This window comes from Cibotium barometz, chromosome 7 (assembly GCF_041138505.1).
Source record: "Cibotium barometz isolate CiBa-2024 chromosome 7, ASM4113850v1, whole genome shotgun sequence".
NCBI lineage: Eukaryota > Viridiplantae > Streptophyta > Polypodiopsida > Cyatheales > Cibotiaceae > Cibotium > Cibotium barometz.
In genome coordinates this window covers 44,868,538-45,012,716 of record NC_141052.1, presented here as the reverse complement: position 1 = coordinate 45,012,716, position 144,179 = coordinate 44,868,538, and the positions used below count along the sequence as shown (strand labels likewise).

Genomic DNA, 144,179 nt, shown 5'->3' with positions numbered 1-144,179 from the left:
ATGGACCAACCCACATCTTCTAACCCACAAGGCCATGCAGGGACTCAAGACCATACTAGCATGACCTTCACCTTCTTAGATCGTAGCGTTGTCCTCCCCACCCAAGACACTGCTAGCACACTGTCTTATCCAATGGTAAAGCACCACACCACAATGGCACCCAACTGGTGCATTATTACCTTTGAGCCACATGCCCACGGTTACCACCACGGTAGCCATCATCACTTCACCCATGGAGCCCCTGTGCTTAGCATATCTAGTATTGCCATTCCTAGAGGAGTCATATCTCATTCTAGGGCACCCATGAAACACCCCTTCCCTAGAGTGAGCCACATCTCATTCTAGTATTGTCATTCTTAGAGGAGTCACATCTCATTCTAGTGCACCCATGAAACACCCCTTCCCTAGAGTGAGTGTGCTATCGAATTCTACTACGAGACTGACTGAACTTAATGCCCACATGACTAAAGCACCTATTGGGGTCCCAGTAGGACACATACCTTATGAAGCACGTTTACCCCCACCAGGGTCTAGACTAATGTATCCTCATGTAGTGCCACATGTTGCACCTTCACCTTCTTATATCATTTCTCTTGTTATGCCAGCACCAGCTCTACCCATAGACCTAGTTGCTTTTGCATATGTCCTGGGAAGAGCGGTGGCACAGAGCATAGCGCCTATTATGAGAGATGGTGGTCGACTTAGCCATGGAAAGGCTGCCTATGAACCTCTCTCTTATGAATAGCTCAAAGCCATCCATTTGGTTGACGACACAAAAACAAGGAGATAGAAAGTAAAAAACAAGCTCGATGAGAAGCCAAGGCTCGTGATGATGAGGAGAAATCTAAATAGCACAGAGATTATAGGAGAACTAGGAAAAGTCTGCTCAGAGATCCAAAAATAATTACAAGCAGGTCTGATCGAGATTATCTCCAAACTCCAAGCCTCATCTAAACAACCACAACCATAACCCCTCTTCCCAACCCTATCACAAACAAGGGCCTATAAGCTAAAATCCAGACCTAAGGTAGAGAATCCCAAACCAAAACCCAAGAGAAACCACATAAGAAACATAAAAAAATAATTACAAGCAGGTCTGATTGAGATTATCTCCAGATTCCAAGCCTCATCTAAACAACCACAACCATAACCCTTCTTCCCAACCCTATCACAAACAAGGGCCTATAAGCTAAAATCCAGACCTAAGGTAGAGAATCCCAAACCAAAACCCAAGAGAAACCACATAAGAAACATTAAAAAAACCAAAGAATTAACAATTTTTGATGTCTCCACTCCACCACCATAGCCCTTCTTCCCAACCCTATCACAAACAGGGGCCTACAAGCTAAATTCTAGACCTAAGGTAGAGTATCCAAACCAAAACATAGGAGGAACCATTGAAGAAACATAAAAACAACCAAAGAATTAACAATTCCCATTATCTCCACTTCACCACCAATACCCAAGGGTAAGATTTGCCATATATGGATACCAAAAGTGTCAATTGTTTGAGCTCTTGTACCCTACACTTCTCCAAAAGCCAAGGTTAAGCAACCAAAATAGGTGTGGATCCCAAAGCCAGGCCACACCTGCCACATCAATGGCCCCTCTATGTCATTGATTATGCTCACAAATCACGATTGTTCTGACCACCACATCACCGATCATGCTCGACAATCACAACTACCACATCACCAATCATGACTACCATGTCACCAATCATGCCTGTTCAATTTCAACATCACCGATCATGCCTACGATCACGACTACCACATCACTGATCATGCTCATGACACGACACCGATTATGTCATCAATCATGCCTGTCTAAGGTTCAAGCTTTCACAGTATGCTTAACGGGCAAAGCTAAGTGATGGTTTACCACACTATGGCCCAAAATCAAAGTGAATTTTAGATCTTTGAAGAGCTTTTATGTATGGGTTCTCGAGGTAAGGTTAATGGTGGTTTGCATCATGTGAACTTCACTTAATTGAACAGTGGAAAACTAATGAAACCATACGAGATTTTATCCTCTAGATAAAAACTCTGGATTCACAGTGTGAACCATGGGAAAAATTAAATAACGCTAATGTTTTATCATGAGGCTAAAGAAAAATGGCTTGCATAATTTGATCCTTGTATCAAATCTTAAGACCTTTAATCGATGTTGTAAAGAGGCTATCTAATTGGATGACAACATGCTGGGTCAAAGCACATATTGGTGGTACCACTATTTCCCCTTTTTGGTGGTACCACTTGTGCAACTTTGGAGGGAATTTCAAGTGCATTTGGTTTTTCAAATGTCAATAATAAGGACACATTTAAGTGTGCATGATGGTGTGACGAGGAGTCGAGACAGTTATGACTGGGAGTGGGGGTCTTCATGTGCACGGACTCGCGAACTCGCAAACAATTAGTGGGGGTCTTCATGTGTGCGAACTCGCAAACAATTAGTGGCTTGCCCCATTCTATGGTTTAGAGTAGCCGGAGAGGAAAATGAGCCGAGAGCTCCCTCACATTCTTTCCTGCCACATTCCCTCTTCCAAGTGAAGTGCAGGCATCCTTCTGGTTGGTTCTCACCACCTTCCTCCCCTCAACACACAACCCGCAGTAGGATGAAGACAACTCCTTGAAAGTCTCTGGGGCCAAGACTAGAGAAGACGACATTGCAGCTGGGAAGACTCCCCCTCGAAAGTTCGTGGGAGGAGAACCAAGCGCATCTGCAAAAAAAACCACCGCCTTCCTTGCCACACACAGCTCGCAGCAAGATGAAGACAACTCCTCGTAAGTCTATGGCCAAGACTAGAGAAGAGCAAACTTCAACTGGGAACACTGCCCCCTCAAAATTCCATGGCAAGAGAACCAAGTGCATCTCCAAAAACAAAACCACCACCTCCCACCGCAAAATCATTTCATCAAAGGTGAGCACCCTTTAAGCTTCTAGTCTCTACGCCCTCCTACTATATGAATGAAGATGTTCACTAAAGTGGCAGATTGCATTTGTCTTACCAGCTCATGTTTTTGATCATACATACCCAAAGTTAACAAATTTTTGTCATTCGACAAGAGGAGCTCCATTTAGAGTATAGGCTTAGTCTTGAGAGCAAGCTGCCCAAGGATTTGATCAATGATGACCTCCCTAAAGAGCAGTGGTTGTCAATTTTTAGGACTCGCTAGCAAAAGAAGATGAAGATATACGTTAACATGGTCAGGTTAGAACTACTTGATGAGTGCTGACTCCTCTACCAAAAGGTTTATCAAGTAGCCCCTTCTAATGGTGAGCTAAAATGTGCAGCAGCTTCAGTTGATCTAGCCAAGCACTGTATTACGTGGGCAAAATTTGGCGAAAACATCTTGGAGAACTACAAAACGCAGAAAGGAGGGCTTCAACGAAAGCTAAACAAATTTCGAGCGGACTACGGGCCATGCGGAGAACCGTCACTCTTGGATGGTGTAACATTTGTATATACAATGTTGACAACAATGACAAGGCCGCAATGGGACTGACAACCCCCTCTACATGGAGTTAGTAGAGGGGTTGGTTAAAAAAATCAATGCCAGGGCAGATGCAGAGAAAGAAAAGCTTGCTTAGGTCAAAGGTAAACTACAAAAAAGAGGGACATGTGGCTTAGGTCAAAGATGAACAAAAAAGAGGGACATGTGGCTGCACATTGAAGGATTGTTTTCTGCGTTTAGTAGACTACACAGCGAGCTTGAGCAACTATGTGCACAATTGGCAAAAATGAAGGGAATGGAAAACCCTGATGAAGTAGAGGTGCTGAAGATGGAGGCAGAAATAAGTGCGGTTCGCAGACTACTTTCCAGAGTTGGTGTGAATGAAGATGTGGTGCAGCTAAAGAAGGACATCATGCAGTCATTGTAGGTAAGCATTGAAGATGTTCTCAAGTGCTTGAAGTGCTTTTTAGAGCTTGACAAGCACTTTTTAGAGTGCTTGGTGGTTTCCTAGGTCTAATGTTTATATCGAGAGCACTTTAAAGTAGTGAAGTTCTTTAAAGTACTTTAAAGTAGTGTTCTTTAAAGTACTTTAAATTGCTTTTTAGAGCTTGACAAGCACTTTTTAGAGTGCTTGGTGGTTTCCTAGGTCTAATGTTTATATCGAGAGCACTTTAAAGTAGTGAAGTTCTTTAAAGTACTTTAAAGTAGTGTTCTTTAAAGTACTTTGAAGTAGTGTTCTTTAGAGTACTTTAAAGTACTTTGAAGTACTTCACCACTTTAAAGTACTTTAAAGTGGTAAAGTCCTTTAAAGTACTTTGAAGTAGTAAAGTCCTATAAAGTACTTTCTGCTACTCTCAAGTACTTTCTGGTATGGCAAGCACTTTCAAAAGTGCTTTTTGGCACTCCAAGTGCTTTCTGGTTCGCAAGCACTTTCAAAAGTGCTCTCTAGTACTTTTTGAGCACTTTCTAAGCATTACTCAAGAACTTTTGAGTACTTTTCAAGTACTCCAAGTGCTCCAAGTGCATTTTGGTACTGTACATGCACTTTTCAAGCACTCTTCAAGTGCTTTTTAATATTCTTCAAGTCATAAGTTGTGTTATGTCGTAAATGATATTCCATTGACATTTCTCTCTTACCTAATTTGTGTCACTTCAGTTGGTGTTTAGTATGACATGAAAAACATGATCTTGTAGAATCTAAAGTTGAGGAATTATCAAACCATAGTGCATTTGTTGGAACAACAATTTAGTTCATACAACGTGAGGGGAGGGCTCTCTTGGTACCCTCACCCGCCCCGCTGGAAGAAGCACATCTAGTTACAAGTCTGTCTACATTGCTGGTGACTGTGCTGCATGTAGGGAACCCTTGTCAATGGTAGGACTTTTCATTCTGGCATATAGACACAAGTACCACCCTTTTTGCTTTTCGGTACTGTGTATGACAAAATCAACGTGCGCTCACAGCAAGTGTAGGGAGCAAATTCTCGAAATTACGAAGTGCTGGGCTGTTGGGTGCCCATATGTGGTCGCTAACGGTGAATTTTTTATTTGCTAGTCTTTGACTCTACGAAGTTACAATGAATTGGTATGTCATGTGACTTATGTGCACACATCCTTTAACTTGTGCCATAGGCATGTATGCAAATGAAAATCCTCATGAGGAATCGAAAACCACATTTTAGTTTATCCATGAACTACTAAGTGGGGTTGAGATACTCAAAGTGGATGAAGAGGTTGACTACAAAAGTTGGTCACGAACAACAGCATGAAGGTATATACTGAATACCTCAATGGCAGATGCATAATGATAACATGCTGAAAAATTGATTGTGTTGTCATGTCAGAAAATGCCCCTAGGGACATCTGAAAATTGCAAGCGCAGCGAAGGACAAAGACGATGGTCAAGTGGAAGAGACCCTGTTTGATGTTACTATGCAACATAAAAAGAAGCGTAAGGGTGCGCCTGGATAGGTTGAAGGATCGCAGCCGTGCGAAAACAAAAAAAAGAACATCTATTGATCCTCCTAAACCCTGTGCATGCAAGAAGCTTTAAGCTTCTTGTACAATATACTCTTGGGTGGAATGAAGGTTGTGTTGTAACACTTTATGCATGAATATGAAACTTTTTTGCAAGACATTGTGTACGCCATTTTGCAAACCCTTTTGTTCTCGATTAGTACCTGTGTGCTCTACTATTTATGACTATATTTTTTTTTTCAAGGCATTTGACCAAGTGCCTTTGTTATTGTAGTTAAAATTCGAGTGGTTGGTAGTAAACCTGACCCGCCCATCCAAGAACATGTGCATATTGAAAGGGTGCTACCTAAACCTCAGCCTAAGAACTTTGCAGGAAATGTAGGAAAGCCAGATCTTCCTACATTGATCTTGGATTTGAATGGTGTTGTAATGGTCACCCATGACATTTGCAAAAGCAAAGAGCCTCCCGACTTATCATATGCTGATTTCGATGTTGTGAGGTAGGACTCCAATGTGGTTCACTATGTGAGGAAGGATGCTGCGTTCTTCATCTTGGCTGCGAGCCAAATAGCAAAGGTGTTCATATGGAGTTGCTGCAAGCTAGAAAACTTGCAAAGAAGGATTGATTTGTGTTTGCTAGTTGTAAAGGACAGGTTGGCCGAGTGGGTGGGCCAAGAAATATGTGGGGTTGCTTCCTTTGAGTACAGGGGAAATCACATTTTTTCAAGACCTTTGAGGAGATTCTAGGCTCTGTGAGACCAGATTTCAGCAACAACAAGAACACACTGCTGTTGCATGATAGCCACTACAAGTGCTATACAAACTAGGGTGGAACATATGTTATCCTGCCTACTCTTGAGAAGAGCAGATAGAGTCAAAGTGGATTAATTTTCTCGGAAGGGATGTTTTGGATTTTGTACACAGGTGGGTGGAGTCAACTGAGCGCGGGGCTCTTGCAAAAGAGGATGTTTTCGAGATGTTTTCAATACAAGATCATAGCCTGATCAAGTCTAAGCGATGTAGTACATAGAACAACGCTTATGCTCTAGAGCTCATATATTGTCCTATGAAGAGTGGATGTGCAAGAGAGTTGTTAGAGGGTGAAAATGTGGTAGACCAAGTGCCATGTAAAGTTAGCTCCCCTATATCGGCTTATACTTTTGTTGTACATGAATGTAGTGCTCTACAACACTTAGTCATTGAATACTTTTGTTGTCATGGATGCAGTGCTCTTCAGCACTTTGTCCTCACTGAACATATGTAAATTGTTTACATGGATGTAGTACTTTTTGTGCAGCATATTGTTGGTTTTCCTTTGTAGTCTCGGTGCAAGTCAAAAAATGGTTCTCCCCTTTATAGTATTCTTTGTACATGGATGTTGCACACAGTCCTCACATTCATTTTCTTTATTAGCTTCCAAACCTGGTTAAGATCTCTTCAATGGGTGGATCTTATTGTTTGCTTCTTAAGATCCCTTTGAATTACGATACAATTGATTTTGTAGTAAACTTTCTATGCTAATGATAGGTAAACTTACTACTTTTATGACAAGTAAACATACTGCCCATGATACAAATGATTCCACTGCATCAATGAGTGACAAGTAAACTTAATAGGCACATGCAATTAATTATCTGCTCCCTTACATAACTAGAAGGTAGATTACATCTATGGCATGTCTTCAAAAGGCATGTTGTTGTATATGTCCTCGTATAACTTACTAGTTAATCTATATACATTTGGCTCACCCTTCACAAGATACAAGGGAAACTTAAGGCATCTAATCAAGTGTGAGTAAAGGATGGCAGGAGGTTTATTGTCAAGTAGGATGTATAGTTCACTATGACTCTCCACTCTATCATAGAGATGTCCTTCAACCAAAAAGGAGTCCTTTTTGATGCGATTGTGCCATGCATCCTTCTCGGTCGTAGTTGTCAACCGCCGCTTTGGTGCAGAGCACTTCAGAATGTAGAAGTCCTCACCCTCTTCCTCAACATTGACTGCAAAGTTATGCTCTATACGTAGGGCATCACTCAGATAATCGTGGTGACCAGCATACATAGGCACATTAGCACCACCACCACCATCACTTGAAACATCATCTGCATCTTCATAATGTTCTTTGGGTTGTATCCTCAAGTACTACCACGTTTCCACATATGCTTTGTTTTGGCATTTCCTCTACTGATCGTGCACACAAGCATCACAAAAACAAGACAAGTTTCTACACCTCAATGCATGCCTATCTATACTTGAGTAACCATTCACACAATGCAAAGAGTGTGATCCACTCACACGTAGGCATGCAATCCCAATGTATATCTCTTTGTACATCACCAACCTTGATTTCCCAAAATACCCAGTTCACTCCTTTTGTGGATGACATGTGGTTTCCACTATTTCTCATTGCATTGAGAAATTCCACCACACTTGCTGCATTGTCTAATGTCCATCCATCTGAATTCAATTGCTCACTTGTCAGCACTCCCTTGATTACTACTCCAGCCTCGTCATGCTCACCCTTGCCCATGTCCTGATCCAAAATAGTTATGCATCATCTCAAGAAGACTAGTGAGTTGGAAGTATCTCGCAACAAATTAGAACGAACGCCTTGCTTTAAATTGTGATGCTGCACCATCAGAACACACCCAATGCCACTTTAGATTGTTGTTCTGTTCTTTCAACCACTTGCTATGCAAAAGAAAACAGTGCTGCACAAACAAGGTGTCATGGACCTTGTCATCAAAGATATAGAAATGGGTGATCTTTTTGATATCACCCATTGCCGAGCGCATGTAAGAGATGTGAGCCATTGCCGAGTGCATGTAAGAGATGTGAACCATTGCCGAGCATGTAAGAGATGTGAACCAAGATGGTCACTTGGTTTGAATACCAATGCATTGATTGGATCTTGTTCTACAAAGTCCACCACTGAGACCACCACATCATCTGGGAACTTTTGTAAACAATCTTTGAATTGGTCAGCCTGCCATGTGTAAATATAGTTATGTTTGATAAAAGTGGTTAGCTTGTCCTTGAACAAATTTGCACCCTACTTGCTGAACTACAAGATCTTTTTTTTTTGGTGGCCCTCTTCATCCACTTCTTGTCTCTCCTTATCAGTAAAAAGCTTAACAGTTACTAAGTATTTGTCATCATGCTCCTCTGAAGCACACAATGTCATCCTTCCTATACCACATTGACCACACATTCCTAACAAGCATCTCTTTGAGTGGAACATCGAATCCTCTGGTCTTGTACACAGTAGGGACTCCCAAAGAGTTGTTAGGTTGTGAAATGTGGATTTTGCTACTGCACATGTAATACCACCTATTTCGGGAACATAGATTTTACAATTGCAATTGCAAGCCAATCCATGCTATCCAAACCTCCCGTGCCGCATTTGATTGAACGCATCTTTAAGATACACAACCTTCACATGATACTCACAGCAGCAAGTATTTCGGTCGGTCCTTCAATTTGCATACAAAATAAGGCTTGAGGCCCTCAAAGTAGCTAAGGGAACTCTTCACGTCAGGATGTTTGTCTTGAAAGCTTCTATAGAATTCCACTTGTGCTAATACACCATGTAAATTTATAGTTAAAACAAATAAATCACTCTACACAAGAGTTGTTTGCAATTGTTGCAATTACAACTTACATCTAAGAGCACTCCGGATATTACTTGATAATACCCCATAGTGTGCTTGGGAGTACTTGGGAGTACTTGGAAGTGCTTTAGAAAGAACCTAAGAGTACTTCCAAAAAGTGCTTGGGAGTACTTGGAAGTGCTTTAGAAAGAACCTAAGAGTGCTTCCAAAAAGTGCTTGGGAGTGCCTGAGCCCACTTGAAAGCACCCCAGAAAGTGCTTGAGACCTTTTGAAAGTACTCCAAAAAGTACCTAAGGATACTCCAAAAAGTGCTTGGGTTTTTGAGAATACTTGGAAGTACTTTAGAAAGTACCTAAGAGTATTTGTAAGTACTCTAGAAAGAACCTAATAGTACTTGAAAGTACTTTAGAAAGTCCCTAAGAGTACTCCAGAAAGTGCTTGTTGGGAGTTCTTGAGAGTACATGGATATAGTTTAGAAAGTACCTAAGAGTGACTTGGAAGTTCTTTAGAAAGTATCTAAGAGTACTTGTGAGTACCTGAGAGTAGTTGGGAGTACTTTAGAAAATACCTAAGAGTACCTCACAAAGTGTTTGGGAGTGCCTGAGACCGCTAGAAAGAATTCCAGGATGCACTTGGCAGCACTCCAAAAAGTGCTTGGGAGTGGTTGAGACCACTCCCAAAGTAGTCCAAACCGTGCCTATGAGTACTCTAGATAATGGTTGGTAGTGATTGAGAGTACTTAGAAGGTACTTAGAAGGACTTTAGACATTGATTGAGGGTTCTTAGGGGTACTAGGTAGGACTTCAGGAAGTACATAGAAGAAAGTTCTTGGAACTGCATGAGAGTACTTGTAAAGACTCCAAAAGTACTTGAGAGCTACTAAGTATACTGCTTGAGACCTCCCATGCATACTTAAAAGAACTCCAAAAAGTACTTAAGTACTTAAATGGGAGAAAAAAGTGGATAAGAAAGCTGTACGAGCTTTGCAAAGTGCAAAGTAAAACACAATGCCACCTTAGCAAAGTGTTTGAGAGGATTTCAGAGGTAACTGAGAGCACATTCTCAAGGATAGATTGCATACCTGAGGCAAGTCAAGTAGATGCACTGGATGCATCACAAAAGCCTTTCTACCAATCCTCTTTCGACAAATATCTTTTTTGTTGGGGAGACACGAGTCTCTATTGCCCAGAAGTCAAATACAAGGTCTCTATTGCCCAAAAGTCAAATACAAGGTCTTTAATCTCTTGTCTGATGCTGGTAGTATGATGCACTTGTCGTTGGCATGTAAACAGGGGGAAGAGTCCATTGTCATCCTCATTGCCAGCGTGAATTGGTAGAAATGATGTTCCTCCTATGTATACCCAATGCCTTGGCAACTATTCTGCTACTCAAGAGCTTTGCATCCTCCGCATCATTGGCATTGATACTGGCCATCACAGTTGCCCTTTTAAAAAACAACTCATTACTTGAGTGAGTCACCTTCACTTCGAACAAGGTTTTGTGAATGTTGGAGAAAATTGCTCTCTCCAATTTCATTGCTGGTAGTCATAGCCCACGGAATGTTGGATGTAGGAGGAGTTGCCCAAGAAAAACTGTTTTAATTTTCTCTGTCAGTCCTTGTATTTCCTTGCGCAAGCACTTGGCCACAGCTCTGCAAATCTTCTTTCTTTGGATTTCATCAACCTGGTCATTTTCTCTCATCCTTTCCACATCCTTTACCCTATTTCTCTGTTCTTTCTTCTTTGCAACCCAGTAATCTATCATACTTGGTAGGAGTTCTTGTGGAATTTGCATTACAATGCTCACACGTGGACCCATGGTGGCTTTGGTGAAACCTGTAAAAAACAGCCATCCATTAATGGCATGAAGCCATCATGACGCAAACGCAAAATTAAGGCTATTGACATCTCATCAGCTAAGTAGCTAGCTCAATCTATAGCTCCAATGTGTTTATGTCTCTACACCTCAGTATCCTAGAACTGACGTCTCTCCATTCTATTGAAACCTCTTGACTTTGTGACTCCATGCACTTGGCTAAGTCCTTGGTATAGTGTAACCAATGGATGTCACTAACCACAACTCAAAGACTCTCAGTACTAGGAAACAACTAAATATTCAAAGCTATTTAGAGCTTGGGCTACGGTAGATGATGATGCCTCGTTCAAGAGCAAGGCTGACACCAATGAATGGCATCTAGGCATCGGGTTGTTCTACATGAGATACAGATGCATAAGGAAGGAAGCTGAATGTTTGTCCTGACTCTACACGAGAGAGAGAGAGAGAGAGAGAGAGAGAGAGAGAGGGAGGGAGAGAGAGAGAGAGAGAGAGAGGTCGTGTGGGCACATAGTTGCAATTATTTGCAGACAATAGTTTTTTCTTTTCCGAAGGCTGATGTAAGCTCTCTACAACCATCCTCTCTAGCTTTTATCCACTTGGGCCTCTTTCTTTGGGGCACACTTGGTTGTTGATGTTGTTGAGTAATCGAGGATTAAAGGTGGTAATATGCTTTCATAAGCACGTATAAGACTTGTAGGTTCTTGGAGAGGTGTTGACATTGATGCAAGAACTTGTTGGGTAGCTCCTTGAGCTTAAAGAAGATGGGTTGAAATCCATTGAGAGGTAACTTTTGGTTTAGATTGATTTTTATTACCTTCTGGGCTTTCTGATAGTGGGTTGGTGATTCAGAACTAGTGGAGAGGCTTTAGGGACCCACTTAAGGGTAGGTTGTGGCTGTCTTTGCTGATGCCCTACTAGTAGGAGGTAAATGTAGATGTGGAGCTTGAAGATTAAGAAACTTGTGGTAATGAAGTGGATGTTGATGGGGAGGAAATGACATTGGATCGTGTCAATGTTGGGGCTTTGTTATTATGGCATTCAAGTGCTTGCTGGTCCAATGCATTTGATGTGAAGGCAATGTTTGTGGAGTGTAAAAGTGTAAGGTTAGAATTTTTTTCCCATTGAGACACTCCTTGTGGCTTAGTCAATTCCACATTGAGCTGCCATCATCCAGGTTTGTCTAAGAACGACATGTTCTTTTAAAGTTCTTGGGCATAACCAAAAAGCTACCAACTAAGTGTCCATTATCACCATAGATGATAGTTCTAATTAAACCAATTACTTTGGTATTTTTGGCACTTATACCCTCTATTCTCATGGTAGACTTTTCAAGTTGAGGTTTTCTCCCAATTGATTCCATGTAGCTATGAACTCCAACAATTTAGAGATGTTCAAGGGAGTACCCGTCACGTCTCTACCATATGAGGGTGCTAGTGATATTGGAATTTCCACCTCTTGAACGGGTTTGGGGTTCTCATGATTAAACATTTTCCTAAAGAGTTGAAAATCCATGCTTGGGGATAGGTGAGTTCTCGTTGACCTCAAGGATGACACTAGGTATATCCAAGGGTTTGTGGGCTACTGATAGGTTTTGTTTGGATGAATAGTATTAAAGATGTTTACTTGTTTTGGTCTTGGTTCAAACTCCTTCTGAGTATGTGTGATGACCCTTGAGCTTATGAAGCTATTCCAATTCTTTTACAGGGGTAGGGTATGAACCAAGTTTCTCTTTGTTTGGTTTCTTGAGGGCTTGCATCCTTTCCTTTCCTTTTTAGTCTCCTTAGTTTTTGTTTAAGTGTCTCTAGTTTGCTCATAACCAGCGTGTGTGTCCCCACTGAATCGGAATCCTCATTAATATCATTCATGTAGACTGATTTGTCAGGAGTTCCCAAGTTCACTTGTTCTATTTTCTCCATCCCTCCCCTTTTATGGATTTCTTTCTACTATGGCTCTTCTTTTTGGATCCCATTACTGAAGTAGGCTGGTTTTCTACTTTCTTTTCCACAATAGGTGTGTTTTGAGCCATGAATCTCATTATTGCATTTACAAATAGATTAGGATTTCTCAAAATTGATCTCTGAGTTTGACCACCCACCCACCAATCATGTTGAAAGGTGTGATGGCAGGACACTGATTTGCAGCCACCACTTTCATTGGGCAATGTTTGATCTAATGATCTATGCCACAACAATTACATGTTGCAGGTGGCATGCTGGAAGATGAAACTTGGGTGATTGGTTGGTTTCTGATGGGACACTCAGAGACTCGATGTGGTCCATGACAATGATAGCATTGAAGAGGCATTCTCTTTTGTTGATAGTAGAGTTGATGTCTCAACCTCTTCCTAGTGGCTAGCTGGTATAGTGGTTTGACTTTGCCTCTTGCATCAACTATATAGTAGTTCGGATAAAGCTATGTGGATTCCTCAATGACATGTGAGGCATCGTCCAAGTCAAGCTCATGTTTTGGACACTCAAAAGGTTCCTTGAAACCTATTTTATTCAATGGTGTGATCCTTTGGGATGGAGGTTGAGGTCCCAAAAGTGGTGGAGATAATTACACATTTTGTGCATTGTAAATCCCCCTTACAATAGGTTGTCATGCCATTTGCTGAGCATTAGGTTGAGCTGTTGCGCAATAGGCATTTGTGGCTGTGATGGAGATGGTAAAGGCAACTGTTGAGATCTAGAATTAGCAAGGGTTTGTAAATACGTGTGGCACTGTGAAGCCTCATGACCAGAACATCATAAAAAGTATAATTTCCATTATAGTGTGCCCATAAGACTGGACACTCATTGGTCAAATGCCCTTATCGACAGATTGAGCACCATTGAAGCTCTTTCCTTGGATATATATGTACATTTTTTGGAGCTCTATTGGCCTTGATTTCCTCTTTAATCTTTAATGAAATTTTTGGAATTTATCTCTGCTAAAGTGTTACCTTTACTCAGGGGTTTAATTGTAGAAGTGCTATGTCCTGTGACTCTAGAAGCAATAGATTTAGAATTTGATGCTTGGCTCCCTCGGCCTTTAGATTATCTTCTAGTTGGATGGCATTTGTTGTGACTTCATCCCATGTAGTGATCCCTCTAATGAATAAGCCATTATAGATCACTTCATGTTTAAGCCCATGGATGAATCTATCAAGCAGTAGTGGATTATTTGAATAGCATTCATGCGGAAGGCAATTAGAGTTCAAATGCTTGAGACGGCTAATGAAATCTCTATAACCAACTCCTCTTCTTCTCTCTCGACTTTGTGTAGCTATAACCAACTCCTCTTCTTCTCTCTCGACTTTGTGTAGCTATGAAGCTACACACCATAAGACTCCTTTATGCACAAATTGCTTTAAGAACAATCTCCTAAGGGTGGTGAAGTTTAAGCATTCCTCGACCTTGAGAGTTGTATACCAATCCCCAGCCTTACCGTCTAATGTTAGACTGAAGGCATTGGTCTTAGAAATCTCATTTCGTTCTCTCAACACCTCACACACTTGATTAAAGATCTCCAAATGTCTCCTAGGATCACAATCTCTAGTGAATTTATGAGTTAGCTTGGCTATCTAGAAAATTCTAAGTTTAATCCCATTTAGGAATCCTTCCATATCTAGAAAATTCTAAGTTTAATCCCATTTAGGAATCCTTCCATTCGGACTCCATCCAATATAAGTGGACGTCTCCTCTTAAAGTTTGATCATAAATACTAAAAGGACCCATTCATCTACGCTTAAGTTCTTGTTTATTTTTCTTGAGATTATAGAGCAAGACCATGTCCCTTACCTTGAACTTGTCAGTATTGATGCTCAAATCAAACCATCTTTTTTTTGTTTTCTTTTCATCATACATGCCTACTACCAATGAGTGTAACCTAGCCTCGTCTAATTTTTTAAGTTCTATAAGTTGTCCAGATAACTCATATCTAGTCCATTCCATTTGTTTGTTAGCTATCCTCAAGGTTGCTTTGATGTAAACTCTATAAATTGAGGCATTGGCCTAATGAGAATTTGCTGGTTTTATAGGGAGAATTGCATCTAGTTTGAAGACCAAATTGTATCTCGATGTTTTATAGGCCGTACAATATGCCCATAATGTTGATGAAAGTTTTTGTTCCTAGTTTTCTTGGAATCCAAGAAGATGGTTTGCTTGCTTTCATCAATGGAGTACCAAGTGTTGTGACCGGCCAGTCATCACCACAGGACAATGTCTTCTAGGGTGACTCGAAATTCATATTTGATGTTATCATCCTCAATGAGAATTGTGTGTGAGAAATAACCATAGACTTTGAGGCCTTGGCCTTTAACATCTAGCACATTCATTTGTCTCTAGGAGTGAGTGTGGGTTGGCCTAAAGATGCCCTAACTCTTTCCCAAATAGTATTGTGAGTAGCGTTGAGGCTAATCACTGCTTGTTTTCGTTGAATGTCTTTGCCCACTTAGAAATCTAGCTAAATATTGATTGGATCCTCAAGAGGTAACATAGATGATTTGGAGAATGATTCCCATTCACTTTGAGATTTATTCATTTGATCTTTAGTTCTCAACTCATATTCTCCTAGAGAAGTTTCAGGTCTATGTTTATGCATCGAGGGTTGATCAGTTGCCTTATCTCAAAGGTTGAGTTTCATTTGGTAAATCTGTCTCATTTTGAAAGGGAATTTGATAATCCTACATTTGGTCTTATTTCTCTTGCGTGAACATGTGAAAAGTAGATGGGGAGGAGATTCAATGTTTGTAGTGCACCAATCAGCCAATCTCACCATGCTTTCCCACGTTTTACTCTTAGAATTATCAATTGTGGCCAATTCTTCTTCATTGGTGGAAAATCCCTTGTTTTCTCATGTGGTGGTACAAGACAAAGTTTTGTTTTGAGTTTTTGTTTGTGTCCCTCCATGTAGCACTTGCCTTCCAGTGTCTTTGTTTGGTAGCAAAAAAGGAACTTTCTTTTTGCTCAACATTCATAGTTTCACATGTAAGTTTTAATGTTTCTTGTGTAGCAAATATTTTTGCATTCTGAGTCAACTTGATTTCCTTTGGTCAAAGTGTTTTGATTTTCCTATCCTCATTTTGAGTTGACTTGATTTCCTTTAGTGAGACTATTTTGATTTTCCTATGTTTTTGACGTCCACCTTTTGCTTTTCCTAGGTTTTAATGGGTTTCTGAGGTTCTAGATCCCCTTTTTTTTGAGATTTTGGTTGGTCTGAGGCTTGTTTGTCTCCATTTTGTTTCTGTTTTGATTTTTGGGATTCATCCTTTAACTTTGGATCCTCAACTGGTATGATGTGTTACAACATTTTCCTTGACTTATTTTGAAGTTTCATCCTTGAGAGATTTTATTTTAGTTTGCACCTTTGTGTGTAGCCGTATTAACACATTCAATCGTACGGTGGTTAGCTGTCCATTATTCACAGCAACAATGTTGAGTGGTGCACCTTATATTGTGTTTGGTTTTGCTACTATGTTTAGTATCGATAGATAGTCTTTGAATAAGTTATGTAACACACATTACTCACATAGTCTCGGATAGTCTTTGAACAAGTGACGTAACACACATTACTCACATAGGGGTTTCAAAGTGTTGGTGGAGACGGGGTGTTTCAAACAGGACAGTCTACTATCTTGTGTGGTCCATGATAATAGAAACACTAAAGTGACAGTCTTGTCATGTCCCCTTAACAATTTCTACCCCTTGTTTGGTCTCATTCTTGGCCAAGGGCACCTGACTTTCTTATGTGAGTTCTTGGATTTACAAGGTTTGAGGGTTTTGTGTCTCATGTTGATTCATTTGTACAGTATTTTTTGAGTTGAAGATGATGTACCAATCAAACAAGGTTGGTGCATGACTTGTGTTTGTCATTTAGTTGGTTCAATTACACAAGTGATCAAACAAAGTGTTGTTTTTTGAGTTGAAGATGATGTACCAATCAAACAAGCTTGGTGCACGACTTGTGTTTGTCATTTAGTTGGTTCAATTACACAAGTGATCAAACAAAGTGTTGTTTCATGGCCTTGTTTGCAATGATTGCAATATAAAAGCATTGGCTTTATGCCCCCAAGTGGAAGAGGTTTTAGATTTTGTTAATGTTTAGCTTCCTTTTCATCCTAGATTTCTCTTCCCATCAAAGTAGTGTAAAGTTATTGAGTGGTGAGTTTTGAAATCAATTTGTTTACAACCCTTTGATTGGTTGAGGGATTCCCCACTTCTAGGTCATCATGCAGTAGGGTCAAAGCATGTATTGGTGGTACCAAAAATGGGGTGTCTCGGACATTCCTTTTCACGTAGTGAATTTGGGGGGAAACAATGGAGACATTTCCATAAAGCCTAAATCTTTACCCCCCATGTTTCGCTCCCTAAAAATTTTCGTGTCCATATAAAGGAGCCTGTTAGAAAAATCCAACTCATGACAATATAGCTTGCACCAACATGTACAACAATATAGCACCTAAACACATACTAGCATCTAACCATCCATAAAAATTTAAAAAAAGATGATGAGAAAGAGCACATGTCAAAATAAGATAATGAAGTACGGCTCCGTTGTGACTAAAGGCCATGAGCATGAAATTTTGGTGGATTGATACGAGTGACCTATCCTAGACTTGGATTGCTTGAAATGGTACTATCAAGGGCAGCTAAGTTTTCCTCCTTTCCAAACCCACTCTATTTTTATGCACCACTAGGGGAGCGATGTTGAGACACCTTTGTGGACATGTTCTACCTACAGTTTCATCCCCTTGCACCATGTTTTACATGTGAGTGTCACATGTTATATGCAAGGCATTGTAGAACTTATTTTAGATGCTATGACAAGAATATTTTGCAATCTATGGTAGGAGAGACACCACAATGACATGAGCATATTTACCTAATGGGAGGACCCTATCAAGTAAGAAATGCACAGAAAGAGCTTGTAGAGCAGGGGAGGAGGGTAAAAACTTATGCACTTACATTGTCATTCTATGAACTAATGTTATTGACTCCTTGTCCCCTCCAGAGCATGGTGGGTTATTTCGCAGTAGACAGCTTAGCTAGCGGTAGCTACTTAGCTCACTTACCTATGCAATTGATATGCCATGCTAATTGAAGTGTAACAAGTGATGATGTGTATAATGATACTCTCATCGATGATACAAGTGGTGAGTGTATGTTGTGTTTGTGCCTATCAACGTTTCATATTGGGATTAATTATAGAGAAGGCAATTATTTGGAATAACTAATGTGTTTACATTTGTGAGATAGGTGATGAGCAATACGCGTGTCGCACATGGAGGATCTATCTCACAAATGTAAACACATTAGGTGTTCCAAATAATTGCCTTCTCTACAATTAATCCCAATATGAAACGTTGATAGACACAAACACAACATACACTCACCACTTGTTTCACTACAATGAAAGTATTATTATACACATCATCGATTCATCTAGCATGGCGTGTATTACCACTTGTTACACTTCGACCGTACACTACAGTCGTCAAGCATGACACTACTTGTTACACCTCAACAACATACACCCATCAATCATGGTCTTAAGCTATACCAATAACACTAGGTAATCAGTCTTTAATGTAGGGTCACCCATGATACCAATTCACTAGGATGGCACACTAGCATCTAAAGGGTGGACATTATGTAACAATGGCACCCAAGGTTGTTGACCAGATCTGCCTCGTTGGTCATGTAGAAAAATTGTTGTCTGTCTAGCTTTTGAAGGGGATCTTATCAAGAGCATATGAGGAGTTACTGATGAGGTCTAACAAAAGATCTCCTTGTTGCTTGTTGAAGGTGTTGATAATAAGACTTAGAAGCTCGTTGATCTTGGCCTGGAAAGTAAAAGTTTCAGTATCAACTACCATGGCTAGGATTTTGCAGTAGACAAATAGTAACTAAGAGACCAAGGAAAAAAAGGCTAGATGGTTAAAATGAGGCAAAGAAACACACAGAGTGAGTGGATCATTGTCGTTTCTTTGTTTTAAAAAAAACACCCAGAGTGGCACATCATTAACATCTCATTGGCAGATCATCAACGTTTCTTTGTTTAAAAAAACACACAAAGCGGCACATCATCAACGTCTCGTTGGTGGATCATCAACATTTCTTTGTTTTAAAAAAAACACAGAGCGGTGCATCATTAACATCTCATTGTTTAAAAAAAACACAGAGCAAGCTTCATCGCTATTCAAGGCTCAGCCAATTGCAGCGCTAATTCAAACAAAAATAATTATATATATATATATATATATATATATATATATATATATATTGTGCTTCATCGCTTTCTTCAGAGGCTCAACACAGAAGCATGGGAAGTAGAAGAAGACGTGAAAGGAAGCCATCATCGCTCTAGATGAGCTAGGCAAGAGCCACCTAGTTGCCGTTAGCATGAGGAGAATAAGGAAGAACAGTCGTTGTGTCTGAAGGAGGCAAAAAAATTTGAGAGAGAGAAAAAGAAGGGGGATGTGTACTCACTTTTCTTTAGGGTTTTTTATCTTTTACACTTTCTCGTTTTCACATCTTTCATCCTTTTTGCCACTTCAAGCATTGGGGCATGCATGCCCATTTACACTTTGGCCACACTATCTTGCTTTGTCTACACTCTTGGGGATCTCACATTTTTTCCCATTTCCATTATCATCCTTAAGGTTTACACTTTGGCCACACTATCTTGCTTTGTCTACACTCTTGGGGATCTCACATTTTTTCCCATTTCCATTATCATCCTTAAGGTTTACACTTTGGCCACACTATCTTGCTTTGTCTACACTCTTGGGGATCTCACATTTTTTCCCATTTCCATTATCATCCTTAAGGTTTCTTTTGGCCTTTTCACACCCATCATCCACACCTTGGACTTACCCTAAGGCTTTGGCCTTTCCACATTTCCTTGGGCTTTCCTTTGGGCTTTGATCATAGTGGTCGCTCACATGCACGTTAGTGATTCTTTCACACGTGGTGTACCCTTGGGAATTGTTTTGGGGCTTTCGCACATTATTGAGCTTTTTTGTGGATCATTGGGGATTGTTTGCACGTGTTTCTATTTGTGAGTTATTGGATTTTCTTTTGAGAATTTTTTGAGGTAGGATCACATGATTATGGCTCTTTTACACACGTGTGTACATTTTTGGGAGTTGTTTGGGTGGTTTCACGCACAACCATGGTTTATTAATATTATTCTTTTGCTACTTACTATGGTATTTTCTCTCTTTTGCAAGACGACATCATTTCATCACTTTTGATGATTGGGAGTACATGTGTGATGCAGATTTCTATTGGGGATTCATCGCATTTAGTACCATGGATTACCCACCAACACGATCAAATTATGCATCACCTTTGCTAACTTTGTGCATACATTTGCGACATCTAGACTTCGGCCATTAGATCCTTCATCATCTATCTGCTCATGTGGAGCAGATAGTCCATTCAGGCCATATATGGAGGATGGACTTGCAAAGTTTATTATCTACACATGTTCATCATCTATGGGATGAGAGAGATTGGAACATTTGGCGATCCCTTGACTTTTGGTCATTGAGATACTTCTTGGAGGTAGATGGGTCATTTTTTCTTAGTTGGGATGATTCCTATGGTCACTTATTCGAGTGTCCTACATTCTTGAGTAGTTGTGATTATATTACGAAGTTTCTATACCACGACATCAACACAAATGATAATAATGATGATGTATCTCATATACATACATATGATGATGCATCACAAACACACACAGATATGATGATATTGATACACATACACATGATCATAGTGATACATGCACATAATGCTATTGCCACATATGTATATGGTGATAATGTATGTGATAGTGATTTGTGTGAGTTGGATCATGTGGGCATGATCTCGAGGATAGAGATGGCAGCGAGCACACTAAGCATCGATACGCTTATCTTTCTTCTATGAATCATGTCGATACATCAGTCGATCATGTGGGCATTCTAGAGGATAGTTTACATTCAATTAATGATACATCCATTATAGCACACGAGTTTAGTGTACTTCACATGTGGGTTCATGGGATACTTATGAGTATATGATGAGTTCCTTGTGCTAGATAGGACATGCTATTCTTCTAGGACTTTCACATGTGGGGACATTCACAATGTGACCACTACCACTACTCCTAGTTTTCATAGCTCCCCAATAGCATTCACGTGGATGTAGTATACATATTAGAGTAGTCAAGCATTGTGTATGAGAGTACTGTGGACTTTATTGAGGTGAGACCTCATAAGAGAGGTAGGTTGAGGCATATGGATCTAGAGAGTTTTTCACTAAGTTTTTTCCTAGATCCATTTATTAGAGAGATTGACCTACTAGAGGGTATGTTGCATAGTTTGGATCATGTTCATACACACATCGATGTAGTCGATCATGCCATCGATTGTTCGAGTGGCACTACATGGCACGAGGGCATTGGTTCACATTTGATCTTGCATTATGCCAACCTTGAGTTGTGTTCATTTGGCCTCCACTGGTCTTTGGAGCTAGGACATTTCTCTTTGGGTGCATTCTATGTCACTTGAGATGTATGGTGGATGATTATATGGTTTGACATTCAGATGCACATGCGACACTTGAGATGTATGGTGGATGATTATATGGTTTGACATTCAGATGCACGTGCGAAGGGCTGTAAATCAGCCATTACAGCAGCAAAACCAGCCCTTAAATGGTGCTGAAAATGGTCAAAATGGACAGCCAGAGATGGCAGAAGATATCTAAGTGGTTACATTATTAGCTTCATCATCGGGAGTCCCTTATCCTTTCCATTCAACCCCGAGGGCCATACGACTCATGTGTTGGTCTTCCGCAACATTGACATTCACTCATGGCTTTTTGTACATAGCCACTTGTATATATCTTTTCTTTGTGCATGACCACCCTTAGATTTCGAGGATGAAATCATTCTAGGAGGGCATGGTTTGTAATGAAGCAATTATACATGCACATGCACATGTATGGATTTGGGCTTAGGCACATGGGCCTTGGGTCCCTTAGGCATAGATTTGGGGCATATTGTTAGCCAGTGTGAAATGTCCAGGCACTACATAAGTGACCTTGGTCTAGGCTATTGTACCCTTTTATGACCATTATAATCTTTGATACCTTTAGATGTCTTTAGCTTTCTCAATAATCCAGGCTAATCCAAGTTAATTTAGAGCTATCTTTCTTTCAACAAGAGTCTGCAAGCCACAAAGGATGGGAAACCATGGTGATTGATGTGGAGAACAATGCTAGCCACATGCCAAAACATAATGTCCATTTGAAAGGTAGCATGGCTACCAAAGGAAGACAATGCTAGCCACATGCCATAACATAATGTGCATGTGAAAGGCAGCATGGCTGCCGAGGAAGACAAGTGGATAATGATGATACTAAGTAGAGACTTGAATTCAAGGAGAAGTCAATTGATGAATTGCCCATACACAAAACATTTTGGACAATTCAAAGGACTCCCCACCAAAATTGCAAGGTTAAATACATGGGTGTACTTGGGGGCACAGGTAAGGACAATTGCATAAATGTTGTGGATGTGCAAAAGAACTACCCGTGCCTTTAGCTTTCTCAACAAGTTTCCACCCCATAGAAAAGGCCAATCACATGAGATATGCTGATGTGGTCATACCTAGGCACTCGATAAAAACATTGACCACCACCCTCCCCACAATGGGCCTACACCAAAATTGCAAGGTTAAATACATGGGTGTACTTGGGGGCACAGGTAAGGACAATTGCATAAATGTTGTGGATGTGCAAAAGAACTACCCGTGACTTTAGCTTTCTCAACAAGTTTCCACCCCATAGAAAAGGCCAATCACATGAGATATGCTGATGTGGTCATACCTAGGCACTCGATAAAAACATTGACCACCACCCTCCCCACAATGGGCCTACACTATGGGTAGTTGTTAAGAGGACCAATGTTTTAGATTACGATGTGAATGTTTTGTTTCAAGATTGTTGGTTCAGAAGACAAAGTTTGTGGGAAAGAAATGTAGAGGCCTCCTGACATGGCTAGCACACAACATACAAACCAAGAGGATCAAAGATCCTTGGAAGTTAGTGCAAGGGAGATGGTGGTTAAAGAAATGGCACATGAGATTTTCACCATTGAAATGTTTAGATATCTTGGATGTTATATGAAGTAAATGCCACCTCGAGCTCTTACCTTGATTTAATGGGCATGGTTGAAAAGAAGAAGCCTTACCTAGCTTGCAACACTTGCGCTTTCTTTACTTGACGATCATGGGCGTAAGCCAAAATGAAAATATATTTATCCATCAACCAAATGCGTATGTAGTAGAGGTGGCACGAATAACCTTGCTAGATGTAGCAGATTCTCGAGGTCATGTGGGCCTAGCACATGCAAGTAATTTGCTACGTGTTTTTTGGTATTATTTTAATCATTTAAAGATTCTTTTATTCTTGGTTTATGTGTGATTTCCTCATTTATTGTGTGTGTGTTTGAGAGAGAGAGAGAGAGAGAGAGAGAGTACTCTCCTCTTTAAAAAAAGTGTTCGCTTGAAATCGCTCACCAAAAAAATTCCCTCCTCTCGAGTTAAAAGAGGCTCAAAAGTATAAAAAAGCCTCGTGGTCAAGTAGGGTGACAACATAGCCACCTTACTATGAGGAATAGCTTCAATTCTTAAAAATGACATTATTGTTATGTCATTCCATGCAATACCAACCATCTCTTCTCTATATATCTCTATATATTATCTTAAGGAAGCACAAAGCTGCCACATGGCACGAATTTGGAGGTTCGGGAAGAGGAGGAGGAGATTAAGGAAACTTGGGGTAGAATTTGAATTTTGGAGGTGGGAGATCCTCATGACTAAGTCACACGGGGTTGGAGTGTTAGGATCAATGGCTGAAAACATTGGTGATCACATCTAGCACTGTGCGCCGTTGGATCTCCCTCACCCAAAGTAAACTTGGACCAGGAACCCTGGTCTCACTGGGCAGTGAACACCAAGAACGCAGTCACCGAGAACTAAAGTAAACTCGGACCAATAGTAAACTCGGATAAGCAGTAAACTCGGATCAACATAATAGTCATTACGACGCACGCATGAGCAAAATTTATGGTCTTTAATGGGGGATATACTAACAGTAAACTCGGACTAGTAGTAAACTTGGACCAGTCGTAAACTCGGACCAGAAGTAAACTCATACTGTCAAAGTAAACTCCGTCCATTACCTTCTATCAAATTTTAACAGAGTCCATAGAATGCATTTTTCTTTACATTTTTTCCATCACTTCTCCATCCATATTGAGATTTCTTCTATCTTTCTCTAAAATTTGTAAGTATATTCTTCAATTATGTATGTTATCATTTACAATAGATAGGGATTGAATCTCAATTACAGAAAGCATGATTGAAATAGAAGTGATAATGTGGATATGTATTGTGTTCTTGAAATGAAGCTTTATACAATCTTAATCAGTTTATGTTCTTTGAGGATGGATTTGTTGAGCCAAGACTAAAGTGACTTCAATATTGAAGAGTGCTCCAATGGTGATAGAAGTCACTCCTCATCAAGTGATGATTTAGACGTGGAAAATCTCTTCCAAGATAGCAATGAAAGTATTCATGTTCAATCCAATCAAAGTAACATTGTTTCACCCAACCCCATGTTATATTTGTCTCCTAAATACTATTCGTTTAATAAGGCAAGCTATAACTTTATGATGAGAGACATTCAAGGAGATGCGATAGTCACACTGGAAACCTTGAAAGCGCGTGATTCTAGAGATAATCAAGATTTAAAGAAATGGAGAAGAATGATGCATGGCCTTTGCTTGGGGATGAAAGAAGATCCATGTGCGCCTTGTCTTTGCTTGAATAGCACACCAAACCTAAGGATTGCATGCTTAGAAGAGTGGGGAAGCATTGTGGCATTGTCTCATTATATTGTAGGATGATTATCACCAAGGAGTAAATGAGACAATAGAAACAATCAAATGTAGATGGTGTACTGATATTAGAAAGCACGAGATACCCACCTCTTTTATTAGGGACTTCATCAATGCATGTGGTTGTAAGAGATCAAACCATGGAGGAGAATTAGAATGCCAAGCCCAAAAAAGAGTACAAGCAACAATACTAACTGTAGATAAAGCAAATGTGGAAAACCACTTGAAAGAGATAAACTTGGACCGGTTCGAGTTTACTTTCATAGTCCAAACTGGTCTGGTCCGAGTTTACTTTCATAGTCCAAACTGGTCTGGTCCGAGTTTACTTTCAGAGTCCGAGTTTACTTTACGATAGAGCATTGTTGTTTCTGTACAGCAAAAGTAAACTTGAACCAGTCGAGTCCAAGTTTACTTTCACTATCCGAGTTTACTTTTCCAAACAAAGCATTGTGGTTTTTGCACAGTGTAGTAAAAGTAAACTTGGACCGATCCGAGTTTACTTTCATAGTCCAAACCAGTCTGAGTTTACTTTCATAGTCCGAGTTTACTTTACAGACAGAGCATTGTTGTTTCTGTACAGCAAAAGTAAACTCGGATCAGTCCAGTCTGAGTTTACTTTTCTAGACATAGCATTGTGGTTTCTGTCTAGCAAAAGTAAACTCAAATGGGTCCGAGTTTAGTTTATTAGACTGAGTTTGCTTTGACAATGCATTCATGTTTTTGTAGAGAGTCTAAATTGGATTGTGTACCTTAAATTTAGATTCCAAAAGAAATTCGTGAGATGAAGTTTACACATCTATGTGTAATCTCTTGCACACCATCATAGAAGAAGACTTCGAGATATAGTACAATCAGCTTCTAGAGCGGTATTCAGCATACGACAATATCGTGCAGTATGTAACAAATGGGTGGTGTGGTCACAATTGTATATGGAGGAGGAGGTGGCCTAAATTTGGACGATTGTTTCATTATGGATATGTTGACACCACCAACTTGGTGGAAAGATTATGGCAATACATCAAGTACACCCTATTGGATGCAAGGATTAATAGATCTATGGATATCTTATACATGCACTTATTAGAGATTCACAAATCGGCACTCGCCTGGGTGGAACTTTGATTGAGTTCTTCAAACAAAAATAGGAGATAGGTTGACCGCTACTAATATCTTTGTAATTTGCAACTCGCATGAATCTTTTACAATTTCTCGTGTCATTTTCTTACATCTTATGTTTGGCAATTGATTGTGGATGTTATAACATCCATGGATCATCAAAGAGACATACGGCATGATTGCTCGAAGGGAAGCAAATTCTTCAACATTATCAAGGCAATCCATCATGTTTAGAAATTGTGAATGAGATGACATTAATGTTCAAGATACAAAGCATCTCAATAAAAGGTTGTTTTAGTATCCACACTTAAGCACCTCGACGTCCAGATTAGGTAAAACAATTAAACATTAAATTAAATAGTAAAACATTAAATTCATTAGTAAAATTAGCATACACCAGCCAGCCCCCATAGCTTAACAAAATAGAGAGTATACTCACTACTGTTGAGCTTGCAGGGCACAAAGGCTGCCAGAATGTGAAGCCCATAAACACCAACAAATCATCCAAATCCTGGGATGTGGCTGCCAATTGAACTCTTAAACAGCATGCCTGATGGGTCCACACATTGAACTCTTACAATCTCACTCATCCTAAATCACTGCCTTAATCCTAAATCTCTGGACTTCCTTCTGTCCTAGGCATTACGGTCTCTAACAGACACAGCAATACATTTTCCTGCTGTCCTGCTCCCTTGTTCTTTAACCGGATGCCTTGAAAATCCATACAAGGACTGCCTCCCATGATGATCCTGAGCATGCCCAGGTGGAGGAAAGAGCAAAGCCAATTGTGAAAACACCCGAAACAGCAAGGCTGCTGCTGCAACTCCTGACCGCATGGCAAAATAATATGGAGAAAGATTACAGATAAACCCTGCACAAAGACTAAAGTTCTAAATGGTGAATCAGGCTATAACTAATGATGTTACTACTCACATGCCTAATGATGCCATCATTCTCACATTACCTTGAATTTTGCTCCATGACCTTCAATTAGTGGTCTTGAAAGGGGGAACCGCATTATGGAATGAGCTTATGTGCTGACCATAGCAAGCAAGCAACTTGAATGAAAGATAGATTTTTAGAATAACATAGATCTACATAGGAATGAGCTTATGTGCTGACCATAGCAAGCAACTTGAATGAAAGATAGATTTTCAGAATAACATAGATCTACATAGGCAAGATGATAGATTTTCAGATTTCAGAACATACCACCATGTAGGTCCACAGCCATTTGTCAGACCCAATCCATTTCTAGAAGAGCCGGCACCTGCATCCATTTCTAGAAGACCCAATCCATTACAGATTTTCACCATTCACAGATAAACCTTGCACAAAGACTAAAGTTCTAAATGGTGAATCAGACTATAACTAATGATGTTACTACTTAGATGCCTAATGATGCCAACATTCTCACATTACCTCGAATTCTGCTCCATGACTTTCAATTGGTAGCCTTGAAAGTGGGAACCACATGGAATGAGCTTATGTGCTGACCATAGCAAGCAACTTGAATGAAAGATTCTTGTGCAGAAGATGACCATGCCCTGCCCTGAACCTCCTTGTTCTCCACCAAGTCCTGCAATAACACAAGATTCTAAGACTAAACAAACACCATGAAAATCCTCCTTTGCAGCATAGATCTACATAGCCAAGATGACATATTTCAGAACATACCAACATGGAGGTCCACATCCATTTGCCAATGAGCCAGTATCTGCATTTGCAAGACCCAATCCATTTCTAGAAGAGCCAGCACCTACATTTACCAATGAGAGGACCCAATCCATTTCTAGAAGAGCCAGCACCTATAAGACCCTGAGTTTCTTCATCACAAGCCTAGATTACAGATTTTCAGATTTCAGATTTTCAGATTTCAGATTACAAACTGAGATACAAAATGTGAGAAGATACATATCATGGATACAAAATGTGACAAGATACATACAAAACTTAAATTGAGATACAAAATGTGACAAGATTACATATCATTGGATCAAAATGTAAACTGAGATACAAAATGTGGCAAGATTACATATCATTGGATCAAAATGTAAACTGAGATACAAAATGTGGCAAGATACTTGTCATCAATACAAAATGTAAATTGAGATACAAAATCGTTCTAAGATCTATATCATCGATACAAAATGAGACCACATAACACATGAAATCAAGAAGATATCCCGTTGCATAATGTGACATGACACCAAGATAATAGGTGGCTCTTGGTCTTTTCAACATCTTCATGAGTATACCAATTTGATTTCAACTATTAAAAACAAAAAACAAAATAACAATTAGGTTAAGCATTTCTCCCAAGCCAAAGTATATTCAAAACATAAATGCAACTTACCCAATGTTCCTTCTGCCTCCGTTTATCAACGAGCACATTGTGGCCATTACATAAAAGGCACAATCCACCTCATTAGGTTGACGAGGTACCTACAATACAATGTAGAAGAAATTACATATGATGATTATCTATGCAACAATACATGTAAATGCTTACCCTAAACCCTAAGTCCATATACCTCCACCTCCTGCATTACACGGTGCAATTGTGGGTTCTCCAACTCATGCTTCATTGCCGAGCTAGAGCAATACCGACTAAGATGCCGTAACACTCTACCCTAAAACATGTCATTATATGTATATTATTATGAAAAATTGTGACATAAGGGAAGAAAAGTTCTCGTTTAGAAACTTACTAATACACATCAAACCCTAAGTCCATATACCTCCACCTCCTGCATTACACGGTGCAATTGTGGGTTCTCCAACTCATGCTTCATTGCTGGGCTAGAGCAATACCGACTAAGATGCCGTAACACTCTACCCTAAAACATGTCATTATATGTATATTATTATGAAAAATTGTGACATAAGGGAAGAAAAGTTCTCGTTTAGAAACTTACTGATACACATCGTGGAGATAATCCGACAAGGTGCACATGGACAAAGAATTGAAAAACAATATAGCAGTTTTTCCTCTTGGCAAACCTAGGATACGGACCTTGTGGCCATTGAAAATTGCCACAAGAACCCAATGATTTCTGCAAAAGAACCTTGTTTAAGTTACACAAACACTCGCAAGATAAAGTATTACATAAAGAGATTGTCATCATAGTATTACCTGTGCAAGATAGGAAAGAAAGTAAGCACATGCTGTGCCAAGTCCAAGGCCCAAAAAAATATCCATAGTCATATGATTCTGAACCTTGGATGGCACATATGCATACCACAAGCTATCCACAAACTAAATTTCCTTCAAAATGTCGTGTGGTAGATTGTTCTCCATCAAATCACAAGAACTCGAGGTTAGCAAGACATAAGGTCACATCCATTTGCATTAACAAAGTTGTTTTAAGGTGTACTTACATCGCAAACATATTCATTGTCTTTGTGGAGGCTTCAGTTTGAAAGTCATTGTCAATTAGTCTACCCTCCATTTTTGCACTCAATCCTAAGCGTGTGCATGTGAAATGGAGGATGTGAAATGGAGGGTGACACGCTCTCTCAACCTATAGTGCAATATTACATGATGTCATCTTATATTCTAAATCTTGAAGCAAAAAAAAACAATCATGATTGCAAATATTACCTTTCTAGGTGGGTTTTTTTCGTCGCCCAAGTTAGGGCTCATGCACTCGATCATGCCATAAAAAACTTTGAAGACTACTTTGTTCTTGGCAATGCCCGGTGTAGTGTAGGAGATTGAAGAACCTCCAAATCCTCCTCACCTAGGCATTCCTCAAATACCTTCACTGGGGAGAAGGAATCATAATCTCTTTTTCGAGCATCTTTCTTTGGTGCCATGCCCATATGCTCGACCTTTATTCATGACAATGTTAGTATTCTCTCGAAATGACATGTGGATAATGCATGCCCAAATTTGTAGACTTACCGAACTCCCTGGGACATCCATATCTTCGTCTTCCTCCTCACACGTTACGGCCTCGCCCTCAGCCTCTCTTCTCCGTTTCGACAACACATTTACTCAAAAAGTTTAAGTCTTATTCTCGTTTTGTAATAAGGTATTTAATTTAATGTAATTACATCACTTACAGATTTCTCATAGCCAATCTTGATACGCCTCTCGGTGCGACTATCCTTTTGTCTCCATGTATGAGTTCTCAGCATCTTTGAGTTTGCCTGTTAAATGCCTCCCTCATAGTGGTGCTCTTATCTTCAAGAGCCTCCCACTCCCCCTCCACTAATTGTCGTTGACGCTTAAGGAACCTATGTAGATTCCTCTCAAATTTCTTCACCACATTCTCAAACCTAGTCTTTGCTTGTCGCTCATAACGAGGACAAGGTAAGACCTCTGGATGCTCACCATCTCTAGGTTGCCCCACCTTAAGCTTGGGGATGTCCACCACTACTTGGTGTTCATTCTTCAAATTTCGCATCATGTGGACTCTCTTAACATACGTAGTGTCCCTCTTGGAGCACGTTTGAGATGCTCGACATTGTTGACCAATCCTCCCATCAGGGAGTGTAATCTCCTCGTAATATGGAGACATCTGTAAGTAACATAATAAGACAGAGATTATTACTGCATGTATCTCTCTCTCTCTCTCTCTCTCTCTCTCTCTCTCTCTCACACACACACACACACACACACACACGCACACGCACACACATTTGGCATTTATGTATATTATCATTCATTCATGTATTCTATCATTCATTCAAATATACACATATGTCATATAGTTCTCTCTCTCTCTCTCTCTCTCTCGCCATTCATTCATGTTCTTACACATTCATTTATGTTATTCTACACACATATGTCATATACCTCTCTCTTGCCATTCATTATATTCTTTATCAGAGATTCATTCATGTCCCTGGTCTATCTTCTCTCGTGGCTGTTATCGTCTCTCTCTCTCTCTCTCTCTCTCTCTCTCTCTCTCTCATATATATATATATATATATATATATATATATATATATATAAAACTCGCATTCATTATATATATTATACAAAGAAAATGGAGCCTACCTGCACAAAATGCAAGCGCTGGGGCAAGATGTGATGGCCACGGGTGTTGAGCAGCAGAGGATGTCGTCAAGCAATGGTCCTTTTTGTAAATACCCTACAATGACAGTCATGCACAATAAAATTACAACCTTTGTTCAATATCTCACTCCTGCACTAAATCTTTAATGTATTCACTCCAATATTATCACCTCCTTATTCAATATAGCACTCATGCTCTAAATCTTTAATGAATGCACTCCAATATAGTGACACTTCTTCTTACATGTCAATATGAGATTGGTATTAAATCCATAACAAGAGTGGCTCTTTTCTACACCCTTCCTTGGTTTAACAAAATACTTAAATACTAATTTATTTTTTTGCTTCATTTTTTTGAATTTATGTGCTTGTTAATTAACTTACAAGATAAATGGTAGTAAAAATCACTCGATCAAAGACTTCCACTAAAAATTAATAGGGTGGCACCAAATTGACCCCTTTACCACCATGTTACTATACATAGGTGATTGCCTAGGACTTAGAAGAGATGGGTGACCATGAAAGGACCACCCTTACTTATTAGAGCTTGGGCAGGTTTATGTTTAAGGACGCTACAAAGAGCCACATACATCTTGGCCTATCCTTACTCTCTCTCTCTCTCTCTCTCTCTCGTTTAATTGCACCCATGTGGAAGGTGCAATGTCCTAACCAAGTACCCCTAAATCAATGTTGTGCGCACATTGTCTCATGACCTATTAGTCACATGTTGTTTTCGCACATGTCTTTCTTCTAGTGTGGAAGGTGTAGTGTCCTAAAACCAAGTACCCCTAAATCAATGTTGTACACCCTCAATGTCGTGCACACATTGTCTCATGACATATTAGTCACATGTTATCACACAAGTCTTTCTTCTAGTCCTGCCATAATTCTAATGAGTTTTTTCATGGTGGTGAGAAAACATGCTACTACTCCTAGATTTAGGATAAAGGGGTAGCAAAATGATGGCCGATGTTACAATAATTAAAACCTAGATCAAAGGAGGATCAAACATTATGATTAGACACACGATAAATTAAGAAATATAACTAATAATATTTAACTTAATGGACAATAAGGAGACTATAAATTAAATCATTGAAATAATCAAGCTCAATTAGTACGAAGCAAGTTACTTTTTTCTAGTTCCTCATGAAATCCTTTCTAGATTACATATTCTTTCTACTTTTCCTTCACAAATGACGTGTCTCTATGCATACAACACACATACACCTTTTTTTAATCATATTCTAGATTCTTCTTTCACCAATATAACAAATAGTCATTAGCTTAATCCATATGTCAGTTGCAACCAAACAAACATAAATACATGCCTTCTATCAAACTCGTCTGTCTTCTCTCGTGGCTGCATGGATCTCTCTCTCTCTCTCTCTCTCTCATATATATATTTAGCCATTTAATATATATGTTATAAGCAGAAAAATAGAGCCTACCTGTAGAAAACGTAGGCACTGGGGAAAGATGTGATGGCCACGGGCGTCAAGCTGGGGGCATCGAGCAGTAGATGGCGTGGAGCAAAACCGTCAAGCAGCAGCAGCGTCTTATTCCCCTAAACGCAGGCATGTGATTTGCAAGACTTGGGCTAGTTGCAAAACTCGGTGGGAACGGGTCGGAGCGAGCTGCAACCGAGCTGCAATCGTATGCAGAAGAACTAGCCTGTCGAATCGCAAGCTGAGCGCTGGGAGGCGGAAGGCACACATGAAGCGGAGAACGTTGGTGAACAGTAGAATGTGGAAACATTGGGGAAAAAGGAATTTTGGGAAATCAAACCAAATCCCATTAAATGCCACCTTACAAACATTAATTAATCATCAATGTAACATTTATTCCCCTCCACACCCATAAATTTTACTTCCCGACGCCGGCGTTCCCACCGACCCCTTGGGCCGAGTTTACTTCTGGGTCGAGTTTACTTGTTCTAACCCAACAGCGCGTGATGCCCGTATCCAGTGGACGGCACTTACAACCATTGATCCCAACACTCTCTCCCTGTGTGACTTAGTGCCGATGGTGGGAGATGTGCCGAGCACGGGTCGACTGACTAGGTGACACGCTAAACAAAGCTTTGACCAAGTCCAACATGCTATTGGCTTAAGAGACTAACTTTCCTTTTCTGGGGTGGTCTCCCCATTTTGTAGAGTTTTTTTTGCACCACGAAGCCTAGAACGGTGGGGAAACGCAAAGTTGGACATGATGCCACTGGTTTATACTCGGCAGCCTTTGGACGCTGTGGGTGAGCACTGAAACATGGTGACCGACGTTATTGTACAGGCCGTCTCGCAGCCAGCTGCTCATCGCCTTTTACTCTATGCTACCTCCCCCCATCTCCAGGTACTTTTCACAGGCCATAATTTGAGCTTCTTTCTAGAGACGGTGTTGCTGCACATACATGGAATTGACTGCATTCACGTGCTTGTCTCAATTTGACACTTTAAGATGTGTTACAAGGAGTTGGTGCCATCACCCATGGCGACAGTTAGTTTGTTCATCTGTCCCAGGGTGCTGGTTGTGGACTGTGTCGATATAAGCATACCTTCGACACTTTGATTCAACATCATAGGCTTTATTTGGTAAAACCAAGATTATAATGAGTTGCTTGAGATGCCTGGCGGTCATATTGTCGGTTAAAATGCGTTGACATTCAATGGAGATCATTGTTGCACATGACCATGTTGCTGTAGCTCTTCACAGCCTTTCCCAGCCATCATGGCCTCGGGTGAGGCAGCGACAGCAGACAGCATTCTGCGGAGTGACAATGACAAGCGGGGAATTCTTGTAGAGCCAAGTCAGCATTCCTGATTGGAGTCTGCAGGGAGCTCAGTTGGCAGAGTCTTCTGCACATTCTGCAAAATACCTGCCTCCTGATTGTACGACCAGGACGGCCCCTCCCACGACCGGCGGCAGCAGCAGCCATGATGGGTTCACAGCAAGATGCCAAAGTGTTTATGGATGAGCATGGATGCTTGTTCGTCAAGGACCTTTCAAAAGAGTTGCCTCCTTCCAAGCTAGAGGATTCCTATCTCATGAAGGGTTCTATATACATGTGCCTCTTTCCAAACTAGAGGAACTCAATCGTATTTATGCTAGAGATAAAGAAGTAGATCGGGGAGATAACGCCAAAGGGCAAAGTTCTTACACAAGGACGTTTTCCTTGCTTCATTGATGATCTACTAAGCCAGCTATAAGATAGACGTGAAATTTAAAGACTGATTGATCATCATGACATTGGGATCTATGCAGGTGGTATTAGAAGACTGCCTAGCACATGTCTTATGGAGTACACAGGTGAGGAGAGAAGTCAAGGATAGTGTTCATTGTGCTAAGTTTTACCCTCCACCTCATTTACAATAGGTTAGTAGTCTTGACAGTTTGGTATTAACTGTCAGTTCTCATTTACTTGTTGTGGCTAATCATGTGAATGAGTTTTCTTGGGACATTTTGCAGTCCGTACCAAGTAGGAGGACAAGAGCGTGAAGGAAAAATCTTCCAAGAAGACCACCAGACACAAGCAGCATAGGGATTCCCATTTTTTTTTTTTTTTGGGAGCAAAACAGGACTGATTATATTATCAAAAAATCTCATACAAACCCATCTGCACTAGCCAATTGCCCACTGGTAGACCAACATGTGACAACATCCACATAAAGTAAGTCGTCTTGTGTGGTCTCCATGAATCCCAAAGATGCCTCCAAAATCACTTCAAGAAAGTCGGAGAAATCCCCTTTGAATGCCAATGAGGGGCTCTAGAAGGGGTGTGTGTGGACTGTCTAAGCAATGCGCAATGCCCAATCTTGGTAGTGTACTGAAAGAAGAGAACCGGCTCTTGGCCTTGCCGTAATGGAGGCCAAAACCACTCACCTGGATCCCAATCTAAGTTTGCCAGAGGTCTGTTCTCCCACATCCACAGTCTGCACTCACATAAACTAGAATCAATCAACACAGGGTCAATAAAGTACCCCTTGCCACGAGAGGCAATCACCCTAATCCACTGCCATCTAAGAGTATCAATGTGTGGGATTGAAGGAGGATCAATCCTATGTAACTGGTCTTTGTCACCCACCCGGAAGTAAGAGGTGCCACTCCTCTGGTAACCATGAGAGGAACTCCTGTCTGTGAGAACTGGGCCTGCCAAAAGGGCTCGGAATCCCCCTCAAAGTGATGATCCAATCTGAACAACCACTACAAATGAAGAGCCTCATCAATCTCGGTCCGTCGACCATGCACGAAAGTGAGACCTCCTCCAACGCACTAGGCAAGATCAGGGTCGGATTTTCACTGAATGCAGACCTCCAAGTCCGCACAGAGTGAGCAAGACGTGCATCCTAGCGAGCCCAAGAGATGTAAGATCACTCACCAATCATGTGCCTAGAAGCATCTCTGATGTGGGGATTCCATAGGATAGGCTACGCAATCTCCTCTGTAAGAGTGGGCTCTAGGTGAATGAGGCATTGTTTGAGAGAATGCCAAACATGCAGTAAACTATGAAGAAGGCCAAACGAGCCGGCTGATAGCCGGCAAAAGTGAAAATCCATCTGATAGAAGGCCTCCAATCTCCACCAAGGCGAGGGATCTTCCAGGTGTGATCTCTTGGGGTAAGCCCTCCAACCATGAATTTCGCCAGTAAAGCCTTGCTCTGTGTCTCAGGGTCTATGATGCCCAAATCCCCATCATGTAACTGTATCCCAAGCCACTCTAGCTCTCGTATCCGAAGTGCAATCTGAACCAGTCCACAAATAATTTTGGATCAACCGTCGAAGCTGAGAGATGGGAGAGCGTTAAAGGCACCAACAAGAAGCGACATACCAAGTCATGGCCAAGAGAATGTGATTAACTACCAAGGCCTTGCCAGCCAAAAAAAGACTAGCTGAACTCCAAAAAGCCAACTTTCTCCTGATAGAGGAGATCACTGGAACAAATTGTTGGGCTGCCAATATGTCAAGGCCAACCTGGAAACCTAAATAGCGAGTAGTCTTCCTGCGACCAATCCAAGTGAATCCCAACTGTTGACCCCAAGTAGGAGAAGTCAGAGGATCGGTTAGGAAACACAAAGACTTGTTCTAGTTGATCTTTGCTCCTACTGCCAAGCAAAAAGTATCAAGAACAACTTGTACATGCTCCAAGACCTGCGCATTATCCTCTACATACAGAGCTGTATAATCGGCATACTCTGCATCAAGGAGGTCCTCACGTAAATCCAAAGGTAACCTCAAGCCATGAATCCCTATAGTGCCATCATCTCGAAAAAAATTAGACATGGCCTCGGCAAAGAACAAAAACAAATAAGGAGCAAGAGGACATCCCTGTCTCACAGACCGTTGCAAGTGAAAAGAATCACCCATACGGCCTCCAATAGTCACTTTGCCACTGCTACTGACACAACGATAAAGGCCTGGCACCCTCCAAGAAAGACCAGTCCACTTTGTCATAAGCTTTCTCGAAATCCAACAATAAAATGGCCAACGTTTGCTTGCTCTGGTGAGCCCACTCTGTAGCCTCAAAGAAGGTGAAGATATTGTCCAAGACGCTCCTATCTTGGACAAAGCTTGTTTGAGTGTCATGGGGCGAAGTCTGCTGCAAATCAACTTTGCCAACCCCTTATAGGCAGTCGACAATAAAGTGATTGGTCTCCACTGTCACAATTCCAGCTTGTCACCCCCTTCAGGAAGGAGACAAATCAAGCTGGATGTCATGCTTAGAAAATCCTCTAAAAGGCCAAAAGAAGAGGGTTCTCTAGCCAGTCCCAAAAGGAGAGAAAGAAGGCTCGAGAGAGACCATCCTCACCTAGACAAGTATGTGCACTCTATGATACAAAAGCAGCTGCCAACTCCATTTTTGTGAAAGGGGCGCTTGTCTCTTGACTTGGGATCATAACATGTTCAATATTCATCCCAAAAGGTTATTTGGTAGTGTACACTGTACAATTAAGTCCACACGGCAACCTAGTACAGCGGTGCATGTGGCATTCCCTCAATAGCTTATTCACGGAGTTGGCACTACTTCTGGACAAACCGTCAAGGGTTTTGAATCCTTGCGATAGTACTTCATGTAATACCTTGGAGGGTTTTTTGCTCCGAGATAAAAAATTGCTGCGTTCTTGAGAAACAAAAACCGGCTGTTTTTGATAGTTTGCTTTGTGAGCCTTCATAGAAAACTCTCTAAATTCGTTGATGACTTGCCTTAGTTGCCAAAGAAGGAAATATAGTAGGCTAGTAGCATTTATTGCTGATGCCCATAAGTCTCAAAGGGATAAAAGAAGTGAAAGGTTTTTTGAAAAATTAGAAGTTACTACAAAAGTTATTTCCATGGACATTATAGGAGGACTGGTTCTAGTCCATGTAGAAGGCTTGAAGTGAGATGTGGATGATCTAGGTGGAGAGCCTAAGGTGACACTCCAACCTTGTGTTCCAAGATAAGCAGAAGGGGATGTCATGCATTTTTTCTCGGATGCATGTGCTAAGACATCATGAAGACATGCACAAGGTAGCATAAAAGAGTTAGGGTCTAGCATTCCGTTGTGAGTTCTCACAAGTGTAACATGCTTGATCAAAGCTAGTCAAAATGTTTATTAGTTGCTAAACTATGCTAATCACTTAAGCTGGACATACATAAAGAAAGGCAATGGTCAACTTGGATCTTGACTCCGATCCGAACTTCTATCACGCTAGCATTAAGCTAGAACAAAAGGTTACCGTTGTCCAAAGACCTGTGCAGGGATGCGATCTCCACATTCGGGCTACCTTCTTACTGATCTAGGGACTTCCATTGTTGCACATGACCTTGGCTTAGCAAATCTGGCACTGAATACTTTCATCGCTCCCTCAAGCTGCCTCTTTATATGCATCTGTAGGGTTGGTCAGCTTGTTGGTTGGCTATCCTATTGGTCATGTCCATGTGGTTCTTACATAAACAATTTAGGTGACATCTCCTCCTCATGGGAACATGATTCACCTTTGCTCCACTTTCGATGTGGTCCAACTATAGGCTCATCTTGCTGTCTTCTAGCTCTTCTCCTACTTCGGATGCTTGAACACTTGTTCAAGAAAGACCTTCACCATATGCTCGGGTTTAATGGTCTTCTGGACCGGTAGGGAATGGGCTTGATTGCTAAACCTGTCCACAATTGTCCATATTACATCATTACCCTGTTGTTTCCTTGGCAAATCCATTATGAAGTCCATAGCTTTACTTTCCCATACTTGCGAGGGAATATGCAATGGCTGAAGCGAACCTAGAGCCTTTTGCCTATCAAATTTCACCTTTTGACAGGTGATACATGCACGTACATATGCTTCTATGTCCTTGCACATGGCTGGCCAAAAGAAATAGCGCTCAATCATGCGCGTAGTAGGCAAATACCTTTGACCAGCATAAGGAGGAGCCATGTGAATGCCTTGTATTGCTACATGTTTTGTTGCAAAGGTGGTAATTGTATGTTGAAAAATATATCATCTCCAGATGGTCTACATGTACCCTAGCATGCTTGTATTGGTCATTTCTATGAGGCCCTGCATTAAGATGTCTAGCAAACATCGTTTAGGATCTGCGTCTTTGCTGTTGGAGGCTAAGGCCCTCTTCTAGGTGTGCTGAGGACAGGGTTCCCGAGAGATTTGCTTTCTCTATTTCTGTGTCCCGATTCCCACCGTCCCTCCCTTTCTTCTTTCTCTCTTCTTGCTGTGCACAGCTTGAGAGGAGGCTATTTGCTGTTTTTTTACAGCCCTCTTGCTTCAGAGAAGGTTTCTTGTCAATGGACATGGCTTTAGGAGATTTCTCTACTGCTGCACCTTGTCCAGTTGATACTCCAACACCTTCATTGCCTGGATTCCTTGCTCCCGCTCCCTAGGTGGTTCCTCTTCCTAATCTTTCTTCTCTGAGTTTCTCTCACCCAGTTCATGCTCCCACCCCTACCCTTATACCATCCTACACTCCTCCCCAAGTCAGTGACTCCATGAAGCTTACAACAACCAACTATCATACATGGTCTTTCTACACTCAGTTATTGCTAGAAGGAGCCAGTGTGTGGATGTCCATCTCCACACCTCACTTGGTGGACCCTGCTTTCAGAAGCATATTGGATGCGTGGGCTTGTCTTATCATCATCCACTGCATGACTCCGTCTATGCAGACACAGTTTTCTACCCGGAGTAATGCTCATCAGATGTGGACGGAGATCCAAAAGGGGTATGTGAGAGTTTCGAGAGTGAAGATTGCCAAACTGAAGGGGTATAAATAACCATAGCATAAATTCAGTCCACTCATCTCATAATTCACAAAGTGCTGGAGCTAACTCAAGGGCCAGGACGACCAAGGAAAAGCTAACGCAAAGGGTGAAGAATTGAAGGTCAAGGGCAGAGGATTCTCCTCAGCCAAGAAGGATCAGGTTTAGTCTTTTATTTTCAGATTTGCATCATTCTAATAAAAGCAAATACACCATCCGTGGTGGGGGCCCTACAGAGGGTATTCGGGACCCAATACTGTGTCCTCTTCTCCCTCCCCCCCCCTCTCTCTCTCTCTCTCTCTCTCTCTCTCTCTCTCTATTTTCTGCACATCTATATTCAGTTTTGTGCGTTATTTTCATTGCGAAAAGTGTGTAGATTTTTGAACATTGAAGTTACTGATCTCCCGCGAAGCTTCCGCATGTTAGAGTGGTATCAGAGTCTACCTCAAGTGTAAAGATTCAGCAAGAAACCAAAAATTTTTTCTCGCTTGTGTGGTTGGTTTTTAGACTCCGGTGGACCACCCCTTTCGGAGTGACTCTTGTCTGTCATATGCACTGACTCCTGTCTGTCATATGCACTCTGCACTCAGTGCTTGGTGACAAATTGGCTCATCATCAACAGTGCAACATCTGTACATTATTAGAACCCAGTAGGATGATATTTGTCGTATGCCGTGACCCCATTGTATATCCTCAGTCCAGGACAAGTCAAGCACGAGCTACGTAGGTCATTCCTCAGCCTTAGCGGGTCGGTCAGTCAGTCAGTCAAGTCCCTTAACCCACTTGGAGAGAATCATTCATGCATGTAGAGTCAGTAGAAGCCTTAGGGTTTGCATCAGAAAGCACTCTGCATTTTGCATAACGTGCATTCATATGCCTGTGCATCACTTAGAACATCACAGAAGCCTTAGGAAATTATCTAGGATTTATCTGGTATTTTTTCAATATTTTATAGTATTTTAATAGCATTTAATGCCATTTTATAAACATAAAGTTTATTAGATTTATGACCAGCCAACTTGACCAACCGCATAGGCAAGCATTGGGCTTAGTTTTCCATTCAACCATTAGAATCCAGGCGCCTCATATCCTCAGCCCTAGGAGCATCCCTGCCTGCAGCCATAGTCTCATCCAACCCTTGGAGCTTCTGCGTTTGCTTCTCCAGCCCTTGAGAACCTACGTTTCTACTTCAGTCAGCCCTAGCAGTCCAAGGGCAGCAGTACAGCAGCCCTTGTACCTCAACGCAGCGCAGTACAGTCCCTACAGCCATTAGGCACAGCCTTTCAGTTCCTCCACAAGACCCAATTCAGCATATACCTCTTCGTTTCTGCATATATCACAGCCGGCTTGTGTCCAGTTCACTGCAGCCCTGCGTTTACAGTTCTACAGCAGCCTAGCCCTGCGTTTTCAGTTCTACAGCAGTCCTACAACAGTATACCACCTTCTATGCTCCAGCCTTCATACATACATGCTCCAGCCATCTGGTGAAGGTAACACAACATTCATAAGCATTTTCAGCATATTTTCATAGCTTAGAACAGTCCACTACAGTCCCTTCTCAGCCTCAGGTGTGCAGCCCTTCCTCATGCCTTTGGGAAGAGTGCATAGGCTCGAGATCAGTTCATTGTGGTGTTTCTATAGCCATGTACAGTTCAGCTAGGCTTCCGATCCTCCGAGATCTTGCATTTGGCTTATCTACAATCCATAGTCATTCTCTCTAAAGTAATAAAGCAAATACTATCTCGGTAACGGGATAGGGGGCCCCTAGTGGGTAATTTGGGACCCAATCTGGTGTACAGTTCTCATCTCTCTCTCTCTCATATCTCTTTAAAGCTTGAAGTCATTAAAGTGGATTGCTAAACTCGCGAAACTCAGGATACAGAAGACGGTGTGAGCATTTGTGTGACAGGATCCTCCAATACGAAGACTTCTGCTGCATATTACATTGGTATCAGATTCAGCTTGTCCACACACACCATATCTTAGCGTGAGGGCATCCTTGGATGGTCAGATTGCGTTCCGGACGACCACCGACTTCAGCATCATGTCTACAGAAGAGACTACTCATCAGCGCGGAAGACGTCTCCCCCGAAGGAGACCATGTTCTTCCGTCTCCAGCAGACACCATAGCTCTTCTTAGAGCTCTGAACCAGCTGCTCATGGAGCGTCTCCAACTCTTGGAGGCAGCAGCACGTCCTCCTCCGCCTCCTGCAACACGCGACTACATCTCCCTCTTCTTTCAAATGGAACAACAAAGGAGAGAGGATGAGGCACGAAGGAGAGAAGAACAAGCAGAAGCAGAAGCAGAAGCAGAAGCAAGAAAACAACAAGATAAAGCAGAAAGATGGGACTATGAGGAAGCCCAATGTAGGATCGAGGAAGACCGGCGTCAGGCTGAACTCGCCGCTCGGGAACACCAACGTGAGCTTGATCGAGAACGTATGTTACTCGAGCACCAACGGGAAAAGGAGGCCATACACTTGAGGTATCAGCATCTCTCCTCAGTTTCCCTAGCCATAGGTGCCACCAGCCAGCAGCCCGCAACATCGACCACCGTCATTCGAACTCAGCCAAACTTCAGCGACGAGAGAGAGCAAGAACCTTGGGACCAAAGTGCACCAGGCAGCCAAGCTAGGACATCAGGCATGAGTGTTAAAGAGATGTTCCAACAGATGATGCGAGCAATTGCAGACGAGAGTACCAAGTTGGAAGAGCAGAAGGCGCAGATACTGGCTCTGGAAGAGCGCACCGCGCTGCGTTTTCCATCTCCTCCTCCCTCTCCTTCCATATCCCAGATTCCAGATCCTCTACACAGGGACCCTCTCAAAGGGTCACGACCACAGCCGAGTTCGATGCTTGAGTTACAGATGTGTGCATTGGAGATCCGACAACGCGAAGACGAAGCCATGCGACGCGTGGAACATGAGCGATACCTTGCGGCTTTGGACGCAAGACTAGCACCAGCGGCTTCCTCAAATCATTTTTCGCAGAAAATGAATTTCAGTAAGTATAATGGTAAACTCGACCCCACAACTCTTTATTCATGGTTGCATCAATTTGAAGCTTACTTTCCCATAGTTAGAAAGAATGATATTGACAAAGTGATCTTAGCCAGTTGGTACTTGTAGGGTGAGGCCATTCCTTGGTGGACCTAGTGGGCTCATGCCCACACCAGATTAGGTATGGCAGCTTATGTTTGGGACGAGATTGTCCGCGATCTTAAGCAGCGGTTTCTACCGCGCCATTACCTTGAGCGACTCAAGGACGAGTTCAGGGAAGCACGTCAGAACACGCAACCAGTCCTTTAGTTTGCCAACAGAATTTCGAACTTATGTTTGCAATTAGGCTTATCTGATACGGACAAGAAAGGGCAATTCCTGTACGGCGTGGACATGCAAATCTAGTGGGAGGTGCGTATGTTTAGGCCAGCCACCTTCAAAGACGCACTCTCGCTTGCGCAGAGTACTGAAATGAAGCACAATGGTGGCAAGCCCAAGACTTCCCAGCCGGCTACTCCCAGGGTTACCACCTCGGGGGAAAAAGGCCAGAACCAGACGGGGGCTTCCCCAGGACAGAGCACGGGAGCCTCTGGCTCCAAGAACTCGACCAATGCGCCCAAGCTTACTCCAGACCAGAAAGCGGAGGTAGGCAAGACTGGTGGCAAATTGAGTGCTGAGGAGATTGCTCAGTACAAGTACGAGGGTAGGTGTTGCTTTTGTCATACAAAAGGACACACCTATCAGGAGTGTCCTAAGAAGACTACCACTCCAAAGACCGCCGCCTCAGCCTCCACAGCTTCCGTGGTGAGCCCAGCTCCCACACAGACCCCAATGGCTGCTCCTAGTTCTTCAAATCCCAATGCTTCAGTTGGAGCAATCATTAACCGGGAGCTCGAAGATAAGCAGAAGGGCGTCCATGACCAGGAGTATGAGCGCAACGAATTGCTCAAGACCTTTGGCTACATAGGTGGCCAAAGAGTCGTCTTGTTTGACAGCCGCAGCACGGAGGACGTGGTCACAAAACAAGCCGCTCTGCGTGCCCGTTTCGTCCTGACTTTGGTGGACAAGCAAGTTGAGGGTTTTAGCACAAGCATAACAATGAGCGTCAAGTATAAAGCTCTAGGTGCTAAATTAGTTATTTAGGGCATAGAGTTTGTGCGTGATTTTATGGTTGCCCCTCTTGTAGGAGCAGACATAATATTGGGCATTCAGTGGTTTCACAAGTTTCTTCCTGATGTCAAGTGGGACAAGCACACTTTCCAGATTAGTCGGAATGTGTCAAACGCCCTAGTGACCATTAAGTGTGAGCTAGGAATTCCGAAATTTTTGCTCATAAGCCACTTGCAGGCTAAATGAGCAATCAGGAAAGGTGCACATTGTGCGATGATATACATCCAGATTGCCAAGACGGTGGCCAGTGCTTCCGAGAAGTATTTGGCTCTCCATAAAAAGTTCCAGAAGATTTTTCTCCAGGATAATCTCCCTCCCCAGCTCCCCCCATCCAGACTGGAGGACCACAAGATCGATCTCCTCCTAGGCTCAGAATCCCCGAGCAAGTTTCCATATCGCCTTTTCAAGGCAATGGAATCGGAGTTGGACCTCCAACTCCAAGAATTGTTGCAATCTGGCTTCATCCGCCCCAACGTGTCGCTATTTGCAGCACCGATCTTGTTTGTCAAGAAGAAAGATGGGTCTTCTCGTTTGTGTGTCGATTATCGTGCACTCAATAAGGTGACTATCAAGAGAAGATTCTCGATGCCTCAAATAGATTATATTCTCGAGAGTCTAAATGGAGCTAAGGTGTTCTCGAAACTCGATTGAAAGAGTGGGTACCACCAGGTGAGGATTGTGGAGGGGACATCCCCAAGATAGCCTTTAGTATGGAGCGAGCCCACTATGAATTTGTGGTCATGCCTTTTGGCTTGATGAACGTCCCAGCCACATTCAACTGCATGATGATGCGTGTGTTCCAGGAATTAATTGGAAAGTGTGTGTTCATATTTCTAGATGACATACTAGTATTTTCAGCTACGGTTGAGTAGCATGACATTGATGTGAAGAAAGTCTTGAAGTTGCTAGAAAGCAATGAGCTCTACGTTAATGAGAAGAAGTCGGAATTTTATTTGTTCGAGGTTCATTACCTTGGATATATAATTAGTGCAGATGGCATTCGACTTGATCCGGCTAAGGTGGCTGAGATTGTCAATTGGGAAGTACCTCAGACTGCTTATGACATCAGATTCTTTGTGGGTATATGCTAGGCATACTCCACCCACATAGACAAGTTTTCTGACCTCCTGGCGGATCTCACTGATCTGCTAAAGGGTGTCAAGACAAGAAGGCAACGGATTCGAATAACTCCACGAGCGTTGGAGGCATTCAAGAACCTCAAGGTGGCTTTATCAAAAGCGCCTTGTTTAGCACTTGCCTCGTGGGACAAGCCATTTTAGGTGATCACCGATGCGAGTAACATTGCAATCGGAGGTGTATTACAACAGAATGGTCATCTAGTAGCTTACATGTCTCGTAAGTTACTACCCGCAGAAAAGAATTACTCAGTTTACGATCATGAACTCCTCGTAGTTATACATGCCTTGAAACATTGGAAACATTTTCTTTATGGCCATGAATTTGAGGTTCGTACTGACCATCAGGCATTACGCTGGATTCAGACAATGCTAAGTGCGCAATGGAGTGACCGACAGCACCGCTGGAGCCATATATTCCAGCAATTTGATGGTAGGATTGAGTACCTTTCAGGAAAGGCCAATTCAGTGGCTGATGCTTTGAGAAGGAAGGGACCAGTAACTTTGATTCAAACCACTAGACTCGACCTTGTTGGTACGGGACTAGACGACATGAAGCACACGTAAGTGGATTCTGAGGAATTCGGTACAAAGTGGGAACAGGCATTGGATGCCACAGGATCATGCCACTTTTTGATACGCGATGGTTGGCTTTTCTACAAAGGCCGACTATGTGTCATGAAGTCGTTCAAGGCAACTCTTCTCCATGACGCCTATGACGCCATTACTGGTGGTCATAGGGGCATGAATTCGACTTTGGAGAAATTGGAACGGCAATATTATTGGTCAAAGATGAGGCGAGATGTGTTTTCATATGTACAACACTGTGATATTTGTCAAAAGGTGAAAGCTCCTCATGGGAAGAAGATAGGGTTGTTATAGCCCTTGCTAATTCTTGAGGGACCTTTCCAAGATATTTCGATGGATTTTGTCACGAATCTGCTTCCTAGTCCGGGTAAGCGTAATACTCAGTGCTTAATTATAGTTGATAGATTTAGCAAATTTGTTATGCTTATTCCATGCAGGGCCAATGTGACCGCCGAGGATGTTGCCCCAGTTGTTCATTCGGCGTTGGTACCCGATTGGCGGGATTCTTAGGACCATAGTGTCGACCAAGATGCTAAGTTTACCTGTCATTTTTGGAGAGCATTGTTTGATAACTTTGGTACTAAATTGAATTTTTTCAGTGCATTTCACCCACAGATAGACGGCCAGACAAAAATCTACAACTAGTTGGCCTTTGATGTGCTGAAGTGTTATGTCCACGATTAGCAAGGTAAGTGGGAATCATATTTGCCTTTAGTTCAAGCTGTTTTGAATGATTCTTTTTCTTCAGCTATTGGCAGGACTCCATATGAGGCAATGTTTGGAAGACCATTCCAGTCGCTATTGACCAGGACCTCGTCTTCAGTATACCTGAAGCGAATAGATTGACGGAGTCTTACCATGAGATTTTGGAGTCAGTAAAGAACAAGTTGGCTAAAGCGCAAGAGGCCTACACTAAACAGGCCAATAAAGACCGAAGGGATATAAAGTTTTCGGAAGGTCATTAGGTTTATCTTCGGATTATGAAGCAAAGGTTGAAACAGGTGAGCAAGCGATGCCCAAAGTTGTCTTTCAGGAGCTTTGGATCTTTTCCCATCCAAAGAAAGATTAACGAGGTTTCAATGAAGTTGAAGCTAACTCCGAGTTGGACTATGCACGATGTGTTCCACGTTAGTTGGTTAAAACCATATGCAAGTCCGATCCCTTTAGAAGTTAAAGACGAGACGGAACCAGATATCATTGATGAAGCTGAAGCTATGGTTCTCGAACAGATCCTTTTGCATCGCTTCAAGCATGGCTCAGGCCAAAGACAGAGACAGTTCCTCACAAAGTTTCAGGACCGAGGGACCCACGAAGCGATATGGCTTGACAAAGAGTTTTTCGACGACTATCTGACATTATTGACGGATTATTTGGAGGCTATGCAGCTTCCGTCAAGTTAAGTAGAAGGGGATGTCACGTGCATTCCGCACTTGGATGCCACGTAGACATATCTGTATAGAAGGTGCAGGACCTGGGGTGGAAAACTGGTCCCATGTGAGCCCAGTCCGGGACGAGTTAGCCAGGGTTCCACTCGAGTCGTCCGAGGTCAAGTGTGCATTGGCTAGGCACCTGCACATACATCCAAGGTCAGGTGTGCATTGTCTTGCACATGAAACAATGCCAGTCCGCGCTGTGAGTCTCGCTCTGGAATGATGTTAGTGGTTCTGTGTATCTGGTATGATACTGGATGCCAGACCTCTGTGGAGACATATAGGTTTGCATGTAGAATAGGGGCCAACCCATAGGGCTACCCCAGAGCCAAGCCTAAGGCTCATTTAGTGGGCATGGGGAGGTTTAGAGCCACCCCAAGGGGCCAGGAGGGCCCTGTGTTGTGCCCACTTGCTCTAGTTAGGGCTGGAAGGGCTGTAGACTAGCCCTAGGGCCTCTGGACAGGCAGCTGACAGGGCATCCAGCTCTTAGAGGCTGTCGGCCAGGTGTGGGGCAGCCCAGCAGCTAAAGGCCATATGCATAGGGGCCAGCCCTCCATAGGAGTGATGCGCAGGTTTTTATCAACAGTAAATATTTTTTTTTTTTTCCGAGAAAAGATCCTTTCATTAGTTATATAAAAACGCCCGTAGGGCTACAAAAGATCTCTCCTGCTCATAAGAGAAACAGAGCAGTGAATACAGCAAGTCAGCCCGGGAGACTCTCCCTAGGTGCTGCAAAATACAAGCATCAGTACAAAGGACTGAGGGGCTAAATCATACAATAAGGGGGCGGGGGGAAGCCAAACAGGTGGCCTGTAATGCCAACGGGGGGATCCCGTGTGTAAGGTATAGAAGAGGCCGCTGCGCCAAGTGGTGTGAAAGGCCTGGCGCCGCAAGATCGCCTCATCCGAGTCGCCCCGGATGCGGTCATACTGTCCTCGCAGGGTGTGGATCAACTCCTGCCAAATCCCCCGTACAGTCTCTGCTGGTGGCTCCAATCTCCCCTCAAAGGCCGTGAAACACCGGGCCCTCCAGGTGAACCAGATGGTGAGGCTGCTGAGGAGCTCCCATCGTAAATCCCTCTCCTGAGTCCTGCTGGCGGACGAGAAATCCGGTGCCGGAACCAGGCGAGGCTGGCCCCTAATGAATCTGATGGCTTGACTGTCCTGCTCCATCTCATAGCCCATAGCAGGCCCTGTCGAAGTTCACCAAGCAGCGGCACCCCACGTAAACATACCCTCTGGAGAGAGGGGGGCCAGAATACGCGGCATTCGCAGCCAAATCTGCTGCGCCTGAGGGCAATCCCAAAGGCAATGTCTCTGTGTCTCCATAGGGTGGCCGCATCGGATGCAGGCCCCCGAAAGATTGCTGTAAACAAGCCAGGTGCCAACTGCTAAGCCCCTGTGGGCGACCAGCCCCCACTGGAAAGTCGAGATCGTGCGGGCCTGTCGACTAGCCCAGAGCCGAGCCCAAAAATCCTCCAGGAACTCCTGTGAGAGTCCCTGTAGCCGCCAATGCCCCGCTGCAGCTGGAGAGACCATCCTCCTAGCCGTCAAAATATGCCGCCCCAGCCGAACTGTATACTGGAAAAAGGTGATCTCTGTGGCCTCAAGGGATGCACAAGGATCATGCCACTCGTACTCCCCAGGGTCCCACTGTAGCCGGGCCAAGGGGCGCGCTGCATATGCCCATATGCGCCAATCCGGGAGCACATCTGCAGGGTCACGGTCAATATGCGACTTCCGGGAAGCGGCGGCCACTACCCGTATCCTCTGAAAGGTGCACTCTGCAACCAAAGGCGACTCCTCCTCCACTCTCTGAAGTCTGCCCTCATCCTGAATCTCATAGTAGAGGCATCTGCCATCCTTAGTGCAAGCTCTGACAGCAATCAGGATCTCCAACTGTGTAAAGGCTCCCATCCACCGTGGGGCCACTGGCTCGAAAGGCGTGAACCACTCCTCTGTGAGTGCCTCCTGAATATCATCCCTCATAATCAACCCCCCTCTGAAGTGACTCAGCCTCTCCACCTGGATCTCCTCTGGGAGACTGCAGAAGGCCTGCCAGTCTCCAAAGCTACGTGCTGGGCCTGCCGCTAAAGGTCCCCAGGCTAGACGAGGCCGAGAACCCAGCATATGACCCTGCTCTGTGCGAACCGCTGGCTCCAGATGAGCGGCTGTCTGGCCCGCTCCTCAACACAAGAAGGAGGTTGGTGAGAGAGCCCCGGTCTCAGCAGCTCCCAAGCTCTCAGGATGCTCAAAGCAAATCTGTCCTCTCATCCTCTACTGAGGCCTGTCCTCCTCATCTCTATGAAGATCCAGCGAATCTCTGGTGCCCAAGTGCCCCCTGCTGGGGGAGCCCGAGCCTGCAGCTTCTGCAAGAGAAGCTCTTTCCAAGGCTCAGCGCCTGGAAGCAGCCCCCGAACAATAAGCTTCCCCAATAAGGCTCTACTCTGATCGACTGGATCTATAATGCCCAAGCCTCCCTGAGCCAGCGGCAGTGTAATAACTGCCCATGCAACCTTTGCCCGGGCTGGCTGACTGTCCCGCCCAGACCAAAGAAAGTTCCTGATCAACCTCTGTACCTGGCTGATGCAAGAGCTCGAGAAGATCCAGCAAGACGTAATGTACCACATGGTTGCTAACAGCACCTGATTTGCCACCAGCACCCTCCCAGCCAAGGATAGTCGAGCTATACTCCAATACAAAAGCTTCTTCCGAATGCTCAGAAGAAGCGGGGCAATCTGCTGCTCAGGTGACAAATCTAGTCCAATCTGGCATCCCAAATACCGCACTGCTGTGCCAGGAGGAATCCATCTAAAACCGGGGTCCGGGCTCCATGCCGGAGTGGGAGCACTACTGATCCAAAAGGCCACTGTCTTGCGCCAATTGATCAATGCTCCCGAAGCTGCACTAAAAACCTGGAGTGACTGCTCTGTCCGAAGAAGATTGGCCTCTTGGCCATGCAAAAATAAGCCCGTGTCGTCTGCAAACTCAGCATCGAGCAGGTCCTCCCCCCGGACTGGGAGCTGGAGTCCTCTCAAACCAACCTCCTCTGCCGTCAAATACATGCTCATAGCCTCCGCAAAGAAGAGAAAGAGAAAAGGGGCGAGGGGACACCCCTGACGGACTGATCTGGTCAGCTCAAAACTCGGCCCCCGTCCTCCTGCAATCAACACCTGGCTACGAGCTGTGGAATACAGAGCCACCACCCCTCTGATCCATCCTAGCTCAAAGCCCAGGCGAAGCATAGTGCCCTCTAAGAAACCCCAATCAACTCTATCGTATGCCTTCTCAAAATCGAGAAGCATCACGACCAAGTCCTCGCCAAGAAATCTAGCTCGGGCTGTCGCCTCCCAGAAAGTTAAGATGTTGTCAAGGATACTGCGCTCCTTGACGAATCCTGTCTGGGTAGCATGAATCAACTCCCCCAGGAAGGGCTGGATCCTCAAACTCAAGGCCTTTGCTAAGACCTTGTAGACAGTATTGAGGATCGTAATAGGCCTCCAATGCCGAATATCATCTGATACTCCCTCCCCCTTGGGGATAAGAAAGATCAAGCCCTCTGAAAAGCTCTGTGGCATCACCCCAATGTCCAAAACATACTGAAAGCCCCTGCGGAGGTCTGGCCCCAAAAGGTCCCAATAGCGCATAAAAAGGCCAACGTCAGTCCGTCCTCCCCTGGGCAACTATGTCGCGGCAGGACCCTCAAGGCCTCGGCAAGCTCAATCTCTGAAAGAGGCGCACCAAGAACTGTACGCATACGATCGGTGACCCTTCTCTGCACATGGGTCCACACAGTCTGTCTGCAAGCATCTCGATCCTCAGTGGCTGGCTCCGCTGAAAGCAGGTCTCTATAGAATGCAGTGGCAATGGCTCTGATCTCCTCGGGCTCAGTAGCTACCGATCCATCCGGTCTACCAAGCTGACGGACTCCTGCTCGAGCATGGCGGGGTCCAGTGATCTCAAAAAACTCCCCAGTCACTCTATCACCAAGCTGCGTCCACTGAGAGGCCTGACGACGATAGTAAAACTCATGTCTTTGCTCCTCTGCCTCTCTAACCTCCTGGCGTGCCTGGCTCAGCTATGACGCCACCCCATAGTCACAAGGGACGGGGGACGGTGACGGGGGACGGGGACGGGGACGGGACGGGGGACGGCCATAAGTAGGGAACGGGGACGGGGGAGGGAACGGCACTCAAAAAATATTTTTTTTTAAAATTTTCTACTCTGCACTTATTCTACTTTGGAAGCACATCAAAATGAGCACAAATTTACACTAAAATGCTAAGATTTTGAGTCATATTAATAATTAAGTAGATACAAAATGAGTCATGACTCAAGAGTCAGGACTCAGGAGCCTTAAGGAGGCAAAATACAAGGACGGACTCAAATGAGTCAATGACAAAAAAGTGCTGAAGACTAGAGGCTAGAGGCTAGAGCTAAGTAGTAAGGCCCATGAATCATGATCCATGAATGATCATCCACGTGAAGTGCTCGCCTCATGGTCATGGGTAGCTTGTGCGGCTGCCAAAGAAGCATCAAGCTTATCCTCAGTCTCATCCTCACTGGCATGCTGCTCCTGGAGGTGATGGACACAGATGTTTCATTTTCTTCAGGCAGGGAGGAGATTGGAGGACTCTCCGCAACGGATGACCTGCTGAGGTGGATGCTGTCTCAGCCGTACGGCGGGCCTTCGCAAGCGGCTTGGATGGAGAGTAGTCCCCATCCGAGCGGCTGCGAATCTGCCCACCCGGTGTACTGCAAGAATCACGGATCAGGCGCCAGTGGCTGTGGCCCATGGCGACTGCCTCCCGCGCTGACAGAGCAACCTCGTGTATACATACATATCCAGGGTCGCGTGCTAAGTCTGCCACTATGCGAACGACCAAATGTCAAATCCCTAAGGCATCCACACTCCCGGATCCAAGAAAAAATGAGACAACTCCCATAGTCGGCCTATCACATCTGTCACCTCTAGATCGCTCACATGATGAGAAAACTCAACTGCCTGAGTCTTCAAAGTGCTAAGAGCGAGCTCTAGAGTCCACTCCCGGTCGCAAGGGCCACATAGAGGGAACGAGAAGGCCACCGCTGAATCAAGTGCCTCCTCCCCGCGGGCCGGAGGTATCACTACATGAACTCGGATGGGTGCTGGCTCATGGGGGCCCTCTGCTCCAAAAATTCGTGTGAAGGCGTAATCAAAAGCCTCCGAGCGCTGTCTAATGCCGAGGCGACTCAGCTGACTGCGGATAGATGATATCCGTGAAGCCCGAATCGGCATGGTAGGTCTCCTCTGTGGTGCTCGAGCGAGGTCAGTGCTCAGCGCCCTCCGAACTGCAGGTGAACGCCAGGGGACTGCCAGGGCCTCCCGGGAAGGTGAGGCGGGCGGGGGGGGAGAAGGGGGGGCGAGGGGGGTGGAGAGGGGGCCGCTGCCAAAACCGGAGCGGGGACGGGAGGAGGCGAAGGTGGAAGCGGGGCGGTGGGAGGGGTGAAGGAGGGGGTGCTGGCATCTCCTGGTCCTCAGTCGTCGTCACCGCAGGGGTCTCCTCCTGGAGGGGAGCAAAGCTGTTCCTCACGGGAAACCACTGAGGCTGAGACTGTGGCTGCTGCTGCAGCGGTCTCTGAGCGTGCTGCTGCGGCTGTCTCCCTCGGCGGCGCCCCTGTCCAGGCTGCCACTCCAAGGTCTCTGTGGCCTGAGCAGGTGTCCCGGAGGCAGCCTGCCGAGCCGCATCTGTGGGCGGGCCATCAGGGGCCTGCTGCTGTGATGAGGGTCAGGGTCTCCTGCGAGGGCTGGCCTTGGCCAGATGATCGACCTGCCTGCAAATGAAGCACTGGTTCGGGAGCCCCGAGAACTCCACACTCTGATCAATCCATCCCCCCCCCTATCCTAGGTAGCTGAATGACCTTAGGAAGGGAGGAGATGTCAGACACCAAAACTCTGACCGATGGTAGCCCAGCTGCTCTGGCCACCACTGAAGCTGCTGTGGGGTCAGTCTCTAGTACCGAGCCCACCAATGCTCCTATCCTAGAGAGGAGCGGAAGATACTCCCGGCGGAGTCCAGGGAAGCAAACTGTAACATGAAAAAGGAGCTCTCCCTGCTCAGCCGCTGCTGGGACAAAGCCATGCTGCCAAGGTCTGAAGAAAGCCCGAGCACCCCTGATGTCAAGGGGACTCATGGCAAGGACCTTGGCCACGCTCTGGGCGGTCTCGAACTCGATCTGGTAATGTCCACGGCCCAGTAGCTGTACGTCCAGGATCTTGCCCACATCTACAAGAAGGCGGGCCTGGAGAAGATCCCGGATCTCCCCTCTGCTGGGGCGAGTGCCGACTAGACGGCAGATGGTGGAATGAGCCTGGAGGCGTTCCACCTCTGCGGTGAGGCTCGCTTCCTCTTCTGGCGAAAGAGAAAGCCTGATGGGGGTGTCCTCAGGGGCGGGCGAGGGGGCTGCGGATGAGTCCCTCTAAGGTGGGGCGGGGGGAGCCTCCATTAGAGTCTGAAGCTATGGCGAAGGCGAGGCGAAAGCGGAGATCCTGCAAGAACCGAGCTGCACACAGAGAGGCGCAAGACGAAGGCCGGAGAAAAAGGAAAAAACCCCCCTGGGGGCGGAAGTGACCAAGAAAAGGAGGGGGGGGGGGTGAAGCTGCAAAGGAGAAACCCTGGGGGGGGGGGGGGGGGGCAAGAGGGGAGGGGTGGAGAAAGAGCTGGCGGAGGGGGGGGGGGGGGCGGGGCGCTGCAGAGTAGAGGAGGGCGCGAAAGAAGGGGGGGGGGGGCGCGAAGGCGAGGAGGAGCGGCGGGCAATGCAGCGAGGGAGGGGGGCGCAGCAGCGAAGGCAGGCGCGGGGGGGGGGGGGGGGGGGCGGCGGGCAGTGCAGCGATGGAGGGGGCGCAGAAGCGAAGGCAGATGGGGGGGACAAGGGGAGGCGCGAGGAAAGAGGGGGGGCGCGAGGAGAGAGCAAGCAGGTAGGCGGGGGGCGCAGGTATGCAGGCAGCGCGAGCAGGGAGGAGGGCGGGAGCTTCAGCGAGCGCTAAAAAGATTCTACAACGATTTGCAGTGGTGCTGATACATCACAGTAAATATTATTTAATGCAGTCGTGAGGCTTTTTAAGTCAGCCGTCTGGATTTATACTAGCCGACCAGCACCCTGAAGGGGTATAAATAACCATAGCATAAATTCAGTTCATTCATCTCATAATTCACAAAGTGCTGGAAGGGCCAGGACAGCCAAGGAGAAGCTAATGCAAAGGGTGAAGAATTGAAGGTCAAGGGCAGAGGATTCTCCTCAGCCAAGAAGGTTCAGGTTCAGTCTTTTATTTTCAGATTTGCATCATTCTAATAAAAGCAAATACACCATCCATGGTGGGGGTCCTACAGAGGGTATTTGGGACCCAATACTGTGTCCTCTTCTCCCTCTCTCTCTCTCTCTCTCTCTCTCTCTCCATAGAAGATTATGCATGCCGAAGATCAAGGCGGCACGCAAAGAAGGGAAGAAGGCACATTATAGGGATGGTCACATCTACATTGATGGGAAGAGGGTCAAATAGCGCCATCTGGCCTATGAGACACGGAGGAAACAACATGAGGACAAAGAGATACACATAGCAATCTGGAACTGTAATGGAGTCCTATGGACACATCCAGGGAGACTTGAGGAGGTGATGGAGGGCCGGGATATCATCTTGATGACAGAGACACATGAGAGCCCGGAGAGGGGCTTACCACGGGTTGAGGGTTATCAGTGGGAGTCAGCTCACCGACAGGGAATGAGACAGGCCACCTCCCAAGGTTCAGGAGGTATTGCAGTGCTTTTCAGGCATGGGTTACATGAGCATGTTCGAGTCGTAGCACGAGACTCGGAGGCGAGATACATGTGGATTAGCTTACGCCTCTCGGAGACCAGATGGATTTATATCGCCCTTTGCTACTTTCCTCCGAAGGGGTCGCGGTTTGCCACCACCGAGGAGCCGAGTGGAGGAGAGGCTAGTGAGTCTCCATACTCTGTCTTATCTGAGGAGATCTTACACTATTCGACACTGGGAGAAGTCTTCTTGATGGGGGACTTCAATGCACGGACTCAGAGCAGACAGTGCGAGATCTATGACTTTGAGGATCCTCTGAGACTAGAGCCGCTAGCTACAGAGGATACAGGGACCACTCGGATCTCCGCTGATGGAGGCGCTGACAGCACTGGATATGGGCAACATTTGCTGGAGCTTGGGGCCCGACACCATCTCGTTATTTATAATGGGATGACTCAGTGGCCAGATTCAGGTGGGTTGACTTGCTTTCGAGTGGGAGGAGGCAGTAGTACAATGGATTATGTGATGGGATCCCGGGAGGCAGCAGATATGGTGTCTCACTTCATCGTACCACCATGCCCCATTGGAGCGGATCATACATACCTATCCCTCACTTTTAGGAGCTTATTGGAGACCCACCCACCCATCATACAACCACCACACACTATTTTTCACTTCACTCAGGACCTAGCCGAGGTGTACGACTATCATGTTCATGATCAGCTATTTGCCTTAGATCCATCGGCACCCATGGCCATGCTCACCTCCCAGCTCTCACATGTACTGCACTCCGCAGCCGCCAGGAGTTTCCCATACCACATACAGACAGAACGGCCACCTACATGTGGGAGCATGCCCTAGAACCGATGGTATGATGATGAGTGCAGAAACCTTTACCGCAGTCTCCGAGTGCAGAGGGCTCGCGGGGAGATCACCCGGAGGCAGGCAGGCAGGAGGATGCATACTCTCACCCGCCGTAAGCGGCGAGCTTATGAGGAGACTCAGTACTGGGACACATATCACATGCTCATGAGCAGAGATGCTGCTGCTGCTTGGAGGAGACTCAGAGAGCCCCGTCCTCCCACACCTATTGCCGATCCTCAGACCTGGCAGACATATGCACAGAGACTTTATGATGTGCCTGCACAGCCCCCTATACCACAGCCCACAGAGCCATGCTCCACAGTCTCCACCTTCTTCACCCCACCTATGGTTAGGAGGGCCATATGCCGACTCCAACATGGACGGGCGACAGATCATACAGGATTATAGGGAGAGCATCTCATCTATGCTATTGATACATTGGCACCATTTCTTGCTCATCTCTTCAACAGAGCTCTGTCAGAGGGGTTTCCGTCGGCTGAGTGGACGATGCACACTATTGTGCCGATCCATAAAGCGGGAGATGTACTAGACCCCGGGAACTACAGGACCATCATGATTGGCCATATATTGGCCAAACTATACGGGGTAGTTTTGGAGGCAGAGCTGAGCACTCATGCAGAGGTTGGGGGATTGAGAGCAGCAGGCCAGGCAGGCTTCCGTCGAGCCTTCTCGACCATCGACCACATTTTTACATTGAGGTGCCTGATTGATCAGGCCAAGGCACGGAGGCAATGGCTCTATTGTTGCTTTGTGGATTTCCGCAAGGCATTTGATACTGTGCCCAGAGAGCGCCTCTTTCGGCGACTACAGACACTAGGCATACCTTCAGACATGATGTGGGGCATATACAGGCTATATGAGCAGGTCTTTGGGAGAGTCCGATGCCCAGGAGGCTTGTCTGACACAGTTGCTAGCACCATTGGTGTGAAGCAGGGGTGCCCGCTCTCCCCCATGCTCTTTGGGCTCTATATTGATGAGGTGGTCGATTACATCACACAGGGAGGAGGCTCTGGGGTTGAGCTATCAGGTATTACTGTCCATGTTATGCTTTATGCTGATGACATCGTCTTGGTATCCGACACGCAGGTTGGGCTTCAAAGACACCTTGTGGCTCTTGATGACTTCTGCGCACAGCAAGGGCTCACAGTGAACCTTGGGAAAACCAAGGTTATGATCTTCCACACTTCACCCGCAGTCAGGAGCCACACTACTCTCACATTAGCAGGAGGGCGGGTCAAGGTGGTGAGCTCTTATGTTTACCTTGGCATCACATTTACTAGCTCAGCTGGACGCTTCTCCATGGCTCAGGCAGTCCGAGACAGAGTGACCCGGGGGTATGCAGCTCTTGCTGGCCTTGAGCGTCAGTGTCATCAGGCACATTTTCAGGAACCCCGCACGAAGGGGTGGCTTTCTGATACATTAGTGACACCAGCCTTGATGTATGCAGCAGCGGTTTGGGCACCAGGGCTTGCAGCCTCCACATGGGTACAGCTGGAGAGACCACAGATCTTGATGCTCTCGAGGATGATACGCAGCAAACCATCCGTCCCGCACGACATTGTTCGAGCTGAGCTTGCTGCACCACCTATGGCAGTGGAGGCATTGTTCCAGACGATCTCCTTTATATACAGGATAAGGGAGATGCCCATGGAGAGATTATCCCGCCGAGCTATTGAGGCATCCAGACAGCTGGCCGAGGCTGGACACACTGGATCTTGGTATGCACAGATGCTAGAGTGGTTCTCACATCATGGTATAGACATTGAGCGGTTGTCACCTTTTCAGTATGATCAGTTTGCTCCACAGGTTTACCTCTCTCTCAATGAGAGGAACAGAGTGATGAGACAGGACATATGGCAGCACTACATACAGGAGACATGGACAGCACCAGAGAGCCCACTACCACCGAAGATGCTGTACTACAGAGACCACTTTATGAGCATCTCAGGGGATGGGTTTATACATCGACCGCGGTACATGGATGTATACATGCCACACAGCTCTCGCGTTGCTATTGGACAGCTACGAGTCTCAGGCTAGAGATAGAGGCTGGGAGAGCGGCACGGATTCCGAGAGCTGAGCGGATATGCAGATTGTGCCGCGAGGAGGTGGAGACTGAGGATCACTTTGTATGTAGATGTAGAGCCCACCAGGGGGTCAGAGATAGATATGTAGGATTGTTTGAGGAGCACTCTTCACTACATCAGTTGATGGAGGCCTCGGACCAGCGACAGCTTGGCAGACTACTACTAGAGCTTCATAGTTCTCGAGAGAGACTCCTCCAGACACCCGCTCCCACTAGGGGTGCGAGACAGTCCCAGCTCACAGATTTCTTCCAGAGAGCTATGCCAGTGCCAGTTGATGTACCACGTGGGGTGACCGCACAGAGAGCAGAGGAATTGAGAGCCAGGAGGAGACCTAGACAGATTGGACATAGAGCACCCCGACTCCGTCATGAGAGATAGCAGCTATCCGAATGAGACACCAGATGGAGACATAGGAGAGGCTAGCTCGCTTTCATTCAGACTCAGGGTACATGTTCATGCCATTCACAGCCTCAGCATCGGCGATGTATGATATCTTATATCCCTCTTATGGCACTGGATGGAGTTAGACATAGATCTGCATAGCATGCTTGTACTACCCCTTCAGCATATAGAGATGCATCTTGCCTTAGCACTCCATCCACATCCCCACCCCCCTTATATTGTTTGTATATGGGCTCCACCGATCCATGATGATTCACAGTTGTATCCAGACACATGGACACTTTTTCTTTTGTTTCTTTTCCTCCGATGACCGGAAGAACACAGTTGTATTATTTTTTGTCTCATAGGCCGACTTTGGCCTCTCGTAGACGTTAATATATCTTTCTTTCTTTCTTTCTTTCTTTCTCTCTCTCTATTTTTTGCACATCTATATTCAGTTTTGTGCGTTATTTTCGTCGCGAAAAGTGTGCTGATTTCTGAGCATTGAAGTTATTGATCTCCCCCAAAGCTTCTACATGTTACAGATTACAATCAAGGAGTCAGATAACACGGTTGAGAAGATTGGAGAGTTCACTTATATCAAGCTGCAGCTTGAGGAGTACAAGAGCACAATCAACAAACCAATTCATAAGGTTCTTGGTAAATTGCCTGCTTCCTTTGATTCTTTTAGGGATCATACTTACTTCCGTGATCCTCCCCCCCTTTTGAGGAAGTCGTGAGTTATCTCCACGACAGGTGCATGCTTCACGAAAAAGGCAAGTCGGAGGTTGTTTTTGTTGCCTCTGACAAGGGCAAAGGCAGAGGCAAAAAAGGAAACTCCAACAACAACAACAAAAACAAAGGCAAAGTCAAGGGTAAAGAGGATTCAAAGGAGTCCAAGGAAAAAAGCAATGAATGTGATTACTGTGGCAAGACAGGTCATACTGAGGCTCGCTACTTTGTCGTTGCAATAGCTCTCGAGCAGCCAAAGCCTAGTATAAAGCCGAGGATGCTTCCAAAGCATCTAACAAGGACTTCACCAAAGACAAGGGCAAGGACAAAGTGTCAGAGGAGGGATCTGCCAAAGTAGCATACATGGCAGTCATAGATTCATCCACGTCTTCACAAGATTCATTCCTCGTGATCGTAGAGATGACTTTTCCAGAAGAGGTTAGTGACACACCTGAAGCAGTGGAATGGGTTGGTGATAGTGGTGCTTCTTCCCACATGACCAATCAAGCCCATATCCAGGAGGACTACCAGTCTCTCTCTTCTTCAGTTTGCATTGGCAACAACTTCTCGCTTCCTGTCACCGGTGTTAGTAATGTTTCTTTGGGTTCCTCTGCCACCTTACATGATGTTTTATATGTATCACAGATTTCCAAAAATATGTTTTCAATGTACAAAGCTTTTGAGAAGGGACTTGGTGTGTACTTTGATGATGAGGTCATTGAAATGATCGACATGAAGACTCTCTCGGTTGTTGCCAATGAAGTCCATGATGAGGGTCTCTACAAGATCACCAACTTTACTCCTCGCTCACTCGCACTGACTCCCATATTCATTAACTTTTCTCCCCCTTGATGGCTTTGGTTTTTGAGGTAGATACTTCTCTGTGGCATTCACGCTTCAATCATGTACCCATTGTTGCCTTGCAGATTTCCATTCTCAGCAGGTTGTCAACGGACTACCTCAGCTCAGGTCTCTTTCACACATTTGCTCATTCTGCATGATGGGCAAGCATCATCGAGATGCATTTCCAGAGGAGGCCACTTATCGAGCAACCGGAAGACTAGAGCTTATACATGCAGATCTTGCTGGACCCATGGAGGTTGAGTCTCTTGGAGGGGCTCGATATTTTCTTCTTCGTGTGGATGATTTCACTCGCAAAGTCTGGGTATGTTTTCTGGCTCGCAAATCAGATGCTTTTGCTAGTTTCAGGACTTGGATCGTGATGGTGGAAAATCAGTCTGGGGGCACAGTTTCATTTCTCTGGACTGATAATGGTGGTGAGTTTGTACCATTTGATGACTTCTTTGCATTGAAGGGCAGTCACCGACAGACCATGTGAGGGCAAAAAGACGAAAGGACCAGGTGTGAGAGATCAGAGCAAAACCACACAACATGAAATATGTGAGTGAATATATATATAATGTTGAGTGCAAATATGTACAAGAGCCCTCTGATGTGAGGTGACTCTGAGAAGAAAGACCAGTGAAGAAGCAGAGATGAAGTCGGAGCGGAAGCACGGTCGATGACGAAGGCTCGCGAAGATGTGAGGCAAAGCACTCCGAGAGGTGGTCGGTGTCGAAGGCTTGCGTCGGTGGAAGCAAAGGCACTCCGAGGCTGTAGTGGCAGCGGAAGATGAGGTGATGCAGGCTCTGAAGACAAGGGTGCTGCTGTACCTGAGGTGGTAGATGAAGAGCAAAGAGGGCTGCTGTCCCGAGTGGTGGTGGTGGTGCAAGCTCTGGTGACAAGGGTGCTGTATACCTGAAGGATGCAGGCTCTGATGACAAGGGTGCTGCGTACCTGAAGGGTGCAGGCTCTGATGACAAGGGTGCTGCGTACCTGAAGGGTGCTGCGTACCTAAAGGGTGCTGAAGAGTAGAGAGGGCTGCCGTCCCAAGTGGTTCAAGCTCTGGTGACACGGGTGTTGTGTACTTGAAGGGTGCAGGCTCTGATGACACGGGTGCTACGTACCTGAAGTGGAAAGGAGCAGAGAGGGCTGCCATCCCGATGGTATGATGTAGCAGAGAGTGGGCTGCTGTCCCGATGATGAGAGCTGAGGCAAAATGCTGAAGTGCTCTATGTATAGCAGAGGGGGCTGCTGTCCCATGGGCTGTTGAGAAAACGCAGATGTGCTGATGTAAGCACTGATGATCTGCTGATGTAAGCCCTGAAGCAAGGGCTGATGACAGGCTGATGTAAACGTAAGCCCTGATGTAAGCGCTGATGTTTGCTGATGTAAAACGCAGATGACAGTGCTGATGTAAGCCTGATGTAAGGCTGCTGTAAAACACTGATGATAGCAGAGAGGGCTGCTGTCCCACGGTGGCCTGTAGCAGAGAGTGGGCTGCTGTCCCGGGTAGTGGCCAGATGACAAATGCTGAGGTGCTGTCCTGTCAGGCGGAGATGGTGGTGTAGAGCCTGGCAGAAGCAGCAGCAGCAGAGTGTGGTACCGGATATGAGCAATGAAGTGGTACATGAATGATGAATGATAGGCAAGGCTATATATATTGAGGGGAGGGGGGGGGGGGGGGGGGGTTGCTGGTCGGTCAGCCTAAAGGCTGTAGGCCAACAGCCAAGACAAAAATCCCAAATAAAACATAAAAATACACAGAAAAATCGCTTGGTTTCACAAATTCTGATTTGGGCAGGCTGCATTGATATTCGGAGGTCTACATCTGGATATTACTTCATGCTTGGTACAGGATTGGTTTCTTGGAAGTCTCAGAAGCAGAGGACTGTTGCTACTTCTTCCACCGAGAATGAGTACACTATACAAATCCTACCTTCTCTCCTCCACTGAGGCACTTTGGATTCATTAGATTCTGGAGCGTTTGTGTTGTGTTGACACTTCCCCGGTTACCATCTTTTCGGATTCTGAGAGTGCTATTGCTCTAGCTCAGAATCCCATGATACGAGGATGATCCAAGCATATTGAGGTGCATTATCATTTTGTACGCGACTTGATCGAGCTTGGACTTCTTCAGCTGGCCTACTGTTCTACCAAGGACAATGTGACTAATCTCTTCACCGAACCACTTTCGAGAGCTACTTTGGAGGTGTTACTTCAGCGTGCTGGTATTGGACCGCCCATCTGGCGCTAAAGAGGAGGTGTTGGAAAATATATCTATCGTCTCCAGATGGTCTATATGTACCCTAGCATGCTTGTACTGGTCATTTCTATGAGGCCCTGCATCTAGCAGATATCATTTAGGATTTTGTCTAGCATTTTTGAGTCTTTTTAGGCTATTTATGGCATATTTTTGCCTCACGATTGCTATCGGCCTGCTACAGCTGGTGGCCGACTTGCTCATATGGGAGATATATAAGGGTACACACCCTTCTCTCCTCATATCTCATCTCATATCTCATCTCATTCTTGTATAGTTGTTGGAGGTCATTGGCTGTTGCAACAGTCTCTTATGCTTTTAAACACCTATGGGCTTCCCTCGTGCTCATTTTCAGCAACAATCAACTGTCTACAACCTTCTACAATTTTTACTTGTGCGCACAACCTGTGTTTTCTCTTTCTTTCATTGCACCCAAACCTTTGTTTTAATTTATTAAAATGCATTGTAATTTTAAAATCTTTGAAATTTATAATCTTTGTAATGTTTATAATCTTTGTAGGTTCACACACATTAAAATTTGGGTGGACAATTTATTAAAGTGCCCAGGGCCCAACTTGGTGGGCACCCTGTTTGGGCACCCGAGTGGCCATGGAGTGTGGGATGATCACCTAGTGAGTGGGAAGTGCGTCTGGGCACTCAAGTAAGCATGTATGACTCTTTTCTCCCTCTTTGCAAGCTTGGTTGCCATCTCCTTTGTAGATAAGCTCTCCATCGTGACAACCACTCATAAGAGGGACCATTTGGCTCGTTACCCACCTTTGATGAGTGTTTTGGGGGAAGCCCACACAACAAAACCAAGGTGAGAACAGGGATTTTTCACGGAAGATGGGAGATGCCAAAGAATAAAAGCATTTCTTTGAAGAAGGTGTCAGTTATTTACACTGATATTTGAGGCCTGGGCACTTTACAAGGCATTTTATGGACATCATACATGGACATGTGGGCCAGCTTTTTGGGCTTACAAGGGTAATAAAAGCTGGGCGCCCACTTCTGGGAGGTACTTTTATAGCATGGATACTAAAGATGGCCGACTTTTATCATTTATAGCATTTCTGGCTAAAGAAAGAATATGTTTGGATATTTTTAACATGGGCAGCCACTTTTGGAAAGGAAAAAGCATGGGCCACCCTTTTTATAGAGCTGGCCGACTCCAGCTAAAAGGGGGGGCTGGGCTGAAACGTGAAAGAGTAGTAGTTACCGGCCGGCGGCAGCGAGCTGCTCTATTGCTTTCTCTCGCACAGTACAGGCCATACAGCAGTGTTTCTTTTCTCTCTCTATTGGTCACCCTCAAAACAGCCCGTACAGCAGCAGATTAACCTACTCTTCTAGTCGGGCTGCTCTCTTTGGTGGTCTGTACAGGCTGGCTACAGAGTTTCTCTCTCCTCACACATAGCTCAGACCTGCAGCAAGCTTTTCTCTCTCACGCCCGTACACAGGCTGTGCAGAAGCAAACTCCTTTCTCTATTGGTCGCCCATGTACAGGTTGAACAGCAGCTTCTGTGTCTCTTTCTCGCCCTCAAAGCTGTCTATACAACTGTGGACTGTTGTGAAGCAGATTTGGGGTTGTTTATGACTGTTTCTAGGACTGATTTGGTTCGGTGTTTTGAGCTGGTCGACCCCTCCTAGGAGCTGGTCGAGCTGTTTTAGGGTTGTTCCAGGCATCCATAGTGCCTGTTTGTGCTTGTGGGTGGTGCCCATGACCAGTCCATTGATGTCTGCGCAATATGAATTCATCTAGGACTCTGTTGTTGCTTGGTTTTGTGCTCGGGAATGACCTCCTGTCACATGCACTCTGCACTGTAGTTTCGTACATGCTTTCATATTTCTTGTTTATGGCAAATCTTCCGTAAGGGTCCGTGGAACATTGTACAAAATGAAACTCTCCAATAATTTACTTGGTATTTGGGGGGGGGGGGGTCGGCCCTGTTCTAGCCAGTGTGGTGTCATTGTGCAATTGTTCATTTTCAAGAGGCGCTCCGTCATCCCCGACCAAGGCTACCGTCCCTTGCCTCTCTTCAGCTCCTCGCTTTGACAATCGCATCTTTGGAGGCCTCGACCTTGGTATGCAAGATTGTGGGTAGCCGCCTGGCACACAGACAACTCAAGGATCTATTACAGGCAAGCCTTCTTGGCGTGCCTGGAAGGATCACTGGTATTCATCCCTTATGGCGTGGCTACTACCAGGTTCAGTGTAACAGAGTCATGGAGTTGAGTTCTGTCGCATTGCGTATGGCCCACGCCGTCTTTGCGAGGTGGCAGCATGGCTTTGACCCAGTGTCCGACCCTTTGGCTTGCGTCTCAAGCTTTCCCATGACAATTTGCTTTCAAGGTCTTAGGAAGGAATACCTTCCTCTCCTCCCGGTGAGATAGGTGGTACTATCGGGAGAGTGATGAAATCCCCCCCAACCGTTGCTTTGATTCTTGCTCGAACGGTCGGAATTCCATCCCTTCGTATCTGCAATACCTCTCTGAAGTTATTGTCTCATGCCATATCGCTTCCTTGCTTGCGGGGGGACCCTATTTTGCAAAGAGTTGAGTACTCTGGCCTCGGAGGCCAATGTTTCATCTGCCGACAAATGAGACACCTTGCTAGAGCTCGTCCTCCTCGCCGGCAGTCTATGTAACTTGGTTGAACACAATGCTAATCAATACACTTAAATACACTAAGATTTGAAGGACACTTGCTCAAATACAAGAAGTAAATTGCTGAATTGACAAGAGGCACACAATGAGCCGGAACGGCCGACCCCTCCCTTGAGTAAATTGTATTACTATTGGAGAAATTCAATACATAGCTTCACGGGCATCCATTGCCAAATCCTCCATGCCAATGCATATGAAATTCAGCATTTAGAAAACAATGGTATGTCGATGTAGATCACCAAGGAGCTGCCTTGATGCCCGGCCCGACTTCAGTGCCCATATTCTCTACCATTGGCTCTATGTTCTACCAAGCAAGGTAGCAACATCTTTAAGAGCACATAGGACAAGAGAAATACTACACAGGGCGGCTAAACAAGGAGTCCTACCCTTCTACTGAGTAATGACAACACATTGTCCAATTAGCTTACCAGTCTTCATAGAAGTTGTTGCAAGCGGAAGCCTTCGCATTGGAAGCTTTAGAAGTGTTGATATCTTCGATTTGCCGCAATCCTTCGCGACAAAAGTCTTCAAGAGGATGAAGGGAACCTTGGGAAAGCTTCCCCTATGGTTCAACTTGAGAAAGGAAGGCTGACATTAGGGTTTTCAGCAAAAAGACCAGAAATTACAGCAAAAATGAGAGCTGTTTTGCTGAATTTCAGTCATTGGGAGTGAGTAGGAGAGTGATTAGCACTTGGAAACACTCTTGGAAGCTTGGAAAACACCCTAGCAAGTTGGGTATGGCTATGGAGAGCTTGGAAATGGAGAGAAAATGGTGGAAAAACAGAGTTTTCAGCCTCCAAAAATCCTCATAAAGAGAAAACACGAATTTCTCTTAATAAGTAAGTGAATTGGGGTCCAATCAGGTGAAGGGACATGGGGAGATGCCCATTTATGAGTAAAAAGGGAGGATCAGGTCCTGGACATTGAGTCTTGTCCACCTCGGGACTTCGGTGAGTGTGAACTTGGAAGCGGTCATAATTTATAAGTGACTTTTGGGCGCCCAAACTTTAATGAAGTGGGAACGCACTCACTTATAAATATTGGCTAAGTCCTAAGGGCTATTTGAGCCTAGATTGGGTAATACTTACCACCTGTTCACATGCCACACAACCATGTCAGCAGACAGTTTCACACGCACGGTTCACGGGCGGGCGTTCCCTAGCCCGGAACTACACGTAGGTCATGCAGGCATGAAAACAGCATGCAATTTCATTTGCAGGCAAGCACATAAAGATGCTATGCAATGCAGCATTGGCATGAGCAATTTCCGTTCATGAAACCATAGAAGACCAGGCGTTTCCAGGCAAGTATACGCAATACCAGACCCAGTGGAAAGCCAATCCTCCAGGCGTTTCCGGGCATGTACACAAAGGCACAAGTCCCAGCGGAAAGCCAAGTCCTCCAGGCGTTTCCGGGCATGTACACAAAGGCACAAGTCCCAACGGAAAGCCAAGTCCTCCAGGCGTTTCCGGGCATGTACACAAAGGCACAAGTCCCAGCGGAAAGCCAAGTCCGCCAGACATTCCGGGCATGATAACATCAAGTCCCAGCGGAATATCATATCCAACTATACAGCATGACACGTGTCAATCACCTGCATAGGCATATTCCATAAGCCATGGACACCAATCCAATATGTACATAGTGTGAAAGCAAGAGTGAACCATTTGGGTGGCCAAATGGTGACATTCCCCCCCGCTTCTAAACAGTTGTCCGCAACTGAAATGCATCCAAATATGTCTGAAGCACATGCGGGCAATCTTTGAAGGACTCTTCATCTACCCATTTAGCATCAATGGGAAGATAGTTCTTAAACTTCACAAGGTAACGCCTCACAACTTTGCCTGCAGCAGCAAGCTTGCGTTCCTTGTGATACACAATCTGCTCTGGCTGCAAGATCTCCTCAAGCTCATCCACTTCTGGTGGATCCTCAATGACCATTTCACTGGGCTCCGGCCCTACATACTTGCGAAGGAGACTCACATGAAAAGCATTGTGTATGTGCCAATGACTAGGTAATGCCAATCTGAAAGCCACTTCATTGATCTTCTCGATCACTCGAAAAGGTCCATAGTACCTAGTTGCAAGCTTAGGATATGCACCCTCTTTGCCAGGCCTCTTTGCAAGTCTTGCTTTCTCAAATTTCAGCAATACCCAATCATTCTCTTTAACATCCAATTGCCTTCTATGCTTGTCGGCAGCCTTTTTATGCTTGTCTTGTGACCTTGCAATGGCTGTCCGCACCTGAGCAAAAGCAATATCCAAGTCTCTTACATACTCATCAGCTGCAAATATCTCATCCTTTGTGCGAAGGATGGGTGGCAAAACCACCTTACCATAAACAATCTCAAAAGGGGCCTTTCCCGTAGATGCATGCACCGTGTTGTTGTATGCAAATTCCACAAGCGGTAAGCACTTCTCCCAAGAAGACTTCTGATCCGCCACATAACATTTCAAGAGATCCAACACGGCTGAATTTGCAGCCTCACTTTGCCCATCCGTTTGAGGGTGATAAGCTGATGAGAAGTCCAATTTGGTACCCATATTATCAAATAAGGCCCGCCAAAAGAGACTTGTAGTCCTGGGATCTCTATCCCCCACAATGGACTTCGGCATTCCATGATGTTTGAACACTTGTGCAAGATATATTTTAACCATATGCTCAGCTTTGATGGTCTTTTTGACCGGCAAGAAATGAGCTTGCTTGCTAAACCTGTCCACAATTGTCCAAATTGCATCATTACCCTGTTGGGTACGTGGCAAGTCCATAATGAAATCCATTGTAATACTTTCCCATGGCTGCGTGGGAATAGGCAATGGCTGAAGCAAACCTGGTGCCTTTTGCCTATCAAATTTGACCTTTTGACAGGTGATACATGCACGTACATGTGCCTCTATGTCCTTCCGCATACCTGGCCAAAAGAAATACCGCTCAATCATGTGCGTAGTAGGCATTATGCCTCTATGACCAGCATATGGAGGAGCATGGCACTCATCCAAAACCTTTTGCCTCATGTCAGACACCACCTCATAGGCAATTATCTTTCATGAGATAACCCTCTTTGATCACATATGAGGCATGTGCATGACCAGCCATCAAATCAGCCCAAATAGTGGCAAAATCAGCATCCATATGATACAAATCATGCATGGTAGACAAGTCCCCATGAGAGGCAACCGAGATAGCTGCTACATACGGCTTTCGTGACAATGCATCGGCCACTACATTCTTCTTTCCCGGGGTGTGCAAGATCTGAAAATGAAACATAGAGAGGAAATTGGCCATCCTCATATGCTTCTCTGACAATTTAGTTTGAGTAAGAAAATATCTCAAACTCTGGTGATCTGTCTTCACAGTGAAATCAGCCCCAAGAAGGTAATGTTTCCATATAGTAAGTGCATGAATTACAGCTAAGAGCTCTTTCTCATAAATGCCAAGAGATAGCTCTGCATCATGCAATCTACGACTCTCATAAGCCACGGCATGTCCCTCTTGATTAAGGACAGCCCCTATGCAATTTCCAGATGCATCACATTCTACACAAAAAGGCTTTTGCAAATCCGGAACGATCAACACTGGACCATGAGTAGTTGCATCTTTCAATGTGAGGAATGCATCACTCTCTACATTAGTCCATTTGAACACGGCCTTCTTCTTTGTCAAATCATGCAAAGGAGAAGCAATCCATGCAAAGTGCCGAATGAACCTGCGGTAGTAAGAGCATAATCCAAGAAAACTACGGATCTCATGCACTGAACTCAATTCGGGCCAATTCCGAATCGCATCAATCTTTGCAGGATCCATCCGCACTCCATCTTTGGACACAATATGCCCAAGATAATGTATCTCTGACAAGAAGAACTCACTCTTCTTTGCATTTATGAAGAGTTTATGCTTATGGAGCTCTTCAAAAACAATAGCCAAATGAGCTTTATGCTCTTCTTCGGTCTTCGAGAAGACTAGTATGTCATCAAAGAAGACACCTGTAAATTTCCTGTACCCACGGAATATGCGATCCATCATTCTATTGAATGTAGCCGGGGCATTTGTAAGACCAAAAGGCATAACAAGATACTCATAAAGCCCAAATGCTGTCCTGAAAGCAGTTTTGTGTACATCCTGAGGCACTACACGCACTTGATGATATCCACTCTTGAGATCAATTCGGCTAAAGCATGCCGATCCATCCAACTTGTCAAGGATGTCGTCTATGCGTGGAATCGGAAACCGATTCTTGATGGTAAGCTTATTCAAAGCTCTATAATCCACACACATACGAAAGGATCCATCCTTCTTTTGAACCAAGAGGACGGGTGAACAATATGGAGAAGAGCTTGGCTGAACCAAACCCTTCTCAAGAAGCTCATTCACTTGCTTCATGATCTCCTCTTTTTGGGATGCACTTACACGATAGGCTGGCCTATTAGGTGGTGAGCTACCCGGCACAAGATCAATGCGATGATCTTCCGGTCGTACAGGTGGTAACTCATTTGGTAACTCATCAGCAGCTTTCTTGGTCTTCAAACTGTCATGTACCAATGGATCCTCGCGGCGATAGAGATTCAATTCTTCTTGTTGTGCTTGGAGAAGAGCCTGCATACGAGTAAGTTCAGCCCTCAAGACTATCGACTCTTCTTCTTGCATCTTCTCTTTGCCACGAGACGGCTGTCCCACATATTCATGTTCCCTATTGTGCACCACATGAGTTTGCTCATCCTGTAAAGCATTGGAGGCATGCATTTCATTGTCCCTGCCTCTTGTATTAGCATCTCCAACATTCATTGTATGGCTGTCCATAATGTTCTAAGTGTAGAGATAGCTAGTGTTCACGGTGATCGTCTCTCACGATAGAAGTGAAAGAGAACCGTATGCTCTGATACCAATGTAACTTGGTTGAACACAATGCTAATCAATACACTTAAATACACTAAGATTTGAAGGACACTTGCTCAAATACAAGAAGTAAATTGCTGAATTGACAAGAGGCACACAATGAGCCGGAACGGCCGACCCCTCCCTTGAGTAAATTGTATTTTTTTTTTCCGAGAAAAGATCCTTTCATTAGTTATATAAAAACGCCCGTAGGGCTACAAAAGATCTCTCCTGCTCCTAAGAGAGAGAAGAGCAGCGAATACATCATGGCAGCCCGGGAGACTCTCCCTAGGTGCTGCAAAATACAAGCATCAGTATAAAGAACTGAGCAGCTAAATCATACAATAGGGGGGGGGAAGAGCCAAACAGGTGGCCTGTAGTGCCAACGGGGGGATCCCGTGTGTAAGGTGTAGAACGGGCCACAGCGCCAAGTGGTGTGAAAGGCCTGGCGCCGTAAGATCGCCTCATCCGAGTCTCCCCGGATGCGGTCGTACTGTCCTCGCAGGGTGTGGATCAACTCCTGCCAAATCCCCCGAATAGTCTCTGCTGGTGGCTCCAATCTCCCCTCAAAGGCCGTAAAGCACCGAGCCCTCTAGGTGAACCAGATGGTGAGGCTGCTGAGGAGCTTCCATCGTAAATCCCTCTCCTGTGTCCAGCTGGCGGACGAGAAATCCGATGCCGGAACCAGGCGAGGCTGGCCCCTAATAAATCTGATGGCCTGACTGCCCTGCTCCATCTCATAGCCCATAGCAGGCCCTGACGAAGTCGACCAAGCAGCGGCACCCCACGTAAACATACCCTCTGGAGAGAGGGGGGCCAGAATACGCAGCATCCGCAGCCAAATCTGTTGTGCCTGAGGGCAGTCCCAAAGGCAATGTCTCTGTGTCTCCATAGGGTGGCCGCATCGGACGCAGGCCGCCGGAAGACCGCTGTAAACAAGCCAAGTGCCAACTGCTGAGCCCCTGTGGTGGGCGACCAGCCACTGAAAAGCCGAGATCCTGCGGGCCTGCCGACTAGCCCAGAGCCGAGCCCAGAAATCCTCCAGGTACTCCTGTGAGAGTCCCTGCAATCGCCAATGCCCCACTGCCGCTGGAGAAACCGTCCTCCTCGCCGTCAAAATATGCCGTCCCAGCCGAACAGTATACTGGAAAAAGGTGATCTCTGTGGCCTCAAGGGATGCATAAGGATCATGCCACTCGTACTCCCCGGGGTCCCACTGTAGCCGGGCCAAGGGGTGCACTGCATATGCCCATATGCGCCAATCCGGGAGCACATCAGCAGGGTCGGGGTCAATATGCCACTTCCGAGAAGCGGCAGCCACTACCCGAATCCTCTGAAAGGTGCACTCTGCAACCAAAGGCGACTCCACCTCCACTCTCTGGAGTCTGCCCTCATCCTGAATCTCATAGTAGAGGCATCTGCCATCCTCAGTGCTAGCTCTGACAGCAATCAGGATCTCCAACTGTGTAAAGGCTCCCATCCACCGTGGGGCCACTGGCTCGAGAGGTGTGAACCACTCCTCTGTGAGTGCCTCCTGAATATCATCCCTCATAATCAACCCCCCTCTGAAGTGACTCAGCCTCTCCACCTGGATCTCCTCTGGTAGACTGCAGAAAGCCTGCCAGTCTCCAAAACTACGAGATGGGCCTGCCGCTAAAGGTCCCCAGGCTAGACGAGGCCGAGAACCCAGCATATGACCCTGCTCCGTACGAACCGCTGGGCTCCAGATGAGCGGCTGCCTGGCCCGCTCCTCAACACAAGAAGGAGGCCGCTGAGAGAGCCCCGGTCTCAGCAGCTCCCAAGCTCTCAGGATACTCAAAGCAAATCTGTCCTCCCATCCTCTACTGAGGCCTGTCCTCCTCATCTCTATGAAGATCCAGCGAATCTCTGGTGCCCAAGTACCCCCTGCAGGGGGCGCCCGAGCCTGCAGTCGCTGCAAGAGGAGCTCTTTCCAAGGCTCAGCGCCTGGAAGCAACCCCCGAACAATAAGCTTCCCCAATAAGGCTCTACTCTGATCGACTGGATCTATAATACCCAAACCGCCCTGAGCCAGCGGAAGTGTAATAACTGCCCATGCAACCTTTGCCCGAGCTGGCTGACCGTCCCGCCCAGACCACAGAAAGTTCCTGATCAGCCTCTGTACCTGGCTGATGCAAGAGCTCGAGAAAATCCAGCAAGACGTAATGTACCACATGGTCGCTAACAGCACCTGATTTGCCACCAGCACCCTCCCAGCCAAGGATAGTCGAGCTGTACTCCAATACAATAGCTTCTTCCGAATGCTCAGAAGAAGCGGGGCAATCTGCTACTCAGGTGACAAATCGAGGCCAATCTGGCATCCCAAATACCGCACTGCTGTGCCTGGAGGAATCCATCTAAAACCGGGGTCCGGGCTCCGTGCCGGAGTGGGAGCACTACTGATCCAAAAGGCCACTGTCTTGCGCCAATTGATCAATGCTCCCGAAGCTGCACTAAAAACCTGGAGCGACTGCTCAGCCCGAATAAGATTGGCCTCTTGGCCATGCAAAAATAAGCCCGTGTCGTCTGCAAACTCGCATCAAGCAAATCCTCCCCCCGGACTGGGAGCTGAAGTCCTCTCAAACCAACCTCCTCTGCCGTCAAATACATACTCATAGCCTCCGCAAAGAAGAGAAAAAGGAAAGGGGCGAAAGGACACCCCTGACGGACTGATCTGGTCAGCTCAAAACTCGGCCCCCGTCCTCCTGTTGAGTAAATTGTATTACTATTGGAGAAATTCAATACATAGCTTCACGGGCAACCATTGCCAAATCCTCCATGCCAATGCATATGAAATTCAGCATTTAGAAAACAATGGTATGCCGATGTAGATCACCAAGGAGCTGCCTTGATGCCCGGCCCGACTTCAGTGCCCATATTCTCTACCATTGGCTCTATGTTCTACCAAGCAAGGTAGCAACATCTTCAAGAGCACATAGGACAAGAGAAATACTACACAGGGCGGCTAAACAAGGAGTCCTGCCCTTCTACTGAGTAAGTAATGACAACACATTGTCCAATTAGCTTACCAGTCTTCATAGAAGTTGTTGCAAGCGGAAGCCTTCGCGTTGGAAGCTTTAGAAGTGTTGATATCTTCGATTTGCCGCAATCCTTCGCGACAAAAGTCTTCAAGAGGATAAAGGGAACCTTGGGAAAGCTTCCCCTATGGTTCAACTTGAGAAAGGAAGGCTGAAATTAGGGTTTTCAGAAAAAAGACCAGAAATTACAGCAAAAATGAGAGCTGTTTTGCTGAATTTCAGTCATTGGGAGTGAGTAGGAGAGTGATTAGCACTTGGAAACACTCTTGGAAGCTTGGAAAACACCCTAGCAAGTTGGGTATGGCTATGGAGAGCTTGGAAATGGAGAGAAAATGGTGGAAAAACAGAGTTTTCAGCCTCCAAAAATCCTCATAAAGAGAAAACACGAATTTCTCTTAATAAGTAAGTGAATTGGGGTCCAATCAGGTGAAGGGACATGGGGAGATGCCCATTTATGAGTAAAAAGGGAGGATCAGGTCCTGGACATTGAGTCTTGTCCACCTCGGGACTTCAGTGAGTGTGAACTTGGAAGCGGTCATAATTTATAAGTGACTTTTGGGTGCCCAAACTTTAATGAAGTGGGAACGCACTCACTTATAAATATTGGCTAAGTCCTAAGGGCTATTTGAGCCTAGATTGGGTAATACTTACCACCTGTTCACATGCCACACAACCATGTCAGCAGACAGTTTCACACGCACGGTTCACGGGCGGGCGTCCCCTAGCCCGGAACTACACATAGGTCATGTAGGCATGAAAACAGCATGCAATTTCATTTGCAGGCAAGCACATAAAGATGCTATGCAATGCAGCATTGGCATGAGCAATTTCCGTTCATGAAACCATATAAGACCAGGCGTTTCCAGGCAAGTATACGCAATACCAGACCCAGTGGAAAGCCAATCCTCCAGGCGTTTCCGGGCATGTACACAAAGGCACAAGTCCCAACGGAAAGCCAAGTCCTCCAGGCGTTTCCGGGCATGTACACAAAGGCACAAGTCCCAGCGGAAAGCCAAGTCCTCCAGATATTCCGGGCATGATAACATCAAGTCCCAGCGGAATATCATATCCAACTATACAGCATGACACGTGTCAATCACCTGCATAGGCATATTCCATAAGCGATGGACACCAATCCAATATGTACATAGTGTGAAAGCAAGAGTGAACCATTTGGGTGGCCAAATGGTGACAGTCTAGGACACCTCCAATGCCCCCCCTCGGTCCTAACTTCAGATCCTCCTCAAAGGAGTGGGAGGGACACCGGCCCCCAGAGCACCAGGACCTGACCTTAGTTGATCCCAAATCAGGAGAGCGGCAGACCGCTAGCCAAAGGTGCAACCGCCAACAGACTTGTAGAGTAGAGCAGTGCCACCAGGCACACTAGGCTTGCAAGACACAAGAGGACACGGTTGTGTCACAGAACCATTATGAGCATTTATCTCAGCAGCCCCTCGATGATGTTGCCCCCCTCGATGATGTTGTCCCCCGCCCACCCACCCCCCCCCCCCCAAAAAAAAAAAAAAACAATACCTTGAGGAACCTGCCTCTGCCCCCCCTATTCGGTGACCGTTACCTTGTCAAGACCCCTCTCTAGGCATTCAGATTCCCGCGAGACTCTCTGACCCTTCAGAGCCTTATCACCCCCCGGTGCAAGCGAACCCTTCCCCCCCTTCTTAGCGCTTGCCCATCCCCCCTCCTTCCCCCCCACCCTCGCCTTCTGCTTTGATTCTCCCTCCTGCAGCTAGCTCCGCTCCGGCTTCATAAAAACCCCCTCCCCCCTCTTACGCCTCTCCAAAGCATTCCTGCCGTCCAGACCCAGAGGGGAGGCATCTGACTAGCTCAGTCCGCCGTTTGATCCATCGTTTCACGGAGCCGGTAGAGATGACCATCGTTCCTCTCCGATGGGAGCTCTCCCTCCAGAGTCGTGAGGCGGGCCCCTAGGGTGTTGGGGGAGCCAGTTGACTATAGCTTCTTGTGATGCCTTTGCGTCAAAGGAGCTGGTATGTTCGAGGAGACGGTGCTCTCCCATTCTTATTTGTGGTGTTACATAACTCCAAACCTTCCACCCCAGAGAGTGGCACGATGATCTTCTCCTTCCCTGCCTGAGTGTAGCGCTGGAGATGAACTGGAGCATGGAGTTAGTGTCTGCCACTATTCATGGGCAGGCAATAGAGCTCTCATACCATTTGGATGATTTGCGTATCGCTGATGTGCTTACCCACCTCTGGCCTTTGGCTCATGGAGTTGGGTGGCTCGAGCCACAAAGATCAGGAAGGGGAGATGGTGTCCTCCAGCCTGGAGGTGTTTCTTTTTGTGTTTCTTCATGTTTCGTTGGCAGTACCCCTTCCCCCCTCCTGCAGATACCTACATTGCGCAATAGGTGGAGTCTAGAGTATGCATACTCTATGGCTCAGACAGAGTGGCTCCACATGGAGGGCCGGATTCATGCCCATCTGGCACGGTTTCGCCCTAGGACCGACAGTGACTACTCTCCATCGAAATCCATGACCAAGACTCTTTGAGTAGAGGGCAGTTCTGACAGTTCCACCTCCCACAAACCTTAGTTATGCCAATTGTCTCATGGAATATTCAAGGTTTGGGGGGTCCACAGTGTTTTCAGAGGCATGGTGTCCTTAGAGAGGAGCTTTACAAAGCGGCAGTTGGTGAACCCATTGACATTCTCTTCATTCAAGAGCACCATCTTTCAGAGGGGCATACCTGCCCCGCTGCTGCTAGAAGATCCCGCAAGGCAGGAGTCACACCTTCTGGTTCCATTCTTTTGGTCCCTCTTGGACACAGGGTGGAGTATGCATTCTGTAAGTGAGCAACTATTGCCAGTAGTGTTCGACTAGACAAGCTCAGTGGGATTGGAGAGGACTGTGTGAGCTTGTTGAATGTATATGCGTTGAATGCGGCAGCAAACATAGCCACCTTTTGGAGTACAGTTCGTTAGTCCCTTCCACAGGCAGATTTTTGTGTATGAGTGGGGATCTTAACATGCTAGAGTCAATAGAGGACAGACTCGAATGTGGCATGGCTACCGTTTCTGGTATAAGAGTACTCGGCTTGGGAGGAGTTGATTTTGGCTCTTAGGGGGTAGGACCCTTGGCATCTACCAGAGTTTGGACGCAGCCTCGGGAGTTTGTGTTTGTCAAGATTCAAAAGGAGGAGTACTAGCCCTAACCTATCCAAATTAGATTACTTCTATGTAGATGAGTGGACTTGTGGTTGTGGTGGCATGATTGGTATTTTGGCAGGCACTACCTTCTCTGATCATGCACCGATTATTCTTTCCCTGGAGGATCCCATTCCCTGGAGGTAGAACAGACATTTGAGCACCCGGATCCCCGATAGCCTCATCCGGGACTTTGAAATATGCAGCAAGATAGAGGAGATTTGGGAGAGGCTAGATTTTCACTCAGGAGCAAACGCAGGCGCCTTGGATGCAAGCCTTGGAGAGATTAGTAATTTATTACAGGAGGCAGCACAGAGTAGATTGGCTGGCTTCCGAGAGCGCAGGAGAGGAGCATTAGTCGGGGCCTAGCTTCCTTACAGCAGCTTTAGGAGAGTGCACGAGATAGCCCGTGGATGGAGAGTCAATTGGTTGCTGCCGCCCATACAGAGCTCAGATCCATAGAGTAGCAGAGGGTGGAGTACACGTACCATGCCAGAGCCTCCTTTTGGATGCAAGTAGGAGACATGGTCACTGAGGATATCTTTGAGATTGTAGGCCCACACATGCAGAAAGATGGTATTTGCAGGTTGCAAGGGCAGGATGGATCCATTGTTATACAGACCCCCCCCATGTGAGAGCCATTGCCACAGATTTCTTCAGCTCTCTTCTCACAAGTGCCCCCATATCCTCACAGGTGCTGGATGCGCGTGAGCGGGTTTGGCAACATATGAGAGAGGTCGTTCCTCCCGCTCTCCGGACCTTCTTGTTGACCCCCTTCAAAGCCAAGGAGCTGGTGGAGGCTATGATGGCACTATCTAGGGGGGCAAATGCCCAGGAGAGAGGACGGGCTTCCAGACTCCTTATTTCTCCGACACTGGGATTTCATGGAAGGCGGCCTTAGAGTTGCCTTCAACGAGATAATGGTCACGGGAGCCATGCTAGAGAGGTTGTCATAGGGGTTGATTCATTTGATTCCCAAGGTGGGTGGTGACAGATTGGAGATTTGGCAGTGAAGACCCATCACCCTCCTAGGGACCGCCTACAAAATTCTGGCCAAGGTCATCAACCAGCAAGTGCAACCCTTCCTCCCCAACTTGATACGTGGTACATAGACGAGTTTCTTTCAAGATTGGAGCATTCTGGACAACATCTTCACTTTCTAGGAGGCGACCGCTTCGGCGAGGATGCATCAACAAGATCTTATTGTTCTCCTTCTTGATTTCGATAAAGCCTATGACAGAGTAGATTGGGGCTTTCTAGAGAGGACAATGAGCAAGATGGGATTTCCGGAGGAGTGGGCGCAAGGTGTTTCTAGACTGCACTCGGCTTCACACAGCCAAGTTCTTATTGAGGGAGCAAGAGGCAATTGATTTCCGCTTTCTTGCTCAGCCCGGCAGGGTTGCCCTCTAGCACCTTATCTCTTCCTATTGGTAGTTGAGGCCATGAGTAGTTTTCTCTCCGACGAGGAGACTAGGGTCCAAGAATTGCGTCTTCCCATCTGGCATTTGTGCATAGGACGAGCTGTTTGATTTCGAGTTTGCCGATGACATAGCAACATACTTGTCGGGGATGAGGGGAACCTCCAGAAATTTGCCTAGGGGATACAGATCTTCTATTGCGTGCATCCGGAGCGTAAATCAATGAAACCGATCCCGTCAAGTGGGAAAGACTCCGTTGGACACCCACACACTTAATAGCACAACTTTAAAACCACAAATTTGAAATGGACAACTTAATACAACTTGAAATTAAATGAAATGAAATGGAAAGATAGACACCAGCACTGGGGCCGGAACGGGCCGACCCCCCCCTCAATATATGATATATTTATTGGGAGTATTTAATAAATACAATGCTCCATGGGTTCCAAGAACCAGATAATGTCCATGTACATATGAAAACAGTACCAAACAAATAGGCTCGAATTTCGATGTAGAAGCTCGAAGCAGAACGACCACTAGTGTGGTCCAATCTCTACGGTCCTGTGCTTTCACTGGACTCCGCGGAGAGCGCCTCACTGGTGTTCCGAGACCACGCACAAACAGGCGCTCTCGTACTAACGCCTGGCTCTCCCGATCTCAGCACCTTTGGACCGAGGTTCGCCAATATAGCTTGGACAACCCGGCACCGAACGGGTGTGGCCGTAGAGGGATGAATCCTTTAACAGATTTAAACATAAAATACTTTACTGGAATCTGAAATTCACTTACTTGTAAATGGTTGATAGAAAACCAATACTTGTGGTGTTTGTGTAGAATATGAAGCCACCCTTGTTGAAGAAAGAGTTGCCTCGTGTAGAACTATCAAGACAAGCACCACCACGAAGGGTACAGCCGCCTGCTGTGAGAGAAGTATCCACTTGCAAAGGAGGTGAGACCTGGCTGCAACGTGGGGAGAATGAGCTGCTTGCACACAGCCTCCTGCCTTATTGGAGATGGAGTGCACAGTCGCCTTGTAGAAATTCATGCGCAGCCAGCAGCTTTAGATGCAGCCGCTTATTGTAGAGGTAAAAGTATGCGCCTGTGTGGGAGAGGTAACATGCTTTGTGGGAAAAACAGCATGCGCAGCAGTCTTGCTGCAGATGATGCGCACAGCCTAATAGAGGAACATGCGCAGCAAGCTTCAGCCGCCTGGGAGCAGAGAGAGTACACAGCTACCAGCAGAGGTTAGTGCTTTGGCGCCTGCATGAAGAAGAGTTGTGAAGAATCAGCCGACTGTAGTAGCACAGAAGCAGGTAGCCTTCAGGTGGTGGCAGCCGGCTGCAACACAGTAGCCGCCTATGCACAGCAGTTCCGTGGGAGATGGCTGTAGTGAGTACGTAAGCACAATAGATTCAGCAGTCGTCGCCTGGGGTAAACATGCGCAAGGAAGATGGTCGCCAGGTGATCTTACGTAAAAAGGAAGAAGCGAATCATGCCCACGCTTGAAGGGGGAAACCTTTTTTTTATAAAAATTAGAGTGAAGTTAACTTTGAGATACCCACGTTTGCATGTGGGGGAACTAGTGGGGGTAGGTGACCATGCCCACCCCCACACTCACTTAAAAGTGGGGCTCCCCACCTTGGCCCCTAAGTGGGTGCCCAAAGAGGGTGCCCACTTTTAAATAAATGTGAACACCTAACCTTATAAATTAAAGGGTTAGAATATAAAACATTAAAACAACAAGTGCGACATACTTACCACCTGTTCACATGCACCCAAACTCGTCAGAATACAGAGCAGACTTCACGACTCACTGGCAGGCGTCCCCGCTCAGTAAGTAACACGTCAAGCAGGCAAACACACAAATACATGTCATGCGAAAACAGTTTCAAACATGCAAAATATGTGTGCATGTGCAAATAGTAACATGGACATATCTCCCGTTCATGGAACAAGTACAAAATATCTGTCGGCACAAAACTGGCACAACATAAAAACATAAAAACCTGGTCTTCCTATGGAGTGACAGTCCCATAGGTAAGACACAGTTCCAGGCACGAGTTTCCCTATGGTGTGACAGTCCCATAGGCAAAACACGGCACGAATACTAGCTCTTCCATGGCGTGACAGTCCCATGGGTCGAACACAGTCCAGGTCATACACGGGTGGCACTGGTCTGGCTCCCGTCCATACGACACCATCCTGCTAACACACGGGTGGCACCAGTCTGGCTCCCGTCCATGTCAGCAAAATACTGGCCTCTTCACACGAGACACCGGTCTGGCCTCAAGTGAACGAGACGCAAAAACTGGAGATGGACCAAATGGTGACATCCCCCCGGGCTTCTAAAGAGTTGACCTCAACTGAAAAGCCTCAAGATATGCCTGCAACAATTGTGGATAATCTGCAAAATAATCCTCATTTACCCACTTGGCATCAATAGGCAAATAATTCTTAAACTTCACAAGGTATCGCCTGGAAAGCTTTCCTGCAGGTAGCTTTCTCTCCTTGTGAAAAACAATCTGTTCTGGCTGGAGGATCTCCTGAAGCTCTTCAATTTCTGGCGGATCTTCTGTGAGACAGGCTCATCAGGATCTGGCCCCACATATTTCCGAAATAGACTCACGTGAAAAGCATTGTGAATCTTCCAATGACTAGGTAAAGCAAGCCTGTAGGACACTTCATTGATCTTGTGAATCACCTTGAAGGGTCCATAATAGCGAGGAGAAAGCTTAGGATATGATCCTTCTCGTCCTGGCCTCTCTTCCGAAGCCTAGCCTTCTCAAATTTCAGCAATACTCAATCACCTTCTTTGACTTCCATGTCCCTTCTATGCTTGTCAGCAGCCATTTTATGCTTATCCTGAGATCTTGCAATGGCTGTCCGCACTTAACCAAAGGCAACATCCAAGTCACGAACATATTTATCAGCTGCAAAAATCTCATCCTTGGTACGAAGGATGGGTGGCAAGATCACTCTGCCATAAATAATCTCAAACGGAGCCTTTCCTGTGGAAGCATGGATTGTATTGTTGTAGGCAAACTCAACAAGTGGAAGATACTTCTCCCATGCACTCTTTTGATCTGCTACATAACACTTCAACAAATCCAACACGGCTGAATTTGCAGCTTCACTTTGGCCATCCGTTTGGGGATGATAAGCTGATGAAAACTCAAGCTTAGTACCCATATTATCAAACAAAGCCCTCCAAAATAGGCTTGTAGTCCTTGGATCTCTATCCCCAACAATGGATTTAGGCATACCATGATGCTTGAAAATATTAGCAAGAAAAAGCTTTACCATATGATCAGCTTTGATGGTTTTCTTGACAGGCAAGAAGTGAGCTTGCTTGCTAAACCTGTCCACAATAGTCCAAATAGCATCATTCCCATGCTGGGATCTAGGCAAATCCATAATAAAATCCATCGTGATACTTTCCCAAGGTTGCAAGGGAATAGGCAATGGCTAAAGCAAACCTGGAGGCTTTTGCCTGTCAAATTTCACCTTTTGGCAAGTAATACATGCACGCACATAAGCCTCGATGTTTTACGCATGCTTGGCCAAAAGAAGTACCTCTGAATCATGCGAGTAGTAGGCATAATACCTCTATGACCAGCATAAGGTGGAGCGTGACATTCGTCCATAACCTTTGGACGCAAATCCTTCACCACACATAGGCAATTATCCTTCATGAGATAACCCTCATTGATAACATAAGAGGCATGTGAATGACCAGCCATCAAATCAGTCCATATATGGCAAAAATCAGCATCCGAATGATACAAATCTGTCATAGCAGATAGATCTCCATGAGAGGCCACTGAGACTGCAGCAACATAAGGCCTCCTAGATAGTGCATCGGCCACCACATTTTTCTTTCCTGGAGTATGCACAATCTGAAAATGAAACATGGAAAGAAAATTGGCCATTCTCATCTGCTTCTCTGAAAGCTTGGTTTGAGATAGAAAGTATCTCAAGCTTTGATGATCTGTCTTGACTACAAATTCAGCCCCAAGAAGGTAGTGTTTCCAAATCTTTAAGGCGTGAATTACAGCCAAGAGCTCTTTCTCATAGATATCCATATGAAGCTCAGCATCATGCAAAACATCACATTCAACCACGAATGACTTGTGCAAGTCAGGAATAATCAATACTGGACCACATATGATCGCATGCTTGAGCTGCAAGAAAGCATCCTGTTCCTTTGAAGTCCATTTGAAAGCAATTTTCTTCTTCGTGAGATCATGTAGAGGAGTGGCAATCATAGCAAAATGCCTTATGAAACGCCTGTAATACGAACATAATCCCAGAAAACTACGTACTTGATGTACGTTTTGCAATTCGGGCCAATTCCGAATGGTCTCAATCTTTGCAGGATCCATTGTAACTCCATCCTTGGATATAATATGTCCGAGATAATGAATCTCTGAAAGGAAAAACTCACTTTTCTTGGCATTGACGAAAAGTTTATGCTTCCGTAACTCTTCAAACACTGTGACCAAATGAGTTCTGTGTTCCTGCTCATTCTTGGAGAAAACCAAGATATCATCAAAGAAGACTCCTGTAAACTTGCGATGGGGTCGGAATATCCTATCCATCATACGATTAAAAGTAGCAGGAGCATTGGTGAGACCAAAAGGCATTACCAAGAATTCATATAATCCGAAGGCTGTCCTGAATGCAGTCTTATGGACATCTTGTGGGACCACGCGTATCTGGTGATAACCACTCTTTAAATCAAGTCTACTAAAGCAAGCTGAACCATCAAGCTTATCCAAGATATCATCAATACGTGGAATTGGGAATCTGTTCTTGATGGTAAGCTTGTTCAAAGCTCTATAGTCCACACACATACGGAATGATCCGTCCTTCTTTTGAACAAGAAGCACAGGAGAGCAGTAAGGTGAGAAACTGGGCTGAACCAAACCTTTCTCTAAAAGCTCGTTTACCTGCTTCATAATTTCTTCTTGTTGTGCAGCACTCACTCGGTATGCGGGTTTGTTAGGTGGAGAACTACCTGGCACAAGATCTATGCGGTGATCTTCGGGCCTTTGGGGAGGTAATTCACCTGGCAACGAGTCAGCAAAACAGTCGTTGAATGCATAAAGAAAATTCAGCCTATCATTAGACATAGCATCCACATTTTGATGATTTGGCACAAGACTATCACGCACAAAAACCAAGTACGCTGAAAGACTCTTTTTCATTGCTTTATTAATTTGGATGTGTGATACAACTGGGATGGAATCCCCTTCTTTGCCAGCATCAATAAGATGCATGCGGCCTTTATGCATAAAAGAAATCATATTAGACTTGTAATCTTTGCAGGGCTCAAGCCTATGGTGCCACGGCTTGCCCAACAATACATCACATCCGTTCAGTGGAGCAACTAAGAAATGCTCATTATCAAGGTAGCCCTGTATATGGATGCGCAACTTCCCTATCAAAGGGGTAACCTGCACCTCTTTACCAATAAATGCAGCTTCGGCTTCAATCTGAGGTCCCATGTTTTCAACCTCAATACCCAATGCAGCTGCCATTTGCATAGAGATGAAATTGTCAGTTGCACAGTCATCAAACATAAAGAGTGCGGGCTGATCCTTGATTTGCCCCCAAGCCTTGCAAACCATACGCTCTTTTGCATCATGACCTGTATTTCCTTGCACATCAGGAACTGCATGTACATTAGCTTTGGTGTGCTTGTCCTCGTGCTTTGATTTGCGATCTGGGCATTGCCTAAACATGTGGTCTTTGCTACCACAAGAAGAGCATTTTCCATCCTTAGCATATTGCTCTCTTTGCTCCGGGGTTAAGCCAAATTTGTTCTTCCTTGGGCCCTGTTCTTTAGATGTGTTATTTTCAGCTTTACCACCCTTGTAGGGCTCCCGGAAGTTCTTTTTAGGTGGCTGTCCACCCTTTTGCTGATTTGGGACAGCCTTGTCCTTCCCCTTGGAACCTCCTTGATCCTGCTTAATCTTGAGCACCAATTGCTCTGTAGCAAGAGCAGAAGCTGTGAGTTGTTGCAACGTATGTTTCGGGTGCAATTCAATACCCGATCTATATGCTGGTTGCAGTCCAGAACGAAACTTCCTCTTTCTTTCATCCTCTGTGATTTGCATGAAGGGAGTCACTTCCAGCAACACTTTCCAGAATTTGTTAACATACTGTTGCACACTCTCATTGTCTTTTTGTTCCAGCCTGTCCCACTTTTGAGTGAGAGTTTGCTCCGCATTGGGTGGCAAGAACTGAGCATAAAATCTATCTTTGAATTCCTTCCAAGTGGAGATGGGATCCTTGGTGATCTTTTCAGTGATCCACCAATGGGCAGCAGTCCCTTTCACAAACATGCTAGCATGGCGCACCTTCGACTTTTCTGTGAAATCCTCATCGCTAAAAGCAATGTCGAACTGTGCCACAAATGCTAACACCTTAGAAGCATCATGTTCACCATGAAAGACATCAAATTTGACAGATTTATCACCTGCTTTGAATTCCTTGAGCTTCCTGGCATGAGGCTCATGGTCTTCTCTTTTTCTTTTCCCCTTATCCAACGGGGTAGCCCTGTCTGCATGGGCTCCATGGGCCGTCATAGAAGTTTCTTGGGGCACGGCGGCATGTGCTCCACGAACTCGAAACTCAGATGCATGTGGCTTACCTGCATATGGCAATGTCTCTGCATGAGACAACTCAGAAGGCAAAATTTTTCTGGAAGCAGACCTGTCACCATGAGATACATGTCTTGCATGCATGTGACTTTCATGCCCTCCATGAGCACTGGCATACATATATCTATCAGGCTTTGTGCCTTGTGGAGAGGATGCATGTCGAGAGGTGACAGTCACCTCTTCCTTTTGCATAAAAGATTTCAGCCTTTGGGATGCGGGATCTCCCTGCTTCAAACGAGGTGGATTTCTGAATTTCAGCTCTCCATCATCCCCCTCTTTGATATCACCTTTGCGAAGGAGATAGGCAAGTGCCAACTCCCTTGGTTTCTTGCCCACTTCACGAGCCATTGATTCAAAAGTTACATCAACCATAGCATCCGCCTTCCTGGCTTCAATAGCACTTTGCAAATGTGGAGTCTTCATGCAAGAACTTTAACTCTTGCTCTTGAGCCTGCAAAAGTTTTCTCATATGTTCCATTTCAGCCCTCATAGCATCAGGCTCTTGTTCAAGCATAACTGTCTTTCCTGGAGACAGTTGACCCTTGGATTCACTATCAAGAACCCTTTCAAGGGGCTTGTGCCTACCACGCAGGGCATCAGACCCACGAGAAGCACTAGATGGACCCCTCGAATTAGGTACTTCCAAAGGGTTGCCTTGGCTGTCCATTGTGTTCAAAGTTTGCTAAAAGCGGGATGTCCAGTACACAGGTTCGTTTCCCCACTACGAAGAGGGAAACAACCGTGCTCTGATACCAATGAAACCGATCCCGTCAAGTGGGAAAGACTCCGTTGGACACCCACACACTTAATAGCACAACTTTAAAACCACAAATTTGAAATGGACAACTTAATACAACTTGAAATTAAATGAAATGAAATGGAAAGATAGACACCAGCACTGGGGCCGGAACGGGCCGACCCCCCCCTCAATATATGATATATTTATTGGGAGTATTTAATAAATACAATGCTCCATGGGTTCCAAGAACCAGATAATGTCCATGTACATATGAAAACAGTACCAAACAAATAGGCTCGAATTTCGATGTAGAAGCTCGAAGCAGAACGACCACTAGTGTGGTCCAATCTCTACGGTCCTGTGCTTTCACTGGACTCCGCGGAGAGCGCCTCACTGGTGTTCCGAGACCACGCACAAACAGGCGCTCTCGTACTAACGCCTGGCTCTCCCGATCTCAGCACCTTTGGACCGAGGTTCGCCAATATAGCTTGGACAACCCGGCACCGAACGGGTGTGGCCGTAGAGGGATGAATCCTTTAACAGATTTAAACATAAAATACTTTACTGGAATCTGAAATTCACTTACTTGTAAATGGTTGATAGAAAACCAATACTTGTGGTGTTTGTGTAGAATATGAAGCCACCCTTGTTGAAGAAAGAGTTGCCTCGTGTAGAACTATGAAGACAAGCACCACCACGAAGGGTACAGCCGCCTGCTGTGAGAGAAGAAGCATCCACTTGCAAAGGAGGTGAGACCTGGCTGCAACGTGGGGAGAATGAGCAGCTTGCACACAGCCTCCTGCCTTATTGGAGATGGAGTGGACAGTCGCCTTGTAGAAATTCATGCGCAGCCAGCAGCTTTAGATGCAGCCGCTTATTGTAGAGGTAAAAGTATGCGCCTGTGTGGGAGAGGTAACATGCTTTGTGGGAAAAACAGCATGCGCAGCAGTCTTGCTGCAGATGATGCGCACAGCCTAATAGAGGAACATGCGCAGCAAGCTTCAGCCGCCTGGGAGCAGAGAGAGTACACAGCTACCAGCAGAGGTTAGTGCTTTGGCGCCTGCATGAAGAAGAGTTGTGAAGAATCAGCCGACTGTAGTAGCACAGAAGCAGGTAGCCTTCAGGTGGTGGCAGCCGGCTGCAACACAGTAGCCGCCTATGCACAGCAGTTCCGTGGGAGATGGCTGTAGTGAGTACGTAAGCACAATAGATTCAGCAGTCGTCGCCTGGGGTAAACATGCGCAAGGAAGATGGTCGCCAGGTGATCTTACGTAAAAAGGAAGAAGCGAATCATGCCCACGCTTGAAGGGGGAAACCTTTTTTTTATAAAAATTAGAGTGAAGTTAACTTTGAGATACCCACGTTTGCATTTGGGGGAACTAGTGGGGGTAGGTGACCATGCCCACCCCCACACTCACTTAAAAGTGGGGCTCCCCACCTTGGCCCCTAAGTGGGTGCCCAAAGAGGGTGCCCACTTTTAAATAAATGTGAACACCTAACCTTATAAATTAAAGGGTTAGAATATAAAACATTAAAACAACAAGTGCGACATACTTACCACCTGTTCACATGCACCCAAACTCGTCAGAATACAGAGCAGACTTCACGACTCACTGGCAGGCGTCCCCGCTCAGTAAGTAACACGTCAAGCAGGCAAACACACAAATACATGTCATGCGAAAACAGTTTCAAACATGCAAAATATGTGTGCATGTGCAAATAGTAACATGGACATATCTCCCGTTCATGGAACAAGTACAAAATATCTGTCGGCACAAAACTGGCACAACATAAAAACATAAAAACCTAGTCTTCCTATGGAGTGACAGTCCCATAGGTAAGACACAGTTCCAGGCACGAGTTTCCCTATGGTGTGACAGTCCCATAGGCAAAACACGGCACGAATACTGGCTCTTCCATGGCGTGACAGTCCCATGGGTCGAACACAGTCCAGGTCATACACGGGTGGCACTGGTCTGGCTCTCGTCCATACGACACCATCCTGCTAACACACGGGTGGCACCAGTCTGGCTCCCATCCATGTCAGCAAAATACTGGCCTCTTCACACGAGACACCGGCCTGGCCTCAAGTGAACGAGACGCAAAAACTGGAGATGGACCAAATGGTCGGCCAATTGGTGACAATCAACCGGCACAAGTCATGTGGATTTTGGGTTGGCTCATTGCCCGCCTCGACTTGGCATCGAGGTGAGGCTTTTCGGTGGATCTCGAGGGGCACTCTAGTTCGTTATCTTGGATGCCAAGTGGGCATCGATATCTCCCCTGAGCAGCAACTAGCCCCTCTTCTTCTGAGCATTCAGAAGAAGTTTCTATACTAGAGTTGAGCCAAGCTTTCTTTAGCTGGTTGAGTTGTGGTGGCGAACCAGGTTCTTCTCGCACCATGTGGTACATCACATACTGCTAGGCCTTCTCCTTGGCTTGTATTGGTTAGTTTTAGCGGTTGATTAGCAACGTTCTATGGGCTTGCAGCAACAGGAGGCCTGCCCGGGTCAAGGTGGCCTAGAGAGTGATCATTCAGCTGCAACGCAAAGGTGGTATGGGCTTGCAGCAACAGGAGGCCTGCCCGGGTCAAGGTGGCCTAGAGAGTGATCATTCAGCTGCAACGCAAAGGTGGTATAGGCTTCATCAATCCCTCCATTCAGAGCGGTGCCCTTTTGGGCAAGTTAATTGTTCAAGGCCTTCTTCCAAGTGTTGAGCCCTAGAAGGAGTTCCTCCTAGCTAGAATCTCCACCCGCACCCCGATTCTGGGAGGCCCTTGGCCTCAGAGCACGAAATGGATTTTCGCGGAGATGTGGGCGGGTGCCTGTAGCCTAGCATTTGAGGACAGATTTGCAGCCAGTCTCTTGTGTGCTTGAGCCTAGACACCCAACATGAGCTGCCAAGCCACCATTGGATCATCTCAGGCCAGCCCTTCAGCAGCAGTCAGCTCCAGTAGCCTCCAAGGAGCGCCTCCAACAGCCTCTGATCTGGAACCCCCTGGGCTGTCTGCCTAGTGGTCACATGCTTGGGGCTCGCACACATCGTGGGGAGCTTTGAGCACGGGTCCCACTAGGTCACTTGGAGATTGGCTTACATTCAAACAACTACCCTAGAGGCCCACAAGAGGGGCCTTACTAGGATGCGAGGCAAGGACAGACTTAGTCTCGACATCGACTCTTCCATCCCTTCGAAGTGGCTATCCCTAATATCAAACCCTCCTCCCCTGCAATGGCTAGGAGTGTTCACCAAGTATGATATACCCTTGGCAGTTCATGGCGCAGATGAGAGCTCCGCCTTACTCATCTTCTCTATTGGACCTCATGGCAAACTAGAGAGAGTAGAACCCCTCTTGGAGGATTTCAGGGGATGCACCTTGTAGAGGGTGAGGGTGATTGGTTTCCATGCACATGAGTGGCAGATTGACCCTCCACTAGCCAAGGTGGTCAGAGAGAGACACTGGCGTTTGTGGATTTGGAAGGGCCGGCCTCTCACGTGTCTTTAGTGGGACCCAGAGGAGTGGACATGGCATGATCCAAAGGACATGGAGGAGACTTATGAGTCATGTTACCCCCTATTTTGCACACATTGCACGGTTGGGCCATAGGATTCTGATGCGAGAGGTTGAGGGCAGCAGCAAGAGCACACTGGCAATCCTAGGGCCTCTCGACATGCTTTCTCTCAGATTTCTGGAAGAGGTTGTGGGATAGTTTTCGGCTACGGAAGTTCAATCTCTTTATGTGGCAATTGGCACATAGGAGCTTGGCGGTTGGCACTTGGTTGGCGATTGGAGGTAGGCTAGCATTATATCCGAGGTGTGGCCATCCTTAGGAGTCCCAGCATGATTGTCTTTGGAATTGCCTGAAAGCTCAGTAGGGTTGCCAACGGATCCTCTGCATCTTCACTATGGATCGGGCCCCCTCCTGCACTGTTATGTGGGGCCCAGTTGCTTGGGCCACCGAGGCCACATCCATCGTGTCACATGAGGAGGAGGGTGGGGGACTAGCCCTTCAGGTCTCTATCACCTTCGTATTTTTGCAGTGCCAGTCCCAACTCCATCTATTGATCACTGAACTCTAGGTTCTAGCCAGACATGGGACCTTCGAAGCAGTATTGCTGCGTGGTACATCTGGGGAGCTCGATGCAACGAAGCCAAGGCACCCTCAACCCGCCAATGGAGTCCATCCGGAGCATCTGGCTTGATATCATTCACCCCCTCCGTGGTTAGTGGGGGGAGCTTTAGGGTGGCGCAGACCACATGCAGAAGCACCGAGAGGCCTTCCTGAGGATATGTCGTCATGATCCCTTTCTCACTAACAATGGTGGAGAGCCCATTTAGCACCCATTTAGCACCCTAGACCACCTATGTGGTTGTTTCCCCCTCCCCCCATTATATGAGATAGCCTTCTCCTCCTAGAGCGGTCAGCCGGAGGAGGAGAGCATCCCCCCCCCCCCCCCCCCCCCTTTTTTTATGCTTCTTGCCTCTCGCTCCCCATGTGGGGACGAGTTTGTACCTAGCCATTATGGCTGTTTTTCTTGGTAACTAGTAGAAGGATCTTTTTCCCGGGGAAAAAAAAAGTTTCTTGTTTTAGTGGTTACTCTGTGAGTTGAACTTCAATTTTTCAGAAATTTATATTCCTTGTTATCTTTGCAAAAGGTTTTCTGATGTTTCCTTTTTTGTGTTTGTTTGTTGGTTAAACAAGTGCACTTTTTCTCTCAATTTGTAGGGTGGGATATATTCCAATCTTAATCTTATAAAGGTATGTAAGATTGTCATTATAGGTAAGATTTAAGACGTGGCTAAAGTGATGATGGCAGCAAGTGAGGGTGTAGAGGCAGTATAGAGTTTTGTGGGCTGTTATGTTGAAGGATAAGTATGAATGATCGGCTCTAGGCATGGGTTGAAAATCATGGATCTCTGTGACCAAGGGTGGAGACCCAATCGCAATGAGATCTGTGCGACCAAGGTGGGAGACCCAATGACAATGAGATCTGTGCGACCAAGGCGAGAGGCCCAATGGCAATGAGATGCGGCTAGCAGGTAGGGTGACAACGGGAGAACAGACATCGTATGGGACAGTTTCAATGTAAGAAACAGGCCCAATAGAGTTTTGCATCAGTTTTGATGGCAAAATCAATCATTACTAGAAGGTTTTCTTGTTTTTTTGGGGTATCATTTTGTCTCAGTTAATTAAACAGAAACTTATGCAATACAGGCATTTCCTTCGGAAAGGAGATTTTGTGACAATGCACAGGAGCTTGGGCTGGGTGCATCTGACTACAAGGGACCAGGTCTCGTTCTTCTTCAAAACTGTACAGTGACACCGAAAGAATTTGTAGAGCATATCATGGGCTGCTTCTTAAGAGGGTGAGGTGGGCAAGTGAAGCATGGTCAGACAGACATTAATGGAAGTGGAATTTGATCACTCATAAAAATACCTTGGCAGGTATATTGTACGAATCTATTGGTGTGATTCTGTAAGTGCAAGCAAAAGCAACTTTGTACTCCATCTCAAGGACTTAGTGACTGCACTCAAGGATGATGGGTTTTGTGATTCAGAGGAAGGACCACCAGAGAACACCAGTCGAGGTAGGTATTATTAAGAGTATGATGTGTATTTTAAGTAGTACTAGTGGAGGAATACTTGACAAAGCTATGGTGATGTCTCTTGCTTGGCTCCACATCATGCAACGGCCCACCTCTACACACGCTTGCATCGTGCATAACTAAAATAGTCTGTGCTTTTTCATAAACTATGCTTTTTCTCCCAACCATCCAACCGATGCACTGTTTAGGTATCATCCAATGGCTCAGATCTAATTTATGATCTCACTTTACCATTTCAATTGCAGCCACCCTTGATGTGAAAACGATATCCTACTCTGATGTAATACACACAACACAATTCGATCATGAAATTCTGGCAATCACGAATGTTAAAATCCGCTTGCAAACCTTTCCAAGAGAGCTTTCAAGTTGGTTGATCGATGAACTTCCCGATTTAGACTGTGCGATGCATCATTTCTCGCATAGTCTTTATGCTGTGGAGAGTGATGGTGTCATAAGGTATGGAATTGGTAAAGGAGAAGATATGTACCTGATGGCTTGTGACAAGGAGGCCCTTTTTAAAGGCTATGTAGCCAGGGCTTGTTCGAAATTAGAGGAAGCATTGCATGTCAAGGGGATCAAGTTGAGGCAGGAGATGTTGGGTAAGCTCCTATGCAAGTATGGCCTTTATTATACTAGGGTTGTGTAGTCATAGTTATCTCAAGTCAATACTCATGTTAAAGCTCAATATTTGTGTGGATTAATTGTTTGATTCCTCAAAGTAGTGGTTTTATTGGATTCTGCTTTTAAACATCCTGTTTTGCAGTTCTTGATGTTGGTGCAGCGCCAGGTGCATGGACGGAGTTTCTTAGCAAAAGTGTGTGTCATGTTGTGGCAGTTGATCCAGGTCAATTAGATAGAAACATTCTTGGAGAAAAAGTCACGCATATTTGCAAGAAGGTGGAACCTGGAAGATGAAACTTATTGCTATCATGATTTTTTTAATCATGTATTTTGTGGAAATGGGGTGGAATGTAAGGCAATGAAAAGATTTTTTCTGCCAAGGCTGATCAAGATTATTCTTTGGCATAGGCACAAGATGCGTTGGAGGAGCTTATGTTATGGACGAGAGAAAGGAGCTTCGATCTTCTGGTTTGTGATATCAACAAGCATCCCGTGGAGGCGGCAGAAGTTGTTCTTCCTTTGTTAGAGTTTCTAAAGTCGGGGAGTTCTGTCATCATGACACTCAAGTTCCATGGAAGGGGCAAGTAAGCTTACAAAACTTCCATAAAGAGAATGTGGGCTGCTGTGGACCTCCAAGTTTTTTCTGGATATAGGAGTCATTAGAAATACAATTGTCCTGTGTGTAAGTGAACTTTTACTTCCTTATAGCTGTTACCTTTTCCCTATGGCCTAGGCCCTACATAAGGGGAAATATGTTTTTATTCCAAACGTTTCAGCTCACTTGCACCCATCACTTCTCCCACTGTTTGAATTTGTAGCACATGTATGTGAACTTTTCTGGGCTGTGGGTATTACGGAGGGAACGTAGAAGAGTATTGGCTACCAAGGATTGGGATGCGCCACCATACGGCAACAACACTAGCTTCTGATAGCGTGGGGCTAGGAAGAGATAAAGCAAGCCAAGCAGGTGAATACAAGAAGCATGTGGGAGAAGAGCAGCAACAGATGTGGGCTGTTTTTTACTATTGTGGAGTGGAAAAAGGACAGGATGATGCTTGCTTAAACATTCGCAGGTCATGAGCAGATAGGGACCCTAGTGTGTGAGTTTGCTGGTTGGAACACAATGGCTAAGGACGTTAAGTTAGCTGCATACAATACGCGAAATACTCAAGTACTGATGAAAGTACTGCCAGAGCAGAAATTGGACTCCTTTTTCCCCCAATACATTTATACACACATGTACAAACTTAGTTTTATAAACTATACTGAAAAAACCTTGAAAAATATAAAACTAGGATGTAGGAGAGTAATGGATCATGGGCGCATAATGAGATGCAAGGCTCCCCTAAGGTCCAATGGTTGGAGATCAATAACCGTGGCTTTTGTGTGGCAAAGCTTCTTGCATGTAGCATGGCTGGTGGTAATGTGACACACCTACGAGTATTCAGGGCACAATCCCCAAGCATGGAACAGCCAGACATCAGATAGCAGGCAGTCAGTGGACAGCTGTCAGCCAGGTCAGAAACAGGTTGTGGGCAGTCCTCTCCACAAGCCAACACCATCTGAAGTGTCCGGCCAGCACCTCGGGTGCATATATATACATGCGCTAGAAAATCACCAAATTCATCTGTATTTCTCAGCACTGGTGTTAACCCCATAGATTTGGTTGTCTTATTTTCTCTCTAGGAGCAATTTATTCCATGATGGGGATGCTTAAGCGGTGTGTTGAGGAATATAAAAAATATATCCACTAAAAAAAAAAGTGGTGTGTTGAGGAATCCTCCACCCATGGAATCATGGGTAAACAAAGCCTGCAGTACGAATGGAGGAATGTTCAGCCACCTCTAGGCATACATCCTTGTTGGGATTAGGGTTACGGTTTGCAGCAATGCACTGTAGGATATACATATGCGGTAGTGACTGTGAATGGGGTCTTACTAGGGGCACTTTTTCCCTCTACACATTATAGAGGTCCCCCCCCCCCCCCCCCCCTGCCCCCGCCCCCGGACATTTGGTGTGTCCAGACACCTATACTTTTACATTTTGGGTTTGTATTTAGGGTACTATAGTGGCCCAATTTTTTTAAAATTTTTTGATGTCCATACAGCCGCGCCGCCTCATACCCGACCATACATCATCGTGCCGCCTCATACATGTTCGTACGCCTGCACGAGCCCATACGCAATCGTACGTCCTCGCGTTGTCACAAACCTATTGCCTGTACAGTCGCCATACTTGCACTCCATACTGTTTGTACCATCAGTTTCTGCTTGCATTTGTACCTGCAAAACCTGCAAATCTCGATTTTGGGGCTTTCTGCAGCACAAAGTGGGGCATTCAACCTACAAGGTAATCAAATTTCTTGTCAATTCTGCTTTCAGCTGTTGGTTTCGCTCCCTACAGGACTTTTCTGAAGCTGACTGCTACAAGGCAGTTTGCAGTGTGTGGCATTTTCCAAGGGAAAGTTGACAAAAAGCATTTCAGAAATTGTGTGCATTGATGTCCATGCATTTGCAGTTAGATATGGCACAAAATGCTGGAGATGTATTTGGTGTATTGGCACCGGAAGACAAGCTTGACAGGAGTAATTACTCCTTGTGCAGCTTCATGATCAAAAACTTGCTTGTGGCCAAGGGCTATGAGGTTTTGTGAGCAGGTATGATACCTGTCCTACAGACATTGCACTTGGCATGACTCAAAGAGGTGATGGGCGAGGTGGTCAGCAGGCCCAAGCCCACCAACCTGCTGCGCCCTCACAGGAGCAAAGAAGATGGGATGCAAGAGATGCATAGGCCATGTCCTTAATTGCTTTGTCGGTTAAGAGTTCAATTATACCCCATATCATGTCTTGTAGGACATCAAAGCATGCTTGGGATACTTTGGAGGCCATGTACCAGGTCAAGAATGAGGCCAAGGTTATGTATTTGAAAAGACAGCTTGATGGTATGCATATGAATGAGAGGGACAGCATGTGGGATCACTTGACGAAGATCTAGGGTCTTCATAAGAAGTTGTTAAACATTGATGAAGCGATTCTGGACAACTAGCCAGTGTCTATGACACTTAACTCTTTGCATGAGTCATACTTGAGTTTCCACACGTCGCTCAACTCGTCTATGAGGGGAAACCCTAACCCACTCACACTCCAAGAATTGGTGCGCTTTTGTTTGCAAGAAGAGTAGACAAAGAAGAACATGTCTATGGGTTTGTGTGGCCATGATCTAGCAAAATAACAAAGGCAAAGGCAAAACAAGTGGCCAAAGTACATACATTTATAGGCACCAAGGCCTTTGTCTTTTAACCCTAAATAAGAGGGTGTTCACACCACAAAAGACACTAGACTCTAGACTAACTCCGAAATATTCAACACAATAGTAGTAGAAGAGTCAACAACCATACCAGATTCTTTCTTCTTCTCTTTGGCTATCCTCTTTCTGCATTCATCAATATAATGCCCTGGCTTCTTGCATTAATGACACTTGCCCTTTTTCTTGGGCTTACCTGCATCATCCTTCTCCTTGTTTGATGGCTGTTTGGAATCAACCCTTGGCTCAAGGTCCATTCTCATATATGAGTACCATTCAAGTTGTGCATGGTCTCAGCATAGATCACCAGCCACCTTTCCAGTATGATATACATGCACCACACATCCAGCTCTCTCACAGTGAGAGAAACAGAGTCCTTCAGCAGGATTTATGGCAGCAATACACTCAGGAGACTTGGATTACACCCAGTCAGCCTCTACCGCTGAAGATGCTATACTACAAAGATCAGTTTATGCGTATCTCAGCGGATGGATTCATTCAGCGACCCAGATATATGGATGTGTACATGCCTCACAGTGCCCAAGTGGCGATTGGCCAGCTCAGAGTGTCATCACACCAGCTTGAGATTGAGGCAGGTAGGGCAGCACGGATCCCCAGAGCAGAGAGGATATGCAGACTATGCCAGTAGGAGGTTGAGAGTGAGGAGCATTATGTATGCAGATGCAGAGCATATAGTGTCATTAGAGAGAGATACACCACCATCTTCAGTGGACATCCCTCACTCCGCCAGATCATGGAGTCCGCAAACCAACGCAGATTTGGCCAGTTCTTGCTAGAGACACAGCGCCACAGAGAGACACTGCTACGGACTCATACCACAGGGAGAGGTGGGCGACAGCTCTAGCTCACTTATTTCTTCCAGAGATCTATCCCAGTGCCTACCCTAACACAGGAGGGGGTTACACTTCAACGCGCTGCGGACCTCCGAGGGCCAGACGGAGACGAAGACTCCCAGACTACATCAGAGGGAGATCACAGAGATACAAGCTCGACATCAACACCATATCCAAGAGCGGCTTGCTCACTTACACTCACACTCGGAGATCATGCTCCGAGGGATTTTTGCCTCACCATCGCCTATGTATCACATATTACACTCCCATTATGGTACTGGTTGGACCTAGACAGATCTACATTGCATTCTTGTATACCGTACGCATATAGATTGCATACTGAGCCTCTAGCAATAGTGCTCCATCCATCACACCCCCCCACTAGCTGAGTACTTTCATAGTTTATTTCATGTTCATTTTGTCTTTTTTTTTTGGACATCCAGAGGACATCTACAGTTGTACATTGATTTGTCTCATAGGTTGAGTTCGGCCTCTAGTAGACGTTAATACAGTGTATGGGCGGTATTTGCTAGACATGGGGATTGCACATGGATTGGCCATCCTGAATGGCCTACAGAGATTCCCGACATCGGGCGGTTTCACTAGCTTTCCACATCGGCATGGTGCTAGTACAGTGGACTATGTTATGGCTCAGCCCAGTCTCATTCCCTCTTTTCGGGATTTTATGGTAGGTACTAGGCCGGTTGGAATAGCAGTGGATCATGCCATCTTGTCCTTCACTCTCACATTTCAGTTCAGCACCGCTCCATTGGGACAGGTCTCCACACACACTCGTTATACCTTTACGAGGGAGATTGACACCGTGTACACGGATGAGATATACAGACGCTTATGTGCCGAGGAGCCGAGACGGCCATTAGATGAGCTCACTCAAATATTGATAGAGACGCTTCATGCTGCAGCATCAGAGGCATATCCCCATAGTCAGCCTACACGGAGACGATCTGGGAACATGCCCCAGAACAGTTGGTATGATGAGGAGTGCAGAGAGATGAGGATCAGATTACAAAGAGAGATGCTCATGGGTGTTACCACTCACAGACAGTCACGGATTACCTTCCGGCACCTAGTGCGACGGAAGAAGAGGGCTTATCTTGCTCAGTTAGAGAGGGATTTGTACCAGTTATTTATGAGTCAGGACTCAGGCGAGGCATGGAGACTATTCCATGAGCATTCACCATCACCAGCCATCACCTCCACAGAGATTTGGGGTGAGTATGCAGCATCCCTGTACACAGCACCAGGACAGCCGCCCCTGCCAGACCCATCGGAGCCATGCCCAGAGACATGTGCTTTCTTTACTGCTGAGATGGTAAGGAAAGCTATTGACAGGATGAGGACTGGGAGAGCATATGATCATGATGGTTTGGTAGCAGAGCACTTTATTCATGCCAGAGATATGCTTGTAGAGCTTATTGCTATGATGTTTAACCGAGCCATGTGTGAGGGTTTTCCTGAGACTTGGAATATGTCCACGATTGTGCCTATCTTCAAGTCAGGGGATCCCATGCTTCCTAGGAATTATCGTACCATCATGATTGGTCACACATTGGCTAGATTATATGCATCTATTCTTGAGTAGGAGTTGAGTAGATGGGCAGAGAGAGAGGGCATACGTGCATCAGGGCAGGCAGGGTTCAGGAGAGGTTTCTCCACTCTTGACCATATCTTGACACTCAGAGCTATTATTGAGGAGGGCAGATTATATGGCAGGAGGATTTATTGTTGCTTTGTGGATTTCCGCAAAGCTTTTGACACAGTACCGAGAGCCAGACTGATGCGCAGACTACAGGAGATGGGAGTGCCCACAGAGCTGATTTGGGGAATCATGGCTTTATACAGGACAATTGTGGGACAGGTACGTACTACTCAGGGTATATTTGAGATGGTTCACTCCACTATTGGGGTGAAACAAGGCTGCCCCCTTTCTCCCACCTTATTTGGGATGTATGTGGATGAGGTTTCGGACTATGTAGAGCGGGAGGGTGACAAAGGAGCACAGCTAGCAGGGACATGGATTCCGCTGTTATTGTATGCTGATGATATTGTGCTGATCTCAGATTCTCCAGAGGGGATGCAGCGTCATTTGGATGCATTGCACACGTTTGCAGAGGACAGTGGATTGTCTGTTAACCTTGGTAAAACCAAGGTGATGGTGTTTAACACCACAGCACAGTGGGTTAGGAGGTCAATACCCACCTTTACATATGGTCAAGAGACAGTGGAGTATACAGATGCATATACTTACCTTGGTGTGGTTTTTAGTGGCCCACTATTTTCCTTGAGGAGAGCAGCGGAGACCAGATTGACCAGAGCTTATGCAGCATTGGGGAGACTAGAGAGGATGTGTTCGCAGGTTCAGTTTCAGGAACCTTGAACGAAGCTCTAGCTCTTTGACACTTTGGTCACTTCAGCCATGCTGTATGGAGTGGAGATATGGGGACCCTGAGTGGATCACCACAGCCGAGCTGGTAGCACCGATGGATGGAGACGTATGGAGAGGTCCTTGGTTTCTATGATTTCCCGGATGATTAGGGCCAAGGCCTCCGTACCACATGATATTATCCATGCAGAGATGGCTGCCCCCCCATTGGTAGTAGAGGCACTCACTCGATCAGTCTCCTTTATACATAGCACTTGGGCTCTCCCTAGAGACAGATATGCTCGCTTAGCCCTGGAGTCTTCACGACAGTTGGCATCACAGGGAGACGGATCATGTTGGTATGCACAGATGACAGCTTGGTTCCAGCTGCATGGCTTTAGTATGGACAGGCTACCTCCATTTCAGTACTCCCTGGATGCACCCTCCCTCTCTCTCACACGGGCAGAGATTACCAGACTTATCAGGCAGGACTTGACTCAGCTAGACACTAGGAGGACATGGATACAGCCGACACACGAGCTTGGTACGAAAATGGCTTTCTATAGAGATCATCTTCTCCAGCTCACGGAGGATGGGTTTGTGATTAGACCCAGCTACATGGATACTCATCTTTCTCATGGGGTACGGTGTGCTATTGGTCAGATGCGCACATCCTCACACCAGCTAGAGATTGAGACTGGCAGATTCAGAGGAGTACCGGCTGAGGCCAGGATTTGTCAGTTGTGCCAGATGGAGCCAGAGACAGAGTTACATTACATATGTCACTGTCCAGTATATTATGAGATACGAGGCCGCTTTCACTGCCTGTTCAGAGAGGGCTTCGGACCACTTTCTAGAGTCATGAGATACCAGGATCAGAGATGCCTCGGATTGTATTTGCTGGAGCTGCGTAGACATAGAGAGGGTCTCCTGAGAGGGAGGGGATCAGAGAGGGAGAGACACCTACAGAGGCAGATTACAGACTTCTTTCGACCAGAGATTCAGCAGTCAGGCCAACAGGCATTGCAGCTAGCCCCAGAGTACAGCCGCACCAGAGGTACACTGATTGATCGGGCTATAGAGCTGGGGCGGTCCAGGCGCCCCAAGATGAGAGGCCCATCTCGACACCGGCGGAGACTACAACAGAGGATCAATACCATACTAGCACGGCATGGGAGACGTCCAGTCAGAGTACTCACCATGGAGGACATTGAGGATATCCGCCATCGACCGATGAGAGACATCTTCGGATAGTGATGTGTATGATGCTTACCTTTGTTGCTGGAGTTTTCCTCCCAGATGTTATCCATTAGGAGCTCCTAGTACCGTACTTTTCCTCATAGTTGTTTCAGTTTCAGTTAGTTGTTTAGTTGTTTTTAGCTTTCCTTACACAGACATTGTATCAGATCCACCAATTGTTGTAACCTTTTTGGTCTCGTAGGTCATTTTGGCCTTCTGAAGACGTTAATATATCATTTCATTTCTCTCTCTCTCTCTCTTCCTGCTTGAGCTCCGCAGACACAGGGACACCTTCTTGAGACACAGGGCCCAGCCACCCCGCCCCCTCCCTCGGCAGCCAACCATCACCAGTTTCTTCCGGACCCAGGAGGTGGAGGACACCGATATAGTGGATCTTGTGGACCCTCCACAAGCTGCTCTGGACCTACCTCGCCCGAGAGGAGTTATCTCAGACCGAGCTTGTGCACTCCAGCGTGCCCGACGCCCTCGACCCCCCCATCGGCCACGATCACCTCATCAGCTCCAGATCCAGGACATGCTCCACCGCCATCGAGCTACCTTTCCACGTGACATAGCTGAGGGAGATGTCTCGGCCATACTCGTCAACCCCATGCTTGACATTTTGGAGAGTGGTATACCATCTACTCGGAGCTGATGTTGCTTCCATGTTTTTATGTTCTTAGTATTCCATGACGAGTTTCCATGGATAGTTTTGTATCACCCCAGTGAGATAGCTATATTTATGTTTTCATTGTGTTTTATTTTCCATTCCATGATGAGATATGCCATGGACATTATTGTACCACTTTGGTCTCATAGGCCCATTGGGTCTTTAGTAGACGCTTAATATATCTTTCTTTCTTTCTCTTTTACACACTCCACTATGATGATGATATTTCATCCTCCATAGCTCCATGTGTGATCCTGTGGATGCCAACGTGTATTAGAGCCTGCTTTTTATCATCCTGCTTTTTCTACATGTGAAGCTTGTGTTTTGATGCTACAACCATCACCATCATCAACAACATCTTTGTTTTCATCTTCGTGGCTCTAAGATCTCAAACGGCTACATCATCAACTGTGTTTTCTTCTCTGCAAGCACTGTCACCGTGCTTAGCCGCCCCAGAGCCGCAACCCGTCGGCTTCACTCGCCCGGATGTCCCTACTGTCCAAATACCCGCAGGCACCACTGCTTGGCCCACTCCACCTGCCAGACTAGGCAGCGCTAGTGCCCAGTGGCCTGCTGCTGCCAGCCAAGCCACCCTTGCAAGCTACTGTTCCGGCACCGCGCCGCCCGCCTCCTTGGCGCTCTACCTGCGTTTGCCTGCTCGCCGTGCAGCAGCCAACGAGCAGCCTATGTTGTAGATCCGAATCGGAGAGCAAGTTGTCGTCAACAAGCCAACGAGGTGCTCTTCATCAGCAAAACAAAAAAAAACACAGCTTTGACATTTTTTTATATTTGGAGATAAGGTATTACAATTTATTCATGAGGTATTTTCATCAATGCACGTAAGCTGTTGTTCACATGGACACCTTCATGTGCCTGGCTTTTGGGCCCTTCTACACCGCATATGAGATCCATGGCTCCACAACACCCATCTTTTCCGCCGTGGAATCTTCTTCAACAACTTTTATGCTCATGCTTGAGCTCCAAACTCAAGTATCCATCGCGTGGCAACAACGAAGACACAAAAGGATCTACACCGACATTGGGGGGGGGTTTCTTCCTCTACCCCTCCTCGTCTGAAGCAGGGGCAAAAGGGGTATGATGGAGAGGAGCCTTTTATAGAAATAAGGCATTACAAAATCCAAACGGATCTAGAATAAATAACTCAGATTTTGGGAGACTACTCAAGCAGAGAATTCTTGACTCATACAAAATAGGAAACTTTGAAGTTGTTTTGGTATGCCGATGTAGGTTGTCTTTGTCAACCTAGATAGGACCTAACCTTTCAGTTTTTCACCAAGACCATGCTTGTTGAGCCTTTGAGCCTTTTGTGCAGCCTCTGAGCCATGCTTACTGGCCTTTAGGTCTAAAGCGGGGAATGTGTCTTGTGTCATTGCTTGTGTTGGTGTACGGGACTATTGAAGGTTATGCATGCAACTCCACCATCACTCCGAAGGGGGGGTTTTGGGATATTTCGGAGTTAGTCTGGAGTCTAGTGTCTTTTGTGGTTTGAACACACTATGTGCTCTTATTTAGGGTCAAAGACAAAGTCCTTGGTGCCTATAAATGCATATACTTGGGTCCTTCATTCTCATATATGAGTACCATTCAAGTTGTGCAATCTCTCTCATATACTTGAGCTCTATTGCTTCTCTCTCTCTCTCTCTCCCACTACACCCGACCTTCAGGCTGATGCAGGAGCTCAGCCAAGAGGAGTGACACTAGACAGAGCCATTAAGCTATGCAGAGCCGGGTGTCCTCAAGTTTCAACCTCGTGGTCCCCGCCCACACCCATGTCACTACAGGAGGATCAGAGCCATTATCTCCCACCACCATAGGACTTTCTCCCACCGACCCATCTTTATTACATTGGGTTCCATGTTGTAGCATCCTATGCGGGATATTTTAGGGTGATATGAGAGTTGGACACTTTTTGTTTTGGGATCAAATCTGACATTTCTGCTCTTATTAGTTTCTTTAATTTTTATTTTTAGTACCCATGATGATGTATTTCATGGACATGATGTAACCTTTTGGTCTCATAGGTCATTTTGGCCTTTTGTAGACGTTAATACAACTTTCTTTCTCCAACATGGACGGGCGACAGATCATACAAGATTACAGGGAGAGCATCTCATCTATGCTATTGATACATTGGCACCATTTCTTGCTCATCTCTTCAACAGAGCTCTGTCAAAGGGGTTTCCGGCTGAGTGGACGATGCACACTATTGTGCCGATCCATAAAGCGGGAGATGTACTAGACCCCGGGAATTACAGGACCATCATGATTGGCCATATATTGGCCAAACTATACGGGGCAGTTTTGGAGGCAGAGCTGAGCATTCATGCAGAGGTTGGGGGATTGAGAGCAGCAGGCCAGGCAGGCTTCCGTCGAGCCTTCTCGACCATCGACCACATTTTTACATTGAGGTGCCTGATTGATCAGGCCAAGGCACGGAGGCAACGGCTCTATTGTTGCTTTGTGGATTTCTGCAAGGCATTTGATATTGTGCCCAGAGAGCGCCTCTTTCGGCGACTACAGACACTAGGCATACCTTCAGACATGATGTGGGGCATACACAGGCTATATGAGCAGGTCGTTGGGAGAGTCCGATGCCCAGGAGGCTTGTCCGACACAGTTGCTAGCACCATTGGTGTGAAGCAAGGGTGCCCGCTCTCCCCCACGCTCTTTGGGCTCTATATTGATGAGATGGTCAATTACATCACATAGGGAGGAGGCTCTGGGGTTGAGCTATTAGGTATTAGTGTCCATGTTATGCTTTATGCTGATGACATCGTCTTGGTATCCGACACGCAGGTTGGGCTTCAAAGACACCTTGTGGCTCTTGATGACTTCTGCGCACAGCAGGGGCTCACAGTGAACCTTGGGAAAACAAGGTTATGATCTTCCACACTTCACCCGCAGTCAGGAGCCACACTACTCTCACATTAGCAGGAGGGCGGGTCGAGGTGGTGAGCTCTTATGTTGTTTACCTTGGCATCACATTTACTAGCTTTGCTAGACGCTTCTCCATGGCTCAGGCAGTCCGAGACAGAGTGACCCGGGGGTATGCAGCTCTTGCTGGCCTTGAGCGTCAGTGTCATCAGGCACATTTCTGCTCCACGGGGTTACCTCTCTCTCAATGAGAGGAATAGAGTGATGAGACAGGACATATGGCAGCACTACATACAGGAGACATGGACAGCACCAGAGAGCCCACTACCACCGAAGATGCTGTATTACAGAGACCACTTTATGAGCATCTCAGGGGATGGGTTTATACATCGACCGCAGTACATGGATGTATACATGCCACACAGCTCTCGCGTTGCTATTGGACAGCTACGAGTCTCATCACATCAGCTAGAGATAGAAGCTGGGAGAGCGGCATGGGTTCCCAGAGCTGAGCGGATATGCAGATTGTGCCGCGAGGAGGTGGAGACTGAGGATCACTTTGTATGTAGATGTAGAGCCCACCAGGGGGTCAGAGATAGATATGCAGGATTGTTTGAGGAGCACTCTTCACTACATCAGTTGATGGAGGCCTCGGACGTGCGACAGCTTGGCAGACTACTACTAGAGCTTCATAGTTCTCGAGAGAGACTCCTCCAGACACCCGCTCCCACTAGGGGTGGGAGACAGTCCCAGCTCACAGATTTCTTCCAGAAAGCTATGCCAGTGCCAGCTGATGTACCACGTGGGGTGACCGCACAGAGAGCAGAGGAATTGAGAGCCAGGAGGAGACCTAGACAGACTGGACATAGAGCACCCCGACTCCGTCACCGAGAGATAGCAGCTATCCGAATGAGACACCAGATGGAGACACAGGAGAGGCTAGCTCGCTTTCATTCAGACTCAGGGTACATGTTCATGCCATTCACAGCCTCAGCATCGGCGATGTATGATATCTTATATCCCTCTTATGGCATTGGATGGAGTTAGACATAGATCTGCATAGCATGCTTGTACTACCCCTTCAGCATATAGAAATGCATCTTGCCTTAGCACTCCATCCACATCCCCACCCCCCTTATATTGTTTGTATATGGGCTCCACCGATCCATGATGATTCACAGTTGTATCCAGACACATGCACACTTTTTCTTTTGTTTCTTTTCTTCCGATGACCGGAAGAACACAGTTGTATTATTTTTTGTCTCATAGGCCGACTTTAGCCTCTCGTAGACGTTAATATATCTTTCTTTCTTTCTTTCTTTCTCTCTCATAGGTCATTTTTGGCCTTTTGTATCCAGGCAAAGTTTGCTACAGCCCTGATGGTAGTGGATGCACTCTTGCCTTGGAGCCCTCGAGACAGCTAGCACTTGAGGGCCACTCTGGAGTATCGTATGCATTAGTTTCCACTTGGTTCTCAGTATATGGGCTCCGCATGGACCACCTACCACCCCTTCAGCATAGTTTGGACTCCCCTTTTCTCCTGCTCTCTCACGAGGATACCAACCGGGTTATGTGGTTAGATCTTCTTTGCCGCTACACCCTCTGCACATGGATCACACCTTCGGAGCTCCCAACGAAGATGCACTTCTATAGAGATCACTTCCTCACGCTCACTGAGGATGGATTCATCGAGCAGTGGGGCTATCTGAGTGTTCACATGTCCCATGCCATGCGGATTGCGATTGGCCAGATACGGGTTTCATCCCACCACCTCAGAGTGGAGACATGTAGAGCTGAGCGCGTCTTCATAGCCAGGAAGCTCATACGGAGATCCAGAGAGGAGAGGATCTGTTGATTATGCCACACAGGTTGAGACGGAGGAGCATTACATATGCCGCTACCCAGTATACTATGAGATCCGCGGGAGGTCTCACTGTCTGTTTCTTGAGGGATTTGGTCCACTCTCCAGGATCATGGACTTCCCGAACCAGCGTTGCCTAGGCCTCTTCCTGCTTGAGCTCCACAAACACAAGGACACTTTCTTGAGAGAGCTTCGGCCCCCGCCACCCCGCCCCCTCCCTCCCCAGCCAACCATCACTAGTTTCTTCCAGACCCAAGAGGTGGACACCGATACAATGGATCTTGTGGACCCACCTCGCTCGAGAGGAGTTACCTTGGACCAGGCCTACGCACTCCAGCATGCCCAACGCCCCCAGCCCCACAGTCGTTGGCCACGATCCCCTCATCAACTCCAGATCGAGGACATGCTCCACCGCCATCGAGCCACCTTTCCAGGTGACATCGCTAAGGGAGACCTCTCAGCCATACTCTTTAGCCCCATGCTTGATATTTTGGAGAGTGGTATACCATCTACTGGGGGCTGAGGCTGCTCTCATGTTTCTATGTTCCTAGTATTCCATGATGAGTTTCCATGGACAATTTTGTATCACCCCAATGAGATAGATATGTTTATGTTTTGTTTCTGTTTTATTTTCCATTCCATGATGAGATATGCCATGAACATTATTGTATCACTTTGGTCTCATAGGCCCATTGGGTCTTTAGAAGACGCACACATTGCACATGAATCACACCCCCGGAGCTCACCACGAAGATGCACTTTTACAGAGACCACTTCCTCACACTCACTGAGGAAGGATTCATCCAGCAGTCGGGCTACTTGAGTGTTCACATGTCCCATGCCATGTGGATTGCAACTGGCCAGATACGGGTTTCTTCCCACCGCCGCAGAGTGGAGACAGGTAGAGCTGAGCGCATCTTCAGAGCGGGGAAGCTTGTACTAACACCCAGAGGGGAGAGGATTTGCCGACACTGCCACACAGAGGTTGAGACGGAGGAGCATTACATATGCCGCTGCCGAGTATACTATGAGATCCGCGGGAGGTTTCACTGTCTATTTCGTGAGGGATTCGGTCCACTCTCCAAGGTCATTGACTTCTAGGACCAGCGTTGCCTAGGCCTCTTCCTACTTGAGCTCCGCAGACACAGGGACACCCTTGAGACACAAGCCCCAGCCACCCCACCCCCTCCCTCGGCAGCCAACCATCACTAGTTTCTTCCGGACCCAGGGGGTGGAGGACACCGACATAGTGGATCTTGTGGACCCTCCACGAGCTACTCTGGACCTACCTCACCTGAGAGGAGTTACCTCGGACCAAGCCTCTGCACTCCAGCGTGCCCGACGCCCTCGACTCCCCCGTCGGCCACGATCACCTCATCAGCTCCAGATCCAAGACATGCTCCACGGCCATCGAGCTACCTTTCCACGTGACATAGCTGAGGGAGACCTCTCGGCCATACTCATCAACCCCATGCTTGACATTTTGGAGAGTGGTATACCATCTACTCGGAGCTGATGTTGCTCCCATGTTTTTATGTTCTTAGTATTTCATGACGAGTTTCCATGGACAGTTTTGTATCACCCCAGTGAGATAGCTATATTTATGTTTTCATTCTGTTTTATTTTCCATTCCATGATGAGATATGCCATGGACATTATTGTACCACTTTGGTCTCATAGGCCCATTGGGTCTTTAATAGACGCTTAATATATCTTTCTCTCTCTCTCTCTCTCTCTCTCGTTTACACACTCCACTATGATGATATTTCATCCTCCATAGCTCCATGTGTGATCATGTGGATGCCAACATACTAAAGGTAAAGATGATGCATCAGGCAAATTATGTGCAGGATGATTGGGCTTTTTTTGTATGCAGTTATGATGCTTCTCAAGAGCATGTCTCTCAGTGTGGATGAGAAACAAGTTGTATGGTATTTTGATAGCTTGGCCTCTAGACACATCACCTCTAGGAGGGATTTGTTCACAAAGCTAGGGGCTTCCTCAGAAGGTAAGGTTGTCTCATGTGCAAATAATCATTCGTATCCTATGAAAGGCATTGGTGAGATTGTGCTCACAGCAGAAAGGCACATTTAGCATGTGGGATTTGGGCATATGGGGCTTTGGGGACAATAAAAGGTATCATTCCTAGGACTATTGTAACCCTTTTTATATCTCTGGATCATTATACACTTTATCTTCTTGGAGGCTCAAGCTTTCATGCTGGCTACTTCCATGAGCAGCACGTGTGTACTTCATCCTAATAAGTGCAAGGCTGTGTCTGCAGACTTCCCATGTCTAGGTACTACTCCCTATGATGAGTGGATCTATGGTGGTACTCCCTTCATCAGTACAATCTTCATCTCTATCCCTAGATCCCTTTCTTGTAGTGGTATCAGAGCTTTTGGTTTTGATCTTGTAGCTTTTGGCTCTAATTTTGATAGTGACTAAGACTTCATCATTTTTTAATTAAGTTTTATACAATTTTTCAGGATTTCTTTTATCTTGATTTATGTGGATTAGCAATGAGATTAGTGTCAATCATTTTCGGATATATGCTAATCACTATTTTCAAAAATCCTATTCCCTAGGTTTAGTGCACAATTTCCTTTGATTAATGAATGCTTTCATCAAATCTTTTCATAAATCCTAGTTTCCTTCAACATTTGCCTAGTTTCTTTAAATTCTTAGCAGTTTGGAAGATACTGGTGGTTGCTGTGCAAATCTTGGTGCAAAGTTTATCTAGAAAGTGTACATATTACAGTTGTTGCAGATTTGAGCAAATTTATGTGCAGAGTGTAGTTTTGTTTGCAAATCTGAGTAGATTTATGTATAGTTTAATAGTTGTGTTGTAGATTTGAGCAAAGTTGGCTATGCATAGTGAAGTTCAGAGAAATCTTGGTGGAGATTTATAAAGTTTGCAAAGACTTAGTGCAAAAATCAAAACTTGAGCAGACTTAATATCATTGAGTGATTCTTGATTAAATCTTTCCTAATCTTGATCATTTCTTGCAAGCTATTGTGTTTCTTTAAAAGAAATTATTACAAACTTCAAGAATGTTGGCTAAGGGCCTGTCCTTGATTAGGGTTAGTGTTTCCCACAAACGCACACATACAGAATCAACAACAACAAGCTAGTACACAGAGGATAGTGATTGATGCTCACACAATGGATTGCATTGGAATGTGTGGAGTTAGAGAGTCAACTCCATAATATCGAAATACAATAAAAGTGGTGGTGTCCTTTCACACCAGATATCCAAGGGGAAAAACCCAAAGGAAGAAAAGTGCCCTTGGTTGGCCCATGTTCACATGTGGCAGTACGCATAGCATATATGCTAATAAAGCCTCTTTGTAGTGGCAATGTGAACATGTACAAGGTCAGCAGCAGATCACTCTCCGTAGAAGAGTAAGCCTAAAGCTTTGTGGAGAGCTTCAAACTTCTCTCGAGGCAACACCTTCGTGAATAGATTAGTAACATTGTCCTGTATTGAGCAATAAGATAATGAGATCTTCCCTGCATGTATCCTCTCCCTGATCTCTCTGTGCTTAGTACGTGCATGAAACACTGGGTTTCGTGCCACGGCTACTATCAGTGAGTATGGTGGTGGGTGTCTGCTTACACTCACGAAGATTAGCCATCAATCTCCTCAGCCATACACAATCTATTGTGGTTGTAAAGGCTGCCCTGTACTCAGCCTCACAAGTAGATGTGGCAACACTGGGTTGCTTTTTGCTCAACCATGATATGCATGAATTCCCCAAAAAGAAACAATTCCCACCGGTGGATTGCGGTGTATCGTAGTCACGAATCATTGTAAGCATGTAACTGCAAGTTGCCTCCCTGGGATATACCAAAGCAAGATCTAGGGAGCCCTGAAGATAGCGGAAGATCCGCTTTACTGCTTGCCAATGCTTTATACTTGGGCTGTGCATAAATTTGATACACTAGGAAACCCCAAATTGAATATCCAGGCATGTTTTGCATAAGTATATGAGGCAGCTAACTGCTTGGCTGTAAACACTCCAACATCATACATGCTCAATTTGCCCTGGCTCCATTGGAGTAGAGATGGGCTTTCAATCTTGAAACCCAAATTTGTGCAACAGCTTTTGAATGTACTTTGATTTCTGTACATAAATCCCAACATCTCTTTGCACAAATTGTATGCCCAAATAATAATGCAACAATCCCAAATCTTTTATCTCAAATGACGTTTGCAATTTAGCTTTGAATGCTGAAATTTCCCCATATCATTCCCAGCTAGCAACATGTCATCCACATTAAGAATGAGAATGAGCATAATCAAAGTGCCATGATCCTTTTTCACATGGAGGGTGCTCTCTGTTGGATTACTGCGAAAACCCTACGTGGTCAAATAAGTATGTGTCTTCTCATACCAAGTGTCACGTGCACACCCATTAGGTGTACAAGTGGCATGGCATCATCAAGCATTAATCAGCACATTTAAGGATTATCCAGGCATGTATCAGCATGAGCATGTATATGGGGGTGTTTTAGCACCAACATCAGCACCTTAGTCTTGAGCCCATTGTAAGGCATTTAGTATGACCAACCGACAGCACCTTATGGGCAGCCGACAGCCTTCAGGGCATTTATGGCCAGTTGTGAGCATCCAAGAGCTGGCCGACCAGCATCATTCCCACATATAAACAGAAGCGCATCCAGTTCAGTCCAATCATCTCAGTTCAACGCATAGATATCAATTCAGCAAACGCATTGAGCATCCATCTCCTCAGCGTTTCCTTCCCAGGCAACAAGGAGAGCATCAACGTTTTCAGCATATAGACAGAATACATTAGTTCCAAGCCATCCCTTCAGCGTTTCCTTTCCAGGAGACAGGGGAAAGTCAGTGGGACAGCAGTTCATCCAGCATATAGGCAGCACATAGTCACAGGGGATGGAAGGGACGAGTGCTTGGAATGGAGGGACGCCGAAACGGGACGGACCGGCGACGGGAACGGCAGGGGACAGACGGACGTCCCCTAAGAAGCGTCACTCACAGGGGACGGCGACGGGGACGCCTCAAGAACGGGGACGCCGGTGGGGGACGGTTCTGTGAGGGGACGGCAGGGAGCCATTTGCGCGTTTTTCTGCCGTTGCGCCCGCCGTTTATAGCCGTTGCAGTCGCCGTTTATGGCCGTTGAAGTCGTCGTTTCCAGCCGTTTCCAGCCGCCGCTTGCTTGGGCCTTGACCCTTGAGCCTTTGAGGCTGGGCCCTCTCTCTCTCTCTCTTGCCCTTGAGGCTTGCCTCTCTCTCTTGCCTATCTATATAAGAACAAGCCTCTACAAGGCTACAAGCACACACAACTTTCAAGCTTTCAAGCTTCTTCTAGCTTCCAACTTCCAAGTTCCAAGCCTCTCACACAAGGCCCGCGGGCCGCCACCCTACTATCTAGACTCTCTCTCTCTCTCTCTCTCTCTCTCTCACCTCTCCCTCAAGCCTCTTGAGTCTTGAGTCTTCCAACTTCCAAGCCTCTAGGCTCTAGGCCTCTCTCTCTCTCTCTCTCTCTCTCTCTCTCTCTCTCTCATTCCTCAAGGCTTAAGAGTCAAGCCATCTTCAACCATGGCATCCTCCTCACGTGTCGAGGCTTCTCGTAGAAGGACAACGGGATGGACATGGTGGGAGGAGGTTAACTACACCCCATCCGCTCAATGAGGCGGTTCTCGGCCATGGGTATGCAAGCTTTGCCCGTACCGGCGAACGGGTGGCGCCGACAAAGTGCGAGCCCACCTCTTGCATGAGAGTGGGCATGAGGTGAGGTTTTGCACGAATGTCACGCCCGAGAAGAGACGGGAACTTCTTGACAAGCTTAGCGTCTACGAGGCGGTCGAAGCGACAAGAAGGACACGACGAGTGGCCGTGGATCCCGCGACGATGGGGAGAGGAACTCAAGCCTCTACAATGGAGTCATGTGGTTGATCGGGATCATGCACACCATCACCTTCACCATCAAGTCGGAATGTTACTTCATCCACGACACCGGCACCCTCCATCTCCACGGCCTCTCAACCATTACGTGACCCACGACGACAATCTACACTTGGGGAGAATTGAAACCCCAAGTTGAAGGAGGAGGTGGATATGGCGGTGGCCCGTTAGGTAAGTGCAATCGATCATTGCCAATTCATCATTCATGTTTTCATCATCCTAGTCCCCTTCTCATTAGTAAATTACTTTCTTGAATAGGTCGGAATACTTCAAGGTCATGGTTAAGAAGATTGGGGAGTATGGCTCAACCTATACGCCCCCCTCATCCGAGAGCTTGCACACTACATTGCTCGAGAAGGAGAAGCGCATTGTAGAGCAAGAGGCCGACAACACAAAGCGGCAATGGGAGAGGAAAGGAGTCTCCCTCATTGTGGATGGTCGGAGTGACACCCGCAAGAGGAGTATTCACGGCATGGTTGCATATTCCCGCGGAGAGATGTACTTCATCTCATCTCATGATGCATCTGGCACTGGGAAGAGCGCGGATGTGCTTGCGGCGGAGTGGGCTACCACCATGGAGATCGTTGGCCCCAAGCATGTAGTGGGCTTTGTTGCGGATGGGGAGCCTTCCAATAGGGCGGCGGGAGCTATTCTCCAAGATATGTATGGACATGTCACGGTGTCCTTTTGTATGGCTCATTGCCTAAACAACCTCCTCAAGGACATCGGGGCATTACCATGGATCAGCCCGCTCATTGAGGAGGCCAACACCATGGTCTCCTTTGTCCTCAACCACCAAAGACTTCGGCATGAGTTCAACAAGAGGTCTTGTCTCTCTCTCCTCAAATATTCCGACACCCAGTTTGCCTACAACTTTCTCATGTTGGGCCGGTTAAAGGATTGTAGCGGTGCTTTGAGGGGGCTTTTCCTTAGCGACGAGTTTGTCGCCATGTAAGAGTTCCATACAAACAGTGACCAAGAGTGTAGGCTACAGGCGGATGACGCCTCTTGGTGGGAGCGTGTGAAGACCACAGATGCTATGGTGAGGCCCATAGTCCACCTATTGAGGATTGTAGACGCTATGCAACCATGCATAGGCAAGGTCTACGAGGCCATGGATCGCATGATAGAGAAGTTGAAAGACTTCGTGCTTGACGAAGACAGATACGAGGAGATCCATGCCTTGTGTCTAGGAAGGTGGAATTCCTACTACTCTCCATTGCATGCAACAGCTTATGTGGTGGACCCAGAATTCCAAGGCAACAAGCAGGAGAACGGCCGGGAGGTGAGCATTGGATGGAGGATCATCTTGGATCGTCTTGTCCCTGATGCATCGGTTAGGCGCAAGATCTGGGACTAGCTTTCGATGTACAGGTCATTTCATGGCTCCTATGGCTGTCATGATGCACAGGTCGACCGCTCCAAAGTTGGTGCTGCTCTATGGTGGGAGGACTTTGGTTCATATGGACCGGAGCTGCAGCAGCTTGCCATCCGCATACTTAGCAAGGCCGTCAACTCCTCTTGCTTGGAGCAACTTTGGAGTACCTACAACCACATTGCCTCTAGAAAGAGGAACCGACTCGGGGTAGAGCGTGCCAATGACCTTGTCTTCGTCAGCGCGAACTTGCGAATGCTTTGCAAGAGCATGACCAAGAAGGCAGATTCCTTCACCGAGTGGGAGATGAGTCAACAAGAAGAGCAACAAGAGGATGAGGTGCAGGAGCAGCATGCCAATGAGGATGAGACTGAGGATGAGCTTGATGCTTCTTTGGCACAAGCTACCCATGACCATGAGGGGAGCACTTCACGTGGATGATCATTCATGGATCATGATTCATGGGCCTTACTACTTAGCTCTAGCCTCTAGCCTCTAGTCTTCAGCACTTTTTTGTCATTGACTCATTTGAGTCCGTCCATGTATTCTGCCTCCTCAAGGCTTAGTCCTGACTCCTGACTCTTGAGTCATGACTCATTTTGTATCTACTTAATTATTAATATGACTCAAAAGCTCACCATTTTAGTGTAAATTTGTGCTCATTTTGATGTACTTCCAAAGTAGAATAAGTGTAGAGTAGAAAATTTTTTAAAAAAAGTATTTTTTGAGTGTCGTTCCCTTCCCGGTACCCATTCCCTACTTATGGCCGTCCCCCGTCCGGTTCCCGTCCCCGTCCCCCGTCACCATCCCTCGTCCCTTGTGACTATGAGGAGCATATCCAGCATATAGGCAGCATATTCAGCATATAAGTCATCATTCCTATCTCCTGCATAGAGGAAAGCCGGCATCGAAGGGTGGACCTTAGCATTGGAGCAAGGAACAGTCCTCATCTTCAGCATTCAGCCCATACATCTCATCCCGAGAAGGATCTTTATCTAGGACAGCATCATAGATCTATTTAGATCTCATTGTAACCCATTCATTTAATATAGCTGCATTGCATTGCATTGACACTATTTGTCTATCTCTTAAGCATCATTAAGTGCAGTTTAGTTAGCCTAAGGTTGTGTTTACGACGGTCAAATCCCTCACATGTCACATTGGTATCAAAGCGTTACAGGGTAAACCAGCCTTAGATCATTTTCATTCCATCAATCATTCAGTCAGACATCATGTTAATCGCTTCTGCACAGTTAAACCCAGTTCTCAAAATCTTGTAGGCCATCCTTAGGGATTTCCCCTTAGGTATGCATTAGTAACCCATCCATCTGCATTCTTGCACAGCATATAGGGTTGCACATGGCTTGCATAGCAGACATCTTAGCAATGAGTCTTGCATCTGCAAGGCATACATGTTTGCCCATGAATTCTCTGGGGAAGAATGACATCCATCATCAAAGGAGTACATAAGTTTTGGGCTTCAATTGGCAGCAGTAGGGGATTCTCTTCCACAGCAGAAGACGGAAGTTTGCTCCAACATCGCCTCAGGAGGTTCAGAGTTTCAGGAACGACGAAGATGGTAGGTGAAAGGTTTCCACAGATAGGTCAGGGGTGACTCAGGTATTTCCAAGCAATTTAGTAGCATTTGCCATTCAGTTCCTGCAGTAGACAAGTCTTTGGCTCAAAGGATTCAACTCCTACAGTCGACCTCAATCCCGGCAGAAGAAGTCAGAAGGGGGCAGTGGTTCAGTGGAGAAAGATCAGCAGAGGAGTCAAAAGGTTGCCAGGTATACCACCTAGCAACAGTTTAGCAGAGGGGAATGTCACGTGCAGACCCATCAGGTGTAAAAGTGGCATGGCATCATCAAGCATTAATGAAGACATTTAAGGATTATTCAGGCATGTACCAGCATGAGCATGTATATGGGGGTGTTTTAGCACCAACATCAGCACCTTAGTCTTCAGCCCATTGTAAGGCATTTAGTTGCACCAGCCGACAGCAGTAGACTAGCCGACAGCACCTTATGGGCAGCTGATAGCCTTCAGGGCATTTATGGCCAGTCGAGAGCATCCAGGAGCTGGCCAACTGTAGCAAAGCTGGCCGACCAGCATCATTCCCACATATAAATAGAAGCGCATCCAGTTCAGTCCGATCATCTGAGTTTAGCGCATAGATATCAGTTCAGCAAACGCATTGAGCATCCATCTCCTCAGCGTTTCCTTCCCAGGCAACAAGGAGAGCATCAGCATTTTCAGCATATAGACAGCATACATTAGTTCTAAGCCATCCCTTCAGCGTTTCCTTCCCAGGAGACACGGGAAAGTCAATGGGACAGCAGTTCATCCAGCATATAGGCAGCATATTCAGCATTTAGGCAGCATATTCAGCATATAAGTCATCATTCCTATCTCCTACATAGAGGGAAGCCCGCATCGAAGGGTGGACCTCAGCATTGGAGCAAGGAACAGTCCTCATCTTCAGCATTCAGCCCATGCATCTCATCACGAGAAGGATCTTCATCTAGGACAGCATCATAGATCTATTTAGATCTAATTGTAATATAGCTGCATTGCATTGCATTGACTCTATTTGTCTATCTCTTAAGCATCATTAAGTGCAGTTTAGTTAGCCTAAGGTTGTGTTTACGACGGTCAAATCCCTCACATGTCACACTGGTATCAGAGCGTTACAGGGTAACCAGCCTTAGATCATTTTCATTCCATCAGTCATTCAGTCAGACATCATGTTAATCGCTTCCGCACAGTTAAACCCAATTCTCAAAATCTTGCAGGCCATTCTTAGGGATTTCCCCTTAGGTATGCATTAGTAACCCATCCATCTGCATTCTTGCACAGCATATAGGGTTACACATGGCTTGCATAGCAGACATCTTAGCAATGAGTCTTGCATCTGCAAGGCATACATGTTTGCCCATGAATTCTCTGGGGAAGAATGACATCCATCATCAAAGGAGTACATAAGTTTTGGGCTTCAATTGGCAGCAGTAGGGGATTCTCTTCCACAGCAGAAGACGGAAGTTTGCTCCAACATCGCCTCAGGAGGTTCAGAGTTTCAGGAACGACGGAGATGGTAGGTGAAAGGTTTCCACAGACAGGTCAGGGGTGACTCAGGTATTTCCAAGCAATTTAGTAGCATTTGCCATTCAGTTCCTGCAGTAGACAAGTCTTTGGCTCAAAGGATTCAACTCCTACAGTCGACCTCAATCCCGGCAGAAGAAGTGAGAAGGGGGCAGTGGTTCAGTGGAGAAAGATCAGCAGAGGAGTCAAAAGGTTGCCAGGTATACCACCTAGCAACAGTTTAGCAGAGGGGAATGTCACGTGCAGACCCATCAGGTGTACAAGTGGATGGCATCATCAAGCATTAATCAGGACATTTAAGGATTATTCAGGCATATATCAGCATGAGCATGTATATGGAGGTGTTTTAGCACCAACATCAGCACCTTAGTCTTCAGCCCATTGTAAGGCATTTAGTTGCACGAGCCGACAGTAGTATGACCAGCCGACGCACCTTATGGGCAGCTGACAGCCTTCAAGGCATTTATGGCCAGTCGTGAGCATCCAGGAGCTGGCCAACTGCAGCAAAGCTAGCCGACCAACATCATTCCCACACATAAATAGAAGCGCATCCAGTTCAGTCCGATCATCTCAGTTCAGCGCATAGATATCAGTTCAGCAAACGCATTGAGCATCCATCTCCTCAGCGTTTCCTTCCCAGGCAACAAGGAGAGCATCAACGTTTTCAGCATATAGACAGCATACATTAGTTCCAAGCCATCCCTTCAGCATTTCCTTCCCAGGAGACAGGGGAAAGTCAGTGGGACAGCAGTTCATCCAGCATATAGGCAGCATATCCAGCATATAGGCAGCATATTCAGCATATAAGTCATCATTCCTATCTCCTACATAGAGGGAAGCCGGCATCGAAGGGTGGACCTCAGCATTGGAGTAAGGAACAGTCCTCATCTTCAGCATTCAACCCATCCATCTCATCCCGAAAAGGATCTTCATCCAGGACAACATCATAAATCTATTTAGATCTCATTGTAACCCATTCATTTAATATAGCTGCATTGCATTGCATTGACACTATTTGTCTATCTCTTAAGCATCATTAAGTGCAGTTTAGTTAGCCTAAGGTTGTGTTTACGACGGTCAAATCCCTCACATGTCACACCAAGCTCGGGGAGCTTGTTTGAGACCATAAAGTGCTTTTTGAAGCTTGTATACTTTGTTTTCATAACCATGCATCACAAAACCAATGGGCTGATTTACAATAACTTCTTTCTGCAAATCCCCATTGAGAAAAGCTGATTTTATGTCCAACTGATGCATTTTCTATCCATGGTGGGCAATCAATGCAACAACACATCTAATTGTGGCCATACAAGAAGTAGGTGCGAAAGTCTCATCATAATCAATGCCCTTTTTGTGGGCATATCCTTTGGCCACTAGCCTGGCCTTGTACTTGTCAATGGTACCATCAAGACTTTCTTTTTAATTTGTATACCCACTTCGTGCGAGTGGGATTCTTGCCATCCCACAAGCAAGTCTACCAAATCCCATGTGTATTTTTTATTGATAGAATCCATCTCATTTTGCATGGCTTTTACCCAATGCTCATCCTCATGAGCCTCTTCAAATGAATCTAGCTTATCTGCATCACAAAATGTACTCATGCAAGCAACATCTGCATGTTCTCTTGCATTACGTGAACCAGCTTGTATCCTGCTACGAAGTGGAGCTGAAAGTTTGCTCTCCTGTAAGGTACGGAGCAACCAATGAAGCACAACTGTAGCCTCTTCCATTGCTGTCCGCTCTTACTCCACTGCATCCTCTACATTTTGAGGTGTAATGAGCTCATTTATGGGTTGATTTTGAGCACCCAAATGCTGTCCATTAGGCAAAGTTGATGGATAATCTGTTGTGCAATCAATTCCCAAAGGGAGAAGTCCTTCAAACATGTTAAGTGGGTCTGAAGGTGGCTGTCCAAAAAATTCAGCCAATGGCTGGTCTGAATTTTCAGCAAACACGATGTCTCTGTTGTCCAAAATCCTTTGTGTGGAAGGATTAAAGAGACGGTAGTCTTTATTGCCACTGCTGTAACCCACAAATATGCACTTAGCTGCTTTGTCATCAAGCTTACCTCGCAATTGTTGAGGTACATGTGCATAAGCTATACATCCAAAAACTCTAAAGTGATGAACTTTAGGTTTCCTTTCGTGCTAGGCCTTATATGGCATTATAATTTTCAATGCTTTGGAAGGACATCTATTCAACACATGTGTAGCACACATGATTGCCTCCATCCAAAATTTATGAGGCAAGCCTTTGCCCTTAACCATGCATCTAGCCATTTCCATCAATGACATGTTCTTTCTCTGAGCAACACCATTTTGCTAAGGAGAATATGGCATTGTGCATTGATGCTTTATACCCTTTTTTGTCATAAAAGCTTTGAAAGCAATGGACATGTATTCCTCCCCCTTGATATGTATGGAGGGTTTGCACTTTGCAACCTGTTTGATTTTCAACTTGTGCCACAAAATGTTGAAAACATGCAAATACATCATATTTTGCTTTCAAGGGATACACACCCAAGCAAATCTGGAGTAGTCATCGATAAAGGTTACAAAGTATAGATGCTTCCCAATAGATGGTGTCTGCATAGGACCACACACATCACTATGCACAAGATGTAATTTTGCGGACAGCCCTTGTTGATCCATCTTTTGGGAATGCATTTCTGTGCATCTTACCCAATATGCACCCTTCACATACGTGTTTTGGTGGCAGTTTTACATGAGGCATGTCCTATACCATTTTATGCCTTTGCAAACTGCCATAATTCACATGCCACAATTCTGCCTCTTGCATGGCAGGTGTAAGAGTGGTAACCACATGAGCATCATGCCTGTCAAGCTGATATAACCCATGGTACAATGTGCCGGAAGTGACCAATACATAGCCACCTTCACGGTCTTTCACTGTGCACATGTCATCCTCAAAGTTTACTGCATATCCTCTTTTAGCAAAAAAAGGAGACGGATAGCAAGTTCTTCTTAATCCCTGGCACATAGAATACATTTGGGAGACATAAGTCGGCACAATCTGTTGTTGTGAGGATCACCTCACCAACACCCTGAGTTGGATAAGAAGAATTGTTTGCACATGTTACCCGTTTGCCTTCAGGGGCAACCATAAGCTTCTTAAACAAATTCCTCTGCTATGAGGTAATGTGTTTAGAAGCACCACTGTCAAAGTACCATGTGTCGTGTCTTTCATTGACACTGAGAGACATATGCTCTTATGATGCATCATAACTGCAAGTACACAAGCCTTGTCACTCATTGCATTGTCAGTATAGAGGTCTATTATACCTCATATTTGTTCAGCTGGCTCTTCACAGAATGCATGGGTGACTTTGGAGCAGATGTATGCTGCTCGTAATGAGGCTCGGATCTCGTTTTTGAAAAGAGAGCTGGAAAATCAGAAAATGCATGAAGGAGATGATATGTCTAGCCACTTAAACAAGCTGCAAGATTTGAGAGAGCAACTCATCAATGTGGATGAGATTATTCCTGAGACACAGCTTGTGTCCACCATCTTGCACTCTTTGCCAAGATCTTACTTGGCTTTTCATACCTCTTTGAACCTCAGCATGAGGAATGCTGTTGAACCCCTTAAGTATCAGGAACTTGTTGCTCTCTTGCTACAAGAAAAGCAAATGAGGAAGAATATGAATATGAACACAAGTGCTGAACAAGCATTTACTACAGGTCAAAAGGGGAAAGGCAAATCTCAGCCAAAGAGTTCAAATCAGAATTCAGGTGATGGTGGTTCATCTCAGGATACCAAGAAAGGTGATGGACAGCCCAAGAAGAAGGGCAAATGTCATTACTGTAAGAAGCCAGGTCACTACATCACAGAGTGTAGAAAGAGGATTGCCAAAGAGAAGGCAAAAGAATCTGGGATGTCTGTAAATGATGCCTCTAAAGCTCCTCCAGAGACTGCTTCTTTTGTTAAGGACAGGGATTACTGTTTCTATACATGCAGCTATGATGCCTCTTGGTCTTCACAGGCACTCAGTATGACAGAGCATGCATGTACTTGGTATTTTGATAGTGGTGCTTCAAAGCATATCACATCTCGTAGGGATTTGTTTTGTCATGTAGGCCCTGCCCCTGTTGGCAAAACTGTTCAGTGTGCCAACAATGCTTCATATCCAGTTCGTGGCATTGGGGAGATTCAGCTCACAGCCATTGATGGCTCTATTCTTCGCCTTACAGATGCCTTATATGTACCAGGAATAAAGAAGAATTTGTTGTCCATTTCTTCTTTAGCACATTGTGGTATGCAAGTCCACTTTGATGATGATAAATGCATGGTCAGAGACAAAGCTAATGCTTTGACCTTGATGCTTACTGGTACATTATGTCATGGACTTTATCAGTTGGATGCATTTCAGCCAGTGGATCAGTCTGCTTATAATGCATTCACTCTTACTCCAGCTATGGTTGATGCGGAGTTATGGCATGCTCGCATGGGGCATGTAAATTTTGGTAGTCTTATGCTTATGCAGCGACATAACATGTTTACAGACCTACCTCTCATGGAGAGGCCTCCAGATCACATTTGTGAAGGATGTATTTTGGGAAAAATGCATCGGTTTTCCTTCCCACGTGATCAGGCTCTACGAGCAACTGCAAAGTTGCAGCTTACACACAGTGATCTTTGTGGTCCCATGCAGACGAAGTCATTAGGAGGTTGCTTCTATTTTGCTACATTTATTGATGACTTCTCTCGTATATGCTAGGTCTATCCTTTGACACAGAAATCACAGGTATATGATGCATTTTTAGCCTTTGTAGCACTTGGTGAAACAGAGTCAGGATGCAAAGTTAAGACTCTCCATTCTGACCGAGGGGGGGAATATATGTCACACATGTTGAATTCCTTTCTTGAGAGTAGGGGTATAAAACATCAGTATACTACTCCTTATACTCCACAGCAGAATGGGGTTGCAGAAAGGAAGAATCGGTCACTCATGGAGATGGCCAGATGTATGCTAAAGGCAAAGAAGCTACCACATATCTTTTGGGTGGAAGCTGTCATGTGTGCTTGTCATATTCTGAATCGATGTCCCACAAAGGCATTGGTTTCCATTACTCCTTTTGAGGCTTGGCATGGCCGCAAGCCTTCGGTATCACATTTTCGTACTTTTGGGTGTCTTGCATATGCACACATACCCAAAGAGTTGAGGAGGAAGTTGGATGATAAAGCCACAAAATGCATTTTTGTTGGGTATAGCCGTGAGAGCAAGGGCTACCGGTTATATGACCCACTATCCAGGAAGATATTCACTAGTCGGGATGTGATTTTTGATGAAGAATCAGAAATATCCATGGCTGGTTATGATGCAAATCAGGCTGAAAATGATGTGTTTGAAGGTCTACTACCTATGGAGTTTCATTCCACAGTTGGTGATCCAACTCATGAGGGTACAGGACAGCCAGCAAATCATGAAGGTGGTGCAGAAATTCAGCAGCAAATTGAGCCAGAAGCTGAACCAAATATGGGGCAGCAGGCACCACAGGTCAGACACATACCTAGATGGTATTTGAGGACATTACAGGACAGCCATCTAGAGGGTCCTCTTGCTGGTCGTGAACATGTACAAGGATCTGGAAGATCAATCCCCAAAACACAATAAGCTTAGAGCTTTGTAGAAAGCTTCAAGCTTTTCACGAGGAAGAGCCCCATGGTGACACTCTACATATAATATTTTGTACTTCTGTATTATATGGATGTGACACACATGCAAGGGTTGACTTGCATTTTGTGGCTACCACACTTTTGGCTCTATCTCTCTCTCTCATTTCTGTGTGAGCTTCTCTATCCTGCACCTAACCCTAATGTGCAGGTTTGTGTGTGTGTGAGTGTGTGAGTCCAACACCAACAATTGGTATCAGAGCTGGGGGCTGCCTGTGGAGTTCTATCCCTAAAATCTGCAGCAAACAGTGAATTTCCGTCCAAAACTACGAAATTCCGTCTGTCGCCTGGGACCTTCCGTCGACAGAGCAGTTCGCTCCTTCCGCCCAGCCCGGCCGGTGGCACTAGTGCAAGCAGCACCGTCGCCGCCCCTCAGCGCCTCCCGACCAACGGCACTAGTGCAGGTAGCACCGCCGTCGCCGCTCTGCGCCTCCCGGCTGGCGCACTCCGTCAGCGGCTCAGCTTCCTCGGCTGGCCCGCTTGCTCCTCCCACGCCGTCGCCGCCCGCTTGTTTGCAGACTTTGTCTGCTGTTCTCGCCCAGCGCTTGTTTGCGGGTGGCCACACCAGCCAGCTCACGGTTCCGCCTGTACTACCTGGCCGACTAACGTCAGCTCCCATTCCGTACTGTACCATCCGGGTATTGGCCTGCAAGTACTTTTTATACAGATTTTTATTCACATGAAAATACAAATTTTGCAACCATTTCAGGGCAAGTCAGATTCAAACAAAATTCTAGGGGTTTGCCAAAAATTACCCTTGGCCAGAAAAACCCGCAGGTGGTGCCATTCATACTGTTTGGTTTGGAATTTGGGGGTTTTCCAAATTGAGGTCAAAATCAGCAAATTGAGCCTCTTTCAGTTGCAGAAATTTGGGGCTTTTGTGAAAATTGGCCAATTAACAGCACATTGAAGCGATTGGAGTGCATAAAAATTGGGGCTTTTCAGATTGGAGCATGTAATTGGGCATTATAGCTGTGATTTGTCGCATATATATACACATTGTGTGTAATTGGACAATTTGGTGCAGGTTTACACTTGCTTCAGTTTGCAGGCAAACATTTGCACGGGACATTTGGTTGCCTGGCAGTGCACATTGGTGCTTGGTTTGCTTGCAGGTATATTTTGTTGACATGGCTCAAAATGCTACAGATGTATTTGGTGTGCTTACCCAGGAGGACAAGTTGGATGGATCTAACTACTCCCTCTGGAGTGTCATGATCCGTAATTTGCTGGTAGCCAAAGGGCTTTGGGGCATTGTGTGTGGTGATGACACACGCCCACTTACCATACAGCCAGCCACGCCTCAAAGGGAAGGTGCTCAAAGAGTTCTTGAAGTAGAACCTGTTCCCACACAAGAGCAGAAGAGATGGGACTCTAGGGATGCACAGGCCATGTCATTGATAGCCCTTTCAGTGAAAAGGACTATTATTCTGCACATTCGTTCTTGCAAGACATCGAAGCTTGCATGGGACACATTGTATCAGGTACGTAACGAGGCAAGAGTTCCTACTTGAAGAGGCAATTGGATCTCCTTTCTATGGATGAGGGTGACTCCATGGCAGATCATCTCACCAAAGTGAAAGATTTGCAGGAACAATTGCTCAACATTGATGAGGTTATCCCAGACAGACAGCTGGTCACCAACACTCTTCATTCTTTATCACCTTCCTACTTGGGCTTTCACACCTCTCTCAACCTCTCTATGAGAAGAGGTGGTGATCCCGTCACTTTTGAAGAGCTGGTGGGTTTACTCTTGCAGGAAGAGCAAACAAGAGCAAACTTATCGAGAAACCGTGGTGGAGACAAGGCATTTACAGCCAAGGACAAGGGTAAAGCAAAGAGCTTTAAGCATAGGGAACAACAGTCTAGCAAGGCTGGTCATGGACAGCCCTCTTCTGGTGGTGAAAAGTCTGACAAAGGGGATGCAAACAAGCCCAAAAAGAAGGGCAAATGTCACTACTGCCATAAGCCTGGACACTACATCAGTGAATGTAGGAAGCGGATTGCAAAAGAGAAAAGGAAAGAAGCAGGCAATGCAGTAGCAGACTCTTCTGATGACAAAGCACAGCAATCAGCTAATGTAATTCAGGAAGAGTACACTTTTTTGGTCACATGCACTAGTGACACACCAAGTGCTTCAAACAATGATATGTCTTGCATTGCATCTGACAGACAGGATGTAGATTTGCAGGAACAATTGCTCAACATTGATGAGGTTATCCCAGACAGACAACTGGTCACCAACACTCTTCATTCTTTATCACCTTCCTACTTGGGCTTTCACACCTCTCTCAACCTCTCTATGAGAAGAGGTGGTGATCCCGTCACTTTTGAAGAGCTGGTGGGTTTACTCTTGCAGGAAGAGCAAACAAGAGCAAACTTATCGAGAAACCGTGGTGGAGACAAGGCATTTACAGCCAAGGACAAGGGTAAAGCAAAGAGCTTTAAGCATAGGGAACAACAGTCTAGCAAGGCTGGTCATGGACAGCCCTCTTCTGGTGGTGAAAAGTCTGACAAAGGGGATGCAAACAAGCCCAAAAAGAAGGGCAAATGTCACTACTGCCATAAGCCTGGACACTACATCAGTGAATGTAGGAAGCGGATTGCAAAAGAGAAAAGGAAAGAAGCAGGCAATGCAGTAGCAGACTCTTCTGATGGCAAAGCACAGCAATCAGCTAATGTAATTCAGGAAGAGTACACTTTTTTGGTCACATGCACTAGTGACACACCAAGTGCTTCAAACAATGATATGTCTTGCATTGCATCTGACAGACAGGATGTATCATGGTATTTTAATAGTGGTGCTTCGAGCCACATCACTTCATGCAAAGATGTATTTCAGCACTTGGTTAATGCTTCAAATGGCCGCACTGTATCATGTGCAGATCATACCACATATCCAGTAAAGGGAATTGGCAATGTCATACTTATTGCAGCCAATGGTGCCAATATATGTATGAAAAATGTATTGTATGTTCCAGGCATAAAGAATAATCTACTCTCCGTCTCAGCCACATAAACGACCAAGGTTTAAAGGTTGAATTTGAAGATGGAAAGTGTTTGGTAAAAGACCCATAAAAGGGCTATGAAATAGTCACTTCTGGAACACAATACAAAGGCTTGTATAAGCTGGATAGCTATGACAAGCGTACTTATTATGCAAATACAGTGGCTGCCCACACTCCTGCTATGCATGATGCAGAGCTATGGCATGCTCGTTTTGGGCATGTAAATTTTCGGAGTTTGATGCTTTTGCAGAAGCATCATATGGTTGATAATATGCCGCCTCTTGAGTCTCCACCAAGACATGTATGTGAGGGATGTATTTTGGGAAAGATGCAACGAAAACCATTCCCCAAAGATGGAGCACAGCTCATACATAGTGATGTATGTGGTCCAATGCGGACACCATCCATAGGGGGGCATCTTTACTTCATCACATTCATTGATGATTACTCCAGGTTTGCTTGGGTTTACCCTTTGAAAGCGAAAGCAGAGGTGTTTGCATGCTTTCAACACTTTGTAGCGATGGCTGAAAATATGTGTGGATGTAAAGTCCAAACACTCCGCTCAGATAGAGGTGGAGAATACATGTCAAATGCATTCAAGGATTATATGCTTCAAAAGGGCATCAAACACCAATGTACTGTGCCTTATACACCGCAGCAGAATGGTGTAAGCTGAAAGGAAAAATAGATCTCTCATGGAGATGGCAAGATGCATGGTGAAAGCACAAAAGTTGCCTCACAATTTTTGGATGGAAGCTATAATGCGTGCAACTCATGTGTTGAACAAGTGTCCAACAAAAGCTTTGAAAACCATAACACCATTTGAGGCTTGGTATAGCCGAAAGCCAACAGTGGATTATATGCGTACATTTGGGTGTTTGGCATATGCACATGTGCCAGAACAACTCCGAATAAAGCTAGATGACAAAGCAATGAAATGCATTTTTGTGGGTTACAGCAATGAGAGCAAAGGATACCGTCTTTATAATCCAACTACACGAAGGATTTTTGTCAGTAGAGATGTGGTATTTGCTGAAAATTCAAAACAGCCCATGTACAGCTTGTATAAAAGTAATGATACAGGCATACAGGACATGTTTGATGGACTATTACCCATTGCAATTAGGGGGGATTCAGATCAGCCAGCCCCTACAGAAGAAAATCCTCATGTAGAACATGTGGAACAGCTAGCCATTCAGTCCCCTTCTATGGAAGAAGTGGAAGATCTTGTTAGGGAAGAGCAAACAACCATAGACACAGCCAAGTTAGTGCCAAGATGGTTGCTGAAAACTTTGCAAGAAAGCAAACTTGCAGCTCCACTCACAAGTAGAACAAGGGCTAGTTCCAGCCATGCATTGAATATACATTGTGGGAAGTCTGCATTAGCCATGGGTGGTCTCTTTGATTCAGAAGAGCCTTCTTCTTATGAAGAAGCACATGAGAATGAGCATTGGGTGCAAGCTATGCAAGCTGAAATCTCTTCTATCATGAAGAACAATACTTGGGATCTTGTGGAATTGCCTAAAGGCAAGCATGTCATTGGAACAAAGTGGGTGTACAAAGTCAAAAGGAAGTCTGATGGTACTATTGACAGGTACAAAGCAAGACTTGTGGCTAAAGGCTACTCCCAAAAAAAGGGAATAGATTATGAGGAGACTTTTGCTCCTACTTCGAGAATGACCACAATAAGATCAGTGATTGCATTGGCTGCACATAAAGAATGGAAAGTGCATCAATTGGACATCAAAATTGCATTCTTAAATGGGGATTTACAAGAGGAAGTATATGTAAATCAGCCCATTGGTTTTGTAGTTCCTGGTGAGGAACATAAAGTATGCAGATTACACAAAGCATTGTATGGGTTAAAGCAAGCTCCAAGAGCTTGGTATGATAAAATACATGCTCATCTTACCAGCCAAGGTTATGTGAATAGTCCAGCTGAAAGCACATTGTATGTAAAGAAAACCGGTGCCGATATTCTCACAGTCATCTTGTATGTGGATGACATGCTCATTACAGGTACTAGCAAAGCACAAATTTCAGATTTCAAAGCTGAATTTGATATGTTAGATTTGGGGCCTTTACACTACTATCTTGGCATACAGTTTATGCATACAGATGATGGCATTGTTACGCAGCAAACTAAGTACATAAAAAGTTTGCTAAAAAGGTTTCACATGGATGAATGTAAGCCCATTTCTACTCCAGTAGAACCAAGTGTACGGCTTACTATGCATGATATTGGAGAGCCTTTTGAGGCCGGCATTTACAGCCAGGCAATGGGATGTCTCATTTACTTATGTAACATGAGGCCAGACATATCTTTTGGGGTGTCTTTGTTGAGCAAATTCATGCACAGCCCAGGCACAAAGCATTGGCAAGCAATCAAACGCATTTTTCGTTATCTTCAGGGTACCCTGGATCTTGGTTTGTTCTATCCCGGAGGGGCAGCTTGCAGCTTTATGCATACAGTGATTCAGATAGGGCTAGTGATTATGATACCAGGCAATCCACCAGTGGGAATTGTTTTTTTCTTGGCAGTTCATGCATATCTTGGTTGAGCAAAAAGCAACCCACTGTTGCCACATCTACTGGTGAGGCTGAGTACAAGGCAGTCTTCACAGATACAGTAGATTGTGTATGGTTGAGGAGATTATCGGCTGATCTTCGTGAGTGTCAGCCAGACACCCACCACCATTCTTACTAATAGCCAGAGTGCTATGGCTGTGGCACGAAATCCAGTATTTCATGCATGTACCAAACACATTGAGATTCATTATCACTATGTCAGAGAGAGGTTACATGCAGGGGAGATCGGTTTATCTTACTGCCCTACACAGGATAATGTTACAGGTCTATTCACAAAGGCTTTACCTCGAGAAAAGTTTGAAGCTTTCCGCAAAGCTTTGGACTTACTCTCATACAGAGAGTGATCTGCTACCTTGTACAGGTTCACACTTCCACTACAGGGGAGATTTGTAGGCATATGCTCACTTATGGTAGTGCTATGTGTGAACAGAGCTTAACCAAGGGCACTTTTTCCCATGTGGTTTTTCCCTTGGATATCAAGTGTGAAAGGACACTCTACATATAATATTTTGTACTTCTATATTATATGGATGTGACACACATGCAAGGGTTGACTTGCATTTTGTGGCTACCACACTTTTGGCTCTCTCTCTCTCTCTCTCATTTCTGTGTGAGCTTCTCCATCCTGCACCTAACCCTAACGTGCAAGTTTGTGTGTGTGTGAGTGTGTGAGTCCAACACCAACACTTTTGTAGACATTAATATTACTTTGTTTCTTTCTTTCTTCCTCTCTTGCTCATACAGAGGGTGTCACTAGAGAAAAAGCGTGATCCCTTCTAAGAGCCACACGCCCCAAATCTTAGAGGCCTCATCACTCCACCCGGATTCTTTATTTCTTTCTTTCTCTCTTCATGGGGGCTCCGGTTTGCCACAGCCCCTCCACACAGCAGTTCACATCATGAAGATTCTCTAGTGTCAAGAGACACTTTCCTACTCGTAGAGGATATGGCGAGCCTCTTAACAATCATCGACTCCCCTATGCTGGATATCCTAGATGGATGAGGGTGATACCATTAGGATGATACCCAACACACAGGAGTTTCTTCATGTACTGCCATGATATGGAGATACATACTTTTCTCATGTATTCAGATATACCTATCGTCATCACCATTGTACATGTAACTAGTTGTCTATGTTTTTCTTTCCCATGATCAATTTATCTCAAGGAACTATTGTAACACTTTGTTTGGTCTCATAGAAGTCTTTTGAAGACGTTGAATATAACTTTCTTGATTCATCTCCGGAGGTTTGACAGAAACTCAGTACGAAGGGCTTTGTGTGAATATATGCTCTTATGTGTGTGTGTGTGTGTGTGTGTGTGTGTGTGTCTGTGGAGTGCATGTGTGAGAGCATATCTTGATACAGAGTTCTACACCCACTATTGGGCACTGATGACGTTAGTGGGGATGTCGTAGTATCTAGTCCATACTATGCATAATGGAGTTGATAGTTATATAGTCTTGTGGGTTGACTACCATGAGTATATAACATGCATGTTCATAAAAGGTGAATTTGGGCATGTTCCTGGATTCATCTAGGTATATACCTTTCTTGATCCACTACCTCTTTTGAGAGGGTTTTGATCCACTGTCCAGGATCACTCATCATCCTGACCAGCGATGATTGGGACTTTACTTGATGGAGCTCAATAGGCACAATGACTTACTTCTCATAGAGAGGAGATCCCAGCCTTGGGACACCTCCTCACAACTGACCATTACTAGTTTCTTCCATATACATGATGGCAACACCACCCCAAAGAGGTACCTAAGCCCGCAGATCCACCAAGGAGAACCAGTGTCGCCATACCACGCCAATCGACAGCCACCTCAACCCCCTTGGAGTGACCCTAGACCGCAACCACGACCCCCTAGAGTCACCCTCGACCGTGCCCGCACTTGACGTCCATGGGCCTTGTGGTCCACGACTACCCTCCACATGGCACTCCAGATTGGGGAGATTCTCCAGCAACATAGAGACACTCTCCCACTAGTGGTGGACATGGTGAGTCTCTCAACAGTCATAAGACGCCCTAATGCTGGATATTCTAGATGGATGAGGATGATACCACACCCACAAGAGCTCTCCTTTATATTGAAACGGAGAGGTATTTTCACATGTATCCACATGCTCACTATGACGCTCACTATGATAATGATGATGATGACGATGAGATAGCCATACAGTGTAGAACACTTTTTTTTTTTTCCCCGAGAAAAGATCCTTTCATTAGTTATATAAAAACGCCCGAAGGGCTACAAAAGATCTCTCCTGCTCCTAAGAGAGAGAAGAGCAGTGAATACATCATGGCAGCCCGGGAGACTCTCCCTAGGTGCTGCAAAATACAAGCATCAGTATAAAAAACTGAGCGGCTAAATCATACAATAGGGGGGGGGAAGAGCCAAACAGGTGGCCTGTAGTGCCAACGGGGGGATCCCGTGTGTAAGGTGTAGAACGGGCCACAGCGCCAAGTGGTGTGAAAGGCCTGGCGCCGTAAGATCGCCTCATCCGAGTCTCCCCGGATGCGGTCGTACTGTCCTCGCAGGGTGTGGATCAACTCCTGCCAAATCCCCCGAACAGTCTCTGCTGGTGGCTCTAATCTCCCCTCAAAGGCCGTAAAGCACCGGGCCCTCCAGGTGAACCAGATGGTGAGGCTGCTGAGGAGCTCCCATCGTAAATCCCTCTCCTGTGTCCAGCTGGCGGACGAGAAATACGGTGCCGGAACCAGGCGAGGCTGGCCCCTAATAAATCTGATGGCATGACTGCCTTGCTCCATCTCATAGCCCATAGCAGGCCCTGACGAAGTCGACCAAGCAGCAGCACCCCACGTAAACATACCCTCTGGAGAGAGGGGGGCCAGAATACGCAGTATCCGCAGCCAAATCTGCTGTGCCTGAGGGCAATCCCAAAGGCAATGTCTCTGTGTCTCCATAGGGTGGCCGCATCGGACGCAGGCCGCCGGAAGACCGCTGTAAACAAGCCAAGTGCCAACTGCTGAGCCCCTGTGGGCGACCAGCCACTGAAAAGCCGAGATCCTCCGGGCCTGCCGACTAGCCCAGAGCCGAGCCCAGAAATCCTCCAGGAACTCCTGTGAGAGTCCCTGCAATCGCCAATGCCCCGCTGCCGCTGGAGAAACCGTCCTCCTCGCCGTCAAAATATGCCGTCCCAGCCGAACAGTATACTGCAAAAAGGTGATCTCTGTGGCCTCAAGGGATGCATAAGGATCATGCCACTCGTACTCCCCGGGGTCCCACTGTAGCCGGGCCAAGGGGCGCGCTGCATATGCCCATATGCGCCAATCCGGGAGCACATCAGCAGGGTCGGGGTCAATATGCCACTTCCGAGAAGCGGCAGACACTACCCAAATCCTCTGGAAGGTGCACTCTGCAACCAAAGGCGACTCCACCTCCACTCTCTGGAGTCTGCCCTCATCCTGAATCTCATAGTGGAGGCATCTGCCATCCTCAGTGCCAGCTCTGACAGCAATCAGGATCTCCAACTGCGTAAAGGCTCCCATCCACCGTGGGGCCACTGGCTCGAGAGGTGTGAACCACTCCTCTGTAAGTGCCTCCTGAATATCATCCCTCATAATCAACCCCCCTCTGAAGTGACTCAGCCTCTCCACCTGGATCTCCTCTGGTAGACTGCAGAAAGCCTGCCAGTCTCCAAAACTACGAGCTGGGCCTGCCGCTAAAGGTCCCCAGGCTAGACGAGGCCGAGAACCCAGCATATGACCCTGCTCCGTACGAACCGTTGGGCTCCAGATGAGCGGCTGCCTGGCCCGCTCCTCAACACAAGAAGGAGGCCGCTGAGAGAGCCCCGGTCTCAGCAGCTCCCAAGCTCTCAGGATACTCAAAGCAAATCTGTCCTCCCATCCTCTATTGAGGCCTGTCCTCCTCATCTCTATGAAGATCCAGCGAATCTCTGGTGCCCAAGTACCCCCTGTAGGGGGCGCCCAAGCCTGCAGTCGCTGCAAGAGGAGCTCTTTCCAAGGCTCAGCACCTGGAAGTAACCCCCGAACAATAAGCTTCCCCAATAAGGCTCTACTCTGATCGATTGGATCTATAATGCCCAAACCGCCCTGAGCCAGCGGAAGTGAAATAACTGCCCATGCAACCTTTGCCCGAGCTGGCTGACCGTCCCGCCCAGACCACAGAAAGTTCCTGATCAGCCTCTGTACCTGGCTGATGCAAGAGCTCGAGAAAATCCAGCAAGACGTAATGTACCACATGGTCGCTAACAGCACCTGATTTGCCACCACCACCCTCCCAGCCAAGGATAGTCGAGCTGTACTCCAATACAATAGCTTCTTCCGAATGCTCAGAAGAAGCGGGGCAATCTGCTGCTCAGGTGACAAATCGAGGCCAATCTGGCATCCCAAATACCGCACTGCTGTGCCTGGAGGAATCCATCTAAAACCGGGGTCCGGGCTCCATGCCGGAGTGGGAGCACTACTAATCCAAAAGGCCACTGTCTTGCGCCAATTGATCAATGCTCCCGAAGCTGCACTAAAAACCTCGAGCGACTGCTCAGCCCGAATAAGATTGGCCTCTTGGCCATGCAAAAATAAGCCCGTGTCGTCTGCAAACTCAGCATCAAGCAAATCCTCCCCCCGGACTGGGAGCTGAAGTCCTCTCAAACCAACCTCCTCTGCCGTCAAATACATACTCATAGCCTCCGCAAAGAAGAGAAAAAGGAAAGGGGCGAGAGGACACCCCTGACGGACTGATCTGGTCAGCTCAAAACTCGGCCCCCGTCCTCCTGCAATCAGCACCTGGCTGCGAGCTGTGGAATACAAAGCTGCCACCCCTTTGATCCATCCTGGCTCAAAGCCCAGGCGAAGCATAGTGCCCTCTAAGAATCCCCAATCAACTCTATCGTATGCCTTCTCAAAATCGAGAAGCATCACGACCAAGTCCTCGCCAAGAAATCTAGCTCGGGCCGTCGCCTCCCAGAAAGTAAAGATGTTGTCAAGGATACTGCGCTCCTTGACAAATCCTGTCTGAGTAGCATGAATCAACTCCCCCAGAAAGGGCTGGATCCTCAAACTCAAGGCCTTTGCTAAGACCTTGTAGACAGTATTGAGGATCGTAATAGGCCTCCAATGCCGAATGTCATCTGATACTCCCTCCCCCTTGGGGATAAGATAGATCAAGCCCTCTGAAAAGCTCTGCGGCATCACCCCAGTGTCCAAAACATGCTGAAAGCCCCTGCGGAGGCATGGCCCCAAAAGGTCCCAATAGCGCATAAAAAAGGCCGGCGTCAGTCCGTCCTCCCCTGGGCAACTATGTCGCGGCAGGACCCTCAAGGCCTCGGCAAGCTCAATCTCTGACAGAGGCGCACCTAGAACTGTACGCATATGGTCTGTGACCCTCCTCTGCACATGGGCCCACACAGTCTGTCTGCAAACATCTCGATCCTCAGTGGCTGGCTCCGCTGAAAGCAGGTCACTATAAAAAGCAGTGGCAATGGCTCTGATCTCCCCGAGCTCAGTAGCTACCGATCCATCCGGTCTACCAAGCTGGCGGACTCCTGCTCGCGCATGCCGGGGTCCACTGATCTCAAAAAACTCCCCAGTCACTCTATCACCAAGCTGCGTCCACTGAGAGGCCTGACGACGATAGTAAAACTCATGTCTCTGCTCCTCTACCTCTCTAACCTCCTGGCGTGCCTGGCTCAACTGGGACGCCACCCACTCACATGCAGGCTGCTGCTCCTGAAGGCGCTGTAGCGAAGCAAGGCTGCGTCTCAGCCGTTGCTCCCGCTCGCGAATCTCTCCCAGTCGTGTCAAAGCTGCAGCGTGCAGAAAAGAGCTAAGATCAGTGAGTCCCTGGGCACACTGGCCCGCTGCATCCTGGTCAGAGCACTGACTAGCATGCCAGATCCTCTCAATATCCTCAGCGAGACTAGGATCTGCAAGTACCCTCTCTGGGATCCTCAACTGCAAGGTGGGCTCCCGTGTCCCCTCCTCCAATGTCAATATAACTGGCGCATGATCTGAAAATGAGGTGCCAGCGAGAATGCCGACGGAGCCCCCTCGCTCCCCTAACCAATCGCCCACATAAAAGCGATCAATCCGTGATAGATTAGTCCCTCCCTGCCGGCGATCCGACCGAGAGAAACTAAGACTGTCCTGAGACCGGGAGAAAGCCCCATGCTGCCATGCATCAGTGATCCTCAGTGACATGCAAAACCGGTCCCAAGCTGCAAGCTCCGTGCCGTGCACTGTAACATGACTGCCTCCCACCCTATCTGCCGGGTCCTCAAGCATGTTGAAGTCTCCCCCAACACACCAATGTGCGGCCTCTGGCAATGCATCTGTAACCTGAGTCCAGAACTCTGCTCGGGCACTAGCATGATTGGGCGCATAGATGTTGAGCACACCCAATAGCTCATCATGCATCCTCAGAATGACATACTGTGCTCTACCAGGCACAATGATCCCTCGATCCACAATGGCCTGCCGCCATACATCTGCAATAACCATGCATACTCCTCCCTGTCCACCCAAAGGACCAAACCCTGCAGACCAAAAAGTGTCCCATCTACCAAGCATCACCAAACCATATCTCCGGATCCTGCTCTCACCCAAGTGGTGCTCCTGCATCATCAAAATGTCAATGCTGCCACCAACCAGGCATCTCTGAAGCTCCTGCCTCAAGCAACCTCGATAGCGTATAAAGTGTGCTCCGCCAAGGCCCTGTACATTCCATGAGATGATTCTCATGGATGCCCTGCTGAGGTGGATGCTGTCTCAGCCGTGCGGCGGGCCTTCGCAAGCGGCTTGGATGGAGAGTAGTCCCCATCCGAACGGCTGCGAATCTGCCCACCCGGTGTAATACAGGAATCCCGGATCAGGCGCCAGTGGCTGTGGCCCATGGCGACTGCCTCCTGCTCTGACAGAGAAACCTCGTGTATACTCACGTATCCAAGGTCGCGTGCCAAGTCTGCCACTATGCGCACGACCAAATGCCGAATCCCTGAGGTATCCACACTCCCGGGATCCAAGAAAAAATGAGCCAACTCCCAAAGTCGGCCTATCACATCTGTCACCTCCAGATCACTCATGTGGTGAGAAAACTCAACTGCCTGAGTCTTCAAAGTGCTGAGAGCGAGCTCTAGAGTCCACTCCCGATCACAAGGTCCACATAGAGGGAACGAGAAGGCCACCGCTGAGTCTAGTGCCTCCTCCCCGCGGGCCGAAGGTATCACTACATGGACTCGAATGGGCGCTGGCTCATGGGGGCCCTCTGCTCCAAAAAGCCGTGTAAAGGAATAATCAAAGGCCTCCGAGCGCTGTCTAATGCCAAGGCGACTCAGCCGACTGCGGATAGATGAAATCCGTGTGGCCCTAATCGGCATAGGTCTCCTCTGTGATGCTCGAGCGAGGTCAGTGCTCAGCGCTCTCCGGACTGCAGGTGAGCGCCAGGGAACCGCCAGGGTCTCCCGGGAAGGTGCGGCGGGCGGAGGGGGAGGAGGGGGAGGCGAAGGAGGTGGAGAGGGAGCCGCTGCCGAAACCGGAGCGGGGGCGGGAGGAGGCGAAGGTGGAAGCGAGGCGGTGGGAGGGGACGGGGGTGGGGGGGTGAAGGAGGGGGAGCTGGCATCTCCTGGTCCTCGGTCGCTGCAGGGGTCTCCTCCTGAAGGGGAGCAAAGCTGTTCCTCACGGGAACCCAGTGAGGCTGAGACTGTGGCTGCTGCTGTAGCGGTCTCTGGGCATGCTGCTGTGGTTGTCTCCCTCGGCGGCGCCCCTGTCCAGGCTGCCACTCCGAGGTCTCTGTGGCCGGAGCAGGTGTCCCTGAGGCAGCCTGCCGAGCCGAATCTGTGGGCGGGCCATCAGTAGCCTGCTGCTGTGGTGAAGGTCGAGGTCTCCTGCGAGGGCAGGCCTTGGTCAGATGACCGACCTGCCTGCAAATGAAGCACTGGTTCCGGAGCCTCGAGAACTCCACTCTCTGATCTATCCACCCCCCCCCTATCCTAGGTAGCTGAATGACCTTAGGAAGGGAGGAGATGTCAGACACCAACACTCTGACCGAAGGTAGCCCAGCTGCTCTGGCCACCACTGAAGCTGCTGAGGGGCCCGTCTCTAGTACCGAGCCCAATGCTCCGAGCCTGGAGAGGAGCGGAAGATACTCCCGGCGGAGACCAGGGAAACAAACTGTAATATGGAAGAGGCGCTCTCCCTGCTCCGCCGCTGCTGGGTCAAATCCATGCTGCCAAGGTCTGAAGAAAGCCCGAGCTCCCCTGATGTCCAGAGGACTCATGGCAAGGACCTTGGCAACGCTCTGGGCGGCCTCGAACTCGATCTGATAATGGCCCCGGCCCAGGAGCTGTACATCCAGGATCTTGCCCACATCTGCAAGAAGGCGAGCCTGAAGAAGATCCCTGATCTCCCCTCTGCTGGGGCGAGTGCCGACTATACGGCAGATGGTGGAATGAGCCTGGAGGCGTTCCACCTCTGCGGTGAGGCTCGCTTCCTCTTCCGGCGAAAGAGAAAGCCTGATGGGGGTGACCTCAGGGGCGGGCGAGGGGGCTGCTGATGAGTCCCTCTGAGGCGGGGCGGGAGGAGCCTCCATCAGAGTCTGAAGCTGTGGCGAAGGCGAGGCGAAGGCGGGAACCTGCTGGAAACGAGTTGCACACAGAGAGGCGGAATACGGAGCGAAAAAAGAAATCAAAACCCCCAGGGGGTGGAAGCAAGAAAAGGAGGGGAGGGGGGGGGAAGAGGCGAAAGAGATTTTTTTTTTTTTTTTTTTAAACGCTGCAGAGAGGAGGAAGGCGCAAAGACAAGGGGGGGGAGGCGTAAGGGGAGAGGAGGGCGGCGAGCAAAGCTATGGGCAGCAGCGAAGGGGGGGGGGGGATAACTGGCGGAAAAAAAACCAACTGGCGAAGGGGGGGGGGGGAAAAGGCGCTGCAGAGAGGAGGAAGGTGGCGTAAGGGGAGAGGAGGGCGGCGAGCAAAGCTATGGGCAGCAGCGAAGACAGGCGGAATGGTGGGGCGCAGCAGCGGATGTAGACGGGGGCTAAACGATAGGCGGCGGGGGTCAAAAGAAGGCAGGGGACAATGCTGGCGGCGGGCAATGCAGGGAAGGCAGAGAAGGAGGAAGCAAGGAGGAAACGAGGGGGCGAACAGGCCGGGAAGGTGAAGGGCGCAGTGCAACAGCGGGAGCAGGGAGAGGTGGGCGGGAGCTTCAGCGAGCGGGGACCTACAGTGTAGAACACTTGTGCCTATGTGCTAGGGTTTTCCAGAGAGAGAAAGAAGAGTGCAGTGGAATCACACATACAACACATGCAAGAGTCCTAAACTATTGCTCTATATTATGTACAAGAAAGAAGTAATACAACTGAAATTCAAGTACAAGATGTGGCTGAGAATGAAGACGTCAAATCACAGCCCTGTGACCTACCACTGTACACTCCTGGCGAGCATTTCACCTATAGAGAAAGACACTGTGAAGTCCCAACACTAAGGAAAGCGGTGAATATGACGATTTGACTACGCATGTATATATATGCACCAATACTCCTAGTCGGCCAATGCTTTTGCTATCGGCCACCTGTACCCGACTACTATGTCATCAATGCCATGTCACCTTCACCACATCATCAATGCCATGTGTCACCTGCGCTACTTTGCCTGTCAACTGCTATCTTATGTTGTCCTGTGCCTTGCATACTCGTAGGTGTGTCACATTCTCCCTACTTGCATCACTACTGTCCTTTTGAAAATCTCTTAGTTTACTGCTTCCGTGGCCATGCAAGTACAGGCATCGCTGCTGCTGCTGGCCGGCGACAGAAACAACAGTGCATGGCAGCGGACGGTGTTGACGGAGCCGTAGGCGGGGGAGATGTGGGCAGCAGGGGCACCCAGCTGAATGGTGCGAAAGGGCAGCACGTGGGTGGCGCACAAGTGCTGTGGCACAAAGCTGGTGGGCACAGCTGCATTAGCAGAGGTGACTGCGTCAGGTGGGTGAAGTGGCACAACAGAGGCAGGCTAGCCTTGATCTGATACCATGTAGGTTGACATGGTTCCAGGAGGGCCTGCAGCGCGCGAGAGAGAGAAAGATATATTAATGTCTGCAAAGGCCAAAGTGGCCTATAAGACCAAAACATAGTACACAGCTGATGGTGTCTCATCAAAAGTAAGACAAAAAGGACTAAAAAAGTCCTAAACAGCTATGAAAGGAAAATACTCCTACTGAGGTACAAAAGTGTATAATATCTACAACTAGCATAAGACTGGTGTAATCTGCTCATCTCAGTATCTCTCTCATGGGGTGCTGTAAGATAGAAAGACTAAAGAGGGGGGGAGTCGTCTCCTGTGGCGGGTGATGATGGCTCTAATCCACGAGTGATGAATCGGCCGTGGACGAGGTCCTGGTAAGCGTGGGCGTCTCGCTCGACAAAGTACTATGGCTCTGTCAAGGGTGACTCCTCCTGAAGGACGTCTATGGGACGTCTGGCTCTCCGAGGGGGTAGTGGAGGTCCTGGTCGTATCTGCCGGGGTGGTCCTGGCCCTGAAATATTTGTCATGGCTCGCTGGCAGGGTGGATCCTGGTGTGTTATTCTGACTCGTAGGAGAGCCTCTCAATGGCGTCTGAGCTCCAATAAGAAAAGCCCTAAACACCTGTGATCCTCAAATTCCATCACATGTCGTAATGGTCCAAAACCCTCTCGGAAGAGACACCAGTATCTCCCTCGTATCTCATAGCACACAGTACATCGGCATATGTAGTGCTCCTCTGACTCCACTTCTTGGTGACATAGCTGACAAATGCGGTCTTCTGGCTTCATCCCCTCATATCTGCCAGTCTCTACCCTCAGCTGATGTGATGAAATGCGGATCTATCCAATGGCACTGCGAATGCCATGTGAGAGATGGGTGTCCATGTATGTAGACCGTGTCACAAAGACATCTGGGGAGAGATGTAGAAAATGGTCCCGATAGTGGGAGAGAGAGAGAGAGAGAGAGAGAGAGAGAGAGAGAGAGAGAGAAACTTTTATAGGCATGTAGCCTAATCTTTTGACCCAAAGAAATCACACATTGGACCACCAACATGCAGCGCAAGCAGAAATGGGCCTCTGCGCAGGTGGGAACTAGCAGAATGGGCACAACACGTAGTGGAAACGCGATCGTGGGAGAGAGAGGAGACCACCAGTGCACACCACAAGCAGAAAGGGACCTGCACAGGCAGGAACAGGCAGAATGCGTGCAGCAGAAACACACATGTGGGAGAGAGAGGAGACGACCAGAGTGCAGTGCGAGCAGAAAGGGGCATGCATATCTTTACGGTATGGGGGAGAGAGAGAGAGAGAGAGAGAGAGAGAGAGAGAGAGAGAGAGGAAAGAAAGATTTTAATTAATGTCTACAAAAGACCCACTGGGTCTATGAGACCAGCATGTGTTACAAAAGCTCCATGTGTAAACTGTGAACATGGGAACAAAAAGTAGTGAACATGGAAACAAAAAGAAGACGCGTGTACTATGCGGACCTCCCATTTACATGTGTTGCTATAAATCCAGAGCAACATGACCAGAGCGACTCGGGGAATGTGCCTGGGATCTCCTCATCCACTGATAGATCATAGTACCATCCTCCATAATCAAGCGTAGAGCTGTGATGGCGTCCTCTGTTTATGAAGTGGCCTCTCCATGGTCACGGAGGATATCTTGGACCTGCAGCTGATTGGTGGAAGGCCTGGATCTGCGGATGCGGGGTCAAGAGGGATCGCACTCTCTCACTAGTGACACCACAGGTGCGTGGGACCAAATGATCCCGCGAGCGGGGGGGGTGTAGCTTCCGACCTGTATGGGCCCTTGGACCTTGTGAAGCCTGGATGGTACTTTCTGGCATGGGGAAGAAGTGTGTAATGGATGTCTGAGAGGCACCTCGCTGGCTATGGGTCCCTAGGTGCCGTTTGGGCATGGTCTCCCAATGGCGGTGAAGCAAAAGACTTACATAAATGTCTACAAAAGACCTAAGGGTCTATGAGACCAAAAATTGTTACAATACATCCATGAAGTGACTATCATGGGAAAAGGTGAAACAATATAGCTAAAGACACAAAATACCCCTGTGACAACTATGTTGCAAAGTAATCCTGTAATGGATGGTTGAAACATGAGAGAGAGAGAGAGAGAGAGAGAGAGAGAGAAAGAAAGATATATTAAGCATCTACATGAGAGAGAGAGAGAGAAAGAAAGAAAGATATATTAAGCATCTACATGAGAGAGAGAGAGAGAGAGAGAGAGAGAGAGAGATTGAGAAAGAAGCTTTTTTAATGTCGTAGGAATGATCCCCAGAGAGAGAGAGAGAGAGAGAGAGAGAGAAAGAGAGGGAGACTGATGCCGGAAATATTCACAGGGACAAAGTTCACAAGGTCTCTGAAATAAAGGACATTTTCAAAGATTCACTGATGGAAATGGAGAGTATTTGGCTGCTGGCCAACAGCATTTATGAGAGGACTTTTGTAGGGATCAAGAAATAGAAGACATTTATTTTGCTGATGGGTTGCGAGGGCAGACGGGACCTGGTTTTGCTGGTCTGCTGCTTGATTTCCAATGGAAATCTCTCAGATCCCAAGGGTACAATAAACAATAAGGAAGAGGGGTTTTAAGTCAGCACGAAGAGAACCCCATGTAGTCTGTTTCCATTGCAGTAATCCCTTTCAAAAAGCACTATCATTGGTGTCTTCTGAACTAGTTTTCTTCCTTTTTCCATCAAAATGGAACGATGGGGCCCTTTTCCATCATAAAGTGGGATGAATTCAATTCTTTACAATTCTGGTACATTAAATCGTCTTGTTTTTCCACAATGAAATCACACGTTAGTGCAGTGGTAAGGAAGGAGTTAGAGAGTCCCTAGGTGATGGGTTCAAATCTCAATGGCATCTTGTGTGTGTGTGAGTAGTGTACTTTCAAATTCCTATCCAAGCCAAAAAAATAAACAAACAATGGTGGAATGCTCTAGTATACTACACATGCTTTACTAGTATTTGTTTGCAAGCTCGAGAATGTTGTGTTTAACCCAGTGCAGTTTTTTCCATACGAGGATGCTATATTTTGATGCTTGTGCTTTGAACTGAATGCAATAAATCTCTATGCATGCATGGGTCGGAAGACCCAAGAAAAAAAATACTTAATAATAGCGGTTTCTTCTAATAAATATATTTTTCTCTTTCAACTCAAAACTACCTCTTGATCTTGGGACCTTTGTGTGAAAGTTCCTAATTAAGCTAGTTCTTTTTGCAAGTTTGTTTCTTACTTTTACTCTAAAATTAAGGCATCTCTAGAAAACATGTGATTGAATGTGTCTTGCCTATGACTTCCAAATCATGATTAAATTTTAATTTAATTCCAAAATGCATGATTTATTGATGTTTGTATGACCTTCATGAACATATGTCCAGTGATAGGAATAATAAGTTGATTGTTTACTAACAAATAAGTACTCTTTCTAGTTATTGCATTTTAATGTTCATTGAAATAAGAAGTTGGTTGTTTACTAAAAGATAGGTGCTCTTTCTAATTATTTCATTTTAATTTTCACCTTGTGATAAGTAGCAAAAGAATTTTTATTTTTTCTTGCTCAAATGAATCATGTGTTAATTGAATTTGTCTCAAGACCAAACCATTTAAGTGTAGCAAACATACGCATAGGGAATCTAATCTAAGATGTACTTGTTACTAGTGCAAAGGGAAAACAACACTAGTTGTTTAGGCAAGAAACCACTAAGTTGCAGATGTAAAGTAATGCATATGAACTATCATGAGTGCCACTAATGGGGTTAATGAAGTCTTATGATGTTTGTAGACATTGACAATCTAGTCGAGGAAATTTACAATAAGAACCTAAAAAATAAGGACTTGCTAGATATAGTCATCTCTATTTGAATTTGATAGTAGCTGTATTTTTCGGGGTGTCGTAGTCTTGTCTTGTGCACATGTAGATTTGAACTTTATTATAAATGGTAGGTTATTTGATTATGAGTTTGTTTTGTGCCTTTGTTAATCACTTCATTAGTTAATATGGATTCGTCTACCCAACTTACTATAAGGTGCTTTGTCATCTTACCTGCAAAAATGGGCACTTATCTATTGTAAGACGGCGTTGGAACAGATAAAGTGGCCTTACCATGCACTTAATGTCAGGCTTAAGACAAGTAATAGAGGTCGAACTATTTTTAAGTTTGGCCAGTGTGAAAACTACTCACTTGTATATAAGTCTTTTTTTACAATAAGCAAGACAATCATTCTCTTGTAATAGTTTTCTTGTGAGCTCTCCTCCTTTTCTCTTCTTGCTTACTTGCATGCTATTACGTTCTTACTTGCTTGATGGATGTTTGTTTGGATAGGTGTGCTCGTAGGTTTTTCTCTTACATTAGCTTCTTTGCCTGTTATGTGAGCTTAGAGATATGACGTGAACTTGTAGACGTGAGCGTAGAGACTTGAATATAGAGATGTGAACCTGTACACATGAGCCTAGTAGCACAAAACCAAAAAAACAAACAAAACAAAACAAAAATAAAATTAAAAAAAAATCCTTGTCTGAAACAATTCGCAAACGTGATCCATAAGCATTCACGGATCTTTTATGTGAAGCCGATCTAGACTAATTATTAAAAATGACAATACAATCAATTGTAGTGCATGAAACTAGACCTCCTCAAACCCACCAAGCCGTCGATCCCATCACTCAATAGAGTGCTCCCCAATTGAGAAGGCTAGACTCCTTTGGATTCACCTTAACTAAGGAGCTTTGGAAAGATGAGCCAATGAAACACAGATGTGCATTGGAGAACTAAAAAATAGGAATCGACATGGTCCTCCAAACTTCGGATTTGCCAAATGGCTTTGTAAACAATGCATTAAATTTTATGAAGAAAGCATTCAACTGTGCTATTTTTGGGTGCGGCTCCGGTGAAGTAGGAGCAAGACCAAGAACCTCAAGATTCGCTCCCACAGAAAGTGGTCAAACTATATCAATAGAGGTGCCACAATGTTTGATGTCAATCTTGAGCTGGGTTTATCGCAAGTTGGCCATGACCACCAAACAGTTCAGTTCACGACAAACAGAACACATGTCTATTTAGATGTACCACGAGTTCCACCTAGTTCCACAATATACCGAATAGCCAAGTGTACACAACACAAGAAGCAAGTGCCCACTGTAGAAGTGCCTTTACCACGAAAGTAAGTTCTAGTTCTTGTTTGTTTAAACGAGGATTAGGGAACATGAGGAAGGGTAAAGAGCCAATATCAAGAACTAGCTCATCACACACGGATCCACAAGGGCATTCACAGAATGTATCCTCAGCCGCCGCAGTGAGCTTATAGACTTAGGGCCAGGCTGGCAGAGGACAAGTGCCATTGAAGACCGCACAATCCAACCCCATAGGATAAGAGATCCCATACCCTAAAACATAGGGTTTTATGCAAGCACCTCCTTACGTTCCACCGCCCACGTAAATAAAGAGAAGACATGCTTAGGATGGCGTTCGAAATGAAAGGGGGTTCCATTCAGTACCTAAAGAAGTTCGATCAAATTTGCGAGACCATGGGATGGATTGATGATCCCACCAAGTTCTCATTTGGACTTTACCTTGAAGGCAAAGCAAGCTAATGGTTTAGGTCACTAAACCCACTTGAAAAGACCAACTACGAGGATGTAAAAGTCGACCACCTAGGGACGCATCATCCAAAGCCTCATCGTAGGCTAAGGGTACCCAACCAGCACTAGATGGAGTCCGAGTTAAGGACACGAGCATAGATGAGTTGGCAAAGAATCTGCTCAATCATTTAGACCAGTAGTGGTGGCACGAGTAGCCCCAAGGGTAAACCTTAAAGCTAGCCCTAGCCAACACCTCAAGTAGGACATCCACATCTATTCCCACAAAGAGATATGGTTTGGTGTGGAGTTTGCCACCCCGAAATCATACAAGTACTGAGTGTCAAATATTGAGACCTAGAAAACAACAATATTGTGATTATTGCCAGTGCCATGGGAACCATGGCACGGCTCATTGTTGGCACCAAGGAAACCATGCACCACAACCTATGCTCCCAATGCCAAAGCAACCACTAGCCCTACCACCCATACCAAATTCTTCTCAATAGGCACAAGCTCCAGGGTCTACATATGAAAACCCCATATCGCGAAAGATATGTATAGACCTCCAACAATGCCATACCCACCCTCGATATTACCACCCTAACTGGTTCCTCTTAGAATTGCACTAGCATAATGGTACTTGTCAATGACTTTGCCAATGGACTCCGAGAGTCCAGAATAGGAGAGCTATGAGTCATCTGAGCAATATGAGTCATATGTATACCCAAAGAAACCCCCAACCACCATTGACTAGAGAAGTTCTCTTTCCTTGGGAAAGGACAAGAAGCTATCACCCAAATATTGTGGGCCATACCTGATTACGAGAAGAACTGAAGATCAAGCTTACAAACTTTTACTCCATACTTAAAGATCCACAATGTCTTTCATGTGAGTTTAAAGAAGTATGTTCCAAATCCGATTTATATATTGGATGATGAGCAGGTTGCTCTTCTTGCTCAAGTCAAGTGGGATTGGAACCAGAGGCAGTTTTGGATGTTAGAGAAAAACCCCCACTATCTTAAAAGAATATCTAATCAAATAGAAATTTTTCCCGACTAAGGATGCTACTCTGGAGAAAGAGGAAGAGTTAAGGAGAGATTATCTCCAATTTACAAGATGAGGACATCTCAAATCTTCAAGTGGTGGAGAATGAAAGATTCCTCTTCCCTTATCCTAGTGTAGATGAGTTATTAATTTTTTATGTATATATTCTAGTGAGAGAATATGAGAATTTAATAAGATGAGCATTTTAAATGAGAAATTAGATAATGAAATTTAATATTAATAAGAAAGATGCCAAATTAAGTTGGGATTTTTTCATGTGCATATGTGCATCCCCATGCACATTGGGGTTAGAAAGAGAGAAAATAATGACGAAAACATTAGAAAAATAAAATAAAATAATTATTTTTAAAAATTAATAATAAGAATTATCTGTAAAAATATGAAAGGAAATATGTGTACATTAGCCTTGGTAAAAACTATAAATAGAATGTATGTTAATTTAATTCAAGGTTGCATGGGTGAAAGATTAAAGGTCTAAGATTAAAAGATGAGTACAAAAACCTTAGGGATAATGAAAAATACTAATTAATGTGGAGATACATAGTGAACTAATAGATAACTCTAGCCATGCATAAATGTGGGAGTTTACTAGATGTAGAGTGGATGCATGTAGAGTAGTTAAACGCATAACAAATTGGGTGGATACATGAAAGCCTAAGGCTAAGTTACATAAGATAAGGTGGGCTACTAACTTAAGTAATCTAATGGTGCATGTACAAACTGCAGCTACCATTTTCAAATATAAAAAGCCCCCCCTCCCCTCATGAGTAATCCACAAGTTTTTTCCTAGAGCTAGGAGAGTTCTTTTGCTTAATTTTCAGTGCAACAGATGACCAATTAATCATAAGTTAGCTTTATAAAGGTTCAAAGTAATCATTGGAATGTAAGAAGTGATTATTTGAGATTGTACAAGGTCTAGGGATCTGCAAAAAAAATTTGTGGGTTTTTGAAGAGGGAAAGAACTCATTTCTTTACCCATGGGTACACCAGGTCTCCTATAAGCTAAATTTTCCAAGATACAATTATCATTTGATCATAAATTATATTTTCCTCATTCTTTTGAAATAAATTTGGTAATTTTAATTTAAATAAAATAGGAAAAACGATTTATTCTCACATGTTTCTCAAACCCAAAGACCTCTAAGATCTCCTTTTATCATTTTACCTTTAAATTAATGCTTAAACCTTTGTAGAACCTTAGAAAATTGAAGAGACCTTATTGTTGCATTGAACCTTAGGCAAATTAGAGACTAGGATAGATTACTCCCAAACCTAGGAGAATTTATCATTTAATTAAATAATGAGAAAAGCCTTCGGATGCTTAAACCTTTGTAGAACCTTAGAAAATTAAAGAGACCTTATTGTTGCATTGAACCTTAGGCAAATTAGAGACTAGGATAGATTACTCCCAAACCTAGGAGAATTTATCATTTAATTAAATAATGAGAAAAGCCTTCACATGAATCAAAATTTAGAGAGAGAGATTTGGTTTAGATGCTCTAAATTGAGGTGATCCTAAGTCTAAACAAGATTTTAGATTAAATTATTGATTTTAAAAATTAATAAGAAGATTTAGACTTAATTTATAAATTTAGGGTTACCCCATGCCTAGAGAGAGAAAGTAGGATTAGCGATGTAGAGACAGGAAGTTAGCATAAAGATGAGAAAAAATACCTTAGTTTAATAAAAGAAAATTAGGGCTTGTTAGGGTTCATATTTAGAAATTTTTTTAAAAGTTTTGGTGTAAGGATAACTAAGACTACTAGAGAGAGAAATTTCTAGAAAGAGAATTTTAGAGAGAAAGAGAAATTATAAACAATGCATGAGTAAGGCTAAGGTCAAGAATAGCCAAATACCCTAGAATTAACTTTAGAAAACCAGATTTTATAAAGGTGGATAGATTGGATTAATCTCTTCCTCTACTAGGAAGAAACATAATTTTTAGAGAGAGAAAATCTTCATTAATCTTGAAATCGAGGAGATTGAGAGTACCTTCATCAAGTGTAAAGTTATACCTTAGAAGGAAAGTTTTGAGTGCATTGAAGAGACCAAATTAAATGATCCTTAGTAATGAATAAGGACTAGAACCAAAGTCAAGGAAAAGGAAGGACTCAATGTGCTTAATTCAACGAGGCCAAGTCCTTAAGCTATGAAGGATTTGACATCCCAATGGTGTCAAGGGAAATGAATCCAAGAAATCAAGGTTGGGATATATTAAGGAACCTTTAAGGACAAGGATGCCCTTTAGAATGACTAAAGACCCTTAG

General features: G+C 45.9%; 2 protein-coding genes across 8 annotated transcripts; one reads left to right on the top strand and one right to left on the bottom strand.

Annotated features, from left to right (window-relative positions):
- Positions 1-28,013: 28,013 nt before the first annotated feature.
- LOC147637064 (uncharacterized) lies at positions 28,014-33,013 on the bottom strand. 4 transcript variants are annotated; one of them, XR_015266145.1, is made up of 11 exons: positions 32,408-33,013; positions 30,939-31,032; positions 29,999-30,456; positions 29,838-29,904; positions 29,535-29,764; positions 29,067-29,454; positions 28,849-28,986; positions 28,642-28,770; positions 28,465-28,563; positions 28,287-28,375; positions 28,014-28,202 (listed from the first exon to the last, which is right to left on the bottom strand). XR_015266145.1 is itself a non-coding variant. In XM_086799888.1 (9 exons), the coding sequence occupies exons 6-9, from the start codon at positions 29,136-29,138 to the stop codon at positions 28,199-28,201; spliced, it is 303 nt and encodes a 100-aa protein (XP_086656014.1). In that variant the 5' UTR covers positions 29,139-29,454; positions 29,535-29,764; positions 29,838-29,904; positions 29,999-30,456; positions 30,939-31,032; positions 32,408-33,013; the 3' UTR covers positions 28,014-28,198. The 4 variants fall into 4 exon arrangements, 1 of the variants encoding a protein (XP_086656014.1); XR_015266146.1 differs by lacking the exon at positions 28,465-28,563; XM_086799888.1 differs by lacking the exons at positions 28,465-28,563; positions 28,642-28,770.
- A 96-nt stretch (positions 33,014-33,109) lies between these two features.
- Positions 33,110-138,083, top strand: LOC147637063 (uncharacterized). Of its 4 annotated transcripts, XM_086800682.1 has the most exons (8): positions 33,197-33,305; positions 89,017-89,174; positions 89,304-89,455; positions 89,535-89,677; positions 89,941-90,297; positions 90,462-90,595; positions 90,728-90,903; positions 137,602-138,083. In XM_086800682.1, exons 3-8 carry the CDS (start codon positions 89,436-89,438, stop codon positions 137,723-137,725), a joined length of 954 nt encoding a protein of 317 aa, XP_086656808.1. In that variant the 5' UTR covers positions 33,197-33,305; positions 89,017-89,174; positions 89,304-89,435; the 3' UTR covers positions 137,726-138,083. The 4 variants fall into 4 exon arrangements, with proteins under 4 accessions (XP_086656806.1, XP_086656808.1, XP_086656805.1 ...); XM_086800680.1 differs by lacking the exon at positions 89,017-89,174 and having other exon boundaries at positions 33,110-33,305; XM_086800679.1 differs by lacking the exons at positions 33,197-33,305; positions 89,017-89,174 and adding an exon at positions 59,352-59,556.
- The last annotated feature ends 6,096 nt before the right edge of the window (positions 138,084-144,179 follow it).

Excerpts from the sequence above, each read along its gene's own strand:
- LOC147637064 (XM_086799888.1), bottom strand. The coding sequence starts at position 29,138 with ATGACTATGGATATTTTTTTGGGCCTTGGACTTGGCACAGCATGTGCT. Across the intron at positions 28,987-29,066 it reads TTCTTTCCTATCTTGCACAG|AAATCATTGGGTTCTTGTGG; the intron begins GTAATACTATGA and ends GTTCTTTTGCAG. Across the intron at positions 28,376-28,848 it reads TATCTCCACGATGTGTATCA|GTACCTCGTCAACCTAATGA; the intron begins GTAAGTTTCTAA and ends ATTGTATTGTAG.
- LOC147637063 (XM_086800679.1), top strand. The coding sequence starts at position 59,389 with ATGATGGGCAAGCATCATCGAGATGCATTTCCAGAGGAGGCCACTTAT. Across the intron at positions 89,456-89,534 it reads ATGGGCTGCTTCTTAAGAGG|GTATATTGTACGAATCTATT; the intron begins GTGAGGTGGGCA and ends ATACCTTGGCAG. Across the intron at positions 90,298-90,461 it reads GTTGAGGCAGGAGATGTTGG|TTCTTGATGTTGGTGCAGCG; the intron begins GTAAGCTCCTAT and ends CCTGTTTTGCAG.